Here is a 102,893-nt window from a genome sequence, read left to right on the forward strand (position 1 = left end):
AAAATAAATTATACTAATTACATAAAGAAATCAGTTTTGAAAAGATAGTATAAAAACAATTGTCATTCCACTTTATAATTCTTAATATCGTTTGTTGAACAGTTTATAAAGCCATTCCAAAAATCCCGGTTTCAATTATGCTTTAAATCGATCAGGCATAAATATCAGTTCCATAATAAAGATGGATATCACAATCGCCCATATGGGCCCAACTCAATATCAACAACATTGCGTAATACACCAGAATATGGATTCACGGTGGCTACTCTTCCTCCTGAATAGCAAGGCACACTGCGCAATTCACCGGAATATGGATTCACGGTGGCTACTCTTCCTCCCGAATAGCAAGGCAATTAATGCACCCCAGGTAGCGAACCCGGAAGTGGCCATTCTTCCTCCCGAATGGCAAGGCAATTAATACACTAGGATCCATAGTGGCTACTCTTCCTCCCGAATAGCAAGGCAAACGCAACAACAAAGTCCATGGCATAGAAGCCGATTCACAATTTGTCTCAAAGTAGTCACACCATCAATAACATTAAAGTTCATTATGCCATATCGAAAGAATAAGTCATTCCAATCGAAGTTTTGAAAACGTATAACTTCTTTACAAAAGATTTCCATATCCCAATTCATCAATGAGAATGTCATCACCAACTCTTAACCAACATTATTTAGCATCTCTCATAGAGACGAACATTCATAATATCTTATACATATATAGGGTTTGTTACAATCTAGGTTTAATGTGGGTTTGTCCCCTCACACACATTAACCACCATTTAGACATGAATTAGAGCTCAAGAAACATAAAAAGATTGCTTTTCCTTTCATTCATTAAAGAATCTTGAATAAAATTTATACTTCCAACAATAGTTTCAAAAAGTGATTTTTCATTCAAAATAAGTTTTTAAAAGAGAGACATACCTTAATTTGTTAAACAATGTTTAACAATTCACTTTTCTAATGTAGAACACCCAAACCCTAGCTTGAATCCCTTTGGAAAGAATTATGTTGCAACCCTAGATTTTGGTCACAAGAATCATGTTAAGAATCATGGGTATATTGTTAGGATTGATAATCAATGACTAAGATGTTCTTACCTTAGTGTTGGAGACTTGGGGGAATGATTTTCGTCCTTAGGGTTTTTGAGAGTGAAAAGAATGGAAGAAAAACTAAAATTTTGCAACTTATATAATTTCAGCCCGGCAGGCACAAACGACGGTTCAAAGGACGAAGCGTCGATCAGAACGACGGAGCATCGATCTGCTCCGTCGAATTGATAAAATTTCCAGTGAGCAATCTTTATTTTCCTCACAATCGACGGTGCAAAGGACGGAGCGTCGATCAGAACGACGGAGCGTCGATCTGCTCCGTCGAAGTCACCAAATTTCCAGCGAAGACAGGCTTCAGTAAAACGGTCATAACGCTTTGTTCAAAACGTTTCTCGGGCTGGGCGACCAACCATTGGAAAGATATTTCAAAGATCTACAACTTCCATTGAAGAAGTTTTTCCAAATTCTCAACACAGTTTCACGAAAATCGTCAAGAAGACAGACCTACCAAAACTTAGGCGAATTTAAGGGCCCTTACGAACTTCACTAGTTGGTTTGACTTCAGAACAACCATCCTCCACCCGAATTCATCAAGAATGGATTCATATAGATAAAATATCATCTTAACTCTAGATTTTTACATATTCACACCTAATTCAAGTTTACGGGGTGTTACAGAAACAACCAATAATTTTATGTTGTTGTAGTTGTCTCAAATGGTAAAACTCCATATTAAATATGTCATAGCCTAAGTTATCCTAAAGGGAAACATCATTCCAATCCTTCAACCAGAACAAACATTCATAACTCCAACAAATACAGTTTGGCCTTTCTCAAGGTAGAAATAAACCAAAACCATATATCTTAAACATAAGTAGTCATGTTTATCACAATAACAAATTAAATGTTCTTTCGACAGGTCTGAATCTAAGCAGTCCATGTTACTATGTCATTATTGATATCATATCAGGCATGAATAACATTATGGGAGGTATTATATGCTAATCTGCTCATGGACAGGTAAAGTTTGAATACAGGTTACTATCAGTCATGCTTGACTAAAATCACTTAATCGTAACTGAACATTCAACCGACAGGGCATACAAACCACCACATTAGGACCTACTACATTAACTAACAAATACAAATCTGAATAGGTATACTAAACTGATACTACTGATAACAGAAACAAGCTAATGGCACAAAATTTAAGCTAAGCCCAAACAGAGACAACAAATGATGAAATAGACGACACGAAATAACTTAAAGGAAGAACGATTACCTTCTTCGGGTGCAGCGAACAGGGTGCGAAGGTCTCGATATCCCCTCGAACACGACAGACTCTAAGTTTGTATGGATTCGAATCAATACCCAAGGGGTAAAAGCAAACAGAAATGATTCAATATATTTTTTATATCCCGAAAATTGCAAATGCTAAAGATCGATATTTTCTTAAAGAAATTTGGGCGGTTGAAAACTTCTTATTTTTTTTTTTTAGGAATTTTGTGCGGCTGAAGAACCTCTTTCACTAACTGAAAAAGCGATTACTTATAGGAAAAAAAAAACATCTAGGGTTCTCTAGGGTTTGAAAAATTGGGCGGGCTCTGTTCGATTCAACGTTAGGATTTTGTAGGCATTTTGACTATCTTGAACAGAATACCCAGATAAAGGGACAAAAACAATTAAAATCGGTACTTGAAAAATGAAAAAAAGCTGATGAAGAAAGTGATTTCGATTCACAAATGGACAAAGTCCATTAAAACCTTTCAGATCAAAAGGACAGAGGGATAAAAGAGACAAACTTCCAACGTTGAAAACTGATCGAGCATTGAATCCTTTTCCCAAATCGGCCATGCAAGGACTGTGGGAGTGAAAGGGGTCTGTGGAATCGCCATTTTTGGTCGAGGAGAGAGAGAGAGACGAATGAGGGGAGAGGAAGAGGAAAGAGAAGGGGGGGGGGTGTGCGGCTAGGGTTGTATATGGTAGAAGATGAATAAAAATGTGAAATTGGGCCGGGTCGGGTAGTGTTTAAGCTTAATGGACTGGGCCATTTAAATAAATGATGGGCTGATCTGAAAAATATTAAGTTGTTGATTGTAAATGGACTAAATTAATATGGTCTGGCTTGAAAACAATTGTTTGGGCTCGGACTTGGACTAATAATTCGGCTGATGAAAGAAACAATTTGGGCCTCTAGATTTAAATAAACACCCATTTTAATAACTCTATACTACGTGTGCTAAAATATTACCTAATAGAAAATATGTAATTATTAGTGCTCAGATAATAAAATTATATGACGTCGTAATAGCCGTGCAATAATATTTTCAAAATGCACAGTAAATAAATGCTATTATTTAATTATGCGAAAATAAATGTGATGCGTGTGGATAAGATGGAAAAATGCTGAAATGATAAAAATGCGGATTATCATAATACTGGTAATAATAAAATAACAATGATAATAATATTAATAACAATAATGGTAGCAGTAACAAAAACAATAACAGCTAGCGAACGAAAACGCCGGTATTAGTAAGAGGCTGATAATTATAGTAAAATATAGATAATTATTTTAAAGTTGCCAAAATATTAGAAGCGTAAATATATATTTTGGAGGAAGACGGGACAAAATTGGGTGTCAACAACTTGTCCCTCTTTGGCAGGTGATGATGAAAGAATTTTCGGGCAAAGACGTTGACTCAGTAGCCTATTTTGTCCTGGCTAAAGGATTTTGGAGGATTTAAGGGTAAATAAAATTACGGCCGAACTCCGGTCTCCGAGTCGCCTACATATCTCGGGTAGCACGAAAATCAGGCCGTGTAGTTCTGGGATAAACTACGACATCTATGAATAACGTATCCCGATTGGTGCGAATCTTTGCAAAATTGTCCCAGTGTCGAATTATGATTACACTGGTATTAAGATAGAACTCGAGAATTCTGAAAATTGAATGTGTTGGAATGCAAGCGGAATATTTGGGGTTAGAGATGAGTGTTCGAGGTAGATCCTTGACCCTTGTCAGGAAATCTGATTATCCTTCCCAACAAATTGCCCCAGTTCGCTGCCGGAGAAATGGTTCCACGTTGCGCTAGAGCTCCTGCGAAACTTAGACTCTTGCTGACGAGCTTAACTCAACTTTAAGCAATTGCCCCAGTTCATTGCTTAAGATTACGATCCACGAGTTGATTTGCGATGCCCACTTTAATATTGTCACTTCCAAAAAGCAACAAGCTAAAAACAATAGTTAGCAATAAAGAAATATATATATGTAAATAAGACAGGGTTGAGGAAGTTTATACTTATAACCCATGTTTCGGAAGTTGAATCCACATCGTACTTTGGAGATGTATTGAATTTATGGCTTCCACTTGAAGAAAAAATTAAGTCGACATCCACATTTACATTAACGAAAGCTAAATCCACATCCACGTCTATTTTGTTTCTGGAAAGCTAAAACCATGATGACACCACATTTTAAAGGGAGCTAATTTATGACCATATTCAAGCCCTTATGTACAAAATCCACTGTGCGTAAATATAAATCCACGTCCTTATCCACGAAATCCATGCCCGCGTCATAAAACTCATGATGTAGAAAAATGAATTCATGTCCTCATACACAAAAATCCACTATGCACAAATATAAATCCACGTCCATGTCCACATTCCACGGTACAAAAATATAAATCCACATCCACTTCCACAAGCTTTAAGTGCAAAGAGGTAAATCTATTTCCACATCCACAAGATCTATAATGTAAAAAATAAATCCACGTCCACGAAATTCTCTGTGCTGAAACTTAAATCCACGTCTATGCCCCAAAATCCACAATGCAAAACACAAATCCACGTCCACTTCCACGAACTTTATAATGTAGAAATATAAATCCACGTCCACATCCACATTCCACGATACAAAAATATAAATCCACATCCACTTCCACAAACTTTAAGTGCAAATAGATAAATCTACTTCCACATCCACAAGATCTCTAAGTAAAAAATAAATCCACGTCCACGAAATTCACTGTGCTGAAATTTAAATCCACGTCTATGCCCCAAAATCCACAATGCAAAACATAAATCCACATCCACTTCCACGAACTTTATAATGTAGAAATATAAATCCACGTCCACATCTACGAAGTCATTAGAGCGAAAATGTAAATCCACGTCTACTTTCACAAAATTTATAATGCAAGAAAGATAAATACACGTCCACGTCAACAATGCTCATAATGCAAAAGATATATCTACGACCACGTCCACAATATCCACAATGTAGAAAATAAATCCACGTCCACATCCACATCCACATCCACGAAGTCATTAGAGCGAAAATGTAAATCCACGTCTATTTTCACAAAATTTATAATGCAAGAAAGATAAATACACGTCCACGTCCACAATGATCATAATGCAAAAAGATATATCTACGACCACGCCCACAATATCCACAATGCAGGAAATAAATCCACGTCCACACAATCCACGATATTGAAATATAAATCCATGTCCGCTCTCACAATTTGTAATGTAGAAATGTATATCCACGTTTATGTCCACATCCACAAAACCATTCGTTGAAGAGATATAATCCCACATCCTAATCCATGTCCCGTTGTGACGGAAATTAAATCTACAATTGTCCCCACGATTTGACATATGATGCAAGATTTCGATCCTGTCATCTCGTTAAATACCACATTCTAAAAAGAACTTGTTAACGACTTGAAATAAATAAATATGTACAAAGTGATGACAAAATTGAGGAATTTAAACCAATAACAGGTGACCATGTCCATATCCACTTTGAAGAAGGTTAACTCCACGATCATGTGCCCTTGATCCATCGAGAAATGCCACGAGCTAAAACAACTGTTAGTGGTAAGAATATGTAAATAGCTGGGTTTGAAAGAATTTACGCTTACAGCCCTTGGTTGAGAAGATAAATTCATGTCCACTGTTGTGATCAAAATTTCATGAAAAGTGGAAAAACGTCCACCGTTTAGCGCAAGCTAAGTTTACATCCACATTGAAGAATATTTTCCTTTTGAAGAAAGCTAACTCTTTGATCACGTCCATAATTAAAATTTGAAGAAGAGTCAATTATGCGCCACATTCATGTTAATTGAACCTGTCTCATCAAAGAAAAATTGTGAGTTTTATAAGAAAATTTGTTGACTTGTGCATATCGGGGAACTTGGTCCTTGAATTGATTCTTGTCTCAGTCGCGTCCCCGTTCTTCGATGCCCCACCACATATTTTGCTTTGCCAAGGAGTTTCAGTAACAAGTAATAAATAACGTCTTCTGAAATTAAGAGTAATGAGATTTGGATGACTTCGAAAGGGGATACTTAGTGGCTCTAATAGATAAAGTGATTATGAAGACTCGAATTCAAACTTATCAACATTTTAGAAAGACATGGACGAACTTTATTTAAAGTTGTTAAACATTTAGGACCACTTTTGTGCTACTTCTAAAAAATTGCCCCAGTTTCCAGTCCTGGAGGCGCTTGGTTCTAAACAATTGAAAAGTGAGAAGTTATAATGAAAGTTTTTGGAAGCGATTTGACCCATTTCAAAAATTTGTCCCAGTTTCAATATACTAGGACACATGAATTTAAACAATGGGAAGACCAAAACTTTATACAAAATCCTTATGTATCTTATAGGGACTAAAACGGTTGGACAAACCAAAGACTTTGAAATTTTAAAATAGAAGGGTCGAACCCGCCTTGGGTTGCCGACGTATCCCAAAGGAATCAGGTCAGACGTAGTATATGAATAAAAATAAGAACGTTTGAGGTTTTTTTTTTAATAAAAGGGGGAGGGCCGAACCCGATGTGGGTTGCCTACGTATCTAAAAGGAAATCAGGCCACACGTAGTTCAAACCTACAAAACAAAGACACTGAAATATTTTGAAAAGAGTGGCCGAACCCGATATGGGCTGCCTACGTATCCAAAAGGAAGTCAGGCCGAACGTAGTTCATTACAAAAGATGAAAAATACTAAATCAAAAAGGCCATAACAAAACATAGAGGCGACATGACAAAAACAAAAGATTCTAGCTTATGCCTCCGGCCTATTACAAAAGGAATATAAACTTAAACTACTGAAACTTCCGGCGAACCGGGGCTGAGATGCAAATCCAATTCTTCAACTCAGGTCCTGGTTTGGCAGCCCATAAGGTCGGTGTTTCAGCAATGTCTTCAATTACCACAGCATGATCATCTTCGTCTTCTACGAACAAGTTCTTGATCCCTTCCACAATATCATCATAGGCAACTTCGACAGTCAAATCTGAAGTTTTGGAGATGGCAGGTTTTGAGAAAGTTTGATCAATGGTAGAAATGGGTTTTGGCAAGAACATCTCCTTTCCTTTATTCTTTCGTGCTTCCTTCATTTCTTCCTCAGTTGGTTCATATCCCAAACCAAATGTAAACTGTTGTGCAGGGAGGACTACAGGCTCAACCCGCCCATTTAATGTCTTCTCTAACCCAAATCCAGGTTGGTACCCATTTTTCAGCATTTCCTTTGCAACCATGATTGCGGCGCATGACATTTTTGATTCTTAAGTTTGACTCCCTTCATCCACTCTAGTAATATTCTCAACCTCCCAAGCATGGTAAGTTATTTCATCAAACCCTCATGTTGCCTCAATGAACGGGATAGATTGCTCTCGATAGATGGACACGTCATATTCTCCTTGTATGCATATTTGTTGTTGATCCCACTCAAATTTGACAGTCTGATGTAAAGTAGATGGCACAGCTCCAGCCAGATGGATCCACGGTCTTCCTAACAACATGTTGTATGTCGTGGAGATATCAAGTACTTGAAAATCCATAATGAAGTCAACAGGTCCAATCAGCACGTTTTACTCTATTTCTCCAATAGGACGCCTTTGACCCCCATCAAATGCTCGAATATTCATATCACTTGTCTTAAGCTCGCTAATATTATATCCGATCTTCCTCAGACTTGTTAGTGGACAAATGTTAAGTCCAGAGCCCCCATCAATCAACACTTTAGACACAAACATGTTACGACACTTGACAGTTATATGGAGTGCTTTGTTGTGACTACATCCCTCTGGTGGCAGTTCTTCATTATCGAAGCTGATTCGATGACTGTCAAGCACGCGACCAACTATTCCAGCTAACGTCTCACTAGTTGTTTCGATTGGAACATATGCTTCACTCAAAATCTTCAAGAGTGCATTTCTGTGTACATCCGAACTCAAAAGCGAAGAGTGGATAGGAATCTGGGCATTGGTCTTTTTCAACTGCTCTACAACTGAGTATTCGCTGGGCTTAATTTTTCTCAAACATTCTTCTGCTTCGGCTTCTGTCACATCCCTTTTGGGAGGCATATTGCTTTCTTTAGTTTGCCTCAATCTAGCTAGCTCTTCTGGGGTATAGCACCTTCCGGACCTTGTCATTCCTGACGTCTTAGTCTTGTCAGTGATCATTTCCTTTCCTCGACATTCCATCACAGCTTGTTGATAATTCCATGGTACGGCTTTGGTATCGAGTACTGGCAACTGATTTGGCGCTTGAACTACCTCCACAGGTGTTGATGAAGCTCCTAATATCTTGACAGGCACAAAACCTCTCACCACTATAGCCGGAGAAGCAACGGCTATAAGACCATGATCTTTCAAGCTATTCACAGGCACTATAAATTTGGCCGGATTGTCATCCTTTTCATCTATTCCAATCATATTTATCGAGGCCCCATCATGGGTCGGGAGTGGATTGTTATCCACGTTTGGTGCCGGTTGTTTGACCATGATCTGTTTTGCTTCAATAAGATCTTCAACCTTATGTTTCAATGCGTAACAACGATCAGTGGAATGGCCTTTTACCCCCGAATGATATGCTCACGTTTTAGTGGGATCAAAACTTCTAGGTAGTGGATCTGGAATTCTACCTTACACAGGATATAATAAGCCTGAAGCTTGAAGTCTTTCAAAAACAACGTTCAATGGCTCTCCAACGGTGTAAAATTGAGGAAAGGTCTATTTGGGCGAGGTGCGGATGCATTGTTTGGATGATGAGATTGTGATGGTGGAGCTGGGTGATGTGCCGTGAATTTTAGCACATTTTATGCCTTTGTAACTAGACATGTTGCTTGATTTTAAGTGTTTTTACATTGTTTCTTATGTTATTTTTGTGTTTTATAGGGTTGATTAACTAAGGATTGGAAATGAGAAGTAATGCTGAAAAAACGGACAAATTGGAGCTAAGCGACGCTCCGTAACTCATGTTACGGACCGTAACTCATGTTACGGACCGTAACAGGGTCCGTAACTCATGTTACGGTCCGTACCTTTGAACCGTAACAGGGCCTGAATTTCCAGAAAGTTTTCATTGAAACCATCAGTGTTACGGTGGAGTGTTACGGTCCGTAACTCATGTTACGGTCCGTAACATGTCACCGTAACATGAGCTAAATTTCCAGAGAGTTTCAATAAAAACCTTCAGTGTTACGGTTTAGTGTTACGGTCCGTAACTCATGTTACGGTCCGTAACCCTTCACCGTAACATCATCCAAAATTCCAGAGAGTTGCCAAGTAATTGTCACCACTTACGCTTCAGAAGGACGGACCGTAACACAGGGTACGGTCCGTCGCATGGTGGTCGTAACGTCAAAGTGGTCAAATGACGAAATGAAGGACGGACCGTAACCTGAGTTACGGTCCGTAACAATGCGGCGTAAGGGCATTTTTGTTCAGAAACTTGGCGCGATTTTTGGCTCTATAAATACATAATGTAGGGTTTTAATTCAATTATTCAGATTTTATTTTAGAGGCATAAACCCTAGGTTTTTAATCTTGAAGTGGTTGGAGCATTTAAGGCAACAACTTCACTCTCATTCCATCTTGTATTAGTATTGTAAGTGTATTATGTTAATCTTTAAGCTTTTTCTATCAAGAAACATTATGAGTAGCTAATTTCAATTCTAAGGTTGTGAATCCCATGATGGGTATTATGTGAATGGGTTTCTATTATTGATATATGCATAATGGTTGTTGTTATCTATTCTATCTTTGAGTTGTAACGTTGGGTAATGATTGCAAGCATTAGCCGAAGCCATTATATTGACTTTTCTTGGGAAAGAGAGTCAATATTGGTAAGATTGAATAACAATGACTCGAGGCGTTAACCCTCGTTTAATAGACTAACTTAGGAATAAGAATAAGTCTAAATTGGCATCATTGGTCGCTCTTCGATTGTAACTCTTTTATATTCGGAAGAATCATAAAGAGGAAATACTGCTTAACTGTTGGGAAACATTAAGAAGTCTTTAAGAGACCAAGTGCATATTCATAGAACAACCATTAGTAGTATATCACATTGAAACCTGAAGCATAATATCTAATCAAATTGGGGAACACAACCTTAGTCTCTCTCTCTCACATTAATTACATTTTAAGTCAAAGTATTAAATTACATTATTCAACAATCAATTCAAACTATCCGGAATAGGATTAAAGCATCTAAAGACCGGTATCGCATACGATTAGTAATCTTTTCTCTCCATATTCCCTGTGGGATTCGACCCCAACCTTGTTGGGTTACTATATTTGACAACGTCCGCTTTACGCCATTAATAGGTGTAATTTGAGCGTATCACTGGGTATGTTGGTGGTCGTGGAGCTCGGTATGTTGGTTGTGTGTTGTAGACGGGGTAGGAAATTTGTGGTGATTGAGGCTGGTAAGATGACAAAGCTTAGTTGTATGGATGTGACGAAAATGAAAATATTGTGAATGGAGAGCGTTAGACTGGTACCGCGGAGGTTGTTGATAGTGGTATGAGGTGCTTCCCAGAGCCATTACCGTTGCCGTTGCCTTTTCCTTTTTCTTTCCATTTCCGAGAGCACCGGTTTGTATAGCCTTACTAGTAGACTGCAATGCCGCTAGACTTGTTATTCTCCCTGTCTTAATGCCATCTTCGATCATGTCCCCAGCTTTGATCACTTCTGCAAAAGTCTTTCCGCCCATTGTCACCAAACATTCATAGTACTCCGGTTCTAGTGCCTGAATGAAGAAAGTAACCATTTCTGTTTCCTCCATGGGTGGGTGTACCCTAGATGCTTCTTCTCTCCACCGTATAGCATATTCTCGGAATGATTCGGTTGACTTCTTCTTTAATTTTGTAATTGAGATTCTCTCAGGAGCGATCTCAACATGAAACTTGTAATGATCCACAAAAGCATCTGCCAAGTCATCCCAAGTACGCCATTTGGTTGTATCTTGCTTGGAATACCATTTCAAAGCTTTTCCGCTCAAACTCTGATTAAATAGTTTGATTCTTATCCCTTCGTTCTTCCCCACACCAATCAACTTTTCACAATAGACCTTCAAATGGAAGAAAGGATTTCCCGACCCATCAAACTTCTCAAATTTTGGAATCTTGTAACCTGGTGGCAATTCTACCTCAGGAAATGCACATAATTCTTCATATCTCACGCTTTGGTTACTACCGAGTCCACGTAAACTTCTCATAGCATCTTCCAAACTTTTGAGCTTTCTATTTATCATTTCATCATTAACTTCCCTTGCCTCCTTTTCGACTTCGACATAATGATCAACATCTGTGTGACATAGTCCTTGGGTTTGTGTCATGGGTAGAGCTGTGGCATAAGTATATACCGGCGGAACTTGATGCGCATTGGTAACATCATGTGCCGGCGGTATGTACTGAGCTTTTGAAGAAGCGGTTGTAGACAAAAAAGGAGCATTTTGAGTAACTAGGTGGGCGAGGGGTTCGGAATGAGTTGGATGAGAAGTGGTAAAATAGCTTGCTTGGTTAAGTTCATCCAAATTTGGGAATGGAGGTAGCATAGGAAAAGTCTGACGAACCCCATGAGATGGAGTCATATGTGGCGGAGTTTGAGAAAATGATCGATTTTGAAGTACCATATGACTTAGTTCAGCAACTCGTCACTCCAGACGAGCAATGATCTCCAAATGTATTTCTGGTTCATTAGAGGATGTGGGATCACTCGTGGTTTGTAAACTAAGAGATGGCTCAGATGAAGTGGTTGCATTGATCAAACTTTGCTCCATTTTAGAACGAGTCTTTTTAGTTAACTAGGTGATTAGTGATGAGTCAGAGTCTGATTTCTTAGCTTTAGACCGTGTGAAATATGGATGCTCCACCAGTTCCCCTTTAGCACAAGTCAACCTTTTGTTTTGAAAATAAGTTTAAAAGAAAAAAGATAAAATAAGAAAAGAAAAAGAAAACGAGTCAGTATACGGTAAGGACATATTATTGCACATAAACACATTATTGCACATAATACATCGCGTTCTATAATGCAAGCTACCTATTTATGCCAGAGGTAGGCCTAACGAACATTTGAAGGACAAACATGTCTTTTATGTATCATTCCATAACTCTTCCTAAAACTAATTTACAAGAACAATAAAAAATTTATTACATGCCAGCTAATAATACAATTCAAAAATAATTTAAGATATCTAATACTTCATCTCTACTAATTTCCTTTGGTTGTCTTCAAACCTCCGACATTAATTGGATGCTTCACGACAATCCTACAACAAAATGTCAGTTTTCCTGAAATATATATCTATAGAGTACTAGGTCCACATATTCCTCACATTTGTCCTTCAAATACTGCACATAAATAGTGAATAGTGTCACTTAGAGTCATAGACTCATTTGGACATTTGGTAAGGTTGACTAATGAACTCAATACACCAAGGGTATTAAGCCTCCTAGGTTTAAATGATGCATGTCCTTATAAGATTTTGGTTTTCGCTCTACCCTAGGTAGACTAAGAGTTGGTTTCCTACGACACGAGGCTCCCCCAAGTGGACAACTTGGGAGTGGAAAGTCTGTGGTTGTCGACTGCACCGCCGATCAACTAAATCCACAAGATCAATCCAACTAAAGGGGTAATTTAGTAGTGCACTGCCACGAACCGCGAAACCGCTTTAAGTGTGAATTTGTGTGAATTTTCCAGGAGTGGAGGAAGTATGAGCGGAATGTCAATTTAAAGCAAATACATATTACATAGCAAATGCAAATAAGGAATAAAACAATAAAACATTTAAAAGCATATAAGGCAAAATAAAGAAAACAAACAAAACATCCAACAAATATTAATTAACCTAAGTTGTTATGGTTAAAAACCTAAATTTCCCAGCGGAGTCGCCAAGCTGTTATACCCCAGTTTAACTGGGTTAAATTAGGAATACAACATATTGGTGATCCCTATTTGTTTTATTTTAGGAGTCGCCACCAAATTAATTTATTGGTGAATTAGGACACCTAAACATTAACTAAGACAAAGTCAAAATAAACCTCTATTAATGGTCTGCTTAATCAGCGTGATTCTAGGTAAGGGTTCTAATTATCCTAAAGGGAAGGAGTTAGGCATCCTTTAGAATCCATTAATTATGGTTTACCGTCCAAACTTAGGTTAATTAATTTAAAGCTAAAGATGCAAATATAGCATTTACTTTTAAGAAAAGGGTTTGTAAATATTGCTAAGGTTTTAAAAGAAAATATAATAATGCTATTTAAAATAAAATTTATAAATATTACTAAGGCTTTAAATAAAATGCTATCTAAAAATAAGATTTTGCAAAATATGATAATTTGCATATAACTAGGAGAAAATGTGAGTTTGTGCAGTGTTTTAATAAATATTTGAAACAACCCGAATGATGAGGTATTAATTGATTTTGCGATTTAGGAGTATAAACAAAATACAAAAAAAAATAGCAAATGAGTTTTCTTTATCCTTTCATTATTTCTCACTAATCATACTTAGCTAAAAATATGTGTGATTGATTCAAACTTGAAGAGTTATTTACAAAATATACTTGAGTTTATACTTGCGTATTAGTGACGTTTTGAAATGTTTATGATAAAAATATGATTCCCTTTACTTAAAATATATAGTCATGCCATTTTGCAAATCAATTATTCCAAATCAAATAAATATTAGACGTTATAAATAGTTTTAACATGAAAAGAAGAGAATAAAACTTATGGAATTAATTGTTAATCTTCCTTAAACTAACTGCCCATTACTAAAACTAAACCTACTAATTCATTAGGATTTATCTAAACTAAGAAAACAAAACAAACAAAGAGTTAGTTGCATAATACAAATTAAATGCACAAAATAAATAGAGGAGTAGATAATTTAAATGGGCTCAACCCATTTTTTTTAAAGAGCTGCTGCAATCGGGCATGGGCTCAGCCCATTTTTTAAAGCTGCTACGATTTGTTTGCTGCTGTTGGGCCTCGGCCCAGCAGAGATTTTATACACTGCTGCGGATGGGCTGGACACGGAAAAGATTTCGTTGGGCTTTTAGCCCAACACTGAATGTGGAAGAAGAACGAGTCCCTCGGAATCGTATATGATGGTCATGCCTAAATATGAAAGGAAAAGGAATTAGTATCTAAATAATGAATAAGATTAAACATGTAAAATATAAATTCAAAACAGATCAGTCTATATACTGTATATATTTAAGTATATCTCATGTATACACATTCATAGGGATGTATAGAAGGTTAATATTGGAAAGCTTTCGCCCCCGTCTTCCCGATGTTGCACAAGTTCCAAGGGATTTCGTGAATCCCAGGCATGGCTAACACCGGGGAGGGTTCAAGCTTGATCCATAATGACCAATTTAACCTCCCCATTAACGTGATTTCAATGAAACATACTTCAAGGATACATAGCCATACAATCCTCACTGCCTTACCAAAATTAAAATATTTATAACATACTAAGGCACACAATCTGCATAGCAGTGGCAGTGAACATCAAAAAAACTACAAAATACGCTAAAGCAATAGCATCTGCGTAGTAGTGGCAGTGAACTTCACAAAAACTAACTAACTGCAATATATGCTAAGGCATAAAAATCTGCATATCAGTGGCAGTGAACTTTGCGAAATTAACTATAAAATATGCTAAGTAGTCCAATAAGAAATCAATATTCGGAGGTTCAGTCATATTTTAAACTTTAGACAGATTTGTAGGCATACTCATTACATAAATAAGCTAGTTAGGCATCATTTGATTCAAGCAGCAATCGATATTAGACTGTAAACATGTTGACATCTCAAGGAACAAGCAGATGCCAAACATAAATAAGATTTCAATTATCATTTAGTTAACGAGGCATCACAAAAGAAAACTTATCACAAATAACCATTAACCTGAGTCTGTCCAGATCTGTTGAATTTAACTTACGCTAGCTACACTTTAGCAAGAGATTTATGAACTCTACTAGGGTCTTACTTGCATCAATAAAGTTTTTTTAAAAAAAACTTATTAAGTCACGGTAATATACACTAATCCACACATGATGGTTATTTTCTCAACGGGACAGGCTAATTACTGTCTATAACTTTGAATTAACGTAGTTAAGTACGAGGGTTCCACCTTACTAGTTTCTAAATCACCAAAGAAGCAAACTATCATTTCTTTCTTTTTAGTTAGGGAAACAGCCAATAATTTTAAGTTGTTGTAGTTGTCTCAAATGGTAAAACTCCATATTAAATATGTCATAGCCTAAGTTATCCTAAAGGGCAACATCATTCCAATCCTTCAACCAGAACAAACATTCATAACTCCAACAAATACAGTTTGGCCTTTCTCAAGGTAGAAATAAACCAAAACCATATATCTTAAACATAAGTAGTCATGTTTATCACAATAACAAATTAAATGTTCTTTCGACAGGTCTGAATCTAAGCAGTCCATGTTACTATGTCATTATTGATATCATATCAGGCATGAATAACATTATGGGAGGTATTATAGGCTAATCTGCTCATGGACAGGTAAAGTTTGAATACAGGTTACTATCAGTCATGCTTGACTAAAAATAACACTTAATCGTAACTGAACATTCAACCGACAGGGCATACAAACCACCATATTAGCACCTACTATATTAACTAACAAATACAAATCTGAATAGGTATACTAAACTGATACTACTGATAACAGAAACAAGCTAATGGCACAAAATTTAAGCTAAGCCCAAACAGAGACAACAAATGATGAAATAGACGACACGAAATAACTTAAAGGAAGAACGATTACCTTCTTCGGGTGCAGCGAACAGGGTGCGAAGGTCTCGATATCCCCTCGAACACGACAGACTCTAAGTTTGTATGGATTCGAATCAATACCCAAGGGGTAAAAGCAAATAGAAATGATTCAGTATATTTTTTATATCCCGAAAAATTGCAAATGCTAAAGATCGATATTTTCTTAAAGAAATTTGGGCGGCTGAAAACTTCTTTTTTTTTTTTAGGAATTTTGTGCGGCTGAAGAACCTCTTTCACTAACTGAAAAAGCGATTACTTATAGGAAAAAAAAACATCTAGGGTTCTCTAGGGTTTGAAAAATTGGGCGGGTTCTTTTCGATTCAACGTTAGGATTTTGTAGGCATTTTGACTATCTTGAACAGAATACCCAGATAAAGGGACAAAAATAATTAAAATCGGTACTTGAAAAATGAGAAAAAGCTGATGAAGAAAGTGATTTCGATTCACAAATGGACGAAGTCCATTAAAACCTTTCAGATCGAAAGGACAGAGGGAGAAAAGAGACAAACTTCCAACGTTGAAAACTGATCGAGCATTGAATCCTTTTCCCAAATCGGCCATGGTTGTATATGGTAAAAGATGAATAAAAATGTGAAAATGGGCCGGGTCGGGTAGTGTTTAGGCTTAATGGACTGGGACATTTAAATAAATGATGGGCTAATCTGAAAAATATTAAGCTGTTGATTGTAAATGGACTGAATTAATATGGGCTGGCTTGAAAACAATTGTTTGGGCTCGGACTTGGACTAATAATTCGGCTGATGAAAGAAACAATTTGGGCCTCTAGATTTAAATAAACACCCATTTTAATAACTCTATACTAACGTGTGCTAAAATATTACCTAATAGAAAATATGTAATTATTAGTGCTCAGATAATAAAATTATATGACGTCGTAATAGCCGTGCAATAATATTTTGAAAATCCACAGTAAATAAATGCTATTATTTAATTATGCGAAAATAAATGCGATGCGTGTGCATAAGATGGTAAAAATGCTGAAATGATAAAAATGCGGATTATCATAATACCGGTAATAATAAAATAACAATGATAATAATATTAATAACAATAATGGTAGCAGTAACAAAAACAATAACAGCTAGCGAACGAAAACGCCGGTATTAGTAAGAGGCTGATAATTATAGTAAAATATAAATAATTATTTTAAAGTTGCCAAAATATCAGAAGCGTAAATAAATATTTTGGGGGAAGACGGGACAAAATTGAGTGTCAACAATGTCAAGCAAATCGTGCTAGCTATTAGAATCCTCACAGTACATGTCGATTCATTTAATCCGATTTAGTCCAATATTATAAAATAAAACAAATCGACCACGAGAAGTCTCTACTTTTTCTAGTACTTGGCATATAAATTTCAAAGAAGCCTAATCGACTCCTAACAAACATTAGACCTATAAAAGTGAAATAAACTTATTCATACTATCAAATCAAAATTGAAAAGTGAAGAAACCAACAACAGCGACGGTTCAATTGTATGACCTACTTTATATTAATAGTAAGTTCTAAGTACTTCATCAACATATTTCCTAGTGCTCGTCAAATCGTAGGTCAGAAGGATTAACAACTGTAGTATGAATAATTATTTGATCAACAGCAATAATAAAACGAAATTGGTAATGGAAAAACTTACGAGTTACAGGTAATAGGGATGTATTTGATTTCCTAAGACTAACTTTAATGGTAAGTACTCAGTAGCGCTCTTTATCAGCATATAGTATAGGGCTTGGGCAATTAGGTAAGTAGAAATATAACTATATAATGAGAATTATATGATTAACCAAAGCAAGAAAACAAAATGGGAGTAACTTACATGGATCTTAATTTCCTTCGAGTTAAAAATGCAGTCACCAACCACACCAAAAACTAAATTAAGTTTACTGACAATATAACAAGTGTAATTAACTAGTTGTAGCAGGTTTATTCTAAGATACCAATGTATACCTGTAGGTAGTTATATCTTATCAGCTTTTTAAATAGCCTAATGGTTAAAACAAAAGACGTATCTAATTTGTATAAACTGAAAACATAGATAAACTTTATATTAATCCGTAATATTAAGTTACTTATGTTGTAAATAATATTTAATAGTGAATGTCCATGTACCATTCAAGTATTATCTTTTAGTTAGTGATCACCAAAGTAAGTTATCTTTTAGTTAGTGATCACCAAATATTAGTTATCTTTTAGTTGGTGAAACCAAATGTATTACTAAATAAGTTTTCCAATAAATAGGACCACTCATGTCCTATTGAAGCAACACAGAAGTGAAAGAAATCATATCAATCTTCAAGTCTCTTTCATATATATGTTCTCTTGCATTTTAATTTTATTATTTTATAACACGTTATCAGCACGAAACTCTAACCAATTGAGGAATTGGATGCCGAATATATCCCCGCTACTACTTAGTAGATCCAAAGGTATGATTTGTTGTATTAATTTCTTGGTTCTTAAGAGTATTATGGATGACCATGTCTAGCTTTGAAAGCTGACTCGGGAAATTAAAGTCCATTGGCTATAGATCATATTTATACAAAAGTTTAGTAGCTCCTTCATATATCTTATGATGTTCGTTTTGTTTTTGCTACTAATGATACAATCACGTTATGTTCATTTGATTTAATGAACCAAAATGATTTACTTGACAATTTATACGTCAAAGTTGTTTCTGAAAAAACAATAATATTAAGAAGTATATATTTCTCTTATCCATACACGTAATATATTTATTTAGCATTCAATTACTAAGAGATTCCTCTCGGTCTTTGTGACTACTTTTATCTTGTTGATATATATAAAGATTACATTAATTATATGGCTTGTTGTAATGGAAATAGCCAAAATATATATATTATCTTGAGTTTCTTTCACGGTGCAAGCGAGAGAGGGATGCAGATGAGGACAAAGTGCCAAAGTCTCTATCCTTGTGTCTTCGGTGACTTATACTATGTTACGTGTACCCAAGCTTCTCTCAATTTGACATGAATGCAAAGGTGTTAACGGTATTTTTACTGAGATTTACAAAAAGGCTTTTGCCAAGGTGAGTAGATTATTATTCTATGTTTTTTTAGTCTTGTTGTACTAATGAATCAATCCACTTTGTTGGATTCATCAAACCTAAAGGAATCTAATTGGTTCTCGACCTTTTATGTCTCAAATTTGTTCCTAAAGAATAATAATGTTACGAGGGATTATAATATTATTTTCATATCCCTTAATGGTTAAATAATAAGTTGCAAGAAATATATATAGTCATCAGAAGTGACAATATTTTCTATGCCTCGTTGTGTCAAAACTTATTTATGTCTATAACCACCAGAAGTAGTAATATTTTCATAAGTCTGTTGTAGCTACAATTGAAGATAGGTATATGAGAAATATTATCTATATCATGTCACAAAATTGCTCCCGAAGAGCAATATGAAAAATTTGAGAGATATTATGACATGATTTTATGGTCCACTTTGAACTGAAATACAGGTTACAAGAAATGTTCGACCACATGAATTGGTATATTTCATGTCTTGGTAAAACTTAATTTACTTATGCGTAAAATCATAGAGTGGTACTTTATTTAAAAGACTCGAGTTTGAGTCCCCGTGCACTATGATGATAATATAAAAAGTTAGGTTCAAGTCCCATCGCGTTATGGCTTCAAAACGCCTTTATATGAATAAGACATTGGGTTTAAGTCCCAACGCACGATGTTGATGATATGATTATGACTGAGCAAATTAACATGCTCTTGTGAAGCCCATCCCACTGACTTTGCTCCATTCCCTGAAGTGAATGTGGTAGCAGTATATGATAAGTCTGAAAGATGACAAAATATTTGTTATGGCTATATGAATAAGCGTGGGTGTGATAAAGGACAAAATAATAATAGTCATCATTATGATAATTATAGAAAGGAAGAACATTATGGGTTCTCAAAATGGTCCTTCAAAAGGTGAAGGTAATTTTTTCCATCAATGTGGTACGAAAGGTCATTGGGAACGCGATTCCTTGCGACCTAATTTGATAAATTATATAAATCCTCCATCAAAAGAAAGGAATACAAAGTGGAGGCACACTTGACCTTTCAAAGTGAAGTCAAGGTGGATCATATAAATATGATAAATATTAAGACATGACAATGAGTTTATATCAAATTTATGAAACACATATATAATTATAGTCCATTTCTTGAAGAGAATGCGGCTTGTGATAAGCATCCACTTATCGTGGATGCTGCTCATTCTTGAAAGTGAATGTGGCAAGATATGATAAAAGACATGGATAAATATGTGCTTATGTATGTATATGTTGATACCACAACTCACCTCTAGGGGAGGTTTGAGATAAATCGTTATTGTGGAATAAGTAGTCATTGATCATCTTGTCGATTATGATTATTGACAGGAAAAGGTTAAAGAGAAATGAGTCTTGGCTATAATAATTTGATCGGAATGATATAAATTTCTCCTTTAAAGGATATGTTCACCATACGGATGGTGTTATGAAATATGTGGTAGTACACAATTAATGGGGAGTTCTGGAAGAGCCAATTTATTACTACTTTGGAGGAATTAAATTGATTATCAAGAAAACATTATATTGTAGTAAGTCTCAAAGAAACTTATTGAGTTTCAAAGGTATTCGCCAAAGTGACCATTCATATTGAGACTATAAATGATGGAAGGATTTAATATCTTTATATTACTACACTCATATAGCGGGTAAGAAATACAAATGTGAAATGTTACCCTGCTTCCCTCCTGTTTGTACTACACAAATATGAGCATGATGATGGAATCACATGCGATGGTAAACTAGAAGTTTATTGAAATAAATATCAGTTGGCATGATCGGTTGGCCATTCTGGTTCTAATGTGATGTAAAAATAATTGAGAATTCACATTATTATGTTTGAAGAAATAAAAGTTTCTTCAAGAATTCTCTTGTGCTACTTGTAGGGGTGGGCGTTCGGTATTCGGTTCGGTATTTTTAAAGTTCGAGTTCGGTAATTCGGTAATCGGTAATTGAAAGTAGATACCAAATACCGAACTTTCGAACTTCGGTTCGGTAATTCGGTAATCAGTAAATCAAACTTCGATTCGGTACGGTATTCGATAATACCATATTAAGTCGAGTTCACTGTATTACATTAATAGTTAGATAACAAGCACAGATTTGGGGTTTCTTAATTTTTTTAGCTGTAAATTTGGATACCCAGATTTGTGCATTTTGAATGAATATATGTGATTAATAGTGACAGTTGATTTGGGGATTCAACTTTCAAGATTTGTTATGAGTAAAAACTCCATGTCCTTAAATGATAAAGTTGTATCACTAACACATAATTAGCAGCCTCCTCAATGTTTTAGTGCCTCTAAAGCTTAATATTTATACATTAAATAAGAAAAACAGGAAATTGAAATGCGAAACTCACTCATGGTTTTTCACTTTCAGTTGCCTTGGCCTGTTGGAACTACAGTTTTTGATAAATCATCTGCAACAATTATAAGATGTAAAAGATCAAAATAACAGGTTTTCATTTTTCTCAACAATCAGTGCTCAAAATGCAATTAACATGATCTATGCTAACGGTTAATAATATAAGGAGAGCATGAGAACTTTCACTATCAAAGAAATGTATAAGCTAAGGACATGGGCTGATGGGCTAATCGCAGATCGCAGATGGGCTGGACTATTAATTTAATGGCCCTCTATTTAATAACTATTTCGGTATTCGGGAAATACCGAATTACCGAACTTATAATTACCGAATACCGAAATCGAATACCGAACTTTTTAAATTTTATTACCGAAAACTGAACCGAAAATCGAAACCCTCGGTTCGGTTCGGTAATTCGGTTTTCGGTGTTTTATGCCCAGCCCTAGCTACTTGTTCTCATGATAAATTGAAAATTATACCAGCTAAAGATGGGATTGAATCCCTTAATAATTCTGGAACACAAAAAGGTGAATATGGGCCCGTTCACTTGCCATGTGGGCCGTTTGCTATTATATGATTTTAATAGATGCATCTATGTAATGGTCACATATGTATTTGGTATCAACTTGCAGTTTGTTTTTTTTTTTTTTTTTTTTGCAAGGTTGTTTGCTCAAATTGTTAAATTAAGAGCATGGTTCCAAACTATGAAATTATATTGATAATGCTGGTTTATATCCAAGTTGGCTTAGCAGAAATTGCATGCCTCTAATTATAGCTAAACAATTGGTTATGAGAACAAATCTCCCAAATAGAGTTTTGGTATGAGATGTGTTATTTAATATGTAGCAGCTTATATGCATCAAGCCAACAATGTTCCCCCATCACAATTGGATCAAGATCAGGAACCAAATAATTCCCATCTAAAATGTGAATGCACGGTATATGATTCAATTGCTCCACCATAACGCACAAAGATGGGTCCTCAAGTAAGATTGAGGGTAAATGTTAGATTTCCTAACATTAGGGGGGGAGATAATAAGCAGCTGGAAAAATAAATAAATTATATATAATGAATTATCCTCGTTTAAAATATAATTCAAGTTAGCTGCCAGACGCATTTGCTGAACAAAGTGAAAATCATATTCTAGCTACAAATGCTCCTACTAGAATTACAATCCTTGAAGGATAGATCAATCGGTTCCAAAGGTGAATCTCCTTGAAGAAGGAGAGTAGCAGATGATCAAAATGGCCATAATAATGAGGCAAGTGCTTTAAAAGAGCACCACGACATAACACTTGATGAAAACTTGGGAAATGTTCAAGTACCTGGAAATGATGAAAAATGAAGAGATCTCAATAAGTTATGTCGCATGGGAACCGATATCAAATGACTGTCGACGACATCTTTGATATAATGTCGCCCTCAACATTATAAATGGTTACGAGGATCTTGAATTCAAATCTGTCAAGAAATATGGACAGATAGATGACTGGGCAAATGAAAATACGCAATTCAAGTATATTTGATTTCACGTGGTAAATATGAAATATTTTGGATCAATAGTCCAAACATTTGAAGATATAATGTCAGTGGGGTATAAAGAAACTTTTGAGAGAAAAGTGAAATGAATTATTAATCCGGAAGATATAAATTACGGCTCATGCCTTGTGGTATAAAGGTTTTTCACAAAAGTCCTGAGATTATTGTACGGAGATGTGTTTTCTTATGGTGGATGCAATGAGGTTTCATACAGTCTGGCAGTACAGGAAAAACTTGAATGCGTGTACTGAAATATTTTCATGTCTAGCTAGACAGTGAAGTTTATAAGAAAATTCTTAAAGGATTGAAAAGGCCTTAAAGCGATTCCACTGAGTACCCCAATGGCTGTAAGATCGCTTAACATAAAGAAAGATCACTTTTGGATCTCACGGAAATGGTTAGAAAGTACCATGTCTTAGTGCAATATATGCACTAACGTATCATGCTATTACTATCCATGAGCTAATGCTTTTATTGATATGCAGACAAGAAATAACCTCACTTTTATTCGTGGAGACATCAGGATGAATCAAATAATGATATGAATTTATTGATTCTAACCAATATTATCAAGATTTGTTGATTATGAAATGCAGGACATTCATATGATCTCTATAAAGTTAGATCTCAAACAAATTATGTGAGGATGTTGCCATAATATGACGTTCTACATGACAATCAATTATACTTATTCAAGTCCGCCAGGATATCAACAACTTTTAAAGCAAGTCAGGAATGTATCTAAAAGCAAGTCAGGAATGTATTTAGAAGCAAGTCAGGAATATATCTGGCTGAGATCAATAGCTCGGCACATTCTGTAATCATGCGATATCTATTTGGAGATGAAGATTCCAATAATATTATACGAAGCTTGCATAGCTCACTTGAAAGAAGGATATATCAAAGGAGACAGGATAAAACATTTTGTTAGATTTCTTTTTCAGACACAATCTTCAACAGAAGGTGAAATAAATATTCAATAAATTCGCTCGATTGATAATATGACAAATTTGTCCATTGAAACATTCCAACCTCAACATTTGAGAAGCTGAGATAAAAAAATTGGAATGCGTCGTCTGCGATACAGCAAGTGAAGTTTTGATCAGGGGGAGTAAAATACGGGCTGCACTCTTTTTCCCTTCACCAAGGTTTTTGTCCCAATTGAGTTTTCCTGGTAAGGTTTTTGATGAGGCAGCTATCAAAGCGTATTACTAGATATGTGTACTCTTTTTCCTTCACTAGAACTTTTTCCCACTGGGTTTTTCCTAGTAAGGTTTTAACGAGGCACATTATCTATCAATAGACATTCAAGGGGGAGTGTTGTAAATAATATTTAATAGTGAATGTCCATGTATCATTCAAGTACTTTGGTGATCACAAAAGTAAGTTATCTTTTAGTTATTGATCACAAAAGTAAGTTATCTTTTAGTTAGTGATCACCAAATGTTAATCATCTTTTAGTTGGTGAAACCAAATGTATTACTAAATAAGTTTTCCTATAAATAGGACCACTCATGTCCTATTGAAGCAGCACAGAAGTGAAAGAAATCATATCAATCTTCAAGTCACTTTCATATATATGTTCTCTTGCATTTTAATTTTATTATTTTATAACAACTTACCCTTTTTCCATATTACCTACTTTTTTCTCTCTGCGCTGTTGTTATATAAAAGTAAACCACCCCCACCCCCACCCCCCCACCCCCCCCCCCCCCCACCCCAAAAAAAAGAATTGAACCCCTCGTAATACGAAAATTGAATGTAAACAAATAAGAGAAGACTGAGTTGCTGAATGATGAGCCCAGATCCAGATAAGGACACAGTCCATTCAAGGTGAACATGGGCTTAAACTTGTTGGCCCAAACGAAGCCTATTTTGCGTTGTCTTTATATTTGCATACATGTGAATTATTCATTTTAGTTATTTTTGTTTATTGAATCAGAATCTTAACGTTTTAAATAATTGATCTGAATCGACCATGACAGTGCTGATAAATTCATTGGCTAGTCAGCTCCTGGAAATTAACTAATAGTTTAACCACGCCAAATGAATACATTGAAGTATCGAACTGTGTTTTTTTGGGCTATCTATGGTTATTGGACGGTAAAATTAGCCGTACTGAGAGGCCAATGAAATACTAACAATCACAATTAGTCCATTTCTACCACTAACAAAATTCAATTCCATAGAATAGAAGACGTCCTTAAGTACCTTGATAATTGATTAGTAATATGAAAAAGCAGAAGCTAGTAGCAAATAAACGACCCACTGTAATGGTTCTCTGAAAGTGCAAAACTATTCTTCCATAAAAGAAATGCACAAACACAGCCAACAGCTAGGTGTACAAATAGTAGCAAATCGGATCCCTTACACAGCTGAGGTTAGACTCCTTTCCTCATCTAAAAAGAATATTTAACGTAAAATTTAATTACAACTGCGTTCATGTGAGCTCTGATTTACGTCAAAAGTAGCAATGATGCACCAAAATGAAATGACAGAAATGGGTGATTACGACTTGGCAATACTCAAATTCTGCACCAAAGTTCATATTTGTCTCGAGCTTCAGTTTCAGCCTTTCAGGTCAAACTACGAAAGGCAATCCAAAAGTTCTAAATCCTCAGGGTTTTACCACTTATGATTTGTTAGAGACTAGGTGAACACGCTTCCAAGAATTGGTCCAAGTAAAAATCTTACATGATGCTTTATTACAATCAAAATTGTAACCATAAAACTGATAAAGGGCAATTAAGTTCATAAAACTATTGCAAAAATCAAAACAAATATAAACCAGAGGTACAATCCGATGAAAAGCAGGTCTGTCAAGACTCATCCCTAACTTCTAATGTAGAACCGGAAGCTTCTGACTGATGGCCAAAGAGCTGATTTGAAAAAACTGAAATTATCTGACTTGTGAAGGTGAGCAAAGTAAGCCAGACGCATCTGCTCCTACAACTGCAAGATCACAAACAGTACAAAGCTGTCCTTGCTGGGATGGAACAAAATGAGTACCACAATAAGGGCAAGTGACGTCCTTCTGGCCTCTGTATATCGGGACATATGTTGCTCCACAGACCACAAAAGGATTTCTGAAGTCATAATTCAACTGTGTAGCATCTTTCATATTTTTCTCAGCTGCTTGAAGAACCTGGCGAGCTTTTTTGGCTAGGCTTTCATTCGTTGGATTTGTCTCCAACACCCTCCTAGCAAAGTTGGCAGCTGAGCTATTATTGCCTGCCTTAAAGCAAATAGTCATAGCATTCTGCAACGCGAGTCTCAAGTGTGGAAGCTGCAGATTACAGTGTGTGAAGTAGGCAGCCAACTCCTGCTGACGAACAGGGTCATCTTTCAATTCCTTCCTCTTAACCTCCATCTGCAAACCTAAAACGTACTCCTTCACTATGATAATCAATTCCTTGATCTCATCCACATCTCGTCTTGACTCAACCACAATCAGGGGAATGGTGTGAAGAATGCTAAGGAATAATCTAAGGGCATCAGAGAATTTCCCGGCAGTTGTGGCCCTATAAGCAGCTTTAATTTTTTCTTCCAGCTGACCAAAATTGAAGATAAGGGCAGGTGGACCCCGCACATTGGGGCTAGCTGACTCACTCCAACCTCTCTCAATTGCCAAAGAGATAACTGGTGCTGAGGAGAAGGCACGCAGATGTGTGTGGCTTCCCATATGAAGATCAGCGAACAATTGCTTTAAAGGAGAGAAGTTCTTAATCCCTAATTGCCGGCTCAGCAACCGCATAGCAGTATCGAAATTGCCAGCAGCTGCATGTTCCGCAGCAAGAGATGATTTTTGGACCCAAATCTGGCTGACAGGCATGCCAGGGGTTGGGGTAACAAAAACAGAAGAGCGAGCATTGGAAGCAGCCTTTGGTGTGTCAGTATCAGGTGGCAGATCCAAATCCTCAAGATCCCATCCTCCTTCCTCGTCATTTTCTTCTTTTCCTTCTTCATCCTCCAGCACCATACTGATATCCCCATTCTGCAGATTTTCCACCTCACCAATATCTAGTGACTCACCCCAATCAGCATCTGCAGCCTCTTCATACTCCTCATGTCCACCCCTGGCTGTAGCATCCAAACCACCTTCAAATATCCCTTTTGTGACCATCAGTAGAGGCCAGTCTCCCCCACCCAAAATGGGAGTTGGGGGCTGCAAGAGAGATGCTTTCTTCTCCTTTGGCAGTGATGGAACATTACCACCCAGTTCTTCTGCAAGACGCTCAGCAGTATCCTTGAGCCCGTGGACATTAGCAGTGACATATGCAAGGGGAAGATGACCAGCATTCTCCAAAATCTTAACACGCTCACGAACATCACCAAGGTACAAGGCGTCGTGGAATTGACCCATAACTTCATTTTTCACCTCAGCAATTTTCATCATTTTTGATAACTTATCCAGGTTTCCTGTTATTAGATAAAGGAAAGAGAGCCTCTCAAAGTTCTTCGTCTTCTGGTAGGCATATTCAACAATACCTGCATTACCCTGCCGAAGGGCCTCCACCCCAAGCCTATACCAATGATCTTTCTCATCAAGCTTCTTAGCAGATTCAAGAGCTATCTCAATGTTGCCACTTTCAAGTGCTAAGTTGAAACGAGTAAGCTCATCCTTGACAAAATGAAGAGCAACCTCAGGGAAACCCTTCTGCTGCAAATAGGCAATCATGGCTTGACCACAAAGCTCGGAGTTTCTTATCATACTCATAACCTGGTCATATCTCTTTCTAAGCAGGGCCAGCTTGAAGATATATTCAGTTGAATCAATAATAATAGGACGGTTTTTCCCATCTCGATCCAAGCAAAAGATGGTGTTCCCATATATCTTAGAAATGTAGACTGGGACATCTAAGGTTTTGATGATTCCACTATCGCCATTGGGAAGGCAGTACTTGATGTGGGTAAGTGTTGTATAAATGAAGACCCCATTGTCGTCCCAGGCACCACTCTTGACACGAATTGTCTCGTGAAGAGTGCAACGGTGCACAAGCTTCTTATCAGCTATTACTATGGAATGCTTGCTAAGCAAAGCGACACTTTCCATGTCAGATGACCACACGACGTACCGGATGAAAGGAGTCTGCAGCTCTCCTAGAACAATTCTCTGCTGCAGATCAAAGATAACAACTCTGTCCTCAGCCCGGCACAGTAAGTTTCCTGTGCCGGCATAAAATATTGCATCAGTAACAGTAGGAAGAGGGCTTTTCTTAACAATTTCATTTTTCAGATTTTTGACCAGGACTTGATTAGTGCTCTTCTCAAGCACTGCAAACCTGTTCCGAGCAACAAAAACTGCTGACCCTCCACTTCCCCTTTTTGCATCTTGAACAGTATCACCCCTACCATAACTGTCTTTAGGTATAATGTATAGTTCATAGGAGCCCCCATCCACATCCGAACAGATCAAAATAGCATTCTCGGTAGGACTGTAAGAAAGCGTTCGTGGACCTTGGTTCATACTGTTTGAACCAGGCCTTCTAATTGGTATCAACTGATTCTCCTTCTGAGTTGAATACTCATACACACGGAGAAAACGATCCTTCACATAAAACAAAGAATCACCGCTCACAGAAAAAGCTGGGCGTTCTCTCTCCAACTTGAACACTATCATCCCACTGTCATGACCAGCTGCTAGAAGATTCATCTCAGGATGAGCTGCAAGGATCCAGAATCTGTCATGCTCTCTGCGGAAAGTCTGAAGACCAGTCCTTTTTGTAGCATCCCATACTCGAATGCTCTTATCCTCTGAATTTGAAACAATAATATCTTGCCTTGCATGGAACAAAACACAAGATACATTGTTCATATGGCCTCTCAATGTGTCCACCTCCCAAGCCTTTGTATCTGGAAATATCAAAACAACATTAGCAGTGTATAGGCTCATCATAATGACCCTAGCAGATCAACAAACGCATTAAAATATTCATAGTTCTACCAGCAGACAGTCTAATCCAATCTGAAGCAGCACCTGTTTTCTATCAATTTAATTCAAGGTGAACATTCTTCTCCAAGAGTAGAGAAAGGCTTGAGTTTAAACGTATGGTTCTCCTGAGCATAAAACAATTAAGAAAAAACATTCATCTCTTTATGGGTACCAAGAAACTACAGTTCAGCATGAGCCTAATTACTAATTAGCTTCACCTAGTTTTAGAGATAAATGCAAGCTGCTACCACTCATTAGCTCAGACGTAGCAGGGTTACAGACGGATTCAGCTGAAGAAGGAGTTGCTAGTTGACAAAAATTTTCGTGCTAGCTAACAAGAAGTCATACAAATTCGAAGATCCTATTTCTCTGGCCAAGTGGACAACCAAAAAGCTCTTATTATAGCTAATACGATATATAGCAGTATATAAGTCAAATAGCAAACTGAAACATTTATGGTTTTTAAAAAATTATGTTAACAATCAATTGTGTAAATTTAGTGCTAAAGGTTCAACAGATATGTGAGAAAACATTGATGGCTGGTGCGCAAAAACAAACTTCAAGATTTCAGAGCATACCATTCATCCGCCAGATTTTCACCTGGCGATCATCCGCACCAGACACAATTAGGGGCAGTGTAGGATGAAATGAAGCCCAGTTAACACCTCGATCATGACCCTCCAAGACGTACTTCACAACAGCATCTACTCCACCAAAGAAGTCTGTATTCATCTGGCTCAAGCGCAAGATGTCATCAGCAGGAGAAACAGTTTTCTTCCTTAGGGCACCAATATCCCAGACCCGAACAGTCTGATCCAAAGATGCAGAGACAACCAAGTCCTCTTTGGGATGAAATAAGGCACACATCACATAATGGTTGTGCCCAGTCAAGACAGAAATACAAGTGCGAGACTGCCAGTTCCATATCCTGATTGTCTGATCATCACTTGCACTGACAATCCAGGGATATTCATGATGAAATTGGACAGTGCGAATATAATCAAGATGTCCAAGCAGAGTAAATAAGCACCGATGCAGCTTATAATTCCAGACCTTTATCTTGTAGTCATCACCTGCAGCGAAAAAGTGTTTAAATATACTACGAAAAGTCGAATACAAAATTTCAATTATGCAAGTGCACAAAGACATATTAACTTAGAGATGTTACAAGTAAATCAAAGATGAGAACAATGACTTGCCATTCTGTAAAATATATGCCTTGTCTTCATTTATTTACTTATTTACTTAGATTTATTTGCCTTAGTGATGATAGATAAATTTGTTAACGCAGTAGCACTTGCAGCACTATACATCACATCCATAAAATTTACCAATCATCAATATAAATATGGACATTATAAAATTTGTGCTATGAATGTACAGAGGAGCTCACAGTCCAATGTATCATGAATTCTTTTATCCTTCTAAAAACAGAAAAAAGCAAACAAAATGAATGAATGAAATTACTCCATATAATTTGTTTTTGATTAAACACTAATCCGGAATATCTTATGTGCAAACAAAAAACGCCATTCAAGCCTTCAGTCAAAAAAGTATTACTAATGCCTTCTCTAAAGAAGTTGAAGGATGAACCAAAACTAAAAGTGAGAACATATTACATTTTCTATGATTCACGGGGCATTCCACCTGATCTAGAATATACAAAAGAGAAACAGTAATAAAACCACATATCATGCTACAATAATTCAGATACATAGAAAACACAATTTGAATGATATACACTAGCCACGCCATTGATCACATAGATCAAATAAACTATAAAAGAAAAATCTACCAAACTAGTAAATAACATTTTGATTTCATAGATCACACCTGTATTCATCAACACATATCAGTAGATCCACACTATCATGAAAATCAATAGCTAATTTAAAATCAAACCTCCAGATACAAAAAGAGGCTGAGACTTGTGAAAATGAACACCACGAACGGGTCCATCGTGCTCATCAAATCGATCAATAAGTGTTCCCATACGATAATCCCATAACTGAATGACACCGCTATGAAGACTAGCTAAGATCCATGGTCTTTTGCTATGAAAACTCAGTCCTTTCACTCTATTACTCTTCGTTTCAAACTTTGTCAACATCTTTCACAAAATTAAATGCTAAAAGAAAAAGAAAAAAACTAGTTTTGGTATGTATATGAAACCCTAAGTGAATTTTGTGAGATGAAATTGAAGTCAGATCTGAAAGGAAGAGTGCATTTGGAATTAAGATCGGTGAAGAGAGAGTCTAATCTGTGTGAGTTTAGTGTGCATTAAGGAAATTGGGGAACAGAAAGGGTGCGTAGATCGGAAGTTTCATAGACAGAGAAATACTAATATAGTAGTAAGGTGAAAATAGAATTAAAGTCGATTGCTGGTGGATCTACTTGATTTTTTATTGGATGGATGATGGATCCGACCTGTAACATCCATTTTTTATTAACCTTCTTAGTGTAAAAATTAGGGTGATTAGCACGTTGCAGTTATTTTTACACTCTATAGTCACTCATCAAAAATAATAGCGGGTGGATATATATTTTTTGTATATTAATGATGATACACATATTTTATACATGTGTGATGTTTTTTTATATATTAGCTAGCGGATATAATTATTTTTGATCAAGCGGTGAAATATGTTACGAATTCAAAATTTTAATCATATAGATATTCATACTAAATTAATGAATAAAAGATGTATGTCTTTGGTGCATACATTTAACTTAATCATAGTTAAATGATAATGCTTCATATGTTTTCATTTTAAATTTTAATTGTTGAAATTAAATTGATTAATTTGGTGTAAATATTTGTGCGAGTAATTAATTTACATGTTAATTGCATGCAAGATAAAGTTAGAAGAGAGGAGCATTTTGGTAAAAGTAGAACCTTCTGCCTAAGAGATTACTATATAAGATGAAAATTGCAACCATTAGATTGCACCTCTAATTACTTCAATTTTTTTAATAATCAGTCTCACATTTTCTTGAAGATTAATCATTTTAGAAATTGTTTATTTTCTTCACATGAAAAGGCTTTATTGGACATTTGTCGACCTTTTTTCAATAAAAAAAATATTAAAAGCCCCTAACTCCTATATCATAAAATCAAGTTTCCTTTCCCTTCTCACTGAACCAAAGAACTTAATTAAGCCATAAGAAAAGGGAGATCATTTGATATTTTTTACCTTCCAATCGTAAGATATACACTTCTTTCTACTTTCTTATATAAATTAAAACTTCAAAAATACAAATAAATTTACGAAAGGGAGTTTAATTTTCCTTCCACGTATAATTTAAACTTCAAAATTCAAATAAAGTAAATCATTTTGTTACAATAGGCTACACAGAGTTTCTTCCAACAGAGAGACAAAAAGGCACAGCTTCAAGCCTTCAACAGATAATATGGGACGAAGATGATCCATGGGCCATGGCCCATGGGCTGATGTTTGAGCTGCGTCCTCTCGTTTTATTAGTCCAGATTTTAAGATGTCAATTGGCACTATTTGGCCGCATTTTTTTGCGCGGAATGTGCCTAGTCTTTCATTTTTGTCCCTCAAATTGTTGGTCTTTAATTATTGCGTTCGCCTAAAAATTCATGGGTTTCGGGGTTCGAACCCCCATTCAGTCAAAAAAAAAAATTGCAAGGCAGAGTTTTGAATTCAAACTCTACTTAAGGTAGATCAGAGCCGACCCAAGGGTAAGACGGCTCAAGCAGCTGCTTTAGGCTCCATCACTATGGGGGTCCCCAAATTTTCTTGCAACACTGTTTTAGAGAGTCTAACAAGGTAGCAGATAAGTTAGCCTCTTTAAGCCATGACTCGACAGCAACAAATTGTATGACACTTTTGAAGAACTTCCAGCGCAAGTGAGAGGCGTACCAGCAGTCGATAGATGGGATATGCCATCTTTTCGAATTTCTAACCGAAAGAGAAGCCTAATTTTTTGGGAGCCACCTTAAATGGTGGCAATCTTTTAGTTGTGCATGGTTAGATTTTTTTTTTTTTTTTTGGTATAGGCTGGATATCTAGTAGTGCATAGATGTTTGACTCTGGTATCCACGCTCAAAAGTGCACTTACCTCATCTCCTTGAATTGGGATAGCTTAGACTATCTAACATACCGACTAGGGAGTAGAGTAACTTTTTGTAAACTCCCTCAGATCAAAGTGTACTATTTGGAAGATGAATAAAATGACAGTTCTAAAAAAAATAAAAATTGCAAGTATGTAGTACATGTTATTAAAAATAACAATTGAAGGTACAATTTTCATAAAAATTGGGAAGTGAAAGTATTTTTGAGAATCTTTCCCATAACCTTTGTAAATTGGCCTTTTTTCTTCATTTGTGCACAATCGTCATTATCATAGGGCCACATTATTTTTACCCTTTATTATTATTCTCTCTCTACTTGTACTTGACTTTTGCTTTTATATTTCACTTTGGCCTTCTCCATTCTCCAGATTTCAAGTCTTGTTTTTTATTGAAAAAAAAAAGTCAAATGCCATTTTTTCCCCTCAAATTGTAGCGTTGCATCAAGAGTACTCATGCAGTGAAAATAATATCAAGTTTTATATTTGCCGAACCGAGTTTGATTGTTCTATATTTTATTATTTTACATTTAAAATTTGTTACTTTTTATATTTTTTCTTCATAGTATATATTATCTTTTTAGTTATTTTATCTTTTAAAGTTTAAATATGTCACGTAGAAAGCATGATTCTGGATATTTAAAACTCCAAAAAAATAAAAATAAATTGAAACTTGAATACAATCTCAAAATGGAGCCCTTGATAAATTTTAATAAACAATAAAAATTCTACAATTGAAAAATATGGGGGAACTTACTATAGATGAGCAAATTAGTGACAAAGTTAAGTTAGACAACAAAATAAAATCCAAGAAGAAGAAGTTGGTGAGAAAACGATAGGTATCTTCAAGAAAATTAGTGGATTAGCTACATATCAATCGAAAATGAACTATTGGAAAATATCGATTATAAACAAATTATTGTAATACTTTTGCATCTCAAAACCTAGAAAAAATAATTTTAAATAAAATTATACTCATATGAATTTTTTTCTCTCACCGAAAAATTTAAGGCCTCTTGTTGAAATTTTGCTTTAGACCACATATATCATTGAGCCGCCCCTGTAAGGCAGAGCTTGGGAAAAAGTCTATCTTAAGTCAAACCTCTGCCTTAAGGCATAAATTTTTTGCCCGAATAGACCTAATTTTGGGCAAAAGTTAGGACTTAAGACAGAGGTTTGCCGTAAGGCCTAATTTTGGGTAAAAGTTCGTCTTAAGGCAAACCTCTGCCTTAAGACCTAAATTTTGCCCAAATAAGCCTAATTTTGCTACAAACCTCTTCCTTGTGATTTTTTTTAACGGATTCGGGGTTTTATTCATAATCTCGAAGTATTAAGCGAAGGACAAAAATTAGAGACCAGTGCCTTTGAAGGCCAATCGTGCAAATAACCCATTTGGCAGTGGACCTGAATACTTGTCCAATGGGCTGATTTGAGACATGGATTAACTTAGCCCATCAATGACAAAAGTAAAAATGGGGCGAGCTGCCTTCTTTTTGGGTCCTAAAATGGGTCATCGGCGCCTTTACCCTATTTCGTACTAGTATTTAACTTTTGCCTATCATAACAAATAACTTTTTTTTAGGCATACGTTTATATTTTCACATCATAAAATTTCACAAAATTATGTGTTGCATGACTTTTACCTTAAAGAATGTATGCCCCACTAGACATATATTCCGTTGCTAAAGGACAAAAATTAAAAATCAGCCCATTTGGAAGGACAAAAAAATTAGAGACCATCCCATTTGAAGCACAATTAGTGCAATTTAGTCTCCCTCCTTAAAATGCTTGATTTTCACACTCTTGGACTGCTCTGTCAAGTTGGATCAGATCCATCAGGTTCATATACCAATTACAACAATGTAAATGCTAGGGTATTAACTAGTAATATTGGATCGTTTTAAAATATTGAAAAATATACAATTTAAGTAAACCAGTAATTAACGATATGGACTTATAGCCTGTTTGGCCAAACTTATAAAAATAACTTATTTTAAAAAGTATTTTTTTTCAAAAGTACTTTTTGAAAAAGTACTTTTGGCTAAAAGCAGTTTGTGTTTGGCCAATTAATTTAAAAAGTACTTTTGAGAAGCAATTAGTGTTTGGCCAAACTTTTAAAAAGTGCTTCTAAGTGTATTTTTCTCAAAAGTACTTTTCAAAAAAGTACTTTTGGGCAAAAGCTATTTTTTTTAGCTTTTGAAAAACTGTTTTTGCTACTCCCCAAAAGCACTTATTTTCTCCCAAAAGCTTGGCCAAACACTTTACTTTTTTTAAAATAAGTACTTATTGAAAAAATAAGTATTTTTAGGGGAAAAATAAGCTTGACCAAACAGGCTATTAGCTAGCTTTCACATTCATCAACCATAAAGTGGAATGTTGATATGGTTCCTTCTTGCTCTTTTTCCAAAAAATAATAAATTAAAAGACGTAGCTCCTTACTGACTTACTCTTATTACGCGCAAGAGTCGATCAATTCAAGATTTAAATGGACAAATTTCTAATTAAAAAGCATTTAGACGTTAGAGCTTCAAAAAATCAACGCTATCACATATATACTCATATTGTGTGGACTACGTAGTTGTTAAGCAAGTTGAACTTTAAAAAGCATCAAGTGTTGAAGATGATTACGATACATTTGATTTTCAAACCGCATATTAAATCTCTAAGAGGGAAGGAATAATAAAATAGTTCCATGCAAATATGTTTTCCGCAAACGTATATGTCGCTTTCAATGAATAAGATAATGCATTACACTTTGTACTGCCAACACTCTTAGCTAAATAACAGTTCACCGAGTAGCTAGAAGGTTACGTGATGCATTATATTTTCATGCAAAATCATAAGCGTATTTCAAATATATTGATCCATGTTAGACCTGATTATAGACTCTTTCAAGATTCTCAAATATCCTTATTATAAAAAAGTTTTAACTTCTATACACAGACAATATAAAGTCACCTGAATGTAACTGCCGGTAATGATTCATAAAAAGTGAAATTAATATCCTAAAAAAAATAAGGTAGATTATATGTTAAAACAAGTTCAAACACACTAATAGTGTAAAACATATTTATAATTATACGTGTGTATATAAGTTAAACTCTACTATAAGAGTTACCTCTACTTACGTTTAGTAGATTTAATCTTTCTATCCATTGATGGTAAAGAAAATTTTACAAAGTCAAGTCACTCAAAAATTAATTAACAGGCATTTCTAAATGTTTGTCATATGAAAAAGAAATCACTTCTCAAATGCTTAACTCATGAAAAAGAATCAGACATTTCCAAGTGCTTGGCCATCCATAAAAAAAAGAATCAAACTTACTGGTGTTGAGAATAATATAATTAAATAGATAAAAAAGATATGCATACAATTTAGATCTTTTACAACGTAAATATCTTTTCCATTGGCGTAGAAAGTAAACTCATAAATCGTACCACTCAAATAATATTAGCTCAGTTGTACCTGCCTGCATGCACCTCAGCGAACTAGACGGAAATTTTGATTTGGTACTCTTTTTAATTAATTCCTTTGTCTACGTTCTCATCTAGCTAACCCAATTTTCACTTAGTTTAATCTTCGTTCATTTGTCCCCATTCTCAACTCTCCGCTATAAAAATCACTCACCAGAGATTAAACTCCATAACTCATACAAATATGTCGATGAGAATCACCCCAGTATTAGATGATATTCCAACACCTAATACAGATACTGAAAACCAAAATACTATACCAGATATCGATATTCTGATTGATGATTGTCCTTCTCCTCATCCTTCTTCTTCTTCTTCAGAAAAGCGAGAAGGCTACGGTCTTCTCGCTTTCATTGGACTACGATTTGTTTCCTCAATGCTAACGAGGATTCATGCAGGCTATTTCAGAATAAGCCTATCTCTCTGTTGGGAAGCTTTATTATGGAAAACACTTCTCGACCCAACTAATAACGAAATGAAATTCTTACATCGCGTGCCTCAAATGATCTACCGTCCCGTTCTAATTTTCCTATGGTCATTTTCCCTGTTGATTCTGGTTCTACTTTCTTTACTCTACCTCTTGAAATGCGTCTTTCGATTTAATTTAGTCAAGGGAGAGTTTCTACACCCTGTTGGTGTCAATTACCTTTTTGCCCCTTGGATTTCCTGGCTTATTCTGCTTGAATCCTACCCCTTTATAGCCCCAAAACACGTTGCTTACAAAGCTCTTTGGTGGGTTTTTGCGGTTCCGGTTATAATTTTGGATGTGAAAATTTATGGACAATGGTTCACCAAGGGGAAACGCTTTCTAACAGCCGTGGCTAACCCGACGAGCCATTTATCGGTCATAGGGAACTTAGTCGGGGCTCGAGCCGCCGCTAAAATGGGCTGGCAAGAGGTTTCAGTTTGCCTGTTTTCATTGGGGATGGTTCATTATTTGGTCCTTTTTGTTACGTTGTATCAGAGATTATCGGGAAGTGACCGGCTACCGGCTATGTTGAGGCCGGTTTTCTTCTTGTTCTCTGCAGCTCCGAGTATGGCTAGCTTGGCTTGGGCATCAATTACTGGAAGATTCGATACTGCTTCAAAGATGTTCTTCTTTCTCTCGTTGTTCCTCTTCATGTCACTGGTAACGTTGCCTTCTTTTTTTGGTGTTTATATTAAAAACATTAATTTAATGAAAATGAGACTAGTAACCCCAAAATAAGTCTGTTTATTTGATATAACATGTTAAAATAATCCACGAATTGCATAAGAATTATTACACTGTCAATATTTATAACTTAATCTCATACAGTAATTGTCCTAGGATCTTACATTTTGTTTAATTCATTTTTCAGAATAATCACTAACACTGTCTTTTATTATGGCAATTATAATTGTCTTTGGAATGACTTGATTGTGTTAATTTTCTCTTATAATATTGGTGTGTAAAAGTATATGAATTTAATAAGCAGAAAATCATTATTTAAAAAATGGAAAAGGCTCAAATATGTCATCGGAATATCGAAAAATGGCTCATGACGTCGTCAATAGTTTGACTCATTTATGCCTTCGAACTATCGGAAATGGCTCATTTATGCCACTCATCAATAGTTTGGCTCATTTATGCCATCGCCGTTTTTATAATACCAGATATGATACGTGACCTCCAACTAGATGGTTGTGGGTGGGTCGGGTGTATGGGTAGGATTTTTTTATTAATTTGGAATTTAAAATTGGATTGATTTAATTAAACGACGTAGACCTCTAATTGGAGGCCATGTGTCATATCTGGTATTGTAAATATACAACGAAATTAAGAGGTTCAACACATAGTATATATACATAATTTTTTTTTTACGTATTTACACAGTGTAGTTTTTCGGCGAAGGGGTGTCGATTGATAGCCCTTGGATGCATGTGGCTCCACCACTGGTAACGGCGACGGCATAAATGAGCCAAACTTTTAATGAGCGGCATAAATGAGTTATTTCCGATAGTTCGATGACATAAATGAGCCAAACTATTGATGAGTGACATAAATGGGTTATTTCCGATAATTCGATGACATAATTGAGCCTTTTCGTTTAAAAAATAAAGCAGACAATTGTCATAATGGGTTATATTACACCTATGAAGTAGCGAAAGGATTTGAACTTTATAGGTTCTAACTTCTAAATTCTAAGATAGCGACATCAAGTGTTGGTTATTAGATTCTAAATTTAATTTTTATACATAATCAATGAATTGTTAATACAAATATTAAGTTTGGACTAAAATTATTTGTTGGGTGGAACTCGCCAGCTTCTAGGTCTGTCCCTAATACCAATAATATAAAAATATTTATAATATCGAGTATATAAGTTGAATCCGAGATTAAAGGAGTCTTCAAATAGCAAAAGTTGATATCATCAACTTTATTAAGTATCTTTTTTCTATTGTTTCAAGATTTCAGCTATAAACCTAAGCTGGAAATTTCCGCTTCGTTGCATGTGCAATAGCTGAAATTGACTTTACAACAACTTTGTCTTCAAGTCTACGTATGTATAGCGTAGAATATAATATTGTTTGCCACATACTATTGTTTTCTGATAGAATCAACTTGTTATTCATGTCTCTTCCATTGTTTTTGTCTTTTTGTATATTAAAAAAATTCACGTTTATTTAACTATTGTCTTCTTGTACGAGCCGTACATGCCGTGATCAAAACGACTCTCACTTGTCAGTCTACTAGATCGACCAGCCCATAGAAGTTTTTAATCAAATCTTTTTAGGAAATGTTACCTACTTGACGCTAGATCAAATATATATCGGTTATTTTTTTTATTTTTTTTCTGTGAACGACTATTTAGGTTAAATTCTCAATCTCTTTCTTTTGGGTGCAATGAAGACCAACAAAAGTAGAGGCAAATGTTGTGGGTAGCATGTAAGTTCGGCCGAATTCATGTAGTTTGACCCAAATAATATTATATATACGTGTTAGAAAATTCAAGTAATATGTATAAATATTAAATGATGAACTCAGTTACTAGTAGCTGATGATGCTGTCCTAGAAAGTCGAACTCATAAAATATTAATTCTGAATTTGCCTCCGGAGAAAAATGACTAATTCTCGTCTTTTCCTCTTAAACTGTTTAGATATGCAGGCCAGCTCTCTTCAAGAAATCAATGAGAAAATTCAACGTGGCATGGTGGGCATATTCATATCCAGTAACACTACTAGCTTTGGCTTCCACAAGATATGCAAAAGAGGTCAAAGGAAAAGTGCCACACACCATAATGCTCACTCTATCATCTCTCTCAGTTTTGGTCATCATTGCCCTCTTGCTCTCCACTGCTCTCTACTCCAACATGCTATTACCTGATGATGATCCTTCTCTCACACCCAAGCTACCCAAGCATTCTTCAAAATACTCTGATCAGAGGCGTATTCAGAATTTTAAATAAATAAATGCAAGCTAGCTTAGTGTACGTATTTTGAAAATAGTGAGTTTTTTTTTCTTCGCGTTCGCTATCGACTGTGAATGAGTTTAGTGGTCTCCAGCTAGCGCATGCCCAGCAGGAGTCTCTCTCTCATGAGTCTGCCCTATGTCTTAATTAATTATTACTTATATTATAATTAATTAAGTGCTTAGGGATGGTAGCTAGCAGTCATTATCGTTTCTAAAATATGTTATTGTATGGAATATCGTCTACTTGCCATAGATAGTCTTTAGTTGTCGAGTTAGACTTGTATGCAAATATTATTTGGGTTCCATGTAATACTTTATAGTTAATTTAATAAAGTAGAACTTTATTTTCTTAATTTTTGGTTTGTTCTCATCTTTGTCTAAGACCTTAGCGATCTTGATTCTTTTATTCAATTGACGTTTGAAGTATGTCCAAGTTTCAGTGACCAACTTTCTGTCTAGAGATAAAAAACAAATCATTGCTATGGCCAGCTAATTATACTTGAATTCGACGAATAGTACTACGTAGTACACATTTATGATCTTCAACAGACATGGGAAGATAGAAAATGGCGTTGTCAATTGGCAAATATAAAAACTATATGATGATGACAAGCGAAGTTTCACCCATCGTTAATATCATAGTAGTTGGAAAGGAGGAATAAACTTGTATGAGATTAGGTTAGGGTGGTTTAGAAATAAGCTTTAAATGGCTTAGTTGGTTATAATTATCATTTTCTGCTTTCCTTATTTGATTTGGACATGAAATTTAGGACGTTCATTTAACTTTGATAAGACGTCATATAAAAGAACATATTGTTTCATTACTTCGTGCATGCTCTATACTAATTTGCTCAATAGCTCAATTGCTAGAGCTCTGCTCTTACATAATTGAATTGTTGTGATTACAAGTTAAATATCTAATTATCTAGGCGGTAATTATTTAAAGTATCTTGAGTATAATATATATATATATATAGTTGATTGAAAACATTACAAAAAAATTTGAACTATTGATCAACTTGTAATAAGTACAAAATATTACAACTCCATATTATTAATGAAAATAGTGTCAAACTCTTGGACCGTCTCAAAACGTTATATAGAGTGTTGTCAAAATCTTATATATTAACAGCCGCCTACATCACACTTTCAATTTCTCTTGTTTATATGAATGTGTTAAGAAAATTATTCATTGTTTACATAAATTGCTGATTAATTAATTTGATGTACCAGAAAGAAACAAACCAATCATTTTGACTGGAGGATTAGTATGAGTTTTGCTTATTCATTTCTATCTTCTCCTTTTGGGCGACTTCTAAAAATTGTGCATGCGTAATATCTTTATGATATTTACTAAATTAATGCAGTAGACTCCAAAAATTGATAATATGGTAATGCTATCGTTGAACTTACGAAATAATATTAAAGTTGCATGTCATTTTCTTTGTCTAGAATGTATCAAACCCAAACACGAAAAGAATTGGAAGAACTGTTCCTATTTTCCTCATTTTCCTTTATTTTCTGTTTTGCGTATCTATAACGCTGATACTTGCATGCATTATGAATTTATGATGCTCACTGAAACCGTAAGAAATAGGAAATCTGAGTTCTCTTGATTTTAAAGACATTTTAAAAGGCTTATTGGAGATGACAATTTTTTTTTTTTTTTGTAACCTACCTAAACCTGTCAACCTAGTTAACGTGAATTAGGTTTATGATTGGTTAATTGAGTTGATCAAACGGGTTGAATTTGAAAGAGCAATCTAACAGGGCAAAATGCTAGCAAATGAAAACAGATAGATCAATTTGATTGGATTGGATTATGACATGTTGACCCAAACAGTGGCGGATCCAGAATTTTCATTTAGGGTGTTCGGAAAAAAAGAAGAAGCTAAATATACACTGTAATTTTTTGCCGAGGGTATTCAAAAGTTAATATATGCACATAAACACAGAAAATTTACCCTGTATGTACACTGTAATTTTTTGCCGAGGGTGTTCGGGTGAACACCCTCAACAACACATAGATCCGCTCTTGGACCCAAAGCAAACTTTTAGTAGGCGTTTGCGTTTGGACATGCGATTTCATGTCATGATTTCAAGTAATGAGATGAAATCAGCGTTTGGACATGCAATTTCATCTCATGAGATGAAATCCCAAATCATCCAAAAAGGCATGATTTGGGATTTCAAGTCATGATTTCAAATTTTTTAAATGTAAAACTTGACCCATAAGTTTATATTTTATATAAAAAAAAAAGATCCATAAGTTAGTAGATATTTTTAACAATTACTCCACCAACTATTACCAACCTCATTAACTTCTACCAACTGTTATTTATATCCGTACCATGTGGGAGGATTATATTAAAGAGTAGTTACATTACTATTCATGTTAATTTTTCCTTTTTATTGAACTAAAGTTTGATCAATTGATGTTGTATTTTTTAGAAAGACCTTCTAGTAGCGTATTAATTTTGTTATGAACTATGATTTGCTCATTTGGTAAGATTATATAAAAAATGGGAAAGATTTGATAGTTTTCACAACTCGTGGAGTTTTTATGTCTATAAAAAAAATACAACTAATGAAACTCAAATTGCATGTCCAAACATGGTTTCAAATCATGTTCAAACGGCTCCTTAAGTTAGTTGGATCATGATCAATTTGATCCATTTTGAGTCCGCGAGCCTATTTTCCATCTCTAGAGATTACAAAGGATTTAGATCATAAAAATTTACTCATTTTCCTTATTAAATCAATTCAAACAATTTAATTTTAAATAGTGATTCTGAGTAAGTATTTACCGAATTTAAACTACATGAATTACCTTCAAAGCCTTTAATCAAAGTCACTACTTGCTACACTTTAACGTTCTTTCATAACACCAGTAGTGAAGCACAAATCATAATGTTAACACGATTTACAGCTTTAATCGCGATGACAATTTCCTTCTAAACATTGCCGATATTTTGCTATCGTTATTTTTCTTTATATCCTGATTTGGTTGTACTTTTTTGAGCTGAGGGTCTATCGGAAACAATATCTAACCCACAAAGGTACGAGTAAGATTTGCGTACATCATACTAGTGGCGGAGTCAGGATTTTTACTAAGGAGTTTAAAAATATAAAGAAGTAAACACATGAAGAAGTCAAGGGGTTTCAATATCTATTATATATACATAAAAAAATAATTTTAACTTTGTATATACCGTGTAATTTTTCGCCAAAGGGGTTCGGATGAACCCGCTAGCTCCTTATAACTGGCTCTGTTCCTACATCATACCCTTCCCAAACCGCACTTGTGGGTATGTTATTATTGTTGTATTGCCCATATTTGAAACATGTCCAACGTCATAAACTCATAATTAAGCAGAAAAAAAATTAATGATCATGTCAAAAATGCCAGAACCTCGCCTTCATTATAATTTCAAAATTCAAGTCCAGCTGCAATGTCCACTAGTGGCCATTTTCCAATGACGAAGTCACTGGTCATGCCTCTGGATCCGCCAGTGGCCATGCCATTAATAAATAATCTATCCACTTTAATTTTAGGCCAAATACATAGACAACTAAGGGGATGACCTATTGAACACCTTAACTATGTATAAGTTGTACATTAAGCACCTTATTGATACTCCCTCAGTTAAATAAAGTGCGTGATACCCAAGCGTGCTGATATGGCAAACTGACGAATCAAATTTTGACATTTGGAAAATAAAATCTTAAAAAACCCTTTCCCACTACCTTTTTCCTCCATTTTCCCTGTTCAGTACTACCACCGTCTTCTGCAAATTGCCGCCACCATCTCAGCCACTTGTCACTACCATCAATGCCCGACTTCAATTAATCACCCCAATACAATCACCACCTTCTTAGTTTTTTTTTTTTTTAAACCCCTCCCATCTAGGAGCTCTCATTTTCTCCCTTGGTGACTCGAACTCGCAATCTTCGGGTTGAAAGTGGAGGGCGCTTGCTGAGCAACCCCTCTTGTCACCTTCTTAGTTAATCACTATTACATAGAAAAAATTCACGACCCCATTAATCTTGTGAAACACCAAAACTATCTCCTTTTCCCTCACTAAAGCTTCAAATGCGAGGTGGATGGAACGAGGTTTAAGAAATCAGCCAGGCAAAGGCCCACCTTGAGTCAAGCTAATAAGCTTCAGCTAATTCAGATTCCCTTGAAACCTTCCGTCAAGATGACAGTAAAACTGATGAATCCCACATCTATGAAGATTAGACTGTTATAGAGTCCAATTATTGTAAGAAACTAATTCGTTCTCTCACCTTCCTGCTGCAACTAGGAGTATCTAATAAATTTATTTTTTCCCAACTTTCATCAAACAATGCTTTAATTTTTAAGCATGGGGAAATACATGAGAGACAAAACCGACCCAGATCAATCCAAAGACCAAGAATAGGACTTTGTATAGTTTAGATTAATTTTCATGGACCAAGGATTATGTACTTAATCAGTTCATATAAGCCAAGAGGATCCGAATGATGTTCTGGATAGTTAGTTTGGTTAATGCAATAAGTTCTTCGCAGTGCATTTATGTCTACAAACCCTGCCATAAGGAAATGGAAAAAGTCATGCTTAGTGTGTATGGATAAAAATGACGAATTGAAAGTTAAAAAGTGGAGGAAGAAGATGTATGAGTATGGGAGAACATGGAATCGAGAGTGAAGAAGGAAAGGAGGTAGATAATGCAAAAGAATGGATTGATGTTGGATTATTTCTTTCAGCCATGTCAGCGTAACTCAATTAACTCACGCGCTCTAATGGAATTGTGAAACAATCTTTGTTCCATGTCACCAGATTGTGCTTAATAGGTACAGTTTGTTTACGGTTAAGGTGTTCAATAGGTTATCCCCTTAGTCAAAGTGTCCAAATAAAAAATGTTGACAAGTTTAAGGGGTTATTAATATATTTGGCCTTAATTTTATATATAGTCTATCTATATATACTGCCAAGCTGTCAATTTCTCATATTGTTGACTAACCAACTGATCATGAATATTTAATATCAAATTTTCTCAATATACCAATTCAATTGAGGTATCCCAATAGGATTTTAAGTTCAGACTAAGAATCAACTAGATCTAGTCATTAAATTACTACTAGCAGTTAATTAATAAGCACGAAGACGTTGAAAAAAGTACGGTTGTGACGATGTATATAATTTATAACACTATAATTTTAATCAAATTAGGTTTTTTTTTCATCTATCGTAAAACTTGATTCTGGCACACTTGATGCATATGGACCAATTACTTAACCTTGTACAATCTGTTTAATTATTGTATAGAGAAAAAAAGTTATATAAATGGAAATCCTTTTTGGAAAAATAAATATAGTAAAAATTTTAAAAATAAAAAATGAATTAGTAATTTTAAAACATTTTTGAATTCATCATCAAATGTAAGGCATAACGTTAGATAATCAGATTCTAATGATAAGAAGGAAAAATGTTGCCAAGTAAATTTATTTGTTAAAACAAAGTGTTATAGTTATCCAGGATGTACAGTCCACGCGAATTTTGCGGTAGCACTACAACATTTTAGGCCTAAGGCAACGCAATTCTGGACAACGCTTGTAAAGTGTTCCAAAAAATCTTTTTAGAAACGCTTTCAAGGCGTGGCCTTAGTTCAGAGCTTTTGGCCACAGAATATTTTTGCAACACTTTTAAGGTGGGGTCTTTAGGATTATAGACTACGCTTGGTAAGTGTTGCCAAATCTTAAAATAATTGGCAACGCCTATTCATATATATGACTACCCTTTTAAGTGTGCTATTTTTGTAATTCTAAGAACAACACTTTACAAGCGTGCCCTAATAGTTTTAATGAAATTTTGAGCCAAAATAATTAGTTCCCTCCATACATCTAAATTTCCCCCCAATTTCTAAAAGGCAAAATATACCATCTGACTATTAACACCAGCAAAGGTTTCCCCCCTAAAATTCTATTTCGCAAAGGGTTTCCATGAGCTTCTTCAGTAGGATTTTCTACTATTCCAAAATTTCTCCCAAAGGGTGTTGAATCCACAAGTATACTTGCATTTATTTTAAAGTTCACAACTTACTTCTTAGATTGAGTTTGCAATTGCATTGTTCTGGTTCTACTTAGCAGTTTTGGGTTCTTTTGTTGCTTAATTGTATAAATTCTTGTGCTTCTTTCCCCTTTTCATGATTCATGTTTTTGGGTTTCTGTAGTGATGAAAGTTTTTTCCCAAGTCATTCATTGAAAGAAGAAACTCTTGTGTCACTTGGATATTAGTTGCTTAATTGAGATTCTTGCATTTTGTAACGTGAAAGAGTCTTTTGATGAGGAAAATGCTTAAAGTTACACAACAAATATTACTCTTTTTTTTTTACCTTGAGTTTCTTGAGAACTTCACAAGTCTTAGATGTTAAAAAGGTCTCTTCTTTGTAGAAAAGCTGATGATTTTTTCTTAGGGTTGCAGAACTGTATCACACCAAATGGCCGCACTCGTTTGTTTTTCGTTTCCTTTCTTTGTTTCTTTGAGATTTATTTAAGGTCTGTGCTAAGTATGCTTTTATGTGTGCAGTCATTTAAGCAATTATTAGACTTAGCTCAAATCTGTGATATTCTTAGTGATTATATTGTTGTTTGGTAAGACTTTTTAAAAAGATTTCAGCATTTCCATTTACGATTTGTATCGATTATTAGGGGTAGTAATAAGATAATGTTGGCTGAAGCTGTTAAAACCTTATTCTGTTTGTATGGGTTTTGGTGTGCAAGCGGGAAATGGAGTTGAGTTATTTTATTGAATAGTCTTACTGCATGGTGTTTTGCTGGATTTTGTTGAAATTATTAGAAAAGTTGTAATGAGTAATTAGTTTTAGTAATAGCTGGAGCTTTAAGAATTGCAAATAAGCCTGATTAATCGCATTATTAATCTTACTCTGCTTAACTTTTTCTTTTTTTTGAAGACCCAAGGTACACTCTGCTTTCGTTATTTCTTTTTAGATTTGTATTTTGATTTTATGACTCGGCGTTTTCTAGTTAGATGTTGTAATGTTTGGAGGACAATAGAGAAAAATATTGAACGCAGACAGATCTAGATTGACAAAATTACCTCTTCATATATTTCTCTGTTCATATATTTAATTTATATCAAAATTCTTCTTATTTTTGTGTGTTGGATCAAATCTTAAACTCTTTACTTCTTTTGCCCTTCTGAAATAAAATAATTCAGAAATTTCTCATCATTTCATTTTTATGTCCTTTTAGACTAGCGAAAGGTAGTTTTTTGTTGCATATTCTATTACAATTTGGTTGATTTATAGGCGTTATATCTAAAGTTTGGTTGAAAGTTTATAGTTTTGGTCCTTATTTTCAGGGACAAAAGAAGGTGTAATTTGGTTTGTATCTTTTTTTATGCTGTCTATATTTGAGTAGAAATGAATTTTGGGATTATTTTTGGGGTCTTAATGGTTTGTTGACATTTTCTGTCAGGGGTTTTTTGGATCACATGCTTTGTGATTTGGATGCAATTAGTGTTGTACAAGAGATGAGGAAAAAAAGAGCATCTTAACAATAATTATATACCATTTGTTCTTTTAAAAAGTAAATGGCTTTTTTAAGACAAACTTTTAAAACTGTAGTTTAAATTTTAGTTCCGAACAGTCTTTTCTACAATCCCATAACTTTAGTTAACTCCTTGTCTTTAATCTTTTCCTGAAAGTAGAAAAAACAATTCCAGAAAATTGTTCATAACATAATTTAAAATCTGGAAAGTAAGTACTAGAAAATAAGATTCAACTTTAGATAAATTTTGAGAATATGAACAATATCCTTTGTGGCCGCTGGATTCGAACTCACTTTAATGCGTACTTGTTAATATCATTGTCTGAGACAATAGAAAATACTTCAATCTTTATATGATGGATGTATGTGTGTTCAATTTTAACGTCTTCTACTAATACTTATCTTCATAAATAGATTACTTGATAATTTTAATATGTATTTGTTTTGATAAATTTTAAAATCCCCTGCTAGATTACTCGTGGTGAACTTGAAGTTGGGTTTGCCCTAAGATAAGTCTCATGACTAGGTAAGAGTTTTTTTTTTTTTTTTTAATTAGTCTATTATTATACAACACCTATTTTGAAAAATTACTCATAATTTTAGGATCTATTTGTTAAGTATAAATTTTTAAATGGATCTATATTTTAAAATTTAATATCGCCTTTGATTTTAGGTTTCAAATGATCCATCCAAAGCTTGGATGGATTTACCAAGCTATAGCGAAGAGTATAGTGACGGTGTTCAACGTTTTTTGGACTTCGCTTATTCTGATGGAGATCCTCAAGGTGAAGAAATTCAATGTCCATGTGCAAAGTGTTGTAACATCCCTTGGTGTCGAAGAGGTGTAGTATATAATCATCTAATATGCTACGGTTTTGTTAAAGGTTACTCAAGATGGATTAACCATGGGGAATGGGACTTTCCAATGGAAGTTGATGATGAAGTTAACTTATATGATGACATCGATGGGTTGTTGAATGATCAATTTAGAGATGTTACACAAGCTGAAGGAGTTTAAGAAGGCCAAAATGAAGATGCCAAAAAATTCTATAAGTTAGTTGATGAGGCAAGCCAAGAATTATATCCTGGTTGTAAAGGATTCTCTAAATTATCATTCATAATTCGACTATATTTGTTGAAGTGTCTACATGGATGGAGTAATGCATCCTTTACTTCCCTCTTGGAGTTGTTGAAAGAGGCCATCCCTGAGTTGAACATTCGTTTATCCTATAATAAAGCCAAGTCTATGGTAAAGGATCTAGGTCTTGATTATAAAAAAATTGATGTATGTCCCAATGACTGCATGCTGTTTAGGAATGAACATAAAGGTGATGAAAATTGTCACGTTTGTGGAGCTTCACGATATATTGAATATCCTGAAGTAGATAGCGAGCTTCAGTCTTCTAAAAGATCTTATCATGTTGCTGCTAAAACTTTGAGACACTTTCCATTAATTCCTAGACTCAAAAGGCTATTTATGTGCTCAAAGACAGCGGATAAATTAAGGTGGCATGACGAGGAGCGGTCCAAAGATGGAAAGTTAAGGCACCCTGCTGATGGCCAAGCATGGAAAGACTTTGATAGCCTTCATCCAGATTTTGCAAAAGATTCTCGCAATCTGAGACTTGGCTTGGCAAGTGACGGATTCAATCCATTTCGGACCATGAGCATATCTCATAGTACATGGCCAGTTGTCTTAATTGTGTATAATTTTCCTCCTTGGATGTCCATGAAACAAGAATATTGCATGCTTTCTTTGCTTATATTTGGTCCGCGATCTCCTGGAAATGACATTGACATTTATTTGCAGCCATTAAAAGAAGAGTTGAAGGTATTGTGGGAGTTAGGGGTAGACACATATGATGCTTCGAGAAATCAAACCTTTCAAACGCGAGCAGCTCTTACGTGGATAATTAATGACTTCCCTGCATATGCTACGTTATTCGGGTGGAGTACAAAAGGAAAATTGGCTTGTCCTTGTTGTAATTATGGAACTAATTCTTGCTATCTGAAACATAGCCGGAAAATGTGTTACATGTACCATCGTGTTTTTCTACCCATGGATCATCCATGGAGATCTAACAAAAGGTCTTTCAATGGAAAAACAGAATTTAGGCCTCTTCCACAATTGTTAAAGGGAACCGATGTGTTTAATATGTTACAGAATGTTGAAAATGTGTTTGGGAAGAAGCAAAAGAAATCAAATGTCAGTCCATGGAAAAAAAGGTCAATTTTTTTTGAATTACCTTATTGGCAACACAACTCGCTTCGCCCCAACCTTGATGTAATGCATATTGAGAAGAACATGATTGATAACATAATAGGAACACTTTTGGATATATCTGGCAAGACGAAGGATCATGAAAATGCTTGTTATGACCTCAAAGAGATGGGCATTAGGAAAAACCTTCGACCAAAAGATACAAAGGATGGCAAGAAAATAAAGCTTGCACAAGCATGCTACTGTATGACTAAGGGAGAAAGATCTACTTTTTGTGGTGTTTTAAAGAATGCAAAGCTACCTGATGGTAGTGCTTCCAATATTTCCCGATGTGTGCAACCAGCCGAATGAAAAATATCTAATTATAAGACCCATGATGCCCATTTCATGCTACATTACTTGTTGCCAATACCAATTAAAAGCATACTTCATGATCATGTTGCTATTCCTTTGATTCGTCTAAGCTCCTTTTTTCATCGTTTATGTCAAAAGGTTATCACACCAGAGGATCTAGATTGTTTGGAAGCAGAGATTAGAGAAACAATGAGCCAATTGGAGCGAATTTTTCTTCCTTGTTTTTTTTTGATATAATGGTTCATTTGGCTATCCATTTGCCAAACGAGCTAAGATTAGGAGGTCCAGTCCAGGGCCGATGGATGTATCCTTCTGAAAGATTTATGTGTAGGTTCAAGTCGTATGTTCGTAACAAAAACCATGTAGAAGGATCCATTGCTGAAGCATATCTAGTTGAAGAGTGTCTAAATTTATGCTCAAGATAGTTACATGGTGGTGTACATACCAGATATAATAGAAGATCCCGAAACAATGATGAATGTGGTTCAACTGATGCACAAACTTGTAGTTTGTTCCCTAACAAAGGTTTTCCTTTAGGAGGGAAAATGGGTGATCCAGATGAGCTAGATGACAAGTCACTAAATCAAGCACATAGATACATATTGAGCAATTGTGAAGAAATTCAAGATTATGTCAGGTATTTAACTCACTTATAATTATAAAATTGTCTTTTATATCAATAAATGTTTAAATTATTTAATGTTTCTTTTTGCTAACAAATAACAATACTTGTTCTGTAAAGAGCACGAGCTTGAAGTTAATAGTCATGAGTGAAGATCTAAATGGAGCAAGGCCAAGACTCATAATCAAAACTTTGCTCAATGGTTTGAAAGCCGTGTTTTGCATGACGATGTGCCTGATTTGATAAAACAATTGTCTAGAGGACCAAGTTCAATTGCTAAAAGATACTCTGGGTATCTCATTAATGGATATAGATTCCATGTGAGGCAGCGTGATGTAAGGAGAAAAACACAAAATAGTTGTATTACATTAGTTGCACTAACTACAAGTTTTGCAAGCTCAAAGGATAAAAATCCAGTTGATGCAAATGTGACTTATTATGGCAGAATAATTGATATAGTTGAGTTAGATTATTATGGTCATTTTAAGGTTGTGTTGTTTAAGTGTGACTGGTATGAGGCTGCATAAGATACTTACGGTCTTACTTATGTCTACTTCAACAAGAGATGCTATCAAGAAGAGCCCTTTGTGATAGCATCCCAAGCACACCAATGCTTCTATGTGCAAGATCCATATGATCAAGATAAACACTACGTTATGAAGACCGTCCCGAGAGACTTGTTTAGCATAAGTGATCAACTTGAATCTGATGCTCCTCACTGTTATGGAGATGAGCCGTCTGAACATTCGATGGCCCCGTTTATACCAAATGATAATGGTAAAGTTGTTTTAGTAAGGAGTGATGTACCTGAAACCATTATTGATGTGCCTCTAGAAGGATTTCTTGCGCAACAAACTGAAATTGGATCTGGAGATGAGTTTGATGTTTGAAGATACATCTTGAGTTTAATTCTAATTCAGAAGTTGAATATTTGCACAATGTTCAGCTAGAAAAATAGTTCAGTCATTTACTTGATTAATAACTAGAGAGTTTCCTGCTTTAGATGTCATACTGATGACATTTATTTTGTCGATGCTTTCTTGTCTAATTCATCAGGCTCTAATATTAAGCAGTTATTGTGGAAATGTTTGGATACAAATACTAGTAATATTGAGTTGCATAGTGTTTCTGGATTTCTGAACTACGTTTCTACATGTTCAGCATTTCTGCAATTGTGTTCTGCAGAGATTTTTTTTCTACACTGCATTTTTGTATTTCTGCACTGCATTTTCTGTATTTCTGCACTGCATTTTTATATTTCTGCACTGTATTTTTTGCTGCATTGCGTTTCTGTATTTCTGCATTGCAGTTTACTATTTTCTAAACTATGTTTCAGCATTTCTGTAGTGTCGTGCTTCAGCAGTGATTTTTTTCTGCATTACATATTTGTATTTCTGCACTGTATTGCAGTTTCAGTATTTCTGTACTGCATTTTTTTCATTTTCTGCACAGCTTTTTCAGCATTTCTGCACATTTTTCAGCATTTCTGCACTGTGTTTCAGCATTTCTGCACGATTTTTCAGCATTTCGGCACAGCGTTTCAGCCTTTCTGCACAGTTTTTTCAGCATTTTTGCACTGTATATCAGCTTTTCTGCACTGCTTTTTCTGTATTTCTGCACTGCGTTTTAATATTTCTATACTATATTTTTTGCTGCATTGTGTTTCTGTATTTCTTAAACGCAGTTTACTGTTTTCTTAACTGCGTTTCAGTATTTTTGTAGTGTTGTGCTTTCTGGTATATCTAGTTTGAGTTAATTTCCTGGTGTTCTTATACTTCCAAGCAATAAATGTACTTGCAAAAGAGCAAACAATGTTAGTGAAAAAATTTATCACCATGTTCTCCTCCAGATGGACTTGAACATGATGATAATGCTTCCTTTTCAGTTCATCACCAACAAACTTCCTCTGTAAATTCAGCATTGCATTTCCTTTTATAACCAACATCCACTAACTTTGGACACCCTTGGTCAAAATCCCTATAAGACCAGCCAACAACCTCCAGATTTGCACTTCTTCCTTGAATTGTCCATGTAATCTTGAATTCTTTCCATGCATGCCAGTAGCACCATCCTACTTCCTTGCACCAAGGCTGTCTCCATCTGACTATTAACACCAGTAAATTCCATCATAAGCAGATTTCTAGAAATTCTCCAACTGTCTTCATCACCTATATTTCACACCTTCCTCTACAAGAAACACTATTTTTAGCATTCTGCGTTATTATTTTCACACAACATTTCTGCATAGCATTTTTATATTTTTGTACAATGTTATGTATTCCTTTTATTGTTGGACTAAAGTATTTTTTTTTCTCTTTATGAAGAATGAATCTAGGAGAAAAGAAAAAGGTTTTGAATCCAAACAAAGCTCAGAGTCCTATGAAGAAGATAGGTTACGATTTCCAATTTCGATCGAGTGCTAAACTAGCCAAGCAATATGAGATTAAGAGAGAAAAACTTGCTAATGATCGGGAGAATAGAGCTGTGAAACAGCAAGCACCATTAAGTCATAAAAGGAAGAATCTTATGTCTACAATATCAAATGCAAGAGAAGGACAAAGTAGACAAAGGTTAATCCAATCTAAGGAGTCCATTCAGCAGCAAGGAAATGGTATATTACCTATGCACAAATCCACAGTCCAACTGTCTTCAAAGGAAGTTCTTAACACTTCAAATATGATTGAAAAAAGACAAGGAGAAGGAGAAAAACAACTTGGCATTCATGAGCTACAAAATGTCAAAAAGGTGAAGAGAAAGTCGGTCTTACCGACGACAAGTCTTGATATTTTCCTACAACAAAAAGGAACACATGTGGGTGGAGAGAAACTACCTAATATTCAGCCAGTTAATGAGGCCAGATCTATGCCGTCCCCTCTTGTTGATGAGCATAATATTGAACTTGACAATTTTGATGCACAAGAAGAAGTTGGCGATGATGAGTGTGTTAGAGACGAAACTATAGACGTTGATTCACATATAGGTGGTATGTCTTAAACCTTGTAATTTTGTTTGTATTCATTATATTTTTATTTATTTATGCATAGATTGTTACATCAATCCAGGAACATCAGATAAGAAGAAAGTTCGAGGGCAAACGAAATGTATGCTGATTCATGCAAGAAATCTTCAGGAGAGAAAGGAGGTGACATTTGACAAAGGACAAGCCGTGGGACCAACCGGTAAAAGAGTGTCTCGGTTAAGCAACTTCATAGGAACAGTTTCCAGGAATCCTAAATTTATCACATTACTATTCACTAATTGGCATGATGTTCCAGATGATACGAAACAACAAATGGTGGATTATGTTAAAGTAAGAACAATCAATTTTGAATTGTGTATTTTATTGGGTTTCTTACCAAATGAAGATAACATATATGTCATTTGCATAGACCAAGTTCATAATTCCAGCAGAAGGAAATAAGTGGGTGATGGATGGTCTTCGTGAAGCTTGGAGACGACACAACAAAACTACTAAGGAGAGACATTTTGATGTGAATCGTAGTATTGAAGATATGGTAGAAAATCGTCCCCCTGAGATACCAGAAGTTCAATTTCGCCAATTAATTGAATATTTGATAGATGAAGATGTCCAAGTGAGATTAAACAATGCATTCTACTCTTGAACATATTATTAAATTATATCTTTTTTTCTTTTTGATTAGTAACTAATATACTTCTGTTGGTGGAATTTTAGGCCATCAGCCAAAAAAATTCTGAAAATAGAAAAAAACAAAAGTGGAGGCATCGGATGGGACCTAGTAGTTTTGCAAGAGTACGCGTGGCATTGGTAATATTTATTTGAAAGTTTGTGAAAAAATGACTTCCATTTCTACACATACTTTTTTACTGTATGTTTTTTTTTTATTGACTCTGATATAATTTGTAGCGTGACTCTAAAGAGAACAAGGAGGATCCATCACAATCTGAAATATTTGTTGCAACTCGTACAAAAAAGGGAAAACAAGTTCATGAAGATGCCCAAAGTGCAATAGTAAGTGAAGTTGCAGTTAATTTCTAATCATGGAATTTGATTTTTTATATATAAATTTTGTTCTAACGAATATTTCTTTTTGACAGTCTGAACTTCAGAACCGTCAACACTCTGGGGAAACAGCAGATGAAACATTTCAGGCAGTGTTTGGAAAGGAGCAGCCTGGTCGAGTACGATGCTATGGTAGATCAGTGACAAAAAGTTCTTTGAAAAAAGATGAGGAAATCAACAAGCTCCAACAGAAGCATAACAATGAAGTCTTTACTTTGAAAGAATAAATCAAGGAAATGAGAGAAGAAATGCATGAATTGAGGCAATTGCGACATAACTTTAATCTATTGGTACAAAACAACCCTGGACTGAATGCTCAAGATATACCCGGGGTTTTTTGGATCTAACCAACCTTCTCCAGTTGATGCTACTAGTGGACAGGCTGTTAGAGGCCAAAATCTTCCACATTCTTCTGGATCAACTCATGGACCAATTCTTGAAAAGGTATTTGTACTCCACATTCTCATTAAACTTAAATTTTTTATGGGACCAATTCCTAGCAGTGGGCTTTATTCACTGTATATTTAGGAAGCAAAGTGAACCTAATTAAAGTTACTATTCTTTTGGTCCTTGTCGTGTTCTTCTCTTTGCATTATGTTTTTTTTCCCCTGCACATAAGCGTTTCAATCTAAAAAACACATATAAAGATACATGTGGTATTGAGTAGGCTATAGTTTCAAGAGGTACACGTTATGTTTTAGTGTCCTTGAAAGTTTTTTTTTTTTTTTAAAATTTAAAGCCACCTTCAAGGTGGGTGTTAGGCCGGACCCCTACCTTGTATATTAATAACCAAAAGGAGAATACATGCGCTCGAGGTATGAAGTGCCTAACCTCATATACAGTTTGTAAAGTAAAGGACATTCCCTTTGCTTCAATTCTTGCTAACCAAGGCTTAGTGTTAGAAAATTTACAAAAATTAAGACCAAAGGTCACTAAACATATGATGAGAGTATGAATTTTTTTTTTTTATCATAGTTAAGCTTCCAAAAGTGTAAGATTAGACTATACATGAGGAACCACATTAGAATATTTAATGTCCTTGATCTTTTTGTTCTTAATCCTAAAATTAGGAAATCTCCATTTATCCATATTGACAAGCCCTTTCACTTGTCTTGGAAGTTCTTCAAAGTTGGTGTCGACTCTGTCCATGCAATTATTATGAGTCATAGCTGCGAGCAAATCCGTCACCTTGTTGGCCTCACGAAAATAGTGTTGGATAGACCAAGAAGTAGCCTCCAGGGATCTTTTGATATCTCGAATGATTTTACCAACCTGCCAAGGGATTTTAAATGCATCCTTGATCCATGACATGAGAAGAATAGAGTCGGTTTCTAGCTCCAGATTTATAATGTTGTGATGAATACACCATTGGACCCAAAACAAGAGTTCTTAATATTCCGCAATGTTGCTCTTGCTAGGTACAAACCGGACAAAGTAGGCCATTATCATCTTTCCTTGTGAGTTTCTTATCATTGCTCCTCCTCCACTTGAATTATTTTTATGGCTCCAATGACTTTTGATATTGAAGAAGTTGTTGATTGGCTTGTTCCAGTAGACAGCCAAGCACATTTTAAAAGCAATATTCTTGAATAGTCGCTTTGAGGAATTTATTTGAGTCTTCAGTTCTTGCAAGAGTTTTAATTGGTAGTTGTCTATCTTGATTTCTTTTCTTGGTGTTCCTTGTGTATGATGCTTTATTTTCAAATCGTTATTCTCCTTGGAAAGCACCGATTTGGTGGATATGCTGCTTAAGATTCCTCTACTTCACGTAAATGTGTTGAGCAGTACCTTAGGTAAATGCTTGTTCTACTAGTTGGTTATCCTCATTTATTTTGATGGGCTGTTAATTTCCGTGAAATAGGAACATACTTTTACCTTGCTTTCACAAATGATCAAAATTTGATTTCCATCTAATTATTAATTTCTTTTTATGTGTAGGAGAAGGTGTGTGATGCAATTGGTGGTAAAAAGTCAATTTGATCTATTGATGTGAATGGATGAAGAATTTTGGATAACTATTAGGATGTCTATCATTCATGATACTATATGAATACATTCAGTTTAATTTGTAAAGTTTTTTGCTAATGAGCATTTTGATACATAAATTTTATTATCATGTGTTTTACATGACTAAGTTGAAGTCCATTGCAAGTATTATATGGATTTGAATTACATTTTTTAATTTATTATCTAATTTAATTCTTGATATCATCAAAATATGTGATAGTACTAGTAATGCATATTTTTTGACTAATATCAGTTACATGATATATTCAAAATGTGATCTTTTAATCAAAAACTTTTTGTTAATAAAACTATTAAAAAAGTATTTTATGACCCACCCAAAATTACCACACTTTAAAAGTGTGAATATAGGAATTGTACGTTTAATTTGTTATGTATATAGGCAAGGGCTACGTTTTATAGGTGTTCTGTTAGAAGCCACGTTTAGAAAGTGTGGCCTATAAAATAACAAATGCCACACTTTCAAAGTGTTTCTGTAGAATGGAAAGTGTTGCCATACGGAGGTATAACAAGTGTGGTCTTTGCCATGGAATAGGCCACACTTTTAAGCGTGGCTAGTAAGGGCACGTCTGAAAAGCGTGGCCATAGGTCAAAGGATACGGTTGTTATGGCCACCCTATCAAAAGCGTTGCCAAAAGTCAAAAAGTGTGGCCTTTGATAAAAGGCCACACTTTTTGACAGTTTAGGCCACACTTTTTCGGGGTGCTTGAAGACCAAATTTGTTGTAGTGTAGGTCACTCGCACAAATTCCCTATTTTAGGGTGGTCTTTAATTTTTGTCCCTCGAATTTGAAGTCTTTAATTTTTTTTCCTTGAGCATTTTGGTGCATCATAAGTTTTGATTTGGCTCGGCAAGTGTTTAGATTTAGCTCGGCATATGTATCATAACATACTACAAGTTATGCCGGATACAACAAAATTTTCAAAGTACATTAAACATAATCTGAAAAACGACATAAATTTAGATTTCACTCGACAAAGTTACATTTAGCTCGGCATATGTGTCATACCATCCCACAAGTTATGATAGACATGACAAACTTTCAACGTGCACTCAACATAATCTGAAAAAGGACATAAGTTTAGATTTCACTCGACAAAGTTACATTAGCTTGACATATGTATCATAACATTCCAAAAGTTATGTCGGACGTAACAAAACTTTCAGCACTCAACATAATCTGAAAAATACTACATAACTTATGCCACATAACTTAATTCTACAGAACTTGTGCCTAGCGAGACAAAAATTCAGTTTTCGAAGATAAAAATGTTACAGAATTTATGCCGAATGAAACATGTCGATATTTTCATTACATGAGCACTAGGAATAAAAGTTAAAGACCCGTGGGACAAAAATTAAAGACCAGTGCATTTGAAGAAAAATCCGTGAAAACACTTCACTTGGGGCAGCTTTGTGGAGATGGGCTTCATTAACAATGTATGATTAGGGTTTTTCTAGTCCAACTTGTATAACATGTGCAAGCCCACCAAATCGGTCAATTTGCACGATTGCCGTTGTTCGGGGGTGGTATTTAATTTTTGCCTTTCGCCTAATATCCCGAGGTTCTGGGTTTGAATCCCGGCTTAGTCAAAATAAAAATAAAAATCGCAAGGCAGAGTTTCGTAGCAAAATTAGGCCTATTCGGGAAAATTTAGGACTTAAGGCAAACTTTTGCTCAAAATTAGGCTTATTGTCACGCCCTAAAATCCACCCTAGACGTGACCGGCATCTGACGTCATGAACAACATCGGAAGAACCTAAACGACACAATAATAACACTTGAACCCACCAGGTTCAACATTCGCTTCGAACAGTTTATAAAATAAATGTAACATCAAGTTCCTTTTTAATAATCTTTCCTTATTAAATTAAACAAAGTTATAAGTAACTGTGTATATCAGGATCACAATTATGAAATAAGATCAGCGGAAGTCTAATATACGTAAATAGTCATAAACGTGGCAAATACCCATTAAGTCGTACGAGACTTTGACAATCTACCCACAATTCTGACAACTATCTATGGAGCTTCTAAGAGACACAACAATCATCTAACTTCGGGACGCAGCCCGGAAATCTAGAATAATAAATGAAACAGAAAGTGTCCCACGAACAAGGATGTGGGCTCACCAAATCAACAGCAGCATCAAGTTCTCCAAAGTGTCGAGAGTATCACGAACCTGCACTTCTCCGTTACCTAACATAGCATCAAAAACAACAATAGTATGCCTGAGTACTTTCCTACTCAGTGAGTGCCTCGGGGACAACAAGTAATATAAAAATAAAATATAATAATAGAGAGACATACAAATCACTTTTATAGTCAACAATGATTTTAAAAGAGACATACATCCAAAACCAGTTTTCAAAAGAGAGACATATAAATTACCTTTATATTCAAAAAGGATTTTATTTTTAAAGAGACATACAAATCACCTTTATAGTCCAAAATGATTTTAAAAGAGACATACCTTAAATCCCGTTAAAATATCCCAAACGTAAGCTCCATGCTTCAAAGAATCATTCTACATCTAATTGTGGTTTGTATGACCAATAAACTATATATACATATTCACCAAATTCGCAGCTACTGTTCATCGCTGGAAACGCACATCTATAGACCTTGAAATCCGATCTCACCGTTCACATTTAAGACCTATATGTTGAGACCACTCAGTTAAAATTTGGGCTTGATTCAACGGTTAGATAAGCGTAAAATGTCAATTTAATATGGCTGGTCGGAGAAAATTCTACAGGAAAAATACTAGGGTTTTGTTTTTAATAAAGTGCATCTAAACCAATCTTATTTCATGATTCTACCAACTATTCCATGTCTAAAACATAATAATAATTGCATATATCCATAAAAGTGTGAGGGTGTCACCTTTTTGAAGAAATCCCAAAGCTTCATCTCATATTTGACCTTAAATGAAGTTTCCACAATCTATCGATTTCATATAATGATTCGGTGTTAATCTAGTGATTAGTTAAGGTAATTAACTTAGGGTTTGAGTAAAAACTCACCTTAGAGAGATGATATATGGCTCTGGTGGAAAAACCCTCTCCTTGGACGTTTTTGGGGTGTATTTATAGGTTATCATAAAGGCTTGGGCTTTAAAACCTAATCCTACAAGAATCGAGATTTCTATTTTCCATGTATTCTGTAAAACAGGCATAACTTTTTACTCACATGTCTTTTTGGGCTGAATAATATATTTTTGAAAAGGTATTTTAATTCCCTACAACTTATATGTTTTGAGTTTTTCCAAATGTCAAACGAAAATACCCGAAAACTTGACATAACTGGAAACTGTCTCAAACTTGACGAATTTAAAGATTTCTAAGGAACTTTCTTATCTCATTTGACCCTGAAAAGATTATTTAACACCATTATTCATCCCAAAGGAATCCAAAACATTAAAATGACATCTAAACTCCAATTATTTCACAATGACACCTAACTCGGATTTACGGGATGTTACACTTATTCGGCCGAAAGTTAGGTTTAAAGGCAGAAGTTTTCCTTTACTTAAAGGCAGAAGTTTGCCTTTACCCAAAACTAGGCCTTAAGACAAACCTTTGCCTTAAGGCTTAACTTTTGCCCAAATAGGCCTAATTTTGGGCAAATGTTAGGCCTAACGCAGAGGTTTCGCGAAAGTCTTGCCTTGTGAAATTCTTTTTTCTTTTTTAGCTGAGCGGAGGTTCGAACCCAAAACCTCGAGATATATTTAGCCACTTTTTTAGGCTAAAGGCAAAAATTAAAGAGCAGCAATTTGAGGGGAAAAAAATTAAAGACCAGTGCGTTTGAAGGGCAACCCGCACAAAAAAAATGCACCAAATCGCCTCTAGCCAACAATAATGTCAAGAAAAGAGTACAAATAAACTAAAAAAGAAATGATTATTTGACAAGCAACTAATAAGTAGCACTTTTGATCTTTTAATTATGTAAATTTTAATTTTAGTCCTTATGATATTTGAGTAAGCAAATTTAGGCTTTAAGCACTTAAAATTTGCACTTTTGATCTCCTAGCTTTTGCTTAATTACAAATTTCCTGAAGTGTTGACCGGTTCATCATTTAATTACAATGTGCTGTGTTCAACTTGTAGTATCAATTTATTCATATTTGAGGGCAGCATACTTCTAAAGATAGTCTAAATATAGCATATTTTTCTACATAAAAGGATCAAACGCACACATTTTAATTAATTAAAAGTTTAACGTGTTGAGTCATAAGTCACAAGAACAAAAATCATAATATACCCATAACCGTGGGACCAAAAATGCTATTATCCCAATTATTGTAAATAATTTTATGTTTATTGAGGAGGTTCCAAAGTGTCATTGTGGTCAAAGATACGCCATTAAACCAAACCGCCATAGGAAAAAATGAATCATTGGATTTCTCATGAAGAAGAAAGGCCCTCTTGAGATTGTTCCACTTGTCCAACCCACTACCCCTCTTACCAGGTTTAGTTCTGGTCCGGTTATGGGCCGGGTTAGGTGGATTGGGCCCAGCCCAATTGACAGGTTTAACTCCAACTCGTGCAACAACTGTTGCAGGTATATTATAATTAGGTTAATTAGTTATAATTATAATTTCACTTAAATTTGTGCTTATCTAGAAGACTAGAACTGATCACTATTTTCTGAAATGTATTTTACGACTAGCTAGAACGTAAATACAAAAAACACTCAAATCCGCAGATCTGAGCCAGCTAGATCTGAGCCATTTTCCAGCCATATCTGAGATATACATTGTTCATATATTCAACCAAATACACTGTTAACAAATAGACTCAAAAAATACAAAAAACACTCAAATCCGCAGATCTGAGCCAGCTACGTAAAGAAAAGAAGATTAATGATGATGTATAATATGTGGAAGATCAGTTGGTCTGCGAGTGAATTAGTTGTATTTGGATGCGCCAACACCAGATATCGACCAGATCTGAAGCAGATCTGATTCTCTCTGCCGTTTCACGCTGCCATCTACGACGACGTGAGGTTCATCTTCAAATGTTCAAAGCCGGTCCAGATGAGAGGAGGGGGGGGGGGGGGGGGGGGGGGAGAGAGAGAGAGAGAGAGAGAGGCAGTTGTTTTGGTTGGGATCCGCTAAAGTCGTCGCCGGAGATCCGGGACTGTGGCGGCGGCGGTTGTAGTGAGGAGGGAGAGAGAAAGTTTTTTAGGGTTTTGAGAGGATTGAAAATCTGAAATGGATAGTGAGTGGGAACAGAGAAAGATATATTTATTTGGGTATGTATTTTGATATAGTTACCAATTGTAATTTAGAAAAGTGAATTAGCTACTAATTATAATTAAATAAAAGGATAGTTATTATTAATAGTTAGGTCTTAAAAGAAGCTACAATCAATAAAAATTCCTTATTAGATCAAGGCTGAAGTAATCGACAGACCTTCGAACTTGTTCTTGAAATCCATTTATGCCCCCAACTGAACCCTCTAGCCCCCATAAATGTGTACCAATTTAACACAAAATAGTAACCCATCCAAAAATTTTGTGGAACTTGAAATAATTAATAAATTTTGTATTAAGAAAAAGAAAACTAATATAAAACTAATTTAACTAATAAAAAGACTATTTCAGAAAAGAAAAAAAAAAGTGAAAACATATTTTACACCCCACCCCCATGCCCACCCAAACCCACCCTTTCTTTTTCCCGATCCCACTAGCCAGTGATGGCCGGCGGAAACCTTCTCACCGGAAAACCCAAAACTCTCCTCCATATTCGTCAACAAACTTCTTTTCCAATGGCAACTTCATCTAGACCCACTAGGCCACCACCATTTCTCTAACTTAATCATCACCGGCCCGACGACCGCCACCGCAACTCCATCCCACCCAGCCCCACCCTTTCTTCTTCCTCGAGCATTCACGGAAAAGGAAAAAAAAGAAGAAAAGATTCAATTTTTATCCAAAGCTTTCAACTCAAAATTGTACAATTTTTCTCTTCTCAAAACGTGAATACCTCTTTATGTTCTCTTCTTTAGAATTATTTTCACCGTTTTCTGGTTTTTGGGTTTTGTTTTTCAATATTGGTGGTCGCCGGAGAAGAAAGAGTCTTGTGAACAAGAGACTAGAAGAAAATTAACGGAAAAATATTTTAAAAAGGAAAAAATTGGCATCTCACGCCCTTATGGAGCAGTGTAGTGCTTACACTTTGCCAGCTCAATGATAGGAGTCTCAGTTGGGAGGTCTAAATGGATTTCACGAACAAGTCAATAACTTCAGCCTTAGATCAATAAGCCACCACAATAAATGCTGCTACATTATGTAAAATTTGTTAAAATATTGTAGAGGTATGAGTTTTTTTCCTTTTTCCAAACGAATAAGTTTGGTCCATTACTTACAGTGAAATATTTCAACCATTGGATTGGATCATTCTTCATCTAACAGTTAAAAATTAACCCTTCAATAATTAAAAATCATAAATTCATAAGATTAAAAGACTGTAAAATATTTCCCTCTTGAATGATTTGATCTTGTGACTAGGGGTGTACATGGACCGGGTTAGTTCGGATTTTTTAAACACCAAACCAAACCAATTGCGTCGGGTTTTTAAATTTATACACCAAATAATCAAAATCTTTTTTCTTTATACATGAAATGCGATATTATTCAACTTATCTTGATAAAACTAGGGAGGTTTTATTAGTTTTCTGTTCAATTTGATATATAATACAAATTCAAGTCTAAGTTCTTTAAAAGCATACTAGATGCTCCATGCAAATGATTCTCATCACTCCAGTGATATTAAAGGCCAACGTTTTAATCTTCTCTTTTCTTGGTTGAGTCGTTTAAGAAAAGACGATCATTACTTAAGTGAACGCAAATTTGATAGTGTTGACTTAGGTTAGGTGGCTGGGTGCCAATGAATCAAATACAACAATAAATTTACTAAATAAAGGACTTCTCTAAGAAAAGAAAAAAAAAAGGTCTCCATATTAATAAAAGACCAGAAAAATAAAAAGGAAACTTTTTTTCCTTCTCTTTTGAAGTTTGATTCCTCGCCTCCTTGCCCTGAACTTTCCTTTGGGATCCAAAAAAAAGTAAAAACAAAAAATCTGTAGAGAAGAAAGTTTAAACAGATCAACTTATAGAGTTCCGAAGATGGAGAATAGAAAATTACATAATATATTTGTCGAAATAGTGGGGTAAATTCCCATTTTAGTATTTGAGGCGCGTAAAATTAAATACTAGTTTAAGGTATTAACTGCCCCCATTAGGAATGACTGTTGTTGAGATCGGCAATAAACCTCAGAGCCTTACAGGATATAACAACGTTTTCAAATTCTGCAAGCAACAATTCCTAAAGATTTTCCTTAAGAGCAAAAGAATTCATTGAGAAATTGTTGAAAGACGAAGAATTTATTCCGTGTATAATATCTGTTCAGATAAACACAATGTCTGTTCTTTTAAATGAGACATTTCCAACAAATTATGTCTGTTAAGAGAACATTTATTTTATTTTTGATATTTCAATCAAAATAAAGACATGTACCATCAATGAAATAGATATCACTAGTGAAATTAATTAGGTACCACAAAGTGAGTATTTTTCTTTCATTTAAACTTGAAAAAATATTTCTTCTATTGTTTTAACTGTTTAAAATTTCTTCTACTTGCGACAATTATTATTACTGAAATAACCTTCGCAAATTGATCCGAACATCATAAAATTATTTTTGCAGTGATGGGATCCGCCGTAAACCAAAATTTTAACCGCAGCTATCTTCTTAAATCTTTTTATTTTTATTTTTATTTTTTATAGTGGTTGGTTCAAGAAAAGCTTCGTTAAACAAATGAATCTAATAAACACGAGACTGTGAATACCGTAATGGTCTTTTGATGGATATATGAAAGGATTTACGATCGAGGATGAACAACGTTAATATTTACAAATTCCTTGTCTTAGCCGTGCAAGTAATCACAAAGTTCTAGGCTTTTAGTATCTTTTTTCCCCTAGGCTTTAATAATATCACTTTCTAGGGGTTCCTGTTAAACCATTGGTTCTTGCTTTGTCCCGTTTAGATATATACTCGTTATTGCAATGTATTCATAGTCCTGACAACTTGCCAAACTGCTTATATTCTGAGACTATAGTTAGTTTTATGAAATGTCTATGTTTAGTAATTGGTTTGACATTCGAATTATTCTATTCTAAGATTAGTTTTCTGGATGTCTATGTTTAGTATTAGTTCAAGGTCACTCACACGTAAACCCCTTTTCATACAACAAACAGTGACGCAGTCAAAATTTTCAGCAAGAGGAATTAAAGTATAAAAAAATAAACATACAAAGAAATACTTGTAAGAAATTGAAATGTGGTAAACATATATAAAAATGTAAAATATTTAACCTATCTATGTGCCTATGTGGTATAATTTTTTGCTTAAGGGTTTCAATTAACCCCTTCGACAAAGATGACTCCGCCCCGGACAACAAACGTCTAACGGCTTATATTCCCTGTGTACAAAATAACGAAATTGGGTTCGGAGAGAAGTTTCATTTTGGGTGGGCAAAAATGAATTTTACTACTTAACTGTGACAAGACAAAAACCTCTATATATATCCATGTGAAATACTACATCATCATTAATAAATCTTGCTTGTAAAGATAGAACTATGAAGTTCATTTGAAGATTCCTAACTAACGGCACGTAGAGACCATAAAATTTCCCTGTTACTAAATTAGGTTTGTTATAAAAAGTTACTTATTATTGCACGTAACTTAATCTGATAGGGAGTAGCACAAAAATTTATGCACTGCCAATATACATTACCTACACTCTAAGAATAGTTCCACCAAGCATTATCGCTTCATTCATAAATTCATGTTGCATGTAGTTTATTCATGTTTTAATAACTCTCTAAAGATTCCTTTATTATTTTTACATAATTTGATATTTGAAATTTATCCGTGCATTTAACTGCACTAAAGGAGTAAATCGTCCCCTTCGATGCTAATAAATTACTACCTACGTACAAGAGTTTAACTATAATTAAGAGTAATATATATATGTCTGATATTCCATATATACAGTGAAGCTTGGGATCACAGTATAGCTGAAACCATCAATATTCGCATAAAAGTAGTTTTTACATCTTTCCAATAAAGTAGTGCCCTAAAACTAGAGCATATGCCATAGCTGTAAATATTGGTACAAGCAATAAAACATATATACAAGGAGAGACCGCAATCACTCGTTTAACACAGTGGTCCTTTATTTGCATTGCCTTCATGCAAACCTGCTGCTATACTGATAGTCTAATACTATACAGAATCTTAAGCAGATCGATGTGCTAAAGAAATCTTTCATTGCTGTGATAGTCAAACTAACAGCAAAATTTTGTAAAAGTTGAGTCCAATTAAGTAACGTAACCAATGGGAATGACAAGACCATAGTTCCGTTCTTTAGCGGGGCCACATAAGCCAATTACAGGTCGAATTTTTCTAGTGACAGTGTAGAAAAACTCAACTAAAGTAGTACTTAGTAAATTTTAACTTATTGTAATAAATTACTTACTTTATTTTCAGGTTACGGATCTCACTTATTATGTACAATTATGCAGCAGTTATTTTTTAGGCGGCCTAATTTATTTTATGTCTACTGCATATTTGTTTGAATAATTTTGAACAATTAGATTATCTATGGACACCTAAGGATGTAACTTAGTGGTCAATGATGAGCAGAAGCGGATCCAGGATTTTAAGGTTGCGGGTTCACAAAAATAAAATAATTAAAACAACGACATACCTAGTGTAGTCCCACAAGTAAATCACAACATTCCGAAAAAAGAAACGAAAGAAGTAATCAATGTCGTATGTTGTGAGGAGAATGTCTTTGTCCTGCATAAATGAAAAAAACAAAAAAACTAACTAGAACTAGATCCAACAATCACAAGATCGAACAACAAGTCCCTTGTACTAACACTGAACAATTGACATTACAAAACAATACAAAGCTAAGATCTATCATAGCTTCCAGACATACTAAAAAATTGAAATCCTTTATATAAATAAAAAGTAGCTAATCACATTATCATTACAATTGTACTCGACGAACAACCATCTTCTGAAAACGATCAATGATTGCTTCATTAGGTACACTTTCAAATACCTCATTCTCTATATAACAAACCAAACAATCATTCAAAAATTCATCACCAATTCTGCTACGCAAATCATTTTTAATAAAAAGTAGCTAATCACACTATCATTACAATTGTACTCGACGAACAACCATCTTTTGAAAACGATCAATGATTGCTTCATTAGGTACACTTTCAAATACCTTATTCTCTATATAACAAACCAAACAATCTGTTATACCCCGTAATTTTATACGTCGAGTTATTCGCAAGAGAATCGACTCAAGTTAAAGACGGGATCATTTTCGGGCACGAAACAAAAATCTTTAATTTTCGGTCTCTATTAGAAAATGAATTGCTTATGAATTTTACTTAGTGTAAAAATATTAATGGAAAGTTGGGATTAATTTACCATGATTAGATTATTAAGTGGGGATTAGTGATTAATTAATCTAATTATCGAAAAGTGGGCCCTACGACACGTGGCGAGATTTGGTTGGACTTGAATAAAGATGGACACATGTCATGAAAAATTGACACATGTCCACTTTGTAAAGATAAAATATATAGGCATAAGTGGAAGACTAAGTCATCACTTATACCACAAATTAGGTCTTAGAGAGAGGGGCTCTCAAGCCTAGAGAGAGAGAAGATCGCGAGTACTGTTCCGGCCACTGTTCACGCGGGCTACTATTCACGGGCGGCGTTACTGTTCACGGCGCACTATTCACGGCGGCGCTACTGTTCAGGCCGCCACTGTTCACGGCCAGCCCATTTTTGCCCCCTTCTACACAATTAATTGGAGAGATTTGAAGATTAAGAGGAGGAAAAAGATGGAGCTCATGGTAGCCATGGCTTTCTTGAAGACATTTCATGGTGAAAAATTAGAGCTTGTCTCTAAGGTAAGATTTAATTCTTTTCTACATGTTTTGGAGGTAGTTTAGACTTGTATAGCTTGGTAGATGTGTGTTGAATACAAACGGGTTATGTATGTTGATGTTGAATTATAAATTGAGCCGTGTAAGGGGGGGTGTTTTGAGTAAGAATGATGAATTGATTTTAGTAGCATTATGGAGGAATTAAATGGTTAAATTTAAAGTTGTGTTGTTTTATGGACATGTTGTTATCCTTGCTGAATTGAAAGGATTAAGGGTATGATTATGCTCATATGATTATTGTTGTTGTTATCATGGATTATGTGATGAGAATGAAGGAATTTAATGGTTAGAGTTGGAGTTAAATTTGTTGTGGGTTGTTATAAGGATTATAATGATAATAATGTGGTTTACTTGCATATGGATAGATGATGTAGTTGTGGTGTAGCTGCTGCAGTATTTCATTAAATTTGCTGAAAAGATTGCATGAAATACGGTATAAGAAGTGAAAAGGGGGCTGCTCTACGCTAGGGGGCTGTTTTCGGCCATAGATGGAAAAATTGTGGATTGTTGGAAATATTATGTGAATTGTTTAGAATGTTCTTGGATGTTGTTAGTATGGGTTTGGGTTAGTATTTGAATGTATAAGTGTTGATGTTGGCTTTGAGGTAAACCGTTGAATTGAATATTTGGAAAGTTGTCGTATGGTGTAAAAAAGAGCTATTAATGTTATTTTGCCTTTCGAATTGATTATCGATGTTGCTAGGTTGGTTATTGTGGTTGTTGTTGCTGATTTTGAGCGAGTTAAATTCTCGGGTTAGCCTATTTACAGGGGAAGTGCTGCCGAATTTTCTGTAGAATTTAGAATTAGTTGGAATAAATGACTTAAGTACCTATGGCTAATGTTTGATATTCGTTGGCGTATTCATAGGCCTTGGGGAGCCCGAGGCGTAGGTTGGGATTAATTTTAGTTGGGCAAACTTGGAGCGCGTACGAGGTATGTAAAGCGCAACCCTTCTTTCTTTTGGCATGCCTTAGTTTTCAATAGGCTAGATTATAAACCTTGAGGAAACTTCTAAGATTCGAAATCCGAGCATGTTATGAGCCTTATAAATATTCCTTGGCACTCTTATGTATGATTTGATGAAATATGAACCATTATGTCTTTGAAATAATCGCTTTCCGAACTTTGCATAAAAAGGTTTCACTTTAAAGAATTTCGTAATTTGTGAACGCCATATCTTTCACCGAAAGGCTCGGATTGCTTCAATATTTTTGTAGAAGTTTATATGGCATATAATGAGTATATTTTTCATAGGCGGGCCCGATTCGGGTCAATGCCCGTCCGTGGGTCCCGCGACTTTTCTTTATGTAATTCGGACGCCTTTTGAAAGAATTTGGTATGATTATCATTTCGAATTTCAAGTATGGTCATTTACTTATATTTGAGTCTATGATAATGATTTTATGCATATGGTTACTCATGACTCTGCTCGTGCGTTCTGTTATATCTTTCACCGGTTCCCGGGCCGGTTCTGTTATCGTGCGCGCTTTGATATACTCCGAAGTTATGCTGTGTTTATGGTTCTCCGAGCTACTCGCAAACGAGGGTCGGGTTCCACATATATTTGGTGTTATGCTGTGTATGGCGTTATGTTGTGATGTGATATGTGACGGGGATACGGAGATTTGAAACTTTCTGGTGTTATGCTGTGTTATGGCGCCATCGACGGGTGGGCGACCATATTCTTCTGTACCTTATGCATGACTTATATTTTGAAAGTAAACATTTTGATATGTTGGATTGGTACTTATGTTTGGTACTTCCATTTCGTTTATGTCTCAGATTTGCTTTCTGTATATTCTGTTTTGCATACTCAGTACATATTTCGTACTGACCCCCTTTCTTCGGGGGGGGGGGGGGGGGGCTGCGTTTCATGCCCGCAGGTACAGACGCACAGTTTGGTGATCTACCCATTTAGGACACCCTCTTCTGCTGTTTGGAGTGCTCTTCTCATTTCAGAGCACACATTTTGGTATATATTCGTTCGCTATGTATATATGTATTTGTTCAGGGGCACGGCGGGGCCCTGTCCCGCCATATGATTCGGTTTGTCTGTTTAGAGGTCTGTAGACGTATTTGTAGGTGTGTGTGCCAACTTCTGTACGGATGTGTTTGCATGACTCTATTCGTTATGGCAGCCTCGTCGGCGTGCATTTTGTATATGTTGTGGCAGCCTTGTCGGCGTGCATTTGTATATGCGTTTTGGGCCGTTGTGCCATTTGACAGCCTTGCCGGCTTTTTGACATCTATACATATATATCCGCATACGGTTGCGTTGAGATGTGTTTGAACAGTTTGATATAGTTTGAGACGGCATATAGTAATTATGGCCGTATATGCTATTTGTGTGTGATCAAATATGGATAGGTATGTCAGGGTGCCCAAGTAGGGCGCCAGTCACGGCCTACGGGGTTGGGTCGTGACACAATCATTCAAAAATTCATCACGAATTCTGCTACGCAAGTCATTTTTAATATACTTCATCTAAGAAAAAGCTCTTTCCACCGTTGCAGTAGCGACAGGTAATATTAAGCTCAACTTCACAAGCAAATAAACAAGTCTCCAAGTCTTGTGCAAATTTGTTTTAACCAATTCTTTTCAAGTTAGAGAAAACATTGTTAGAGAAAACATTGTTCACTTCTCGCACATAATCAATATAGTTGTCAAGCTCAAAACTAAGATACTCAAGCATGGAAACACTAAACTCATCCCGATAATGCGTAGCAAATTTCAAAATCCTCTCTTTATCATAATTTGCAAAAGAATTATCTGGACTCAAACTAGTCATACCAAGAAGTAGATCAGTATTCACTTCATCAAAACGATTGTTAAGCTCTACAAGTTGCAAATCAATAACAGTATTAAAAACTTCTACACGCAAATGATGAGAATATTTGACACTTGAGATCTTACGCTTTGATTTTCCAAGAGCATAATGCTTATCCATTTCGGGGATCACAATATCATGCTTGACACAAAATGAAGAGACATCTTTTACCAAAGAATCCCATTTAGACTCTCTCATAGATTGCAATTGTCTAGTGAAACCAACAAGGTTCATCGCACTTACGATATCTTGATCTTTTCTTTGCAAGGCCATATTCAAATCATGTGTAATTGCCAACACTTTCAACATCAAATGCAATGTATACACAAACTCATAAGATCTTATGTCATCTACTAAACTTTTTGCTAGTGATCTCTCTTGATAATTTGAACCCTCCTTAGCAAGAACTCCAAGTACATGAATAATTGAGGAGAATAAACTAATAAAGTTACGCACTGTCTTAAAATGAGAACTCCAACGTGTATCCCCTACCCTTTGAAGTCCAAGTTCTTGATTCAATCCACTTCGCCTGTATGAACTTCACCGAGCACTAGTAGCTCTTTGAATTTTTTTACTTGATCATCTTTAAGCATATCCCTACGCTTAAAAGAACCTCCAATAACATTTAAAACATTAGCAAGAATATCAAAAAATTGATCTACCTCACGATGCTTCTTTGAAACATCTACAAGAGTCAATTGTAATTGATGAGCAAAGCAACGTGTGCAATATGCCGAAGGAGAATCTTTCATAATCAAAGTTTTAAGACCATTGATTTCTCCCTTCATGTTACTAGCTCCATCATAACCCTGTCCCCGAATTTGAGATGGACTCAAATTATGTTCTAAAAGTAAAGAATATATTGCGTCTTTCAACGATCGTGCAGATGTAACTTTAACATGAACAACACTAAGGAATCACTCAATTAGCTTACCCTCTTTATTGACATACCGCAGAATGAGAGCCATTTGTTTTTTATGAGAGACATCCTTAGACTCATCAACTAATATCCCAAAGTAATCCCCATTTAAGTCTTCAACAATTGCTTTCACTGTTTCTTTTGCACAAGAACTCACAATGTCTTTTTGGATACTTGGACAAATCATGATGTCATTTTGTGGAGCATTTTCTAACACAATCTGTTTCACATCTTCATTCTTATCCGCATACCACTTTAAGAGATCTAAAAAGTTTCCTCTTCTTGCGGAAGTTTCACTTTTATCATGGCCTCGAAAAGGCATTCGTTCTTTTAAAAGAAACCTTGCAACATCAATCAAAGCATTCAAGCGAACCTGATATTTGCTTTTAGTTTCCTCCTTTTCCTTGTCAAAACAAGTTAGAATAGATTGTACTTGATTATCTAAATCTAACATCATCTTGAAACACAGATAATGAACACTATTCACTTCACCCACATGTTTATTAAGTCTTTCTAAACCCTTATTCCAACTTCTGAAACCATCCACTGTGAAAGGATCACCTACTTGTTTTCCATATCCTCCCGTCTCATTTTTAAACAAGTATCAACATAAGCAAAAAGTTGCATTTTTTCAATGCTGTATTCTAACCATCCCGAATATGAAGTGTCAAACCAATCAGAATGAAAAGAACGCGGTTTGTCACCAAAATATGTTATTGGAAAAACAAAAAGATCACAAGGTTTACACGGACCCTTGTTAATGTAATATCTCCTCACTCTATCACGTAGATTAGGAGAATAATCTGATTTTTTTTTTCTTTTAGCAGGATCGGATTCAAGAGGACCCAAATCCAACATCTTGTCTTTACCTGATGGTCGAGAAGGATTGACATCATCGACGTTGTGAATAGCTGGACATGGAGGAGAGCTTAGCGCAGGAGAATTTGAAGTGGTTTGAGGCTTGAAATTTTTTGTGATCATATCGATTCTCACTTCACAATTTCAACCTGTTTAAATACAAAATATTAATTTAATTCAGATCACATTCTAGCATCAAATATGAGCTTTGCAAGAAAATATAACATTAGGAATTTCACAAATTAGGTAGAACACTCAAATACCCCTGAATAGAGTTTATCAAATGCTCTCTATGATTTAAACTCTATTTATGGACTTCTGGTATGGAGCAACACTCAGATACACTTGATTCAATGAGAAATAGGCTAAATTTTTAGTAAAAGAAGATAGCTAAAACAAAAAGATGACAATAATAATTAGTAAAATAAGAAAGGTATGGAGAATTGGAGAAAGAAATACCGGAACTGGTATTATGCCTTTGTTGCGATTGAAGATGAAATATGTTTGCCTCACTTTAGTTCTGGACTTTGGTATGGAGATTGGAGATTGGAGAAATAAACTTTATTTTTTAACCCTAGCTTTCTTGTTTCTCATTTGTTTTGGTTTAATATTTGATTTGAAATATTGGGCTTTGGATAAAAGTAATAATTTATTGGTTAGATATTTTTTTAATTGACTTTGTAATTTGTTTTTTCTGAAAAAGAAAGAAGAAGAAAGATGTTGGAAAAGAAAAAAGAAGAAACGTGTGAAAAAGAAAGAAGAAGAAACGTGTTTTCTGGAAAAGGAAAAAAAAGAAAAAAAAGAAAGAAGAAAGGTGGGGTTACCTTTTGCTGGAAAAAAAAGGAGAAGTAAATTTGAATTAAAAAAAGCGAGTCCACTGGGAATCGATCCTGCGTACAGTGGGACAAAATTCCCTTCAGGTCTCCCTTCTTTGCCAGTGAACCATCAGCTATACAATTGTTAGTTCCAAACTGATAAGTATTATACTTGACTATAATTTTCAATATAATAATAGGACCTACATTAGCGGATGTGGGTTCTCGAGAATCCACACCCGCCACTGTAGATCCGCCCCTGATAATGGGTTGAGAATCATAAGGTCTTAGGTTTAAACTCCATTGGAGGCAAAAACACTAGGCAATGAGTATTTCACCCTTGTTTTTTTCAATCCTCAATTTATGTAATACATTTTTAAATTATAGAGTATATAATAATTTATTTTTTTAATCTAGGTATTTATAGATCTTATTTAAGTTCATTAACATTATAAGTAGAATAATACTTTTATGAATTTGTAACAAAATCTAATGCTATTTTTTATGATTGTTATTTCAATATTATATGCACTAAGTATGTATATGTACATGCCTGTGCGTATATTTAAGTTTCACTTCTCTCTTATTCTCTATTGTTTACATAAATAAATAAGTTTTGGTTGTCACCAATGGAATATTTCTTAAATTCTAATAAAATTCATTTACAGTATAAATAAATCATTTTTAAAATTTACCTCTATTTTATAATTGTTTTTGCATTACCTGCATATAAATATATTTATAAAGTTATTATGACCAGTTATTTTTTTGTTGTATAAATAAATATTAAAGTTTTGATTATTTTTAATAAAATTAATTTTTTGTTTATTATAGAACATCATTAACTTATATACTCAATTAGTATTTCTCACTTTTTTCTTCGCCTAAAAGATAATATTTATTGTTTATAAGATATTTGTTACATAAATTAGAAAAATGAAAAAATATCATGATTTTATAGAGGTAAAAAAAAGAAGACAAAAGTTGGTAATGTATGGGTAAAATAAGCATATAAAAAGTCAATTAGGATAAAGGGGGAGAATGTATATTATTCAAAGTTGAGGGGGGTGTTTGACTTTTAAAGCATAGTTGGGGGGTGTAAGTGATTTTCACCCATTTCTTTCATATGTCCCAGCTTTAATGCACAGGGTTACTCGATACTTGTGTTGGTGATACCAGGTACCCCTAGATTAATTGACCGAGCTGAAAGCAAGGTTGCCGAGACACCATGGCTTTTAAAACAAGAAAAATTAGAATATCTTCGGTAGTGGTGGTTGTACATTTCGACATGATATCGGAGTAGACAAAGGTCACGAGTCCAATCTAATCACCACCACTCATTATCAATTTTTTTTATGTGCCTCATGAAAAAAAATAAAAAAATTAGACCGGCATGTAAGAGAGGATATAATTGATGACATAATTACCTAAATAAAAGTTTAATCTCTCTTAACAATTTAAGCTTAAAAAATGAGATCATATCACGTACTTTTAACACTTTGAAATCGTAGAAAATGGGAGTACAAAAGTGTATTAATTCTAAACCCAAGTGAAAGAAAGGCATCCAAGCAAACAAGAAATGCTGGTGGTGACAAGTGACTGATAACTGAGACGTTGTGACGGTGGGACAACAACAACAAGTGAATTGATTGATTCTTAAATTACTTTTATCAAATTCTGCAACACCTTTCACCGTTTTGGCATCCCTTTCCTTTTTTAGTAACCCCTTCTTTCTAAGACTCTTTCCTCTCTTCTCCTCCTCCAATATCTTATCTCCAAACCCACAGCCAAAATAAAAATAAAAATTGCACATAAAAATAAGTACAAGACCTTTAGGGTTTCAGTACTTATAAGATCTCAACCTAGCTAGTAGAAACTTTGAAAGAAAGAAAAAAAGAAGTATGGCTCGTGGGAAGATCCAGATCAAGAGAATAGAGAACCAAACAAACAGGCAAGTGACTTATTCAAAGAGAAGAAATGGGCTTTTCAAGAAGGCTAATGAGCTCACTGTTCTTTGCGATGCTAAAGTTTCAATTATCATGATTTCTAGTACTGGCAAGCTTCATGAATTTATAAGTCCCGCTATTACGTAAGTACCCCTTTTTTTTTCTTTTGGTTTTTTGGATACTTTTGAAAGTTGTATTTGTATTAATTATTTTTTATGCTGTTTTTTGTGTTCTTAGGACCAAGCAGTTGTTCGATCAGTACCAAAAGACTGTTGGAGTTGATCTTTGGAACTCCCACTATGAGGTCTTCTTTAATTTCGCTTATAAAATCTTTAAAGTTTCTCCTCTTTTGTTAAATTATGTAACAGATCTCATCTAGAAGATTAAAAGTTTAGATAAATTATGTAACAAATTCCATCTAAAAGATTAAACTTTAGGGTGAACACACTATTACTTTCTTAAATATTATTTCAACGCCCTCTTCACTTTCGGATCAGTTTTTTTGTTTTTTTTTTTTTTTTTTTCATGGACCAAGAAGGTAAAAAAATTCTTTTTAATAATGGGTTGCCATGACATATGAACCTAGGATCTCGATCTCTCTGATGATCTGATACCATATTGAGCTGTGTGATTATCTTATTGAAAATTTTAAACTGTTTGTTAGAAGATCGTTTTATATTTACTTAATTATATGTTCAACATCTTTCGAGGCGTTTTTCAGATTTATTATTTGTTAATATTGTGCAGAAAATGCAAGAGCAATTGAGAAAGCTAAAGGATGTTAATAGGAATCTCCGAAGAGAGATCAGGTAGATACTGACCTAGCAGTTCTAGATCTTTAATTTAATACAATGAAAATGAATCTATGATTTTTTTTATTGATATAAATAAATAAAAATGTTTTCTTTATCTCCTCTTTAATTTTTATTGATATTAATGGATGGACAGGCAGCGGATGGGAGAAAGCCTAAACGATCTGAACTATGAACAGTTGGAAGAACTCATGGAAAATGTGGACAATTCTCTCAATCTTATTCGTGAAAGAAAGGTTAATTCCAAACTAATCATCAAACTAAAATTTCTAAAGTTGACTTAACTGTAAAAGGATCACTTTAGAGTGGTCAATATATACTTGAATCTTCATCTAGATAAACAAAACAGATACACATTTTTTTTTTAGAAAAAAAAAAAAAAAAACGATACACAATAAGAAAGCCTAGATACAACATGTGAGTATAGATGAGCTTCAATCAATAACTCACATTTTACTTTGTTAAATTACCTTTAAATCTTGAAAGTGCAAAAGGGGTACTAGGAAATGTCTTATCTTAAAACTGGAGAAGGAAAGATTTGCTAAATTATTTAATTATTGTCAGAGTTCTCCCAGATTATTATGACAATTTAGCTTCATAGGTCAGAATATCACCATTTTCTTGCTTTCCTCTTCTTCTTCTTCCTTTTTTATCCAATTTCATTGACAAGGCTGGCATATACTTGGGGCTCGTGTAGACAAGATTTTTTTCTTTTTTGAAAAAAATATTTACAAAATAATGTTTGGTTACTCATTAGGATGATTTTTTTGTTAGATTTTGAAGATGCATTTTCCAAAATAAGTTTTTCAAGTGAAATTCTTTTTCATTCACAAAATTTCAACTATTTTTCAAGTGAAATGTACAAACACAACTTCAACTCCTGAACATAATTTTTCAACTTTAACTTTAAATGCTATTGTTTTCCACTCAGTTAATATCGGAAATCCTACTTAATGACAATTTTTTCTTTCATCTTGGACTATACTTCACTAGTCCTAAGGAACTGAGCTTCTCATATTTAAGTAGACCTATCATTCAAGAACTTGAGCTAGTCCATAGATTATTAAAGATAGATCAAGCAGGTGGATGTAATAATTAAAAGAATATCACCCCTATACTTTTCTTTTTCTTTTTACCCCTTAGTACAGTGTTGTTTGTCCCTTGAAGATTTATAGAATGTATCTCTCTGTAAGCAATTCCTAACTTGGTTTCACTTGTGAAAGAACAGTATAAGGTGATTGGCAACCAGATAGAAACATTCAAGAAGAAGGTAATTACAACTATTGGTCATCCTCTTCTATTGAGCTTGTTTTCTGTTGAGTTTCTTCATGAGGGTGAATTCATATTTCCCTAAAAAATCATAATTCATATTTCAAAAAAAATAAAAAAATTGAGTGAATTTATTATTTTGGTTGGTTGCAGGTCAGGAATGTGGAAGAAATACATAGGAATCTCTTGCTTGAATTTGTAAGTGCTTAAACTTATTAAATAATTCCAGCCTGTTTATGTTTTTGCATAGAAATTAAGTTATATTTTTCCAACCATTCACAACCACATTTTCCCATATTGCTTGATGTTGTATTCTTAGAAGCAAAAGCATTTGCCTAGGGATTTAGTATAATATTTTTTAAAGCTGGATAGGGGCATGTGAGGCCATTGAGATCCAGTTGGTGTTTCTTTGTGGAAGAATGATGAAAATGAAATGTTTCATCTTGAGAATGGTCTATCCTGCCCTGGATTTTTGCATTTTTTAGTGACCTTCCACAGTCACTAGAGGCCATAGATTAGATAGGACGAAATGTCCTCCTCTTAGACTTAAATACTATAAATACTCGTGGATGATTTCTTCGTTTTGGTAGACATAGTTACATTGTACCTACGTTGACGGGAGGTAGCAAATACTCGATAAATACAGGCAAACTAGCTCGACTGCCCTCGTAAAAAATCTCTCAATAAGGACTTAAGCTTGCGGCACAAAATGTATTCAGTAGAAAACTGTATTGGAGTTGGTCCTCCACTTGCAAGGAAGGACGATGTAAGTCACTACCTTTTCTCCTGAATGTTTCCACCTATTTATTTTTGTAATACACATGCAACAATATTGTTGCCTAATTTAAGATATGTCATCAACTATCCTCAATCCCAAGTTAATAAGAATTAGTATAATATATATACTGTGGCGCAGTCAGAATTTTCACCACTTCAACATCTACGTCTATAAATACATACATAAAAAGACTTTTGATCTTATATACAATGTGATTATATATTCCGTCCCTGTAGCTCCGCCCCTAGCTATGTTATTAATGGATTAATTTTGAGTGGTGCAGGATGCAAGACAAGAGGATCCGTATGGTGGGTTGGTTGAACAAGAAGGAGACTACAATACTATACTTGGATTCTCAAATGTAGGTCCTCGTATGTTAAGCTTACGCCTTCAACCAAACAATTATCATCATCACCATCTTCACAGTGGAGGAGGCTCTGATATTACTACTTTTGGTCTAGCTTGAGTAGTAGTAGCCTTATTGTAATATTATATGTTTTCTAAATAATCACATGCTATGTTTCTTGGACGTGCATAAGACTGACTCTTCAGACTATTCTCCTACTTCTGCTTTCAGTGTTAAATCCTTAAAAGCTACTATAAGGGTTTCAAACTCTATGGTTTTTGGATGGAAGTGTTATGTATCTTTTAATGTGTAATGTAATCTTACTTTCTTATAAAGATGTGAAACAGTGAAAGTTTGTGAACTATTTTAATTTCTTAATTAGTTTGGTTGTTTGGTTACAATGTTTATATAAGCGATGCCAATTAGTAGAATAACTTAACTTTTTTCACATGTCAATAGGTTTGTCATGTTAGCATGTTTATTTAAGTCGCAATGTTTTTAGGAATCTTTTAATTCTATCATAGATTTGTGCACGCAATAGAAAATATAAGAGAGCTCCTACACCTTTTTTTTTAAAATTTTTTTAGATAAAATTGAATCGATGAACATACCTGGAGTGACATAAACCGTAAGGATTCAAACTCTACGTGTTTGGCATGAAATTATTATGTGTATCTTTTCAGCAAAAAGTTACAAGATGATGCACCATCAATTCAATGGAGCTCCCACAAAAGTTAGTCCTGGACAGGCCCTGGGACCATGTACAAGACTAATTAGCTTACCAAAAAAATTAGTCTTATCATATCTAATCCTAATACTAGGAAGTCCACTCTTCAGTTCTCAATTACATCATCAGGTGCACGACAAATATGGTGTCTACAGCTATTTTTTATTTTACTAGTCTCTATAAACGTGCAGTTGCACGTTATTTCTAGTCAGTCTCAATAATAGTAAAAAATAGTAGATAATATTATTTGTAAGTATATACATTTATTTTATGAGTTACAAAATTGTTGCTATAGTACAAAATTGTATCTACTTAATACTTCTTTGAAATTGTTGTTTTTTATTTAATTTTTTTCTTCTTTTTTCCTATATACAAAACATGTTATGACTAAGAAAATTCAATATTAGAGATTTACTGACTATATAAATCATTTATTTACAAATACGAAAGTGTTGAAAATCGTTACTAAACTAAAGTACATTATCAGTTTTAAGAATATATATTTTAGTTATTTATTTAAGAAAATTTAAATATGGTATGTGCATGCTTTTGTTTAATTAATAGACGTTAGAGTAGTCATGTTTTTCTAATAGAGGTGTTACCGTATTCAATTTGAATTGGAATCAAATTTATGGTGATGGACTGAAATTCAATTAATTAAGTAGACAATGTGATATTTTTTATATTTATAAAAATATCCAATAGAAATATGGTAGATTTAGATTAAAAAGACATATAAGTCCATCAATATTTATTGAATATTTTTGTCTTTCAACATTGTTATTCGTGCGTTTATATTTTTTTCTCACCCGGTGCCTTCTTCCACTTCAACTTTTCCTTCGAAATTTTATTTCACTATTATCTTTGCTAACAACTTCTAGGTTTTATTTAGTATTATTAACTGGATAAATAGATAATTACGTCGGAATGACCCATCCAGATACCTAAAATATATACTTGTAAATGTAGGTCACTTTAGTTTATATCGTAAACTCCAAACTTTGACTCTTGCAATAATATTTTTTTCTTCAATAAGCCAATACTTGATATTCAATTAAAAGTAGGGACTTAGTAGCTCAGTCGGTTGGCTACATGAACTTTCACCTTATTGGTGAGAGTTCGAATCCCCACATTGTAATCCTTCTCCCATTTCCTCTTCCCCTACCCCTATGTAATAAAAATAATTAAAAAAAAAAAGATATTCAATTAAAAAATCTATTATCCATTTGAAAAGAATGTTTAGTTCTTTATAAGTGTGAATTTTTTTAGCTTTTAATATTCATAGTAATAGTAATTACAATCTTTCCATTATGAATGCTACTTATAAAGCCAATGACGTTAAAATCAGTTGCTTTATAATATCACTAGTGAATTTATCCACGCTTCGCGCGGAGTAAAAGAATCTCACTAAATTTAGGATTTATTCTTTTTCGAATACTCAAATATTAAAATAAAGTTATATTTTAACAAAACTAATTTTATTTTTAATTATTCCTCCTATCAAAAGTAATCTAAGCAGAAGAAATTATAACTCCAACCAAAAGGTCCTTTTACAAAACTTAAGGTATCAAATGCTAAACCAAAATCACATAAAATCATCTTCTGTATATTTATCATAAGCAATAAGTGAAAAAATATATAGAAAAAAATAGCCTCCATGGCAGCAACTAAAATAAAAAATAAATAATTCACAACACATTTTGTAGACGTGGAGTGGTGGAAGTGTGTGTAGTTCACAATACTCATCAAGTTTTTCATTTTTATAACTTCTAGTTACAAAAAAAAAATGAAATATATGTTCTTTTATTTATGTGATCTGTATTCTTACCAAATCAGATGCTTTACCTTTGAAGTTTGAATAGAAACATTGTCTATTATAGCCAATAATGTAGTAATTTTCCAGATCATCATAAGCAATATTGTTTGCAGCCTGCTGGCAGAAGATGGCAGTCCTTTGGCTATATATATATGTCAACCGAAGTCACCTTTTTATTAGTTTTTACTACTCGAGAGAAATGAGTGAATGAGCAACAAAAATCCAAACAATTTCTTAAGAAATGCACCTCATTGTACCGCCGTCTGAAAATAAATACACTGACAAAAGTCCACCAATTTTTTACTCATACTCACAACCCCAATATCCTGGGTTCATAACATGATAAGACTAAATGAAAATGTACCATGAAATGCTATATTCGTTTGGTGCTTAGGTCAAGTGTATATATAGTGGTGCTCAAGCTCTTTGATAAGCTTATGGAGCCTTTTAAGTTTCCAAGACTCATAACTGGACCAAGTAATATTGTAACTGAAAGAATATATTCAGCCTATTGAGGTTTGTCAAGGAAGGCAACGGACAAGGCATAGAGGCTGCATTAACAACCCCACGATTACATGCATGAATCCCACAAATACAAGTATTAACCCCACTTTATTAGAGGGACTTAATAGCCTATTAATTGAATAATATTGATTGAATTATAATGATAAAAATAATAGGGTAAAAAGCTAAAAAAAGGAGAAAAAAGATAAGTAGGAATGCTAGTCATAGAGAGGTGCCACATCACCTTGTCTATGCTTAGCTTTATATTATATATAGATTTGTTAGCACCGGCTACTTTTTAATTTGTATACTGCTATGATTGACTAAAATAGCAAATAGGTCTAAACAAAGTATTGAAATACGAGCCTAAAGATCATAATTGGCTAACAAAAAGAAAAAGGGATAGGTTTATATTGATTCTCCGTTAAATTGTTTACTCAAACAAGGAGGTCTTCAAAGAAGAAAACGAATTCACGTAAATTTAAAGGAAAAAAAAAAAGAAAAAAAAGAACGACAATAATAAATATAGCTAGGGAAAAGCTTTTATCTTAGTTTTATTTTGCTTGAACTTGCTAATTGTTTAAAACTCAAAGAAATAATTATTTTGGTTGAAATCAGTTCCTGATAATGAACTAGTTAGTAGGAGTCCTTCTTATGTTGGTTTTAGGAATGATTTTAGTTTCAGTTGAATTTGAAGTCCTACATATTAGGGGAAATTATAAGTTACAATTTTATCCAATATGACTTTTTGCTTAGAGAAAATTTAAACTTAAAAGAGTATAAATTTTTTTCAATATTTTAAGGATATTTTGGTCCACCAACATTTGTATTCATGCTTTTATAATAATATAGATTATTCACATAAATATATTGTAGTTTGTAGGAAATAAAATGCAGTTTTTTTTTATTGTACTATTCACATAAATATAATGCAACTTTTATTTTATTATTCCTTTTAATGCTCTGCAATAATTATAATACAATCATCTCCCCCCCCCCCCCCCCCCAACCCCACCCCCTCGTTTCTTAACTTTTTCATTTTTTTTAATATTCATGTGTTTGAGTCGAACCAAGATTCATATGATTTCTTACCGCGTTTGATTGATCATGATGGGATTGAATATATTTATCAGGTTGGTTTTGTTTTTCATGCATAATAGTTTATTTTATGAGGTAATTATTTTTACTATATGCATATATTTATATATTTTTGAGTATGTATTTGTCTTTAAATTAAAGTACTATATATGTCATTAAAGTAACATCAAGTTAGATATATTTTATAGCTCAAACGAAGGTTCAAAATATATGTACGATTTACAATTTCTCATTTGCAATACAAATTTTGTATTAATTATTTTGGGTTAAAAGCGCAACGTCCGCACATTCCCAAGACTAGTTTAATAAAAAAAATATACACGAAGAACGACATAAACCTTTACCTACAGAATTACATGGAGATGAGTGAGCTCATTCTAATGTTAATTGAAAAGTCGGAGGCCCTTCACTACTATTAAAGATTGAAACAAAAGAATGAAAGCCCAGAATGACAATGGAACAGGAAAACAACTCATTCATTCAACAGTTAGAGATTCATAAATGCTGGTAAAAAATATAGAAAACTTCTATAACTCTTTTTAAATAACATTGAAATGATGAACTTCATGAAGCAACATAAACATTTAAGGATTCATCTAGCCGCTTACAGATATTGGTTTTTTTTTCTTTTTCTTTTTTGGTTGTAGTACTTTTTTTTTTTTATCAATCTCTCCCATCTCTATCACTAGAGCATGGCAGCATATTTTATATATATATATATGCACCAGTTACATAGCAAAGGAGTAGATCCCCCTGCACCTACTTAGAGTGGAGCATGCTCCATATCATCAAAAAAGTAGGATTTCCTTCTAAGCTTACAAAAGAGCCTTATTAGGCTGAGAGATTGCTACCAACCTCTCCTATACTGAGATTTATCACCTATTAAGGAACATCAAAATTATATAGCCTATACATTTGTCTATCTAAGCAAAAGGCATTTCGATGAGTCTTCATTCTGAAAGATGGTAATTGCATTCTATCTACATTGATAGCTCCCCTGATTTCTCTCGGAATGTTCTGTATATTTGTTTCAAATATATCTCTACTGCATTGTAAACCCCAGTTAGCCAATAAATTCGCAACTTTGTTTCCTTCTCTGAAGCAATGATGAATTGACCAGTGGGAATTTGCTTGTGGATAGTGATAATAAGTTGTTGACAAATTTGAGGGATAATCCTGTTATGATGCATTTTCACATTTTCAAATCTGCTCTTACATCTTGCTTTCCATACCTGCCATACAATAATTCCAGGAAGAATTTGAAGAGCCATTTTTTGAATGTCATTTTTACGTTTTGTCAGCCACCAAGTGATCATAAGATGTCTTAGATTAGCCGGACCACTTCTGATGCCAAACATTTGATTAAAATACTTCCAGATATTATTGCTGATCATACTATCAAAGAATAGGTGCTCCTCAGACTCTTCTTTATGACTGATGCAACAAGAACACATAGAAGGGATGCTGATGCCAAATTTCCCCAAGTTAAGATCAACAACAACTTTGTGTTTCAGCAACCTCCAGAGAAAGAATGAAACTTTAAAAGGATTTTTCTTGTGCCATATCATCTTGTTGATCATGGAGGGGTTATGATGTATCCTGATACAGTTCCAAGCTGATTTACAGGAAAATTTCCCATCTTTGTTATCGGTCCATATAGGCTGATCTTTCAGAAATGGAAATTCTCTAGCAATTCCTTGGATATGTATCACTATCTCATGAGGAAGGATTTTGTTAAGTTTTATGGTATTCCATCCATCATTGCAAAAGTAATCAGATACCTGCCCTCTGATAGAGGTGTTTGCATTACCATATTGGGCAAGTCTTCCTTTTCCAGTCCAATTATCCCACCAAAAACTTGAATTTCCCTCATTGATTTTCCATTGAATTAAGTGTTCCACCTTGTCTCTACTTTTCATCAGTCTTCTCCAGCAATGAGATTGTGTATAACTCCATTTCCTAGCTACTGGGTGTATCCTCGTAGCATATTTTGCATTTAGGAAATCAGCCCACAAAGATTTATTTGTTCTATAGCTCCACCATAATTTGGCCCCAAAACTGTCTGACACATCTTGTAAAGATCTGATGCCTATTCCTCCTTCATCCGTTGGTAAGCACATTTTAGTCCAAGCCACCCAATGTTGTTTATTTTTCCCTTCTTTGGTCCCCCATAAGAAGTTTGCAAAGATTTTCTCCATTTTCTTAATGATTGATTTTGGAGGTTGACACATAGATAGCAGATAAACAGGCATAGCAGCTAGAATATGCTTGATGAGTGTCACTTTTCCTCCTGTTGAAAGCATATTACAGTGCCAAGCTCCTACTTTTTTAAGAATCCTTGTAGCAGTTTGAGTATAGAATTGTATCTTCTTTCTTCCTTGAAAAAGTGGGCATCCAAGATAATTGAATGGGAATTCTTTCCTTTGAACCTGCAAATATTGAGAGACTATATTAGCTCTGTTAGCAGATATATTAGTATCCATAATGAAACAGCTTTTATCTTTATTAATAAGTTGTCCAAAGTTTTTTTCATATTTCTTTAAGCACTCCATAATGAGCTTAAGAGTATGAGATTTCCCTGCACAAAAGATAATGATATCATCAGCATATGAGAGGTGATTAATTTTTGGACCATTAGGGAGCATGTAATATCCCCTAAATCTTGATTTTTGAAACAAGTCATTCAAATTTCTTGACAGTGCTTCAGAGGCTAAAATAAATAAAGAGGGGGATAAGGGATCACCTTGTTTTACACCTCTTTGAGAATTAAAGAAGCCATGTCTCTTACCATTAATGTTGACAGTATACCACATGTTGGATAGGAGATTCCATATGTTGTGGATCCACATCTCACTAAATCCCATTTTCCTCATGACATCACAAATAAAAGGCCAGGACATTCTATCATAGGCTTTATTCATGTCAATTTTAAAAACCACATTGCCACCCTTATTATTCTTTTTGAGATCATGAATGAGTTCTTGAGCCAATAAAACATTTTATCCAATTGCCCTTCCTTTTACAAAGCCACTTTGATTAGGGGAAATCAATTTAGGGAGAATTTTAGAAAGCCTATTATTCATAACTTTAGACACAATTTTTTGAGTAACATTACTGAGACTAATTGGTCTAAATTCAGAAAATTCTTGAGGAAAATCAACTTTAGGAATAAGTATTAGACAAGTATTAGTAAAATATTTAGGCAATTGTTTCCCATTGAAAACAGCAGTTACCATATTCAGGATATCCTCACCAACAACATCCCAAGCTTTTTGGAAAAAAAGTCCTGTGTATCCATCAGGACCAAGTGAGCTGTTTGGATTGATATCAAAAGTAGCATCTTTAACTTCCTGTAAGGTAACATTAGACATTATAAAATCATTGTCCTCCTTAGTAACATAAGTAGGAATAGAGTTTAGGAAAGTCCTGTCGCTGATGATGTTGTCTTTAGTGAAAAGATTTTGGTAGTATTCAGCAGCTGCCAAACCAATTTCCTTGTCACCTTGGATCCATATACCTTCTTTTTGTATCATGTTGATCTGTAGAATACTCCTTCTACCCCTTACCACTGAGTGAAAGAATTTTGTATTCTCATCACCCTCTAATTGCCATTTGATGTTAGCCTTCTGTCTCCAGTAAGAATCCACATGCTTATGATGGAGAATAAATTCAGCTTTTGCTTTATGAAGGTGCATCCTGTCTTCCTGAGTCAAAGATTTCATATATTTCTCCTCCAAATTATCTATCAATTCTCCTAGTTCTTTCTCTTTAGCGAATATATCACCAATACTATTTCTGGACCAAGTACTAAGAGTCTTACTAGTGTTTTTCATTTTCTGTTGGATGAGCCAAAAAATGTTGCCAGTTGTTTTAGATTTCCAATTCCTTCTAATCACTTCCAAGAAATCATTCTGGTCCACCCAGAAATTAAGAAACTTGAAGTATTTAATATGCTCATCTTGAGAATTATAAGAAGATATTAACAAAGGACAGTGGTCTGAGCTTACTCTGGGTAAATGGACTATTTCATTATTAGAGAAAAGCTCATTCCACTTTTCATTGACTACCATCCTATCCAACCTTTTCCAAATGATTTTATCTACTTTCCTCTCATTGCACCAAGTTAAACAGTTCCCAGAATAACCAATATCTATAAGACCACAATCATGCAAGCATTCAATAAAAGGCAGACTTTTACTAAGTCTGTGAGGTTTTCCCCCCTTTTTTTCTTCCATAGTAAGAATGCTATTAAATTCTCCACATACAGCCCAGGGTGAATCAGTAATTGAAGCAAAGGTTCGCATATATCCCCAAAGAATTTCTCTACCAGCAGAGTTCGATTTAGCATAAACCACTGAAACAAAGAACTCTCTATTATTATTCTTATTAATGATCTTACATGTTACCATTTGGTCTTCGCTAGCATAAACAGAGCAATCCAAGTCCCTAACCCAAAAAATCCAAATTTTATTACAAGAGTTGGCAAAACAGCTTCCCATCCACAATATATTTTTGAAAATGTCAATTTTGGTTTCTTTCACAAAAGGTTCCTGAATAACAAGTAAAGAGATTTTATATTGTTTGATCATACTTTTAAGCCTTTCAGTAGAGGCTTGAGATTTCATACCCCTTATATTCCAATTGAGAATTCTAATCATCGGAAGATTTATAAGAAGTTTTTTGAGAATTCATTTTTTTCCCCTAGTAATAGGAGGTTCCCTGATCACAATGCTATTGTTAATCTTCTGTTCTTTCTTAGAAATATGATTTTTCATACCTGCAGACTTAGAACTCCCTGGTTTCTGTTTTTCAGCTGAAGATCCTACCACGGTTTGAATCGGATTCTCTGCTTGTTCATCAGAAGAGTTCTCAGAAACTGAGTCGTCGGAGGAGCTTGCATCTGCCCATTCATCATTGCTTTCCTTCTTCACCTTCGTAAGTATCCTCATATTTATCTTGTTCTTGCTCCTCCTCATCCTCAGTGCTCTCGGATTCATTATTCAAAGTAGTAAATCTGTTATGATCCTCATCGATAATTCCAGCGGACTGATTAGTGTTTGACACCATTTGATTATGCCTAGGACTTCCATTTTTGGACTTGTTCTTCTTGTCTTTTTTTATATTTGGTTCTTGCCAATCTTCTCCAAACAAGTCAACATGAAGCTCACTGGGATCTTTGATCATAAAAGTCTCTCTTTTGCCTTGATCCTTTCTGTTACTTTCTGTCCCCCCTTCAGCCTTTTCACTTGCCTCAGGAATATTATTGACTTGTATTTCATCATCTCCCTTCTGAATAACATGTATTTCATCATCTTCCTTCTGAATAACATCCTTGGGTTCTTGATCTTGCTGATTTTTATCCTCCCCTGTATCCTTCTTCTTTTGATCATCATAAATTATTTCACCATCACCTTTTTTTCCATATCTGATTCGTTTTGCTTAGTATTGTTAGTAATATTAGTGCTAGTTTTCTCTGATGTAGGTAAAGGCTTATCTTTCCCAAAAATAGCTCCAGTAGGTCTGAAGTATCCTTTGGGAGGCTCACTTTTGCCTCTTTTATGTTTCCCAAAATCCTTATTGGTAATCTGCCTCTCTCTTCCTCTATTGTTTTTTTGCAAGTTAAGATCCTGAGCACCTTTAACATCCTGGACACCTTTCAAATCATTCTTGCTATTAGTATTCAACTTTGGTTCCTTGATGTTCTCTTTGATGGTAGGATTCACCTGATTTTGCTCCAATTTTTTCTTTTCAATGGTCCTGCAGTTTGCCAAATTGTGACCAAGTTTCCTACAATGCTTGCAATATTTTGGGATGCTTTCGTATTCAATTTTCTGAGTGAACCCCCTAAGAGGGCTGTCCTCATCTTCATTACCAATCCAGACATTCGTTACCAATGGTTTAAGCAAATCGATTTCAATTCTGACTTTAGCCATACTTGGTCTATTCATATTTTTGGTAGCAAGATCCACTTCTATGGGTGTTCCGGCAGCCTCAACTATTTGCTTAATATATACCCAATTATGCATATGAAATGGCAAACCTGGTAGTAGAGCCCAAATGGGTGCCAATGGGATATCCTCTTCAGGCTTAAAATCCGGAGTCCATCGTTGCAACCACATCTGAAGATCTTCAATTTCTATCATGCGTTTGTATAGAATCACGTTATAGTCGTCATCGTTATTGCAGGTGAGAAAAATATTGAAAATGTCAAAGGCCCCAATCGTCACAGTTCCTTCGAGGGAGAATTTCTCATAGAATCTGGATCTGATGATATCGATTTGGGGTCTGTTTTTTAAGAATCTGCCCACAATCGTTCTTTTCACCACTTGCATCTTGCTAATATATGCTAGTAAAAATATAATGAACTTCTATAAATATATATATATATATATATATATATATATATATATATATATATATATATATATATATATATATATATATATATATATATATTGATAATTTTAATTTTAGTTAAAGATAATATTAAACTTATGAATACACGAAGCAACATAAATCTTAAGAGTTCATATACCCGATCACGATTTTTTTGTTTTTGTTTTTGATGTTTTAGTTCAAGGCTCCCTTCACCATTTGCATCTTGCTATAATTAGAATGGGAAAGAGGGAGTAAGAGTCTAAGAGAAGGAGCAATTAATGAGGCAGTGTTAAAAAAAGAAACAGAAAATGAATAGTATTAATTAGGATGGTAACTGGCTATTACTAGTTAATATTACCTGACCGTGTAAAAAAAGCTTACACCGTCGGTGTATATTAGTTAAACTCTTAACTTAAATTCTTCAGAAAATAGTGATCATCAGTTCTAGTGGGTGTTTGGATTGACCTTTCAAAAATGGCTTATAAGATAAAAACCATAAGTTGGAATTGACTTTTGACTTTTTTTGTATTTTTTTTTTTGCTTAAAAGTAAGTGCTTAAAAGCATTTTTTTTTCTTTCCTAACACGTAGAAAAAAAGCTTAAAAGCCAATAAGCACTTACCCTCTGTTTGGACGGTTGTTTCCCGTGGTTCATTAATGTACAGTATGGTGTTGTATTGTATTGTACTGTATTAATGAACACAATGTTTGGATAGACTGTATCATTTGTTGTGGTTTAATAACATTTGTATTGTTTGGTTTGATTGTATGGTACTGTATAATAACTTGTAAGTTTACTAAAATACCCTTAACTCTTAATTAGAAATTAATGTATATATATCAATAAAACTCAGGTAAAGAATAAAATAGGTGTTATATCCCGTATTTTTATACATTGGGACAACCCGGATTAATTATGATAAGTTAGGGCCAAGACTATTCCGGGATTTGAAGTCGGGACTTTTGACCTTTGATTTTATTTTGAGACATAAGTTGTATATGAAATTGTTGACATTGAACACTTAGGAAAAATTGGGACCACAATTCATAAAATTGGAATTAAAAATCTTGCACAATAAAGGGCCTTTGGCCGTGTGGACTTGGAATGGTCCCACACATTGTTGTGGCCAATTTTAATTGGTCCAACACATGTGTGGGCCATAACCAAGGGGAAATATTTAGTGTGACTTAAAAGATGACTTTCAAGTCATCTTTCTTCATTACACTTAGCCAAAAAAAAAAAAAACCAAGAAGTTGGAGAAACAAAACCCCAACCTCACGGCCAAGACCATGAAAAACCAAGTCCATTTCAAGCCACCCCAAAATTAATTCTTTGGCTCAAATCAACTAATTAGAGGTCCCTAAGTAACGTGGAAGCGTTGTTGGAGCGATCAAACCATCAATTTTGTGGATTTCAAACCCTAGCCTTATTGTGGAGTAAAGAGGAAAGGTGAGAATTTCTCTTGTTTTATGAGTTATAAATGTTGTATGTATATTGTAGTATGTTAATACGGATAAAAATCATGAAATATTGTATGTTGGAAGTGGGTTGTGTGCTTGAGGAGATAGCCGTGTAAATGGGTGTTGAAAATGGAATTGATGAATTAATTCTCGTATCATGTTAAATTGTTGTAGGATGTAGGAGGGCTAAGAATCATCAATATATGTATATATGTGGGTATGTGGCCATATATAGCTCCCAATGTATGCCGAAGATTGCATTAATATCGCTTAGTATGTTAGTTGTTATTGTTATGAATTCTAGTTTGGAAATGAGCATTTAATGGCTTAAGATTGATGTTGAGATTGTGTGGGCTGATTTGAGGCTTATTGTGCGTTTGACGTAAATTGTATATTTGTGAAAATGACATCGTTATATGGTGGATTATTGATACGAATCATGAATTGAAATTGAGGAATGTGGATGGGGGCTGTTCTCGGTTTCTAGGGGCTGTTTTCGGCCACATAGGAGCCAATTATAGGATTGTTGGAAAAATTATGTAAACTGTTTAGAATGTTCTTGAATGTTGTTAGTATGGGTTTGGGTTAGTATTTGAATGTATAAGCGTTGATGTTGGCTTGAAGGTAAGCCATTGATTTGAATATTTGGAAAGTTGTGAATGATGAAAAAAGAGAGTTACTATTGCTATATTGCCTTTCGAATTGGTTATCGATGTTGCTAGGTTGGTTATTGTTGTTATTGTCACACCCCATTTTTAACCGGGATTAAAGTAGAAGTACGACATATTGGTGATTCCTATTTTTTGTTTTGTTTTAAGGAGTCGCCACCTAATTATTTATGGTGAATTAGGACACCTAAAATTTATTAAAGTTATTATCTAAAGTTGATATTATTGTAAAGTCTACGAAACCAAATGATTCTAGGTAAGGGTTCAATTAGTCTAAAGGGAAGGTATTAGGCATCCTTTAAGACCCATTAACAATGGTTAACCGACCGGACTTAATTAATTAGGCTAAAACGTAGATGAAGTATTTTATCATATTTAAGAAAACGTCTTTATAAGGATTGTTAAAGTTATGGATACATATATATGAACACTATTTAAAATAAAGCTGATAGAAAATAATGATTTGCATAAAAAGGGATAAACTGAGAAAGTGCAAGATTATGTAGCATTTTGTAAATATGGAAGAAAATAAGTTATGTCGACTAACAAATAAAAAAATTATTATAAGATTAATAGTAATAAAAACTTTAAAGATTTTATAGGAGGACTTATTAGTTCAAATACAAGTTGTGAAAAGATTGTTTGACAAATACGTACTTTCAGTGTTGAGAAAGTAACTAAATTAGAACAGTTATCCATGAAAATAGTTATTTCTCAAAAAATAAGTTAACGTCAATGCAAAACTTGTAACGCTTTAAATTTCTTAAGATAGTAAGAGTGAATCTTAATTCTCAAAGTATATAGTCATGCTATTTTAAAAATCAATTATCCCAATAAGTATTATAGATGCTGTAAATAATGTAGAACATAACCCATTAGGCTAAAGCTAACCCATTGATTTTACTAGATTTTATCTAAGTTAGGATGACAAACACAGTAACGGGTTAGTCAAATAATACAAGTTAAATATACAAACAAAGTAGAGAGCGAAATGAGATCAAATGGTTTTTGCCCATTTTCTGGACTGCTGTGGATCTAACCACTATTGGGCTTCGGCCCAGTAGCAATTTTTATATGTTGCTGCTGTTGTCTTTCCTATTGGGCTTTGGCCCAGATTTTTATTTCTTCTGTTTGGCTGCGGATTGGCTGCTACTGTATGGCTGACTCGATAGAGAAGTTACGTTGGGCTTTTAGCCCAACATTGAATGCGGGAGATGACGAGTCCGAGACTCGTATGCGGAGGTTCATGCATAAAGACAAAAGAAAAGAAATTAGTATCTAATCAATGGATGAGATTAAGCATGTAAGATATAAGTTCAAAACAAATCAGTAGATTATGCATTTTAAGTGAAACTAGTGAAGATACTTAAGAAAGTATGGGACACTGTCTTACATTTCTATCAACAGCGCCTTAATAAGTCAAAGTGTTTTGCAAACTGTAAAGTGGTCAGTCGTACCATATACAACAACCAAGCAGTTCTAATACCAATGCAGGGAGGGCAAACCCATGTTAACATACAAATGATGGACGGATGGAGGAATCCACAGTTTAGACAAGTAGCAGCAAAGAAGGAATAATCAACTCTAAATAAAGCACAGCCTAAGCGGCAAACTGAATGTGACAGTAGGGGTGCATCAAGAGATAAGTAAAACAATTTCAATCATGAGAATTAGGCAGAAAGTTTGAGCAGTTTCGGTTCAGGGAAACAGAGAGAAGAAGAACAGTTGGAAAAGAAGATTTCTCCACATTCAGATGGCATATTCTTTTATAATGGATCCAACAATCACAGAAAATTGACTAAAGAACTGAGCTGAACATATCAGATTTTCATACTCAACAGCCTGTCACAAATTATACAACCAAAGGGATCAAGTAATTTTAACACAGGAAAGATTTTTCTCCAACTTCGAAATTTCAGGTTCATGGGAACAACTAAATAACAAGCCACAATATAGTGTACAATCGTAGTTCACTTATAATGTCCAAACAAGCTCATTTTTAGTCTTTATGAAATCAAATAGCGGTTTCAATTAATTCTGTTATTAATAGATTTTGACTTCGAATTGCATGTCAAAGTATTTATTGGACTGATCAACCAAAGCAGCAACATGTGATGCTTATTTAATCCTAGCTTCTAAAATAGTAAGGATACTTAACAACTTTCAGAATTCCAATCCACAGATTCATTTTTTAGATGTAACTTAAAACCATTTCTACCAAAATTGTAAACATACTAACAATATTTTCAAGTTATCCACACACTTAGTTAATAGTTAAACCATATCTTATTAGTTTAAATAGAAAAGGGGGACTGGATGGGATCAACAGTCCAGAACAAGCTCAAAATGTCCATTTTCACCAGAAGCGACATTTAGAGTTAACAAATGACCTCTTACCTTATTTTAGAGGAACGTATCACTCAAAACAATGCTTCACATATCAAACAGGAGTATTGTTTAAAATGGATCAAATAATACACAATGATCCCATTTAATTAGACTAAACCTAACTTAATCAAGCACCTACAAATATTAATTCCAGATTTTCAAAACAAATAGCCTCATTTCTATGTTAAGCTTAAGTTATGAACTATAGAAAATCTCCCTATATAAAGGTTACTTGTTTACAGTGGAAATCAGCCCTGCTGAGGCTCAAGCAATCATTTGAATTACATAAATTATGTATATTAGTTAACCATACTAATCAGACACAGCTTAAGCACACTGATTGAGATTCAAACTAGGGACAAAAATTAGCATACATCCTGATTCGAACAAGAAGCTTAGAATCAAGGTGACCTTGTCCAACCTAACGTATGATGTGTAAGCTATTAATTATTTCCGAAACAAAGCAAAAACTTGGCTAAACATGTTTATAAGCTAATCGTTAATAACAAGCATAAACGACATTACTGCTGTCCTATCAATTAAGCATTCTTATATGTTAATCATCATTAATGGAAGATTTCGGCAACAGGCTCAAAAGAACAAAGCTAAACTAATACTTGATATCAATCAAAACAAATTAAGGCTAAAAGAAAAGCTAAAGGGTGGAATGTTATCCTACTAAACCGCAGAAATCTAAATTAAATTAAGGCATGAACATACAGGCATCATAAAAAGAAAACCAAAACCCACTAACTGATCCCCGAGCATGCATAATACTACAAGTCATTAAAATGATAATCAACCAACTGAAACAACTGGCACGAACGCATAATCACTTCTTAAAGCTACTAAACTGAAATGAAAACTAAACATCAAAGCGACAACATACACGAACATATCACAGACTTTAGATTCGAAATGAAAAGAGCACACTAACCTTTTGTGGGTGCAGTGAAGTGGGTGTCGACGGGGTCTCGAATCTATGCTCGAACTCGAAGAAGTCGATTAAAGTAACAAAGTTTCCAACTAAAAATTAGAGTAATCGTTGGCTGATCTCTGTTGATTAAAACTTGTGTTTTGTGGGATTTTCGTCGTTCCCCCCCTTTCTTGAGATTTTCAAGATGTATTTATAGTGAGCTGAAGGCTAGGGTTTCGTTTCTGTTTTAAGGAAATAGAGAGAGATGAGCGTATGGGAGAGGGAGTGGGGGACAGAGCGTGGGGGGCAAGGTGAGTGGAGGTGGCAGAGCACGTGGGGAACAAGGGAGTGTGGATGTGCAGAGGGAGCACGTGAGGGAGACAGGGAGAGGGGTGAGCGACGGAGGAAGGAGACGAGAGAGGAGAAGGGGATAAGAGAAGAGGGAGGCGGGTCTAGAAGATGAAAGGAGAAAGAGGAGAAAAGGGATAGGGTTTAGAAGTTGAAGTGTAGGGGTTGGGCCGGGTCAAAACGGGTATGGGCTGGTCGGGTAGGAATTAATTGGGCTGGAATATTGGTTGTGAATATTGGGCTGGTCCGAAAGTTTAGGGGTAATGGACTGGATAATTTAATCAAGTGGGTTGGTTATGTGGGAAATATAATGTGGGTTGTTTATTTGGGTAGGGAATAATATTGTATTGGTATTTTGGGCCATTAATTTGGCTGAAAATTGTTGGTCCTTCCTCCGCTATTTTAATTATTTTCAGGCTTCTAATTTAGTAACTAGTACAATATTTGTTATGTGAAGATAAATAGTAATTAATATGTAGAAAAATAAGGATTTTAGAAAGTGTTGTCTAGTAATTAGTTTAACGAGTCCAAACCCGAAAAAATGAAATGATGACGAATCATCTAAAATTTGTAGTAATGATATTAGTAGTAGTAGTAGCAATAAAATATTTTAACAATAAAGTATTTAGCTCGTTAGTAAATTTAGAAACCCGAGTAAATTAAATAAAGGGGGGACAAAATTGGGTGTCAACAGTTATTGTTGTTGATTTTGGACGAGTTAAATTATCGGGTTGGCCTATTTACAGGGGAAATGCTGCCGAATTTTCGGTAGAATTTAGAGTTAGTTTGGAATAAATCGCTTAAGTGCCTATGTTTAACATTGGATATTCGTTGGCATATTTGTAGACCTTGGGGAGCCCGAGGCGTAGATTGGGATTTACGTTAGATAGGCTAGCTTGGAGTGCGTACGAGGTATGTAAAGCCCAATCCTTCTTTCTTTTGGCATGCCTTAGTTTTCAATAGGCTAGATTTTAAGCCTTGAGGAAAATCCTAAGATTCGAAATCCAAGCCTGTTATGATCCTTACATATACTCCTTGGCACTCTTATGTATAATTTGATGAAATATGAACCATTATGTCTTTGAACTAATCGCTCTCCGAACTTTGCATAGAAAGGCTTCACTTTAAAGAATTTCGTAATTTTTGAATGCCATATTTTTGCATAAAGGCTCGGATTGCTCCAATATTTTTATAGGAGTTTGCATGATGTATAATGAGTATGTTTTCCATAGGCGGGCCCGACTCGGGTCGATACCCGTCCGTGGGTCCCGCGACTTTCCCTTATGTAATTCGGAGAATTTTTGAAAGAATTTGGTATGACTATTATTTCGATTTCCAAGTATGATCATTTTATCTATGTTTGAGTTAATGATAATGATTTTATGCATATGACTACTCACGACTCTACTCGTGCCTTCTGTTACATCTTTCGCCGAGTCCCGGGCCGGTTCTGTTGTCGTGCGCACTTTGATATACTCCGGAGTTATGCTGTGTTTATGATTCATCGAGCCACTCGTTAGAGGGCTATGTTCCACTTACATTTGGTGTTATGATGTGTATGGTGTTATGCTGTGTTATGATATGTGACGGGGAATATTGAGATTTGAAACTTTCTGGTGTTATGCTGTGTTATGGCGCCATTGACGGGCGGGCGACCATATTCTTCTGTACCCTATGCATGACTTATATTTTTGAAAATTAAACATTTTGATATAGTGGATTTGTACTTATTTTCTGTGCTACTATTTTGTTTACGTCTCAGATTTGTTTCTGTATCTTCTGCTTTGCATACTCAGTACATATTTCGTACTGACCCCCTTTTTTCGGGGGCTGCGTTTCATGCCCGCAGGTACAGACGCACAGTTTGGTGATCCACCAATCTAGGACACCCTCTTCTGCCGTTTGGAGTGCTCTTCTCATTTCAGAGCATATATTTTGGGTATATATTCGTTCGTTGTGTATGTATATATTTGTTCAGGGGTACGGCGGGGGCCCTGTCTCGTCATATGTTTCGGTTGGTCTGTTTAGAGGTCTGTAGACGTATTTGTGGGTGTGTGTGCCTACTTTTGTTCAGATGTATTTGTATGATCCTATTCGCTATGGCAGCCTTGTCGGCGTGCATTCGTATATGTTTTGGGGCCGTTGAGCCATTTGATAGCCTTGTCGGCTTTTGATATATATATATATATATATATATATATATATATATATATATATATATATATATATGTCTATGGTTGTGTTGAGATGCGTTTGAGACCGTTTGATATAATTTAAGGCAGCGTGTGACAATTGTGCCAGTATATGCTATTTGTATGTGATTCGATTTGGATAAGTATGTTCGGGTGCCCAATTCGGGCACTAGTCACGGCCTACGGGATTGGGTCGTGACAATAGGAACTTTAAAAAATAAATAGGTAGTGGGTGGGGGAGGGTTGGGTGGTGTGAGGTGGGTGGTTGTGGCATGAGAGTGGGGGTGGGGTATAATAGAGAAATGAAATACGTAACCACGGAAAAACCACCAAATCCGTGGTTTAAAAAATTGGGATTTTTCATGGTTATATAACCATGGAATGAACCACGGGTTTACAACACCATACCACATAATTTTAAGAACAATTGAGACAAACATGATTTTATAGAAAACCATACATTAATGAACCACGGGAAACCACCATCCAAACAGGGGGTTAAAATAAGAGCCCATTTGTCTTAGCTTATAAGTTGCTGAAAACAACTTATAAGTTGTTTTAAGCTTTTTTGAGTGTTTGACTGACCAACTTATGAGCCATTTTGTGCTTAAAATAAGCCCAAAGAAATAAGTTGGTCTGTTCGACTTGGCTTAAAAAAAAAGGGACAACTACGTATATATACATCTTAAGGAGAAATATTTACAAAACGTGACGATAGTTTTATATTTACAAAACATAACATTACAAACCCTATACACAACATGATTTTTTTTTTTTAAAAAAAATATTATTTTTTTGGCTCAAAAATTTATGTATGAAAGTTGTATGAAATGTGTAGATCACACTCAAGGCTTAAAAAATTCGCTCAAAATTTAGTATATGAAAACGGTATGAAAAATGTATGAAATGTGTATATCTCGTTTAAGGCTTAAAAAATCCGCTCAAAATTGTGTGTATGAAAACAGTATGAAATGTATATCTCGCTCAAGTCTTAAAATCACTCACATTTTCATGTATAAAGTTCATGTTAGATTTCCGTAAAATTAATACAACTACAACAACATTGTATCCAACTTTGATACAACATTCAAGACTTAAAATAATCGTTCAATTTTTTGTGTATGAAATGTGTATATCTTGCTCAAGGCTTAAAAAGTTCGCTCGAATTTTATGTATAAAGAACATATGAAATGTGTATATCTCGATCAAGGCTTAAACATTACGCTCAAAATTTTATGCATGAGAATGGTATGAAATGTGTATATCTCGTTCAAGACTTAGAATTTCATTCACATTTTTTGTATATAAAGTTCATATTAGGTTTCTGGAAAATTAATACAACTACAACAACATTGTAACAACTTTCATACAATGTTCAAGGCTTAAAGTTTTTGCTCAAAATTTTGTGTATGAAAATTATATTAAAATTTTCGCTCATACATACACATTTCATAGATTTTTCATACACCAGAATTTGAGGTAATTTTTTAAGCCTTTGAGCAAAAAAAAAAAATTAATATATATTTTCTGGAAAAATATATAAAAATCCGTCATGTTTCATAATATATCGTTATGTTTTGTAAATAAGGAAAACTATCTATATATTTTGTAATAAAGAGTCTTAAATAGATACCCTATGTAATTTTCCCTAAAAGAACAGCTTATAAGCTGCTTTTTTTATGCCCATCCAAACAGGGTCAATCCAAACACCCTCCTAGTCTTGTAGATAAGCAAGTAAAAGGCAATTAATTATTAACGTTATACACTTGCACGATCAGTTGGAGTCCTGATAGGACTACAAGTCCTTTCTCCTTTTTAATCTCCCACTGCATTATATTGTATATATTGGTTACGTTAATAGTGCACCAATTCGATAGTACTTCTACAAGCTGTTCTTGTGGCAGACAAGGCGGCTGCACTTCAATGTTGTGTTGACAATCCAAGTGACAATATCGATCTCGACGATTTGGTTGTTGTCAGCTTTGGAGGCTTCTTCTTTGGAATCTTAGGGGCGCTCATGCTTGTATCGTTTATCATACTGTGGATCTGTGGTTCAAGGGTTCCTCTTACAGATAATGTCACTTTTATGTTATCTGTCTGTTTTTTATCTTCTAGTTTATTTGCTTGGATCCTAATCATAGTTTGTGAGTATGACTTCTCGTGGTTATCTAGATTTATGAGACGTATTTTTCGGTATGGCGAACCATCGCAGATACATCCAGCAACAAATGATCGTTGAGCTAACGATTCCTCAGTTCCTTAATTGTACTTTTTTTTTTTTTGGTCTTTCTTGTCTAATCATTATTTGGAGTTGGAGCAGTTTCATGTTTTCATTCAAGTCTATTCATCAATGTCTATTATTCTTATTGTCAGTGTGTGCCTTTGTCCCGTGCTTAGGCATGTAATTGATTAGTGCATTTTGAAGTTAAAGAGAAGTCATGTTACTACATGATCAAAGGCTAAAGATTTAGGCCAGTGTGTTGGTGGGCCTTTTCATTTATTGTTTGGATTGTAAGAAGTTTCGGCCTATGAGATCTTGAGCTGTGTTCAGCCCAAAGATATAAGCCCATTTATATATTTGGCCAATGTGAAATTAAAGAGAAGTCATGTTACTTCATGAATTAACATTTTTTGGTTCTAAGTGCACCTTTACACGAGCCAACCAACTAAAACACGAATTGAAGGCGTAATTACTTTTTTCTCATAGAGAACATACTCACTATTGGATTCAAACTCATAATACTATTGTTCAGATTGTAATCTCTTAGTCGTTATGTTTCCGCCAAACAAACACCTAATCGTGAAACTAAAGTCATCATATTATCACTTGATAGTTTATCTCTATGTCTTATGACCAATGGCAATGAATGATTTCCAAAAAGCCGTTAGAATTCATTTGTAAAACCAATTTGATTGTATGGAACAATGGAAAAAATTAATAGAATTTCAATTGAATCATATATCTCATTTATTAAATTAAATAGATGCAATATTTTACTTATGATCAAAATTGGGTTGGTGGGGGAACAGTACTTAAAGATAAGTACCACGTAAACTTCTAGATATTGTAGCATCCAACTAGGACTAGGGTACTCCTATAATTTAATTTCACTTTTATAATATTGCAAACGTTGGTTCTTGTATTAGATTATTTGGTAATTGGTATTTCTCAGTTCCTTGTGTTGATTATTTTTAAGGAAGCAAGAGATGGCCCAAGAATTACAGCAGAATGAAAAAGATATAGTTTCTCCATCGCAGTCATCCTCATGATGAAAATTCACTTGTGACATTTATATATGTACCGAAAGTTGGGAAAAATAGTTCTTATCTAAAGAGAGTTCATTTCATTTTGTACCGCCAACGTATACTCATTGATTTTTTAAAAATTTGCACTCAATTTTTTTTTAGCAAGATGCACCCTAATCTCTTCATTTTCTTACAAATCTATAAAATGTGCATGTTGTTTAGTTATGTTCCTCCATGATTCTGCATTCATGTTTTTATTCGAAGATGCTGAAATTTATCTATCAAATTTTATATGGTGGTAGTAGTGTTTGAGAAGTATTTTGAGTTAGTTACAATTTTCTGCTGTATTTTTTTGCCTTAGAAGTTCACGTAATTCACACGCGCATATGGAGAAGACGGGCAAAAGACTTAGAGCCTGTTTGGATGGGCTTATGCCTATAAGCTATTTACAATTTATAAGCTAAAAAAAATAAGTTGGGTAGTCTAACTTAATATTTTTGGCTTATAAGCTGTTTTCAGCTTATAAGCTGCTTTAGATAAGCTAAGTCAAATGGGCCCAATTATTTTTTTGACCTTATTTTAAGCACAAAATGATTTTAAGCTGGCCAGTCAAACACTCAAAAAAGCTGAAAACAGCTTATAAGCAACTTATAAGTCAATCCAAACGGGCTCTTAAAAGTATCCACTCAACATTCTGTACATTTCGTAATTGGTTTTAGGAAAATCTTAATGTGTTTTTTCTATTTTACCCTTGTAAATATTTAAACAAACACGTCTTTTATAATTTTATAAAAAAAATAAAAAAAAAGTAGGATGCATATTATCATTAAGAAAAATAAGATAAGGTGCGAATTACGAAATAAAGTATACGTTCAGGGTGCAACATGCAAAGAATCCTCTAAAAAGATAAGTACTAAGTATTTTTTTTTTAGATACTGTAGTATTCAACTAGGACTAGGGCACTCCTTTAATTTCCCTTTTATATACCCATTGATTAATATTCATATGGTCAAATTAAAGTAGGAGTGTCAATGGTACGGTTCGGACGGTTATTTTATAAAATTTATATCATACTAATTTTTCGATTATCTCATTTTGTAGAACCAATATTAGACTTTCCGAAACCGTCCCATCATATCGGTTTTTCTTCGGTATCGGTACGGTTCGGTTAATTTTCGATTTTTTTAACAAAACATCTTCATGTCATAGTCATTAGTAAAAGTTAAAGATACGGTATCATGCATACTTCTATAGGACTTTGGCAAGAATTCTAGATATTTTTACTTTTTAAAAGGTGATGAATCAATAAAACATAAAAGACGACAAGAATAAAGATTGATCCCACTATTTTACGGTAGTGTAAAACAATGTTAAGCAAAGACAAAAAGTATAATTTATATTGCACGAGGAGGGCAAAAATCAATCAAGATGGGACTCAAGAGCTGAGACTACTAAGATTAAGTATCCAATAAGAGAAATTTAAAAATCATATAAGAGGAAAAATATCTAATACTTTGTAGCTTTCTATCCAAGATCGTTGGAATACCTTGTAGCTTAGAAGATAGTTACTGCTCGAGACGCTAGAACTAATTTAATTTCAATAGGAGTAGTATAATAGGTTTCAAAGTTGGAACTTTAGGTGTTAATTATTTCATCACACATCCCGAACCCAAGACGAAAATTTTAATACTTTATTATATTTAAATCTAATATATAGAATATATGTTACACATATAAATTTATTCGGTACGGTTCGGTATTTTTGTTTATTTTCATAAAATTAAAAACCAACCCAATTATTCGGTATGGTTATAAATTATTTTATAAAAACTGTCGATTTTATTAAAGAAAACCTAAAAATTGATTCGGTATGGTTCAGTCCGCTAAGTCGATATTTTGAAAACCATTGAGACCTCTAAATTAAAGTAATAATGGGGCTGGAGGATCAGACAGACGAGGTGGACCTTCCTATTGTAGAACAAACAACGACGTTTATCAGGGTACAGTAGTTTTTTTTTTTTTTTTTGTTGCTTTGATTATGTTCTCTAGGAGGCATTAACGATTGCAGTAATTTCCTATAATTTATCAGGCTGTCTATTCTGTTATTTTTTCTTCACAATCACTTTTCCCTCTACAGTTCTATGCTACTTAATGGGTCGTAGATTGTGGATGGAAAAGACACAAGAAAATTAGACTACAAAAAACCTTCTTCTTTTTTTTTTGTGTGTGATTTTTCGCTCAGTGTTCGAATTAGTCGTTGGTACGAATTTTCTTTGATTATTTGGTAATTAGTATTTCCTAGTTCCTTGTGTTGATTATTGTTAAGGACTTTTAATGTATTACTCTAGAGGTTTTGAAATCAAAGTGTTTCGTTTATTTTGTGCTGATTATATATTTTCTCTTGTGGCATCTATATATGTACCAAAATCTTGTTTTCAGAAATCAAAAGTATTACTATTCCAGAATCAAGTGGTTTTAATACCTTGTGATAAACTATTCAACTATAGTAAAATGCTAAATGAAATCAAATGTAACTTGGACATTTGGCTAAACCACAAATTAATTTTATAAATTAAATATCACATTAAAATTTAAGCCAG

General features: G+C 34.6%; 6 protein-coding genes and 1 long non-coding RNA gene across 7 annotated transcripts; 4 read left to right on the forward strand and 3 right to left on the reverse strand.

Moving 5' to 3' along the window:
• Positions 1-25,849: 25,849 nt before the first annotated feature.
• On the reverse strand, positions 25,850-31,491 carry LOC132628078 (coatomer subunit alpha-1-like). The gene is made up of 3 exons (XM_060343785.1): positions 31,012-31,491; positions 29,688-30,182; positions 25,850-29,030 (listed from the first exon to the last, which is right to left on the reverse strand). The coding sequence occupies exons 1-3, from the start codon at positions 31,217-31,219 to the stop codon at positions 26,077-26,079; spliced, it is 3,657 nt and encodes a 1,218-aa protein (XP_060199768.1). The 5' UTR covers positions 31,220-31,491; the 3' UTR covers positions 25,850-26,076.
• Positions 31,492-36,639: 5,148 nt separating this feature from the next.
• On the forward strand, positions 36,640-40,437 carry LOC132628079 (S-type anion channel SLAH1-like). The gene is made up of 2 exons (XM_060343786.1): positions 36,640-37,807; positions 39,799-40,437. Exons 1-2 carry the CDS (start codon positions 36,863-36,865, stop codon positions 40,105-40,107), a joined length of 1,254 nt encoding a protein of 417 aa, XP_060199769.1. The 5' UTR covers positions 36,640-36,862; the 3' UTR covers positions 40,108-40,437.
• Positions 40,438-48,366: 7,929 nt separating this feature from the next.
• On the forward strand, positions 48,367-50,238 carry LOC132629147 (uncharacterized). The gene is made up of 2 exons (XM_060344878.1): positions 48,367-48,678; positions 48,808-50,238. Exons 1-2 carry the CDS (start codon positions 48,367-48,369, stop codon positions 50,236-50,238), a joined length of 1,743 nt encoding a protein of 580 aa, XP_060200861.1.
• Positions 50,239-67,737: 17,499 nt separating this feature from the next.
• On the forward strand, positions 67,738-70,402 carry LOC132628080 (uncharacterized). The gene is made up of 3 exons (XR_009578029.1): positions 67,738-67,946; positions 68,851-68,916; positions 69,867-70,402. It is a non-coding gene; the product is annotated as an uncharacterized LOC132628080 (long non-coding RNA).
• A 923-nt stretch (positions 70,403-71,325) lies between these two features.
• On the reverse strand, positions 71,326-72,186 carry LOC132629149 (uncharacterized). Its single transcript, XM_060344879.1, has 2 exons — positions 71,745-72,186; positions 71,326-71,654 (listed from the first exon to the last, which is right to left on the reverse strand). The coding sequence occupies exons 1-2, from the start codon at positions 72,184-72,186 to the stop codon at positions 71,326-71,328; spliced, it is 771 nt and encodes a 256-aa protein (XP_060200862.1).
• Positions 72,187-74,989: 2,803 nt separating this feature from the next.
• Positions 74,990-78,917, forward strand: LOC132628081 (floral homeotic protein PMADS 1). The gene is made up of 7 exons (XM_060343787.1): positions 74,990-75,491; positions 75,586-75,652; positions 76,096-76,157; positions 76,297-76,396; positions 77,389-77,430; positions 77,583-77,627; positions 78,491-78,917. The coding sequence occupies exons 1-7, from the start codon at positions 75,304-75,306 to the stop codon at positions 78,671-78,673; spliced, it is 687 nt and encodes a 228-aa protein (XP_060199770.1). The 5' UTR covers positions 74,990-75,303; the 3' UTR covers positions 78,674-78,917.
• An 8,692-nt stretch (positions 78,918-87,609) lies between these two features.
• LOC132629150 (uncharacterized) lies at positions 87,610-88,841 on the reverse strand. The gene is made up of 2 exons (XM_060344881.1): positions 88,110-88,841; positions 87,610-88,017 (listed from the first exon to the last, which is right to left on the reverse strand). Exons 1-2 carry the CDS (start codon positions 88,839-88,841, stop codon positions 87,610-87,612), a joined length of 1,140 nt encoding a protein of 379 aa, XP_060200864.1.
• Between the last annotated feature and the right edge of the window lie 14,052 nt (positions 88,842-102,893).

Source organism: Lycium barbarum, chromosome 2 (assembly GCF_019175385.1).
Source record: "Lycium barbarum isolate Lr01 chromosome 2, ASM1917538v2, whole genome shotgun sequence".
In the NCBI taxonomy this organism is placed as follows: domain Eukaryota; kingdom Viridiplantae; phylum Streptophyta; class Magnoliopsida; order Solanales; family Solanaceae; genus Lycium; species Lycium barbarum.

What these genes read in the sequence shown, in the direction of transcription:
- LOC132628078 (XM_060343785.1), bottom strand. Translation starts at nt 31,219, where the DNA reads ATGTTGACAAAGTTTGAAACGAAGAGTAATAGAGTGAAAGGACTGAGT. An exon ending in GCCTCTTTTTGTATCTGGAG is followed by an intron (nt 30,183 to 31,011) that starts GTTTGATTTTAA and finishes TTTTCGCTGCAG; the next exon opens with GTGATGACTACAAGATAAAG. An exon ending in GAAAATCTGGCGGATGAATG is followed by an intron (nt 29,031 to 29,687) that starts GTATGCTCTGAA and finishes TGATATTTCCAG; the next exon opens with ATACAAAGGCTTGGGAGGTG.
- LOC132628079 (XM_060343786.1), top strand. Translation starts at nt 36,863, where the DNA reads ATGTCGATGAGAATCACCCCAGTATTAGATGATATTCCAACACCTAAT. An exon ending in TGTTCCTCTTCATGTCACTG is followed by an intron (nt 37,808 to 39,798) that starts GTAACGTTGCCT and finishes TAAACTGTTTAG; the next exon opens with ATATGCAGGCCAGCTCTCTT.
- LOC132629147 (XM_060344878.1), top strand. Translation starts at nt 48,367, where the DNA reads ATGGATTTACCAAGCTATAGCGAAGAGTATAGTGACGGTGTTCAACGT. An exon ending in ATGTTACACAAGCTGAAGGA is followed by an intron (nt 48,679 to 48,807) that starts GTTTAAGAAGGC and finishes TATTTGTTGAAG; the next exon opens with TGTCTACATGGATGGAGTAA.
- LOC132629149 (XM_060344879.1), bottom strand. Translation starts at nt 72,186, where the DNA reads ATGATGTTAGATTTAGATAATCAAGTACAATCTATTCTAACTTGTTTT. An exon ending in GCGGTATGTCAATAAAGAGG is followed by an intron (nt 71,655 to 71,744) that starts GTAAGCTAATTG and finishes CTTTACTTTTAG; the next exon opens with AACATAATTTGAGTCCATCT.
- LOC132628081 (XM_060343787.1), top strand. Translation starts at nt 75,304, where the DNA reads ATGGCTCGTGGGAAGATCCAGATCAAGAGAATAGAGAACCAAACAAAC. An exon ending in TTTGGAACTCCCACTATGAG is followed by an intron (nt 75,653 to 76,095) that starts GTCTTCTTTAAT and finishes AATATTGTGCAG; the next exon opens with AAAATGCAAGAGCAATTGAG. An exon ending in ATCTTATTCGTGAAAGAAAG is followed by an intron (nt 76,397 to 77,388) that starts GTTAATTCCAAA and finishes GTGAAAGAACAG; the next exon opens with TATAAGGTGATTGGCAACCA.
- LOC132629150 (XM_060344881.1), bottom strand. Translation starts at nt 88,841, where the DNA reads ATGATAGAAATTGAAGATCTTCAGATGTGGTTGCAACGATGGACTCCG. An exon ending in AATCAGATATGGAAAAAAAG is followed by an intron (nt 88,018 to 88,109) that starts GTGATGGTGAAA and finishes GATGTTATTCAG; the next exon opens with AAGGAAGATGATGAAATACA.